This window comes from Podarcis cretensis (assembly GCF_951804945.1).
Source record: "Podarcis cretensis genome assembly, chromosome: 2".
Taxonomy (NCBI): domain Eukaryota; kingdom Metazoa; phylum Chordata; class Lepidosauria; order Squamata; family Lacertidae; genus Podarcis; species Podarcis cretensis.
The window spans coordinates 81,662,411-81,806,589 of NC_137171.1; the positions used below are offsets into that span (position 1 = coordinate 81,662,411).

Sequence of the window (144,179 nt, forward strand, 5' to 3'; positions counted from 1 at the left end):
TGGTGTGAATTGTTTACTTTGGAGCCAGTTGATATATTGGCCACATAGCCAGTGTGACACTTTAAAACTACTTTCAATCCTCGCTGGAGCCATAGCTTAACTTTCAAACCTGATTTATTTGTCTTTAACTTTGATACTAAAAGTAAACTTTGAAGCTGCTCGAGATTTCTAAGAATACTTAGGTACACACTGCCCTGCCGGAGACTCCATTACAGCATGTTCTGAAACGTAAGTAAGTAATACCCTTTTTCTAAATAAATCCCCTGACTTAACTCCTAAGGTTCCACTGGTGGAAGAGTCCTGTAAGCAGCCGTCTGCTCACAGAATAATCCTATTAATTGAATGGGGGTGCAGTTTTCACTGATCTTCCTTTTTAACTGCAGCTCTTTTGTCCCTCAAATCTTCTGGGTCTCTTGGGAGCGATATGAGAAATGGAAAAGGGAAGTTAAGTGAAAAATGCCATTCTGCCCCAGGAGCCTCCACAAGACCCCCGTTTCCCCCCGTGACTGCAAGAAGCTCTTTAGTTTCCAGATGGTCAAAATCTTTATTTCCAAAAGGTTAAGTGGACAATATCCTTTCCACACTAGGAATTAGATACTCCTATCTCAAAACTGTCGATTGTCTTTAAAATGACTAACAGCTAAGCACTTGACTCCTACGGCTGTGTAGAATATAAGCGACTGACGCCTCAATTTAAAAGACATTATTTTGTAACTAAGACTCATTTATTTCACTGGAAAATCCAGGTAGCAATCAGAAACACAGCTCAGTTGACAGGTCTAATTCTTACTTTATAACATGGGGAGTATAGGAAGATTTTTTTTTTTTTAATTCTTCCATAAAAGTTTGCCTAAATCCTAAGCAGTAATTGAACTGATGTTTCATTTTAAATTATATTTGCTAACATTAAATCCAAGTGCCTCTCTGTTGGCATATCTGAAATCTCTGTGCACCACCAATCCACACAGGAAATCCTAGTCAAAACAAAATAAAAAAATTCCTTCCAGTAGCACCTTAAAGACCAACTAAGTTAGTTCTTGGTATGAGCTTTCGTGTGCATGCACACGAAAGCTCATACCAAGAACTAACTTAGTTGGTCTTTAAGGTGCTACTGGAAGGAATTTTTTTATTTTGTTTTAACAATCTACTGTTTCTATACTGGCCTCTCCTGCTGTGTATGCAAAAAGTGGCGTGTAGTTTATTGCAAAGTAATTCACATACAGGTTGTGGTGCTTCTTCTCCCTCTCGTGGTGATTCTAGGAAATGCATGTAGATGAAGCTGCTGCTGCTGCTGGGTGTGGTCTCAGCTGTTTTTGCTCAGTCTCTTTAGGTGGCCGTGACACCTTAAATCTGATATATCTGTAAGGCAAACCCTAAAAAGAGGCTACAGCTATAGCCATAAAGTCAAATGCCTGTTCAAGTTACACAACAGTGCAGATATCTCAAATGAAATAAAACAACACAAGTGAGGCTAAATTAAAAAAAAAAAAACCCATCCATCCATCATAATCTTGATGATGTCATATTAACTTTAAGGTCTGCCGAGCAATAGTGAAAATTGGTAAGTAAAAAGTTTTTTTGCACCTATGAATGGTGTTCTGATTTAATTTATACAAACAGCATGAAAAGCCTAATCCCACAGCCCCAGAGCTTCCTATGGCCATTCTCCAACTTCCCACATTTTATGGCCTCAATAATTACATTAATGAGTCTCAGACTCATCAGCTCCCCATGAGGAAACCAGAAGCTTCCACTTTCATTCATAACGATGGTTTATTGAAACAGGCAAACTTCAAACTGTTGCTTATGAAATTAGGCTGTACTGTATACTTAAACCATAGTAAAGATTAGCCAGTTCGTGTCAGAGGAAAAGGGTTAAGGGAGGGGGGGAGCACCCACATGCCTAAACATGTTCACATAGCACTAAACCATAGTTTAGCATTGTGTCAGAATCCGGCCCTTAGCAAAATGAAAAAACAATGAGGTGTCTGCAATTCTATGATTGTGGCACATTAAAGAAAAAAATGAATTTATTAAGGCACAAGGTATCATAGACTAGAGTCCATTTCATCCGATCATGAAGTGGGCTCTAGTCCCAGAAAAGCTTATGCCATAAATAAACCTGTTAACGTGCCACAATACCTCTTACTGCTTTTGTTTCAACAGACTAACGTAACTACCCTTCTGGAAGTCGAACGAAAACAGTCCTTAGAAACCTACACAAAGAAGGTGGAACCTAGCAGAGAATCATTTAAGGAGAATGAGAGAATATTTGCATGTACACACACACACACACACACACACACACACACGTTTCAGACCACAAGTTATACTTTAGTAATCTTTATATTTCTGGCCAGCTCACTGGTTTTATATGAGTTTTCACAAACAATGAAATGGTGCTATAGAATAGGTGCATATACCAGAACCACCAATTAATTTGGGTCCCACCCAGCTTCAAAAAAGCATGGGGGGTGGCTTTGGTTTAGGGTTGTGGTGGTTGTTGATGTTGTCTTACTAGTAACACTGTTATAGGTATCATGAGGTACAAAAACAAAAGCTCTTAAAATGCACAATCCACCCTCCTCAAATTAACCTTGAACATATGCAGGTCAGGATTTTTGACCCTGCTAAATTTCTTCACCCTCCCCTCCTACCTTAAACAGGGCACCTGGAATCTGGCCTAGGATAGGCAATAAATCTTGCACAGATGGACTAGCAAACAAAAAGGCAGGCGTTTGTTTTTTGAATTCTTGCATACAAAGTACAGAAAGAACATGCAGTCTACCATTTAAAAGGAAGAAGGAGGAGGAGGAGGAGGAGAAGAAGAAGAAGAAGAAGAAGACCTCTATATCTTAAAAAGGTTTGGGGTTAATTTGTTTCAAGTGTTGCTCTAAAATTAGCATTTTTTAAAAAAAAGTTCCCTTGTCTGAAGCCACCTGTTTACTATTTGCACAGAGGATCTCCCACCATTGCTAATGGATTAACTGCTGCACCAAGCATTATGTCTTCTGAGGAAACTTCAACCAGCAGTAACACAAAGTTTACACTGATATTCAGTGGAATCCTCTTTTTGTTCTCTGTGAAGCAGGGAAACGCAGAGGCCTTCTATGTGGATTTCATAGCTGTCTGGATAAATATCGCCCGCCCCCCGCCAGCATCTATTAGGGTTCAAACATTGAGCAAAAGCTCTCTGTCCATCTTGGACAGGAAATCACTTTTTGGTAGGCCTCTAGACCAGAATAGAATACAAATACACAACATGGGAGGACTTTTAAGACTTTGCAATGACTCCGGGCACATGTTTAAAAGCTTGCATTAAAAATTATTATTTTTAAAAATTCAAGTGATAAATAGTTTAAGCTTGTACAAAAATAAAAACATCCACTCCCACAAGTAAAAGGCATATATAGCTGACCCTTTGAAAGCCCTTGGAAGCAGCAAATATACACTGCTGAAGCCACAGGTTAGTTATATCTTTGGTATAAGAAAATAGCATATCTTTTGACAATGTAGCCCTTCCGCCGGCAGGAAAATTTCATGCTAGACTGGTGAGCCAGTTTATGCTTATTTGTTTCTTGGTGCGTCTTCCATGTACAACATACAAATATTCCTAACATGTCTTCCTATGATGATTGGAGAAAACCCCAGTATCTTCTTGGCTCCTCCTAGGACTTTTGAGTCTAGAATGAAACATGAACAGGGGGAGGGGATGGAAATGAGAAAAAAGCTGAAGTGAGTCAGATTTGCAGCCATAATGGGTTTTGTTTCCACAAATGATATTTGACACACACACACACACACACAAAAAAAAAAACAACTTGCCGGAATTTTGGCCAAGGAGAATTGCTCTATTCTATGACTTGCAAATTATGTAACAGAATAAATTGTGATTTGTAAAAAGAAGAGCTCTTCACCTAATTTTGAGGGACTGATTATTTTTGCCATGAATAAAATATTCATTCAAATCACTGCTTCTGCTGAAGTATACAATTAGCTATAAATCAACTCTGCAGCTTTGACAACCAAATTGTAGGGATAATAAAAAAGTTTTCCGCATGTTTTATACCAGCCTGATGATTTTGTACTATGGAGTATATTTCCCACTGGTCTTGCCTCGTCAGGTTTTGACCCCAAAAACGCTTCGTTTTCCATATTACCAAACTCATACAGAAAGCTTCCCAAGACTAGCAGTACAGGATTAAGGAATCACAGGATTAAACAAAAAATGAACACTTCTGTTTACAATGCCACACACAGTAGAGCAGAGGCAGAAAGAAGTGGATTGGAAATTGCTGGTTGATCTCTGTGTAATCTGCAGTAGATCAACAAGGGTTTCTGTGAGCCAGTGTGGTGTAGTGGTTAAGAGCGGTGGACTCGTAATCTGGGGAACCGGGTTCGCGTCTCCGCTCCTCCACATGCAGCTGCTGGGTGACCTTGGGCTAGTCACACTTCTCTGAAGTCTCTCAGCCCCACTCACCCCACAGAGTGTTTGTTGTGGGGGAGGAAGGGAAAGGAGAATGTTAGCCGCTTTGAGACTCCTTAAAGGGAGTGAAAGGCGGGATATCAAATCCAAACTCTTCTTCTTCTCCCAACCACCCAACAATAGACAAAAACTAACACTCACACCCGCCTCCCAAGATTGGGTTGCTGAAAAATAATAATTGTGGGGGGAAACCAGGACCGGGAATTTTGCATGAAAGAACTTACTCAGCCACTAGAGGAGCTCAATTCTATCTAGCACTGATCACCAATGTAGTGATCCTTAGCACATGTCCACTTGGTTGAACCACTACGTAGCACCATTTCTGCTTCAGTTTATTAACCCTCGTCCATTCCCTTACTCAGTGGCGTAGCGTGGGAGGTGCGGGGGGGCCGGCTGCACCGGGCGCAACATCTGGGGGTTAGGGTTAGGGGGCGCAAATCCACGGGTTAGGGGGCGCAAATCCACGGGTTAGGGGGTGCAAATTACTTGCCTTGCCCCGGGTGCTGACAACCCACGCTACGCCACTGCCCTTACTGACTGCAGACACTGGTCCAAGACTTGCACAGCCTCAACTTATTCAGATGTTACAGAGAGGTAGAGCTGAGTGTCATCAGCATACCTGTGACACCCTGCCCCAAATAGCTTTCATGTAGGTGTTACATAGCATTAAGGACCAGATGGCACAACAGCACAACTTTCGGGGGCATGAAAGACAACCACTGAATCTAAGTATCTGCAAATAACCTGAGAGTTAGGATCAGAGCCAATGCAAATCAGTTTTTAAATACGTTTGTAAATCACCTTGAGATTCGGGTAAAAGGCAATCCATTAAATGTATGCATGTATGTATGTATGTATGTATGTATGTATATATGTATAACCCAGTGAAAGATTAAATAAAATGAACAGGTCCCCTCTCTCAATAATGATCATTCATCAGGGAAAGCAAGGCCGATTCAGTCCCCATCGCCAAATCTGAACCCAAACTGGAATGGATCAAGATAATTGGTTTCATTCCAGAATACTTGCAACAGTTGTGCCCCAAAAGTGTGTGTGTGGGGGGGTACTTGTTCTGGCAAACCAGAGTGGGACCTAGATGGGCTTTTTCAGAAATTGTCAGATCACCACCACTTTCAAAATGTCCAGGGCCAGAAAGATGTGTTGACCACATCCTGGATCCCTCCCAGCCATACCACCTCAGCAAGCCAGGATGGGTAAGTGTCATCTGTTGGCTGTGTTGCTGTAGGCACCTTGTAGACACCATCAGGCTACATCAACTGAAACTGATCCCATGACACCACACTGGAGACTGCAGTGAATGACACATGTAGTGTCAAGGCATATGACAAGAGTCATATGTTCCTCACCCAGTTTTTATTTCTGACTTCCAGGCAGCTTATGAAGAACTTGTCAGTCTTGCCAAAATGTGCAGCCATGAATGATATAGCTGGGGCCCCACACATCAGCCTTTTCTGGTGTGTTCTTTCATGATCCTGATGCAAGAACACTTCCCAAACATGTTTTATGCCAAGATAAACAGGCTAACAAGACAACTACTAAACTTATCCTCTCAGAAAGAAAAAAACCGCAAGAGTAATTTACCTGAGTTACAGCAATACATGTAGAAGGCTAATCCTGCGGCGATGCTGAAGCAGGCAAGGAAGAATGTAGGACCTAGAGAATAAAAAACCGACAGAGGAGGATTAAAATTATGTGTTCAAATTAATGGTTCATCAGTTATCATTGTTGTTACTGTGACTACAGTGATTCAAATGTAACTGGCACAATTATGTTTGCTTTGGGCTTCATCTACTATAATATATAATCACCATTTCCTGCAGCAATTATTTTTTATTACAATTATTATTACCATTGTGAAGGCCTCTATTGCTTGTAGCCCACTTATTTTTCTTTTTAGGAAAATTAATCCTTATTAAAAACTTGCAGGGCAAGAGAAGAAATTTTAGGGTGGCATTTAATAGTGTCCTTGTATAAATGGAGCAGAATTCCACCTGAGAATTGGAATTTCCCCTTCCTCTTCTCCTGTGCACATCCCAAAAGTGCTCTGAAGGGTTGTGAGTAACCTCTGGGGAACAACCGGTGGGATGCAGTGAAAGGAGAGGAAGGAGAAATTCTGCCTGCTCATGCAACAATGGATATAACCCAGAAATTTTAATATCTTCTAGCCTTTAAAATTAAATCAGGCTTGTCATTAGCTACTTATGTGAATATAATAATTAAAACATTATTCAAGCAACCAAATGATTCTTATAGAAATACCACAGGGCTTCTCTATGATGACCAGAGGATAACTTAGTCAGTAGAGCACGAGATGCTTAATCTCAGAGTAATGCGTTCGTGCCCCACAGTGGGCAAAATATATCTGCATTGAAGGGGGATGGACTAGATGATCCTTGTGGTCCCTTCCAACTCTACCATCCTGTGTTTCTGTATTGAGTTGTTTCTCCCTTCCCCCCCTCCTTAGCCTTCCTTCTACCCTTAACTATGTGAGTTTTGTGTGCAACTACTATAAGGCAGTTAAACGCCTGCTCTAGTGGTAGAACAAAAAGGGCTTCTTCTCTCTTCCTAGCCTAAGAACCCCTAACATGCTATTTGGGTACAAATGAGCAGTCCCAGCGTTGCCCTCCCCATGCTCAAAGGCACCCTTTGCACAGAAACATCGTGCGTGCACCTTTCATTTCCCAGGGTCCTGGGTCATGCATACCTGAGCCTTCAGACATATGGGTGTGCACATGTAGGCTCTGTGAAAACAGCATCTCTGAATGTGTAGAGGTCAAGGCAGGGTCCATGGGCACAGTGCTGATTGTACCCAAAATTTAACTTTTTAAAAAAGGAGGTTTTAGAACAGAAGAGCCAAGAGTGTGCAGGTAATCACTGCACTCTGTATTTCCACGATGCAACGTTAACCGTAACTGCATTCCTCGTGTCCCGCCCTGCCTTCTGGCTTTAAATGTGCACAATGAGGGCCAAAGGGAGGGCACAAGAGCATTAAGAGGGCGGAACAGCTCGGCTGAGTGGAGCAGGCATCTTAAATATTATTTCCACTGCTGCCTTAAGCTTATCCACTGCACAGATCTGCAAACTCAGAAGCTCCACAAAACAAACCCAGCAGCTGTACCAAGAAAAATCATGGGCGTGGGTTAACATTAATATAGAGTCGCCACTTAAAGGTAGAAACTTACTGAAGCCTATGCAAATGTTTAAAAATGCCAACACAAATGTGATGTAAAAGGCTGTGCCCCACTGTAGTTAGAAAACTTTGGATTTTATATTACATAAAATGGGAAGGGGTTATGGGTTTTTCTTTGATTTTGTTTTATTATGTATTTTGTATTTTTATGTTGTGGGCTGCCTTGTGATCTTCGGATAAAGGACAGCAAGCAATTTAATTAATAACAATAATCATCATCAGTTTGAACAACCCAGAAATTACTACTGGGGAAAAAATCTTGATTATACGAGTATATCTTTCATTTATTAAAGCCAAAGCACATGCCCAGAGCAAACACACTTAGAATTAGTATCATGACATTCAATTGCAACATATATTTATATATATTTTCCTTGTTAACCTTACTGTCCAATATTGATTTAGCCAACAATACTTTACACGCATTATTTACCCCTGTCATTTAGAATACATTTCTCCTTCTCAGGGTTTATCCCTGTGGAATCTGAGGTTTCTAGAAACAAAAGCAACACACCAAAGAGTTAGTGTAATATTCAGCGCAACACACGTCTGAAGCACGTCATGCACAGTGGGAGGAAAGCAAGGACCAGTTTTCAAAGTACTGCATTTACTTGAGCCTAATGCACCATCAGATCTAATGCGCACCTCAATTTTCAGAACCTTGAATTTTCACAATGTATTTTGGCCAACAAAGATGAGCATTAGATTCGAGTAAATATGGTAGTACAATAACGCAACATAAAATGGCTGCTAATTCCCCCAACCCAACTTTATGTGACGTTAGTGTTCAAATTATGACAGGAGTGGGGATGACCTTAATGTAAAGTTACCAGATTTTTTTCAATGACTCCGGGGACACTATTCTACTTTCTACTAAATAGATGGATTTTGTCAGGGGACTGATTTGTAAATCTGGGAAACGGGGACATCTGGTAACCTTACCTTAATGACACCCGCAACCCATGCTCTCCCTGATTCCCTCCAGTTTTAGCCAAATAATGCTGTTCTCGAAGAAGCAGCTAAGGAACGGTTGTAAAAGGCGCCCATGGGTCCTGCCCCCCTCTAACTCACTTGAAACTGAGCAACCCATTCTACCCCGTGGGAGCCCATTGCACACAGACTTGTCTACCAAGGGACTCCTGCACAGTTGACATAGCACCCCTCTTATGCAGCAGAGGAACAGTGAAGACAAGGAGTATTCTAGGGGGACACTCCATTCACATCAGGCTCTGGGCAGGCTTCACCACTGGATTTGTGATCCAAAAATGCATCTAGATTACAACCAATATACCCCCTGTGGTTGTGCATTCTAGGGAAAGCTCAATAATGTCGGCTACTATTGATCTTCTCATTGGGTAACCCATGATGAATCACAGGGGCCTCCGAATAATACTGGCATAATTAGGGCCATTGACATATGAACAAAAGACAGTGGTAAAATACTTCGGCTTAAAAATTTATATAGGTTGATCTGCAAGTGTAGGGCCAAAGGCAACCAGCTTATCATCTTTGTGCGTTTCATATACAAAGTTGGCAAACAAACAGCATTTAAAAGTGGGGTGGTAGAGAACTTTCATGATAGGCCAAGTATTAAACCACCTATCTATTTTCTTTCCACGCTAAATAAGTTTTAATTACAGGCAATGCCATTGTTTAAGCCAAGAATTGTTGTCTTCCAAGGTCACTCAAATCTTTCTGCTCTTTACAGTCAATTGACAGCTTGTGATACTTTCCAAGGACTTTTTCTCCTTAGTTGCACCTGCAGATCAACCTTCATGTTGCTCTCAGTAGAAGCACTGGAGTGCTGCGCACCAGCCTGCCACGTGGATCCCACCCTGCCAATTTCTGAAAACCGCTTTCAAGCACACTTTTCAGCCAACATCAGGAACATCTGGTGAAGCAGGTTGCTTGGCACGACAAATATTAATTTAGCTGCAATAATGCGAGCGCTGATTTTTCATTCCACTTTCACCCAGCTCATGTGCAATGCGGACATCTCAAAAGTTTATGTGCACATCAAGTGTAGAAGATGCATAGCGGGGTAAATGCCTGTGTTTAGAAGAATCTTGAGCAAACCTGTGTTTTCCGTTTTCTCTCAAACTGTTAAGCATTTTCCTGGCACCATTTGATAATACACTGGTTTGAATGTAGCTGGAACGTGCAATTTGTGCATCTCTCAAACATTTGTTTAAACACTAGTCACTTTCCCCATAAACTCCTCTTCCTTCCTACTTTTTTCCCATGCATTTTCCCAGACCCAAGTTGGCCAGGTAAGCATGAGTCTGTAACGCTACAATACTAGCAAGGGTAAAATGCAGTTATGAGTATCCATGCGGGAATAGTATTAGAGGGAAAATGGCTGGTGGGAAGGGATCCAGTGTTCCTCCAACTTGGGTCTCCAGCTGTTGTTGGACTACAACTCCCATCATCCCTGACCACTGGTCTTGCTAGCTAGGGCTGATGGGAGCTGTAGTCTAACAACAGCTGGAGACCCAAGTTTGAGGAACACTGGACTTTGTGGTTGTGAATTGTCTCCTTCAAACTTGAAGGCATTTTGCAACTGGGATGAAGTCCTCTGGGGTTTCATTACACACAGCTGCAGTGTAGCATATTGCTTGCTGGAAAGCATCATGCAAAAGGTTTATTTCACACAAGTGGAAAATGGCCTAGAACTCAAGTTTGGAATGAAGCTACTTCACCTTTAAATATAGCCAAAAGTATCTGTTGTGACTGATCTTTTCACTTTCTTACTTGAACATGCTGCCCCTCAGCTACAGATGGAATCAATTAATGTTTGTGTTCTCACAAAGGCTAAAGGTTTCCAGTACTACATGGTTTCTGAAAGTCAGAAAAGCAGAGTTCTGGAAAATATGTCAGCTTTTGAAGACAGTTAACTTCTGGCTAGTTCAGCAATGTGTAATTGGCACAAAGGCTATTGCTGAAGAAATATGCCCATTAGCTGTCAACCATGGTCTTCAATTTGCAAACTGGGTTGCTAATGTATTGAGTCAAAGATTCAGATTAGCTGACACCATCCAGTCCATGATATATTTCTAATATGGGCCCTTGGTGCTAAATACATTGTCAGCTCCTGAATTAATCTTTCCCATGACACAAAGAAATATATTAAGTGAACATAACTAGGTATTTTATCGCCACCGGTGTCAAAGCCAATGACTGATTTCTTCCCATGATACTGCGGTTCAATTTCATGCGCAGTGCAATCCTATGAATGTCCACATAGAGGGAAGTTTCACTCAGGTCTGTGAGACTTGGGGCTTATCCACATTTCCCTTTCATCCACACTTTCCAGGTGCTTTAAAGAAAACCTGAATTGTCATCTGTTGTGCTTCAGCTATAAAGGGTGGGTTTTTCTGCTGGGGTGGGGGAGTGCTCTGACATGGAGCTTTAAAAGCATGGACCAGTTCCTAGAATGTGCAGGGTAAAAGTTAAGTGTGGATAAGCCCTTACTCCCAAGTAAATGTGCGTAGGTCTTCACCTTAACTGCCCAATCCTATGCAGGTTGACTTGGAAGTAAGTTCCACTCAGCTCAATGAGGTTTGTTCCCAGGTAACTGTGGATACGATTGCAGACTTATAGCACCATCACAGTACGAGGTGCTTTATCAGAGGGGTGGCCAGCCTTTAACTCTCCAGATGTTGTTGGACTACAACTCCCATCATCCCTTTCCATTGGCCATGCTGGTTGGGAATGATGGGAGTTGGAGTCCAACATCTGGAGGGCTGCAGTGTAAACAGAGTTGCAAAAACGGGAAAAGCCAGTCTTCACAAGAAAGGCATCATAATTCTGGCATGACTTTCCAGAATTCCTTTATTCTCCATGTCTGGTGTCAATGGCTAAGGAGCTGGGCTGGCACAGGGGAAGACCAGCTTCAACTTAACCTTGCATAAACCTAAGACTTAAAATGAAGGGGACAAAGTATGTTTGGAAAATGAAGGTACTGTGCAGATATGCATATAAAAGGCAGCCAAGACTGGCTGCAGATCCCTGTTAACGCCTACACCTAACATCACAAACCTGAGTTTGCTGCCGCGTAATGTGTAGAATGGCCCTGGGCTCAGTGGATAGCCTTGGGCAAGTCTCTCTCCCTCTCTCTCCCTTTCTCTCAATCTTGCCTGCCTTACAGTTGTTGTTGCTGATCTGAATTCCTTGGAGAAAGGACAGAATACAAATATGATTATTAAATCGAGCTCTGAACATATTCAGCATGTCTCAGTGCAGGAGAAAGAAAGAGCAGTCCCTGAATGTTGTTATTTTCTTGCTGTCTATACAAGTGTTATGAGCTCTTCTGTACAACAGAAAATTATTTCCATGTAACCCAGTATGCAGGGACATAATATAGCAAGGACTGGTTCCTATCCACCCCCACTACCTTTCTGGCAGAGCAACCTGGTACAGTGGTACCTCGAGTTACACACGTTTCAGGTTACATACACTTCAGGTTACAGACTCCGCTCACCCAGAAATATTACCTCGGGTTAAGAACTTTGCTTCAGGATGAGAACAGAAATCATGCTCCGGCGGCGCGGCGGCAGCAGAAGGCCCCATTAGCTAAAGTGGTCTTCAGGTTAAGAACTGTTTCAGGTTAAGAACGGACCTCCGGAATGAATTAAGTACTTAACCCGAGGTACCACTGTACTACTAACCTTGATGCCATTTTAGCTAAAGAGGTATTCCAGGAACTAAGTTTATTTGATTCATGTTTTGTCTTAATCACCACAGGAGAGGGGAGTTGGTACAATGTAGTATGTGGCTGCACAAGAGGAAAGGGCACCAACTGGATGGTAGATACTGGCTTCATTTAGATCTAACACTAAACCATGGCTTAGCATTGTGAGAACAAATCTCCACAAACCTTGGGATCACATATTCCTCTCCACTCCAATGGTACAGCTTGAAAAGATTAGAAGTCTCTACTTCCATTTTGGATTACCCAGTATATGGTTCTATTTATGGACATGCTAAACTGTGGCGAATCTTAAGTATGGTTAGATGAAACAAACCTGCTTTATAAACTATGGTTTGAAGTTAGTTTGCTTCAACAAGCCATCACTATGTTTCACCATAGTTTGGATGACAAAGCGAGCTGAAGTGAAAATTTCCAAATTCCTCCTTACAGCTATGGAGAGGAGAAAGGAGGCGGAGCACGCAGGGCAAAGGTTAATTCTTTTGATGCTAACCCATGGTTTAGTGCTGAGTCCAAATGAGACCATGATGGTGCTTCTTCACTTTGCCTGCACCATTTTGTGAATTTATTTATTTTTTAAAGACATTCTTTAGAGCAGATGTAGAAAATCTGTGGGTCTCCAGATGTTGCCTCACTATCCCTCCCACCTTACCTGGTCACTGACTGTGGTGATTGGGGCTAATAGAATACACTTGGGTGGGGGCTCAGTAAATCAAGATCTCCAGGTATAGGGACAGTATATAAATTGAATAAATAATAATGATAATGATAATAATGACATCCCCTGCCCCTTTCTTTTATGCCTTCTGAAGGCCCTCTGCCCCACTTTTTATCATGATTAACTTGGGCCTGCCCTATTCCTTTTCCCAGAATGCCTCTGGGCCCCACATGGAAGAGGACAGGGCTGTTGTAGGCCTTGGCCTTGCTTTCCAGCAGACTGGCAACCCCAACTACCCTAAAAAGGAGGGGAGCATGCTTCCCGGTCACTGCATGGCAGCAGAGTGTCCTTGGAGGTTGGGTGTTATTTCACAAATTGTCAGCATGCCCCCAGTACATATAGGAACGCCGCCACAGGGGTCTACAGGGGCTTTAGCTCTTTGCCCTCCACGGTAATCTGCATTGTAGTAAAGGTACCACAGAATGGGGACTTTTTAAAATGCAGCTGCAGGGACGGGAGCCTCTAACGGGATCAGGGCCACAAGGGGAAACAAAGGGTTGCAGCCTTTCCACCCCTACATGCTAGGATCCTAGGATGAGACAGAGACACAGAGGCACAGAGGTTGTAGGCAGACAGTTAAGAACAACAGAACCCTATCAGGTCACACCAAAAGCCTGTCTAGCCAAGCACTGGATCACTTTTCCTGGGCAGCAATACCACTTTTTAGTCCGGAATCCAGCCTTTGCAGCTCATAAAGGGAACACAAAATATCTGAAAAGGTTGCAAAGCTGCCAGATTTATTATTCATATATAAAACAAAGATTCAAAATTGCCAGATTGTTGTGCAAGTACAGCTGCAGCAGCTATAAATAAGCATTTGCCACATATAATTTGGTCAGTTTTTAGGTATATCAAAGAAACAGCACATAGAAAGTTCCATTTAGTCCCTGAAGAGGCAGCATTGTAACAGGGCACCCAAAGAAATCTGCTAGCACTCCGACTTACTTAGAATTCTTCTGCTTGGCAAGTTGTTATACAGCTGTTCAGCATTGATCTGCAAAGCACGGTAAAATTCTTGACAGGGTTTGTCGCCTTCCTTCTGCAAGTGGGCTAGAAGGTTTGACAGCCGACTATGAAGAGAAGCTTTGGGATTTCGGAACTGCAGGGAGGGTGGGAACGCATTTATTAGCAAGGATGTAAAAAACAAACAAACACCAATGTTAAAGCAACCTCTGCCTCCCTTCGATGGTACGTGAAAGAATACGAATGTAGCTTTATATTTTTGTTTAAAAGTTCTTTATAGCAGAGCGTAAGATTCTATCACGAATGTTTATGGTGCTTCTACGTCATGAGAGTTAGCTATTCCAAAGGAGAATAAATAACATACTTTCTCCATTGTACACAATAGGACAAACAAGCAGTGGTGTCCGTCTTTCTACTATTTGCAGAAGATCTAAAAGGCTATACGTTCAGCACTAAAGTGAAATCACATATGAATATTTTAGATATTCTTTTAATCTCATCGGTCTTTGTTGTATGTGGCTTGTGCAAAGGGTGGCATATAAATAATATACAAATAAGCTTTAGAAGAGAATCAGAGGTCAGATGGACAGAGAAGGAATGGTGAAGACCGTCTCCCCAGCCTGATCCTTCCGGAGAAGAAGGCAGATCAGAATTACAACAGGGGTTTGAGGGAGATCGCAGCTCAGAGGAAGATGAGGGGGAAAGTTGGGAAATAATGGGAGAGGAGGAGGTGGCAGAGCCAGAGCAGCTGGCTGACACGTTATCACTAGAAAGCATTCCAGACCCACCATCTCCTAGAACTGGCGAGCCTTAAAAATAGGAGAGCAAAGGGCCCAGAAGCAAAGGGCCCTTAGTGCCAACCGCAGAAGGGGTGGCACATAAGGAAGTGGGAGAGAAGGGGAGGGGAGATTTACACCATTATTCCAAGAGGCTGCCTTTCTTAGCCTCTGTCTGTGAACATTGAATAAAAGGCAATTGGCAAGAACTTCCTTGTCTTATCCGTTAGAGGCAACCTCCCATGGGATTTAGATCCTCTGACGCTTGACATCAGACGAATTCATGAAGGGTAAGACTACCCATGGCTACTAAGCCTAAGGGCTATGCCTTACCTGTACTGCTGGATGCAGTAATACTTCTGAATACCAGTTGCTGGGAAAATGCAGAAGGGGAGAACGTTGCTGTGCTCATGTCTTGCTTGTTGACCACTGTGAAAACAGGACACTGGACAAGGTGGGTCACTGGCCTGATCTAGCAGGGCTCTTATGTTCTTTTTTTATGTTCTTACCAATTCCAGTTCCCAGCAAGTCAACAGCTGCCTATGAAGAGCCCTACTGGATTACCGTATTTTTCGCTCTATAAGACGCACCAGACCACAAGACGCACCTAGTTTTTGGAGGAGGAAAACAAGGAAAAAAATATTCTGAATCTCAGAAGCCAGAACAGCAAGAGGGATCGCTGTGCAGTGAAAGCAGCGATCCCTCTTGCTGTTCTGGCTTCTGGGATAGCTGTGCAGCCTGCATTCACTCCATAAGATGCACACACATTTCCCCTTACTTTTTAGGAGGGAAAAAGTGAGTCTTATAGAGCAAAAAATACGGTAAATCAAGGCCTGCATCTCATTTCCACAATGGCCAGTCAGACAGTGCCAAGATTGGTATTCAGAAGTATTCTGCGACCAAGCATAGAGTCCGCATAAGGATGTTCCATGGACTTGATGTATACCGATCTATGGCACAGTTCAGCCATTTCCTTAATTCCAGTTTGGGTACAAGAACTTTTTGGTGATCTTGATCAATGCCACATGCTACACCTTCCTGCCTCTTTAACAGAAATTCCCAGATACACAGAGATCAGTCTAACAGGACACAAATTGGACCTGCTCAGAAATAAGAATCTAAGATCGCGGCAGCGTCAGTCGTAAGCATTCGCATTTGGAAGTGAGAAAAAGATTTAGCTGTCTTTACAGCGGCACACTTTTTCTTAGGAATCCAATAGTTATTTCATTAGTGTGAAAATGCGTACTTGTCTGTGAATGCAAAAAGAGATAATTGAATCTGGTGAGACAGATAAAATTCTGTTCCTAACGGGATGTTTGGATTGCAAATAGAGGACTACACTGCCTCATGAATATGAATGAACACATGGAAATGTTTACTGTAATTTCAGAAGAAGAGTTCAAACGCTGTGGGTGTACGATCACAGCATTCTGAGACCTGGGGCTTGTTTACATAAACGTTTATGGTTTGTCTTGACAAAACAACTTTAGCTTAAGGTATTATAATAGGGATCTAGGAAGTGGGTGCCATTTTCCACCTTCTGCATAAAATTCCCTACCTATTTACGAATGTCCCTGGGCTTCATCACTCCTTGGACTGCAGATTGCAGCTACTCGTTAACTCTCTCCTCAAACAAGAGACAAGCATTACAACACAGAGCCCTCTTGAGATCTTCCCTCATTCAGATTTTAATTCAAACGAAAGAAAAACTCACATTTCTCTCCTTAACCCCCACCTGACCCTCTGTTCCAGTTCCACTCATGGGAGGAAGGAACCACAACAGCCTGTGAAGTGCCAGGAATGCAATAATTTTTTTCTGGAGCAGTGGAGAAAAGATATTTCCAAGTTCTTCTTAGCAGTGCAAGTGCCAGCGAGCAGGGAGGAGAGGGAGACCTCCTCACCAACAGAGCTGGAGCCACAGCTGCTGCTGCTGCCACCACCCCCATAAGCAAAGTGGAAGAAAGGAGGCTAGAAGGTAGCTGGTGCAGCAATCGGACCTTATTGCAACTGATGGGATCCAGTTTAGCGCAGAGATGCTTAGAATTAGCCAAGCTATTTGCCAAATGGGAGATGGTTGGAACCATTCAGTTATTCTAAGAAACTCTGAGAAGAACCAGGGGAGAAAGCAGTTTGCTCATTCCTCTCTCCTCATTTGCCACTGCATTTTGCCAAGGAGCTGATCTCAGAAGGATTCTCTATTTTTAAAAACCTAAATTATTGCAGCTATTTTTATACCACTTAATCACTTAAGTGTCTAAGTGGTATTGTAAGACCTTGCTGTTGGAACTGGTTTTAAACAACCAGAATTAAACAGATGTGGGGGATTTTTCTCTGCTCAGGTATAGGTGTGTGTGTGTGCACATGAGAGGGAGTGCTATGCAATTATCTGTATAGGTTCACTCACTGGCCATTAGGGTTGGTGTTCCTAAGCTATAAGAGGGTATAATCCTATACACATTTACTTGGGAGTAAGCCTGCTTAGATTTAACTGGACTCCCCTTTGATTGGTTTCTACAAATGATAAAGAAGGGGTGCTGGCATTTAGAATTCTCTGCAATGGCTTTACAGATTAAGAAGAGCTGCCATTCCCCAACTTCCCTGGCCAGAGAGACTGAGTGTTAAATCACTCTGAGAGTTCACAGAATCATAGTCAGAAGGGATCCCAAGGGTCATCTAGTCCAACCCACTGCAATGCATGAATCTCAACACGCGATCCCCCATCCAATTTGAAACCATACTGGACTCTTGTTTAGCTTCACAAATGTGCTAGCAGTTGTAGTTCTGCGAAGGGAACGGTGGTCATCTAACAATTCTCAACAACAAACTACAGTTCCCAAGATTCTTTGAGGGAAATTGTGGCCGTACGATACTGCTTTAAATGTATAGTACAGTCGTCTGGGAAGTGTTTTCTGTGTGATTATTCAAGCGTACACTTCACATGTGGAGTCTAAACTCGGCTCATTTTCTTACCTGCTTGAATTTATCAGGTCCACAGTTTTGGTGTGGTTTGTGTTAAGAGGAACGTTGAAGAGCGGGGAAGGGCTGATATCATGTGCAGAGAGGATTTTAAGGAAGCTCAATTGCTGTATACCTTAGCTGAACAAATCGTTTTTCCTCCGGTTCCCATTGTGAGTCCTATTAGAGAAGGCCCCAGAGCTGCCTTTGGCTCTCCTGGGTGCCACCACCCCTAGTCTCAATGAGGTACCAGAAGTTTTGCATTTAAAAAACCAGCAATCCTAATCCTGGGTCAAATGAGCTACAGCAATAGCAAAGAAACACTGCAGGTGGGATTCCTTCAATTACCTTTTCTGCTTCTTTATTGGTAAGAATTTGAGGGTAAACTCTGTTCAGCTGAAGGATAATTTTGTCAACCAGCTGCTCGCTCAGCCTGCCGTTGCTCGTTAGGAATGCCATGTCCTGCCGTAAACGATCACAGTAAGTCGGATCTACAAAACAGAAGCAACACATTTAAAAACAGGCCCCTGGTATCACAAAGCACAACTGGATGGAAGTGCCATATAATTCACATCAGCTACCAAATGTTTCACACTAGGACATGATTTTGTGTGCACTGTCAAGCTTCAGGAACATCCTGGGTGCGCCATAAATGCTCTCAGGAACCATTAAGAGCGGCTGACATTCATGAAAGATGAATAATACAAATACTGAGCATTCATAGGGTGTATTTCACATACAATGCAATCTTTACATGTTGCGTAGTACAAGATCTCAGATAAAACCAACAAGCCACAAGGTCTCATCAGTGGCAGCCCACCAAGACCGTGTGTGTGTGTGTGTGTGTGTGTGTGTGTGTAGTGAGGCATTTCCAAGTGGTTTAAATTTCAACACAGCAGCCCTCCCAGGCTACAACATAGCAGCTACTCTCCCATCCTGCTTGTGGTCTCATGTGTTCCTTCACGTTCCTGAACTCTACGTGTGAACTCACCTCTTCCTTTTCTTTTCAGAGCCAACCATGGTCAGCATCACAGTTGCAGTTTTGCAACCATGATCAGAAGTGAGTTTGCAGGGGTCTGAGCCAGACATCCCCAAACCTGGCCGTCCAGTTTGGGGACTACAATTCCCATCACCCCTGACCACTGGTCCTGTTAGCTAGGGATGATGGGAGTTGTAGTCCCAAAACATCTGGAGGGCCGAGTTTGGCGGTGCCTGGGCTGAGCTAATGGTTAGAAAACAAAGCTGCATATAAGTCTTGTTACCTTTGAAAATGAAAAGATACAGAGGAACACAGGGAGAGGGAAGACGCAGACAAGCTCAGCGGAGAAATAACAGAACAGAGTTGGGGAGCTCCTGATCTCCTATACATGTTTAGGAGATTGGGCAATATCACATCTGAACAGGCCTCAGTAAAAAATGAAATTTTTAAAAGTTGGAATGCTCAATTTTTATATCTGCCTTCAAATCCTAGCCACTAAAAGGGAAACTGTGCAGTCTAACCTGACCTCAGAACAATTTCAATTGCTGTATTTTTATTGCTGCATAGCCGAGCATGGGATTTGTTTGCTAATCAGTGCTTCAAAATCCAGAGATTCTGCTATAAAAACAGCGGGATGGCCTTAAAAGAGGATGATTTTGCTGTTCAGCTTTAAACCTTTCATTGCCTTCAGATTCTGTCCTCTCTTTTTAAATGATGTGATATTCCCCAAAAAATATTCATAAAAACCTCCCATGATTATTGTAATAAGCAAAGGCTTTTTGAGAGCCTGAGTCATTCCCATTAAAATGAAAAAAAAGAAAAGCTTTCTACAGGCATTGCACAACTTTTGCAATTCCATAAGTATCAACTGGATTTCCAGCAGACTGTTACCATTCACCCCATAAAATTAATGGTTCAAATGGCAAGCAAAGCATCTTTTCCGCATTGTCTCAATGCACCTCAATAAAATCCATGTGCTTCATTATACTGTTTGCTAAAATTCTTTTCCAGTTGAGATGTTATATAGTCTTCTTTTGTTTCAAGATGCGATGAGAAAGGAAGATTGAAGAGGGCGGAAGTCAAGTCAAGAGCTACGTTTTGAAAGATGTACCGAGAATACATGGATGGGGATAAGGAGAAACCGAAGACAAACATAGAGATGGTGACAACACAGCATATCAATGATTAGGGTTGTTTCACATAGGACAACATTTCCCACAACTATATTCTGTCCCCAGGGGTGAAATTAGCAGTGGCTCACAAATTAGCCATCTCCTTCCTATGCTGTCCCCTCACCCCTTGCCCACTTTGAAACCTAGGACTCAGCTACATTAGTCAAAAAAACCAGTGTTTTGAATGCGTTATAAACAGACACTGTAGAGCACAAAACTTTTCTATGTGTTTTTACATAGTGTTTTTTTTTAATAACAATTTATGATTTATTTTTAGCGTTTCCCCCCTCCCCTATGTTTAGACCCACCCCTAGACTGTACACTTCTGGAGGCAGGGAACAGCCTTTTTTCCTTCCGTATGTCAAAGTGTACAGTACCATTTCAGAAAACCAAGAACACCTGATTCTCCCCGTCGTAAACTTCCTAACATGATGATTTAAATGTCTTTGAAAGAGGCTTCACATAACATGACACGATTGTCCTTCCATATGAACTCCTCACAGTATACGTCAAGATAATTAGACCTCAAATTCATGTGATTTCCCTGCGTTGGGCATCCAGTGAGGTTTTAAAAATGAAACTCCTGCCATATCACAAACTTCTTTTGACGCCACCCTAAGTTCCCTAAGACATTTGCTGCTCTGCTTAAGAAATCGAGGCCAAGGTACTCGAGTCTGGAGTTCTCTAGTTCCAAGGTTTACCTGTGAGAATGTCCCAATTGTAGAGGTAGAACTTGTGTCTAAGGCTACATACATACCACAAAGTTAAAACACATTTAATGCACATTCCCTCTTTCAAAGAATCCTGGGAACTGTGGTTTATTAAGGGTGCTGGCTACACTGCCATTCTTGGGATTCTTTTTATGGGGGGGGGGGGAAGGGTGGAATGTGCTTTAAATATGTGGTGTGTATGTAGCCTAAGTGCTGTGAATGAACAGGAAAGCAAGGCAAGCTCAGGGTGGCTCCCCTCTCTTGGCTCTCTCCAATGTCTTCTGCTACAAGTCACATATGCAACATACAAGAGCATATTAGCAGCAAAAAGAGTTTACATCAATTAAGCCTCTCTCTTTTTTAAAAATGTATTTCAGTAAACTGGAATTCAGTAAACTGGAATTCTGCCTACAACTGCAGCTCTTTAAATTACGCTTCCAAACAAGTGTTATTATCTGCTTTGTGCTGACCCATACAAATCTTGTATTTTATGCAGCACACATAATTATGCAATGTAAGCTTCTCTGGGATTTTAGGCAAGGCTCCTTTTTATTTTCTTCAATCAACGGCAAATGCAAGGCAGCATTATGTAAAGGGCAAGTCCCCCTCCCCACTACACTACCTTTCTATAAGTTCCGTCTGCTCAAAATCCTTACATACAATTAAAATATGTTAACCTTAACCTTCAAGCATAACGATAAATGTATGGTAGGGGTAACTAGCCTTTTCAGGCCAGTGGACACATACAGAATCCTGAAAAAGTGCTGTGAGCACTTGCTCTGTCCACCATTACTGATCTTCCTGTTGCAAACTTCCAAGGAACTCTACCTTCCAAAGTACAGAATTTGGATGTTTTGACTAAACACACCCCAGTCCCATCAAGTGTGCTCCTGGACCTTTCACAGTTCCTTCAGAAATAGCTCTGAGGGTGTCAATTACTGCCATTAAAATCAGGTTTTGTCACTGACTTTATCTGGATACATCACAACACACAAGACAATTTGCAAACAATGGCATGCCTAACACTTGGAAGATTTCTAATCAGTCTCTTATTATTTAGGAGCGCACAGAATGCAGAATTTCAAATCGTAAATAGGACTCCTATTGTACTGTTTTTGTCTATTGTACGTGCCAACAGCTAAATAAAAAGGTGTTGTTAAAAATCATTGTAGATCAACTATTTCATTTTCCTTTCTTTGACAACTGCTCTATCACCATTAACAAAATGAGTTTTTGAAAATATCCAGCCCGTAATCTTTTAATCCAGCTCTGGCTTTATACCCTCATGAAGCTGTAACCATAGAAGATCACAGACTCTGAAATCGCTAGATGCTGAAATGAATTCAGCCTTATCTTGGATTCCACCGTGGAAACAGATATGCAAGGTAGACTAGACGTATTTCAATGAAACTTGACTGACATTTTTTTTTTTAAGGCACTGGTATTTATTTATCAGAGAAAAAGAAAACAGCCTATAAAAATGATGAGGAAAGAAATCCAAGGCAGGAAAAAATCTCAGTGTTTCATTGCACTGGAGAGACGTATACAGTTCAGTACCTCCCATGCTTGAGGAATGTTTACAGAATTGCTAGCTACAGACCTGAGTTTTGTCCTGCAGCAGCCTTACCAATTGTCAATGTTCAATGCTTTGTTCACTTGTCTTATTCTCCCGTCTGCTGCAGGCTCCAGGGAGTAAAATGCCAGCAGTGAGCCCAGGGAGTGCCGAGGTCACTAGTGCTGTACAATGACCTGTCACACCGCAAGTCACAGTAACTATGGCTTCCCAGGACTGAATGAACATGAACTCTCCCAGGGAAGAGCTTGCATCCACTTTGTTCCTAAACTCCACAAAGCCAAGGTCTGGCTTAGAGTGTTGGCTGAACGCAGTACAGTGGTACCTCGGGTTAAGAATGTAATTCATTCTGGAGGTCCGTTCTTAACCTGAAACTGTTCTTAACCTGAAGCACCACTTTAGTCTCCTGCTGCCACCGCGCTGCTGGAGCACAATTTCTGTTTTCATCCTGAAGCCAAGTTCTTAACCCGAGGTACTATTTCTGGGTTAGCAGAGTCTGTAACCTGAAGCGTATGTAACCCGAGGTACCACTGTATCATGGTTAAACTCATTACTCCTTAACCGCAATCTGTAGCCAAGTTTTGTTCTTGATTAAAGAGGACAGAGCACCGAGGACACACCAAGTGAAACCTTGGCTTAGCTTCTATGGGTGCTAAGAGGACCCAGAGAAAAGCAAAGTTGGCACCAGTAGGTTCATGCTAAGCCATGGTTTGCCTTAGTGCTACATGCAAACATTGCCCCTGTTGTCATCACCTTGGAGCTCTTAAAGATACACACTCTGGTGGAATCTACATACATATAAAGAAAACGCTGTGGAAATGGCTTTTTAAAAAAATGTTTTGAAAAATACATTGAATTTGGCATAGCTCACTGTCGCCATCTAGTGTCACATTTGAATATTGCACTTTACAACACATTTAAAATATTTTATTTGCAGTTGTATAGCTGAGTCCACTGTTTCCAAGGCTTGCACTCTCCACCCTTAATGCTTAGCACTTTCCTTGGTCAATTATGGCAAACTGGAGGTATATATTGTATGTATATTACCATGAACACATTTATGTTTGGCATGTGTAAACATGGCATAGTTATATTTGGCATGTGTTAACATTACACTAAATAACTGCAGTATTGCCACACACAATTTTTTTAAAAATATATGCAAAGAGCTCATTCAACATTTAATCCAAAGCCTATGCCAAAACAAACCACATCCCCACAGTTTACATCGTCAAAGCAATTCAGCAATACTGAAAACAATAATGCAACTATTTTAGTACACCAAACAACAAGCAATGCTAACAAAGCAAAATGCTCATCATTTTGGCCTTCAGGCAGATCATAAAATGAGAGATTACTCTTCCCACAAAGCAGGCAATTATAGCACTAACAATGATTGCTGAATGACCAGGTCATTATGATAACTGCAGATGGTTTAAAGCTTTCTCCCCACTTCCATTCATTCTGTTCTTGCAAAGAATCAAACAAATCCATAGTTTGGTGCAGATTCTGCAAACAGACTGAGGATTTTATTGCTGCTGGCAGCCAAGCATAAAGAGGAGATCATTTTATGAAAGTAAGATGTTACAAAGCCATTAAAAATCAGGAGGTTTTCCAGATATAGATTTGGAGAGCACTCTTTTTTTGTTTTTGTTTTGCCTCATTTATGTCCTGTCTGCATATTTTTTGGGTGTTCTCTCAGATATCCAGACACTGGAGGCAAGCAGTGGGGAATGGCTATCTCTATCTTGCCTGACTTAGGAACTGGTTTCCATTCAAGATGCTGGTATCAACTTTTAAAGCATCTTGTTTGGTTGGAGTGTTGCCTGCTTTTTTAGTCGTGTGTGTGTGTGTTGGTAGGGGGGGATCTGAGCATCACCAGCTTTCCTTCTGTGAAACTTTTTTTGTGGTGTTCACAACAGTTTTTCAGGTTTCCAAATATGCCCCCAAATCCAAAAAGGTTGGAGACCCTGAAGGGTAAGTGTTCAGGGGTAAACACCTGAGGGTATTCATAGAGGTGCAAGCTAGCTTCCCAACTTTCATTGGCTCCTTGGCTTCCCAACTCAGGGGTTGGTGGGGTTTTGAGGGAGCTAAAGAGCAGACATCTGTTCTTGGAGATAACAGTTCAAATGCTCCGCAATTGCTTCGCATCAGGGAACAGCCGGCAGATGCTGATAAGTTTCAGTCTCCAATGATCTAAGCTGGATTTGAAGTGATGCCTTCTAAGTGAAAGGTCAAGCAACCAGCCATGTGAAACACGCAGGCATTAGCTCAAGAAAATAGTGTATCTGAAGGTCAGCATTTAAAATAAAGACTATACAGGGTAGCAGAATCAGCAAACCATTTCTGTATAGGCCAAAAGCACTGCCTCTGATCATTGCGATCTTACGTCTGCTTAACTTTTGTCTCACCTTCACACAAGAGCTAAAATAAATGTTTCCATCTCAAGCATCCGCATGTTCAGATTCTTCTAGCATGAGCAACTTGAATATCACAGCTATTTTTGGAAAAGTAGTTTCTACAGTCTATTATACTAACCTGGCTCGCAGTAAAAGCTGCTGTTTAATATATATATATAAGAGGTTACGTGTGTTACTGTCTCAAACCTTTTACTTACACAACCAAATTATCTTGTTGTGTTTATTTACAAGATCAATTTCGCCAAAGCTTCCTGTAGCTGTTATTGTGTGTGTGTGTTTTTGTACATCTGCGTGACAAGTGACTAGCAAGTCAAATATTATTGTTGTTATTAATGGAAATTCTGATGCTTTAACCAGTGGCATCACTCTAGTTGCATGATGACCAACGGCTATGTAAGCAGCATTGCAAAAAGTAATGAATATGCAGCATCATTATGTGCAGAGCCTACTCCTGATTTAAATGCCGCCACCCCCCCCCCATTTACCGTATTTTTCCATGTATGAGACTAGGGTTTTTCCCTTTAAAACAATGTCAAGAATACACGGAGGCCATCCCCCCCCCCATTTTCTTAAATCGGAGTCCCCCAAAATAGGGGACGTCTTATACACAGGGGTGTCTTATAGATGGAAAAATATTATATATTTTATATGTATATAATTATATAATGCAATTATTCATTGGGCATCTTGAGACCAAGCAACATACTGCTCAACAGATGATACCTCAGTAGTAGGGTTGGGGAAAACCAGTGGCACTCTAAATGTCGAATGACTTTAAAAGAGAATTAGACAAATTCACGGAGGAAAGGACTATTAATGGCAACTAGTCATGATGGCTATACTCTGCAGCCACAGTTCAAGGCAGCAATGCTTCTGAACACCAGCTGGCAGAAGCCCCAGGAGGGGAGAAGTGTTCTTGTATTCAAATGCATTTTGTTGGTTTCCTACAGTACAGCGGAACCTCGGGTTACATATCCTTCAGGTTACAGACGCTTCAGGTTACAGACTCTGCTAACCCAGAAATAGTACCTCAGGTTAAGAACTTTGCTTCAGGATGAGAACAGAAATTGTGTGGTAGTGGCACAGCAGCAGTGGGAGGCCCCATTAGCTAAAGTGGTACCTCAAGTTAAGAACAGTTTCAGGTTAAGAATGGACCTCCAGAACGAATTAAATTCTTAACGGGAGGTACCACTGTACTCTGGTTGGCCACTGCGGGATGCTGGCCTAGATCACTAGATTCACTGATCCAGCAGGCTCCTATTAGGTTCTTATATTGTTAAAGTTTTTTAATTAGTATTTCCTTGCTTGCCCAGTGTACTACACAGAGGCTGCCTCAGTTAACGGGGCTGATGACTCAAGCGGAGAAGCTGACTCACTTGGCATCAATTACTTCCATCTTTTGAAACTCCAGCTCTGAAAAAGTGCCCTGCCTTGCCCATTGGGTTATGCTGTTAGCAAGAGAACTCGACGTTTTTAAAGCGGGTGACAATCAAGTAATTCTAAAAAACACAAAGCTTGTAAACAGCAGCCGCGAGCAAACCAATGTCTAAAAGCAACCGTAACTGTGCAGTCCGATTAAGATCGACGCGGCTGGTAACAGGGTGTAGGACTGCAGACTTAAGACAACAAACAGAAATGCGGGTTTAAACAACTTCCTTCCACGGGAGAGGCATCTCCCAACATACTGAAGGCTGCCTTTCAAAGGGAGGGTGCAAAGTTGTGCAGGGCACATTCTTCCGTCGCCTTGCAAGGCAGTCGTGTGCTGATCTCCGCAGAGCTTACTTCTGAGTAAACATGTCTAAGATCGGGCTGCTTAAAAACGCACCCTCGAAGAGAAATGCCCCGAGCGAACATGCACAGCGGGTGGAGGCACTGCACGTCTGCAACCTCGCGCACGCTTCCTCGGAAATAAAACGCGAGCCAGCACCCACGGACATGATCGGGATGCACAATGGTAAGAAGAGACCTCGGCTCCGGTGCATGCAAAAGCGGGGCTAAAGTCTCCTCAAGCAGCGCCTGGGGCTTCCTTTGATAGGCACACACCCCCGCCCGCCCTCCGAGGTGTCCTTGCCGCCCTGCTCTGTGCGCCCCCTGCAGCCGGGACTTGGCGGCGGCCCGCCGTCCTCTCCCTCCTCCGAGGGGCGTACGAACCTGGCATAATGGCGTCCAGCGGGAAGGAAGGCCGGCCCGGCGAGGTTGGGAAGGTTCCTCGAGCTGCCGCCGCCGCCCCTGCCAGTCCCGCCCCTGCGAGCTCTGGCGGGCGCGTCTTGCTCCTTCCTCTCGGGCAGGCAAGCAGGCAAGAGGCCTTCCGGACGCGCCGCTCCGCTTGCAAGCTGGCCTCGGCCACGCGGCGCTCAGGCAAAGTTGCCAGAAGGGCCGCCGCAGGAGGAGCCGCCGCCCGGCTGACAAGGGGGGCAAGAAAGCGGCTTCTCGCTCGCTTCTCCTCGACGGAAGAGTCGCGCGCTTTCCCTTCTCACTTGTCTGGGCAGGAGGAAAAAGAGCTGCCCCTCCATTCCCGTGCGCAGCGAGGATCCCAAGTGCTCTTGTTGGGGCCCGAGGCGCTGGGCTTCCTTTTTCCCAAGCGCCCCGTTTTCCTTGGGAGTTCATCATGGTGCGGAGCAAAAGGGCAAACGGTGTGGTAAACGTAAAAAAATGAGCCTGCGCTGGATTCAGGCACACAGGGCGCCAAGCAACACTGAGATGATAATAATAATTTATTGTTTATACCCTGCCCATTTGGCTGCGTTTCCCCAGTCACTCTGGGCAGCTCCCAACAGAATATTAAAAACAAGATAAAAGATCAAACATTAAAAACTTCCCTAAACAGGGAAGCTGTCTTTTAAAAGCTGTCTTTTAAAAGTAAAATAGTTGCTTATTGCCTTGACATCTGCTGGGAGGGCAGGTGCCACTACTGAGAAGGCCCTCTGCCTGGTTCCCTGTAACCTCACTTCTCACAGTGAGGGAACCACCAGAAAGCCCTTGGAGCTGGACCTCAGTGTCTGGGCTGAATGATGGGGGTGGAGATGCTCCTTCAGGTGAGAAGATCCATACCTGAGAAAATCCCATTTGGGAACTCCAGATTTTGGCCTTGCACAGACAACATAATACGAAAGATGACCAAAGTCTGCCCCTGTATGAGCTACCAAGAAAGCCGCCTATTACCCTGTTTTTGATAAACTACCAAGAAATGTGTACGGTAAGTCCCCAACGTAGGCACATTGTGCACATTCAGCTTTATGCACTTGGCAAAAATAAAAATAAAAAATGGGCAGGCGTCCAGGGAAAAAAGACTTCAGCAATCCCACCCACTTTAGGCATGATCCCCAGAACGTAACCCCTGCCCATGGAAGTTGTGGGCTTACTGTATTGAGTTTTTGCTTGGGGGTGGATGCTGAAGTTAGGCCTGAGCCTAAGGATGCTTCTAGGCTGTCTCTACTTTCAGGTGGGATTGTACTGGCAAATCTAAGTTGTGTGATCAAAGTTGATTTGGAGCTCTTGTGCATCAAACCCACTTCCTTGAAAGATCAAACTTTTTGCAGTAAGCAAAGTAAGGGAGAAATGCGCTGGAAAGTATGGAATAGTGAGTGCCTGCTTGCTTTTGGCACATCAATAAATGCTTCCTTAAAAAAAAATATATAAACATGTTAGGGAAGAATCTGATAACATGTTGTGGTCTCCCAGTCTGGATAAATCAAGTGCTTCCTTCCAGAAGCAGCATCCGTCTACACTTCTTAGTTCAGGGGTAGGCAACCTAAGGCCCGTGGGCCGGATGCGGCCCAATCGCCTTCTCAATCTGGCCCATGGACGGTCCGGGAATCAGCGTGTTTTCACATGAGTAGAATGTGTCCTTTTATTTAAGATGCATCTCTGGGTTATTTGTGAGGCCTGCCTGGTGTTTTTTACATTAGTAGAATGTGTCCTTTTATTTAAAATGCATCTCTGGGTTATTTGTGGGGCATAGGAATTCGTTCATTATTATTTTTCAAAATATAGTTTGGCCCACTACATGGTCTGAGGGACAGTGGACCAGCCCACAGCTGGCAAATGTTGCTGACCCCTATCCTAAATAGCTGGACTTGAGCAGAAAACTTGTACAGTCATACCTCTTGTTACGTTCAGTTCAGGTTACGTTCTTTCAGGATATGTCCCGCAGCGACCCAGAAGTAATGGAACGGATAACTTTTGTGTTTCACTGCTCGTGCATGCGCAGATGCTCAAAATGACGTCATGTGCAGAAGCAGCGAATCGTGACCCGCGCAGATGCAGGTTGCATTCTGCTCATGTTGCGAACGGGGCTCAGGAACTGATCCCGTTGACAATCAGAGGTACCACTGTAATGCTGTTAAAATGAATTAGTCTTCGAAAGAAGATTCTCCCAGTCTAAATGGGTGCTGGATGGCCATAACCTTGAACAGGTAAAATACCTCAGTTACCTAGGGCTCACATTCCATCATACAGGATCTTGGAAGCACCATTGGCAAACCTCCCTCCAAAAGGCGGAGATTACAAAGCTAGCCATACATAGATTCTTCTTCACAAAGGGCGGCAAATATGTTAGAGCAGCCTTAAGGGTTTTCAACGCAAAGTCCGTTTCCCAACTCCTGTATGCAGCAGATGTCTGGCGTAATGGGGACCTGCCAAAGCTAGATGGCTTTCAGGCAAAATTTATACGATCTCTGCTGCAGGTACCTAACTGCGTCCCCAACTCTGTACTTCTGTTGGAAGCTGGTGAATGCCCAATTTCAGCTAGAGTGTGGTGGGCTGCCCTAAAATATTGGCTCAGGATTTCAGTGTTTAATCTAGGGAAGGGTCTGTACCAACATTTGACCAATGAGGAATTTGTCAGCAAATGGCAGAAAATCATGGCTAAAAAAGCCACCTCTATTGGTCTGTCTCCCCTCCAACTGTATTACCTGGGTTATGAAGGCGCCCAAAAGGTTTTAAAGCAAAGATTATGGGACAATGCACACAGTGACTTACGATCTCGATCACATGCAGTCTATAGTCCACTGGCAGCAGGAGTTCAATATGGGTATGTCTTTGAGTTAACATCTTACATCAAAAACCTTACAGTACCCAACTATCGAAGGCTTTTCACCAAAGCCAGACTAAATGTCTTCCCCTCTGCAGTGCTGGATGGTAGGTTGAGAGGAGTTCCCTACCAGGACAGACTTTGCTCGTGTGCTCAAGACATTGATTCCATAAATCATATTCTGTTGCATTGTGCGAAGTATGAGCAGGCCAGGGCTGAACTGATACTACCCTTGCTGGTGCCTTTCCCGGGAAAATCAGAGGCTCACTATGTCAGGTTCCTACTGGAAGACCGGACAAAAGCTGGAACGTTGGCAGTGGCAAAGTTTTTATCGGTGGTGGCAAGAACAAACGAGCCCTATATTCTAAACAAAGTGCTTGATTAACCTGGAGGTAGGCTGTATGAACTCTGTATTGATTTGTAATATTTTGTTGGGTCTCTGGACCATAATAAAGATTGTTGTTGAATTGGGGGTACAACCACACATGCCATACCAGTACCAACTGCCACAGCTACTACACAAAACTTATGCTCACATTCAAGCACGGGGGGGGGGGGGAGCTCCAGAGGTGTTCCACCCACCCAAAAACACTGAAACAAATCATCTTTGACTCCCAAGTGAAGTGGTTTAGAGCCTAATTCTCCCCAGTTTATCAGCTTATCCCCATAATTGGGTAAACCTGAATTTTCAGGGGGAAAGCATGAAGACTGGTGCTTGAGGGTAACGTCATCTGGATTACTCAAACTAAATAGGAATGCAAACGCTATAGGTCCCGTTGAAAGCAGAGGTTATAAATGGCCAGTGTGTGGGGTTCAACCTCAAAGAATTTGCACAATCTGCTAGCAGTGACCTTTCTTATATAGGGGGACCTCGTGTGTGGGCTATGTCCAAAGTTGCTCTAAGTGCAGTTTCATAGAAGAAAACTGGAAATCATGTGACTGAGTTTCCCAATGGCGTATGAGGATTTATTCAAATGCCATGCCTATGGCAGGGATTATAATCTCTACATAGGCATCCACACACACATAGGCTGTCACAAAGTGAGCCACTTTAGTGCAATGGATGGAGTATTTGATTCATTATCATTCTAAGTCTCCTATGTACAGTGCTTTTTTTCTTGAAAAATGTTTAGGGGGTACTCATTTTCCTACTTATCTTGAAATACTGCTCCTCAGTGTGGCCAAACTTAGATTCACAAAATGTTTAGGGGTATGCGTACCCCCAGAAAAAAGCACTGCCTATGTGTATTTACTTCCCAAGTGACATGCATGGAATTGCCCTGTAAAACATTTTCTGTAGTTGTAATTATTTCTTTCTAATGGTATAATTATCAAAGCTCTAAAAGGTTAAATTTGTAACCAATTTGAAGTGCTTAGATAGGAACAATATTGAACCGAAGGACAAAATTCTATCAGCGTTTCCATTTCCATTTCTTGTCCTGTGAATTGAAATATAATTCATGACTATAAATAAGAGCTGATGGCACATTTAATTTTCTTGTAGTTTGAACAGTGAACATAAATTTAGACACAGAAAATTAATCGCCACTTTTGGAAACAATTAATTGTACAATTTCAAACAACAATTTATTTTTTCACATAAGTTCTCAAATTAAAAAAATTCTACATTTTTCTAATTTGCATAATCAGTTTATTATTATTATTAGAAACATGAGCTCATCCATTTGTGTGCAGCTACGCAGGTGGCGCTGTGGGTTAAAGCCTCAGCGCCTAGGGCTTGCCGATCGAAAGGTCGGCGGTTCAAATCCCTGCGGCGGGGTGCGCTCCCGCTGCTCGGTCCCAGCGCCTGCCAACCTAGCAGTTCGAAAGCACCTCCGGGTGCAAGTAGATAAATAGGGACCGCTTACCAGCGGGAAGGTAAACGGTGTTTCCGTGTGCGGCTCTGGCTTGCCAGAGCAGCGATGTCACGCTGGCCACGTGACCCGGAAGTGTCTCCGGACAGCACTGGCCCCTGGCCTCTTAAGTGAGATGGGCGCACAACCCCAGAGTCTGTCAAGACTGGCCCGTACGGGCAGGGGTACCTTTACCTTTACCTTAGGAGATAAAATGCACTTTGATACATTTTGTAGTATAAAAAAGCACTTCCCTAGCTAGGATTTGATGCTGCGAGGGAGGAGAGGGGGAAAGTCCCATAGTGCAGGCAGAAATATTTGAATGGATGGGACAAACTTGTGCTACTTTGGATACAACTCTTGATATGTTAAAAACCGTACTGAGCAGGTAGTCAGACCTGTGTTTCTTTGCCAAGCCAAACAGTTTTCAGCTTATGACTGCCAGGTGTATGTACCCCAGCATGGGCATAGCCAGGATTTTTGTTAGGAGCGGCTGGACTTTGGGGGTGGGGGCAGAATCAAGGGGATTGGTCAGTTAAGTATTTCTATTGTTTTACATGATGGGGAGGCAGCTGCCCCCCTTGGCTATGCCCATGTCCCCAAATGTTTAGAGATGTACTTCTCTTCTTTTACACCTCAGTTGTTCTTGGCAGAGAACTCTGAATGTTCCTGAGCTGGCTTAGAGTTGTGATTTGAATGTTGGGTTGCCATGCCCAAACACAACACGGACAATTACATCACACCGGCAGTGTTTTCATATTCATTCCCAGCGTGATGCTTGAATTGTTGCACATTAAAATAATCAGTCCATTTTGTGCTAAGTTTATAACTAACCCCTGGATAAACATGGTTGCTACACATGATTTGAACCACCATCCTCCCATCAGCCACAGCCAAAGCATCAGGAGGGCACAAGGGTGAGGAACGCTGCCCTTATTTCAATCATGAATCATTTTTTAATATGCATAAAATGAAAGGAAATATAGGTAAAGATCAGAGCCTGAACTAATCGGAAGCTCTCCTCACTTTGGCGTAACTGGCCATGGGAACAATGCCAGGCTTGTTGTTTCGGATAGAATGAGTTGGGTGGAGTTCACAAATTGAAATGGCAGTCGGAGTTGCATTAGATATTAACCCAGGCAACAACCTTAGAAACAAATAACCCTCTATTGTGCCTGCATTTCACAGACATTCTTAGATCAACATGGTAGGGCGTTGCCTTACAGCTTATGCAGTCCTCGTGCTGAGCTCTCACTGTCTCTGATGCACCAGCGGGGATGAGGAGAAGCAGTGGAAAAGTCTTGTTGGGAGAGTGGTTCATAGATTTTTGAGTTTTTATCTACTGGTGAAAATGCTTTGGCTGGGGGATGGAAGCAGTACAGTGTGATGCTCCTGCTAGTTCTGCAACCCAGATGTATTGTCAAAAGGTCTAGAAGCAAGGAAATACAAACCCTCAAGGGACCCCATTTAGTAGCCAGTGTTGACCATCGTTATACTAGCAACCAAGGAGTTGTTGCAAACTAATCATGTCAGTCCATGTCCTGGTGAACTGATAAGGTGGCTAACGTGGAATAGGAACCAAGAGCAACATCTGAAGCAGCCATGGTATGGCAGATTATGGAAGAGGACCCTTAAAATTTGCCATAGCTAAGGAACTGTGTGTGCCCCCCCCCCCCAAACCCTCCATTTTACAGAAAGGACTGGGGAAAGTGCTTGGGGGGGGTGTACAGTTGTACTTCCAAGCTGGAAGGAAAACACTAATCTAAATAATTTTGAAAGCAAACCCACAGCCATCACATGATAATATTGGTCACAGTAGCAATTCTGGAAGAATGTGCGTCTATTTTTGATCCGCAAATAAAATTATCAGTGTGGAAACCTTTCCCTTCAAGCATGTTTCATTGCATGTCCTTGTGATGTGCTAAATATATACTAAAATATTATGTTAACAAAAGCAGAAAGCTTTATACTGAAGAACAAGTCCCCAAATATTATTTTCAGTTGAAAAGGGTTAGCAGACCATATGACTACTATTTTCCTATCATCGCTGTACAGACAGATTCTTTGTTAAAGATAATGAACAGGAAGAATGACATATCCCAGCAATAAGAATGCAAAAGACATTCACACAAAAGGGACCGAGTCTGGGTGAATCAGATTTGCAGGCAGGCAACTCCCTTTCCCCCCCAAAGTCACTTACAGCTGCTCTTGTTTTCAAAGCAAGGCTTTTTGTCTTGTCTTTTTAAAAATCCCACCTCTTTATGAACATAAGCTTTAGGAAAAATAATTCACTATGACTTACATTTTCTGAAGAGCATTGTCCATGGGTTTGGCAGCTTTTCCTACTATGGCTGAAATAAATCCATGAAATCGGACAAGTTGAAAATCTGTCCCCTTACTGAAGTTGCTGTCAGGAACGGAAGTTCAGTGACGCCTTCGGGAGGGCGAAAAGCGAAAGTAAAATCTGAGAGCCAACTTAAGGCTTTGGCCAGCAGAGGTCTTCATTCCGCCCTTGGAAAATAAATGGATGCCGACTCTCTAAACGGTTCACAACGGAAGAAAGGGGTCACTGTGACCTGATCACATTTGTCCTTTAATATCAAGCAGTGAGGCTTTTGCAGTTTTAAAAACACTCGAGTAAAGCTATTAAATATGTATGCACACAATCGCTTCTATTGAACTTCTCCAGCCTGTTCCAACACTTGCTTCTGCAAAAGCCGCCTTAAGTGCTTAAAATGGGATGTGCCAACAGGTGTACTGGCACACACTGTAACAAAACATTGCATACTTCCCACAGAAGTTTTGTTCCTGGCAGAAACGTTTTAAAAAACGACTGTGAAACCTTTTTACAAATTTTCCATGGCATAGTTCCAGACATCTAAATACATAGCAGGAGTACAATGTTTAATATAACAGATTAATCAGTTTTAAAACTATTAATCAACTTAAAAGGTGCCCCAGATTAATAACTGCAGCAGGTTTTTTTTAAAAAAATAAAAACTATATATTTAATACTTTTAAAAAATGAAGGTGGCAAGCACCATATTATTGAGCTTGCTGCTTTTTTCCTCTTATGCAGGAAGAAACATCTCTTCTCAGAATATCTCAGCCATGACTCATAGACACAGAATCTTAAAGTTGGAAGGTACACGAATCCTGCCCACAGGCTCAAACACCAACCCTCTGGTTAACAGCCAGATGCCCTGATCCACTGCGCCACTGGGAAGGTCTAAGCATCTAAGCTTGAAAAAGTACACTTCTTGCTTCAGAAATCATGTTTACCCATATGCAAGTTCATATGGTGGGAAGGCTCTGGCCCACAACCTAATTAGGTCTAGCATCAGACCCCTGATGTGATAGCACCCCTTTGTAGGTCTGGTAAAACCACAGTGTCCGATTAACCCATAAATGCATACAAACCAGAACTACTTTAGTTAATAATGGGCCATCCAGGGTAAAAGATACCTGGGTAGCCTAATCGTACCCTGGAGGCCTTTGCCCTACAGAATCAAAGATTGTAGAGTTGGAATGTATCCCAAGGGTCTAACCCGCTGCAACCCCCCCCACCACCACCACCACCAAGAATCTGGCCAGAGAGCACTAGTGGTGTTGAAGGTGGGCCAGTGGAAGTCCTCATTCTTTCAGTGCCTTTATGGACCTATTTGGGCTCCTGTTGGAAGCAGCTTGGCTCGCCCTGTTAGGACCAACAGAAAGCCAGTAACATCTTGTACAGATTGTGTAGTGGGAGCTCAGAGGTGGGGACTTCCCTGGAAGGATGGCTTGTCCAGGACTGAATGCTCTCTTGTGCTGCCACTGCAAAAGTGAACCCACAGGAGCTGCCTGCCGAAGTTCATTAGATGGTAAACACTGGAAGAGGTTAATTTAATGGACGGGTTCTCTTTATGAGTTGGCTCCACTCCTCTCATCTTTCTCATGCACTTCTTTCTGATGATAAGTAATTTTTACATGAGCAATAAAGCAAGTTCGGGGGGGGGGTAGCTGTCACAAACAGCATATTCGCAGGCATCGCCAGATTATCTGAGTGCAGTTTATTTATATAGCTGTAACTCTGCAGTGAATAGTACCAGATTGTTTAAATAAATTACAGTGTTCTAATATTGTCACTTCTGTATACACACCTATTGCTTCACATTAGTCCTTATCTCTTGCTCCAGCCATTTCTTGCCTGCTCACAAGGCACACGACACATGCCCCAAACCTGTAGCAATACCGCCACTCCTGCCACCTTCATTCTGGGTTTTTACATCCTACTTTTATAACTTTTATGGCGACTTGCATTGTTCTACTGCTATGGCTTTCCATGTGAACCAGCTGGCCACTATTACTGCTATTGTTATAGGTTTTTGGGAGGATGGGATCCACCTAAACCCAAGAAATTAATAAATGGTAAGATTTTGACCATTTGGGATAAGATGGAAGAAATTCTAGCTGCAGAGGAATTCCGGGGCTAGCCTATGCAAAGTGACCTGCCCAAGCTAGAACCATTAAGAAACAATACAGGCTATTGAGGGCCATTGGCAATTCAAGAGAACTGTCCTCCCCCCCCCCCCCCCTGCCCTGAAGTGTAAACAGAGATGGGATTTGGAAGGTTGCCAGGGTAACTGGGCATGATGTCATAGGAAGAGTTTGAGGCCTTTGGCAGAATACTTGGGATAGCTGAGAAAAGCCCAGAACCATTTTGGCAGGCTGGCTGAGGCAAGTAGGGAGAGAGATGCCTTGGACTCCACCTGCTTCACTGCTGTGGGGAACAAGCCCCTCGTGAGATATGTGGTAAGATCTGGACTCCCTCCATCTAGATTCAGGTGTAAATATGTGAATAAATCATATTTTTAAAAGCTACTATAGCCTCCTCTGCATCTTCAGTTCTCCAAAGGAGCACAGACACTCGTTGGGGGTCAAGACCCCTGGAATCCTGTGGACGAGTGGCCTGTTACACTATAATTGGTGTGCATAGATTTGATCCTGCAGAGCTGGTTCTATACCACTCTCATATCAGCACAGCCAGATTTAGGGCAGTGAGGGCAGTTCTCCTGCACAGGATATAATAAAAGTAGTAGTAGTAGTACCTACTCAAAGTTGGGGGGGGGCATCCAATTTTGTCCTCGCTCAGGGCAACACATTACCAAAGCCCCCCCTCCTTCAACAACTTCCCATCTTCAACCTTTAACTTTGAGGATGGAAGGTGGAAGTGAATTTGTAGGTATGAGGTTTATGTTCCATTTTACTCTCAACAACTGGACAGTCCTCCTCAGTTATGTTTAATTCTACTTCTCAATGCCATGTAGATATCCGTGCTTAATTTGAAAGCTCTTTCCCCTGAACCTTCCATTTTAACTGGGGGTGAAGCTACATTTGTGATTGTGGGATGAATGTGATTACACTAGTAGTACGGGTTTTCCGCAAACAGTTGGTGGTGAGGGAGAACCTCACACTCTCCAGTCAGGACCCTATTACCTCAAGTGTCATTGAGTGTGGGCTTCTCCTCCTCCTCCCAGTTGTTAATGCGGCCTAGTGTCTTCTTTTTCTATTAACTCCCATTGGGAAAGGGCACTCTTTCCATAAACTTGCATGCAGAAGGGAGAAGATGCTGTACCTCAAAAACAGCTGGGGTGGGATTTTCTTCCCCATACAAGTTAAAGTAGAGATCACACTCTCCATTAACTTGCATAAACTATCAGTGCACATAGGTTTTTTAAAGGTGTCATTTCAAGCACCACCTGATCCCCACGTGACTTAAGGCCCTCCTCCTTTTTAGTGCCCTTTGCATGCATTATAAGCAAGGCTGATGCCGTGTACTACACTGTGCCCCACGAGTGGTGATTCATTTGTGCAAAACAGCAGCACAGCAATACCTCTGCCACAAATGAAAGGGGCTTTATGTGGACCATACCTTACCTTTTCTGTATCGGTTCAGCCAACGAGTCATTTCCGTTTTGAATTTCCCATCTAGAAGTATAATGTGTTATAAGCATCCCTGTAGCTTCCCCCTCTCTGTTCATCACTCTGTCTTCAAATTCCTGTGGAAGAGCCATTTGATGAGCAAAAACCCATCGGGGTTAGGAGCCACTGATAATCTCTTCTTTCACAAATTTGTCTAATCCTCTTTTAAAGCCATCCAAGATGGTGGCCAGCAATGCCTCCAAAGCTTAGTGTGTGAATAAATACCTACTTTTGTCTGTACCGGTATTTGCATCCCTGAGCCCCCTAAATGAGTCCATTTGAACACAAATAACATAATGCCAGAATTATTTTGAGCATCTGATGAAAGCTTTTGTTCACCAAAGGCTTTCAAGGGTTTGAGTTTATGAATAAGCTTTCATTCTATCCGAAGTGACCAGCTTTTTGTCTGATGTTTTAGTTTGATTTTTGCCTTCAAACTGTTGTTTTGTTTTAATTGTATGCCAACTGCCTTGGTAAAGGTAAAGGTAAAGGTAAGATAAAGGACTCCTGGACAGTTAAGCCCAGTCAAAGGCAATTATGGGGTGTGGCGCGCATCTCGCTTTCAGGCCAAGGATCCCAGTGTTTGTCCACAGACAGCTTTCTGGGTCATGTGGCCAGCATGACTAAACTGCTTCTGGCACAACGGGACACTGTGACGGAAACCAGAGCACACGGAAACACCGTTTACCTTCCCCCTGTAGCAGTATTTATTTATCTACTTGCACTGGCATGCTTTCGAACTGCTAGGTTGGCAGGAGCTGGGACAGAGCAATGGGAGCTCACCCCCTCGCAGGGATTCAAAACCCCGACCTTCCGATCAGCAAGCCCAAGAGGCTCAGTGGTTTAGACCACAGTGCCACCCGTGTCCCCAACTTCCTTGGACAGTCATATGTGGGAAAGGCAGGATAGAAATCTTTTAAGTAAATGGATGCCTTTAATATGGGCTAGCTGAGGTATGAGAAACTAAAAATAAAAGTTGGAAACAGAAGGTTTCCTTGGAATCTGAACAATGAAATCACATCTAAATTTGACATTTTTTTTCTTAATTAAAAATCTTTATTATAACCCCCTCATATTTATTGTGAAAAAATACATTTCATGTATTATCTGATATGCTTATAAAAACAGAGGATAAAATAACTTCGCGGTCATGTGCATTTGTCCTTGTTGCTGTCAAAAACCTTCACAGGCAGCAAAAGTACAAACTGTTAAGAACAGAGATACAGAAACATATACCGGATATACGTGTTTCCTTGTTGACATGATAGGATCACGTTCTTTTTGGGAAAGCAAATTGCAGAAATGGTTTGCTGTTAAATTCTGAGATGTACTGTTTAATTTAAAAACAAAAAAACAGAATGCCTTTTCAAATAACATTTGTCAGATCTGTTAAATCTGTCGATATTCTGACGTTTATTGTAACTGATACATGGGAACAATGAAGTGATTCGTTTCTATACAGTGTTTTAAGGCACATTCAGCAGGTATCTCTATTCACATTTGGCTTTGGTCCAGTAAATCCTTCGTTGCGTTTATGAGACTGCCTATCCAGGTAAATGAGTATCCATTGTCCCCTGCGGGTCCTTTTCATGCCCATAGACCTCGACAACGTGTATCGTACTTATGGTATGTATGGCAACGTTATGCCCCGGTCCCAGCTGTCTACCAAGTGCACTGCTGGGTTTGGCTGGTTTGCTGTGTAAATTGTTTTCTCCAAAACAGCCGGTCTCTGTGATGCCTCCAGCCCATTCGTCATGGAAGCTGGAAAAGAAAAGAAACCTTTTAAAAAATTAGATAAAACTATAGCCTTGATATAATATTGTCATTGGATTTCTCTCCCCACCCCACCCCGCCACCACAGCAGTAAAGAAGTTGTCAATAAATAGCACAGCAGATAAAAATCTAGAATACCCAATAAATATAGTCTGCCAACCAAGGCCCTGTTGTCTGGTACCACAAGACAGGGAGTTGTCCCTTCCTTGGGAGGTTCGGTTACCTCCCTCACTGTTTAGATTTGCTTATCATATCTATACATAATTTTTATTAAGTTTTCTGTTTTACAATTTAAAATACTCATTTTACATCCTTTAGATGTCAGTGACTTCCCTTCTTCTTTTTCCATGGTTCATTTTACATATCATACATCCCTGAACGTTTTACAAAAACTATACCACTCAGTATTCCATTATTGCATCCATCAAAACTTGTTTACACTGTTGAACTTCTCTTAATGCTGCCAGCGTTTTTAGCTGTATACAGTTATTTCCCATATATTCAATAAACATTTCCCAATCTTCTTTAAACGTATGTTCTTCCTGTTCTCTTATTCTATATGTTAAGTCTGCAAGTTGTGCATATTCTGTCAACTTAAGTTGCCATTTTTCTTTAGTTGGGACCTCGCTTGTTTTCCATTTTGGGGCTAACAAAACACGGGCCACTGTAGTAGCATACATAAATATTCATTCTGTCTACAGTAGATCTTACCAGCTTGCTTACACATTTATTTATAACATTCCTAGATCTTGTATTTCCACCTTGTGGAGCTCTTCGTAGATCAGGTCTGAGGACCCTTTTTCAGTCTGAGGCCTTATTCAGTTCTGGGCACCTGGTGGTAGGGGGAACCACACAGCAGTGGTGGGAGGTGCCAGAGGCAAAAGTGAGTAGAGCAACTAAATTTTACCTCCGTACAGGTAAAATTTTACATCTTTGCATGTTTCTACACATGCCTCTGTATCCTCCATCCCAGCAAGCAAGAGGCATTCTCAGAGTTCAAGGACACATTCCAGCCAGGCAAAAACGCAAGGAAGGGCAAAGCAAGGTAGTGAGGAATGTGACCTGAAGAGAAGCCTGCAGGCTACATAGGGAGGTCTGGAGGACCATGTGTGGCCTATGGGCCTGAAATTTTCCTCTCCTGTTCTAAATGGAGATTTTATAAGTTTCTGCACAGATAAAAAAACACACACATGCTTTTATGGCAGACAATTTGATGCCTGCATAAAAGCTCAATATATTTTTTAGATAATACAGTTGTACCTTGGTTTTCAAACAGAATGGGTTCCAACAGTCTGTTTGACTTTCGAAACATTCGGAAACCAAGGCAATGCTTCCGATTGGCTGCAGGAGTATCCTGCAGCCAATCGGAAATTGCTCCGGACATTCGGCTTCCGAGGCAAAGTTCGCAAACCAAAACACCTGCTTCTGGGTTTGCGGCGTTCAAGTTCCAAGTTGTTCATGAACTAAGCTGTTCAAAAACCAAGGTACGACTGTACTAGATAAATACAAGTCTTTAATAATAATAATAATAATAATAATAATAATAATAATAGGTGTGTCGTGTAGGCTACTGGAACCATATTAGAGATCCCTGAAGCTATTTTTCAGAAGAGACTTCCACTTTTTTCTCATATTAGCTTAGCACAGCCAAAGAGGAAATCAATATATTTCAACAGGAAGTACTGTAGAGGTGTGCAGATTGCTTAACAACTGCCATTCAAGGGCAACACGTTGTAAAATACACGGTTCAAAAGCAAGTACTTTGAGAAGCCACAGAAAAATCAAAGGATAAAGATTTTCCAATCAAATGTTGGAAACTGACATCCAACACAAAATGTTATTGACCTAATTTTTGACTTATAGGAATCAGCTTTGAAGAAGGGGGAAGGCTACAGCAGTTACAGGTAACATTTTCCTTTATCCCGTATGTTGTCAAAGGCACGTGCTTCCCCTATTGTGTCATATACAGAATTCAATTTTCTTGAGGTAATAATACAAGTGGTTGCAGGTCAAAAGCCAAAGTGATATAACGACAAGGGAGGAAAGGAGGCAGGAAGATAAAGATTACTTCAAGGAAAAGGTGTGGTTGCTTTCTGCATTTATATCTGATTGCTAGATACCAGGTGACACATAAAAACTACTTTTATTTTCAAGGCCTCTGTCAGGAGGAGTGTTTTAAAAAAAGAAAAAACCCTTCCAGATAGAAGCAATTTTTTTTTTTAAAGTTACATTCTCTTTACACTACAGTTGCTTTCCAACTTCTATAATTGATCCCAGAGTGATAGTGTTCTCTGAAGCTTTATGCCGGAGTCTTCAAGAGTCTTTTGGAGAGTGTCAAAGAAAACAAATGATATCTGGATAAACGATGCCCTTTGCATGTGGCTAGATAGTGTGCAAATGCCACCAAGGACTAGATATGAAAACCTTGATAAATCCGAATTGACTCAAATAACAACAATCTGACACAGTATGATTTGTCCACTGCAGGTATAGACGCTGGAAGTTGTGGGAGAGGAGGGAGATAGGAACGTGTTTTCACAAATTTTGACCCCACCTCATACACGCAAAATCTTGTTTCCCTCAGCCATATCATTGGTTCCTTTTACTGTCAACTCTTTATAGCAATCACAACTTGGTGTACAATTATATTATATGCACTTGCATTCTGTTGAAATCAAGTTACAGATAGGTAGCCGTGTTGGTCTGCCATAGTCAAAACAAAATAAAAAAATTCCTTCCAGTAGCACCTTAAAGACCAACTAAGTGGTCTGAAGAAGTGTGCATGCACACGAAAGCTCATACCAAGAACTAACTTAGTTGGTCTTTAAGGTGCTACTGGAAGGAATTTTTTTATTTTGTTGAAATCAAGGCCACTTCTGCACATCTAACTCAGTGCCCGGTTCTACTCAGTGTCTAAAGGAAATTGCCTGGCCAAATTCTTCACTTGCATCAGCATATAAAATCCTAGTAACAATTTCACCTGTTGGAGGTTAACAGACTCCCCTGTCATCATGGGACATGATTCTGCTGAAGAGATAAGCAACTAGTTGTGCATTAATGTCTGGTGCCCAGGTTGCACATCCCCACTGGTAATAAAAAGGAAAAGTCTCCACTGTGCTTGAAGGGGTATAAGGCTCATGGGATTAATGGCACATGTAGAGGGAATGTGAACATGTGATAAGATTTGGGAGCAACATGAGAGAGATCATGATATGGCAGGCTGGAAGGACTCATATGCCAGCTCTTTAAAGAGAGATGCATGTATGGGATATTGTGAAATATTGCCACACCTGGTGACTTTGATAAACATGGCATCCCTTTATCTTCCATCAGAAGGATAGTTTCTGTGTTCATAGACCACCACAAGCTTGGCTACTTGTATGAAAAGGAACTCTAGGATTTCTAAAAAAATGCCCATGGACACTAAGAGGGTGGAAGGGCTATATGTGATGTATTATTTGCACTCTTTGGCCACTTCTATCTGATTGATCATTGTTCATTCTTCTCAACACTTTGATAAGTCTATTTGGTTTTTAAAAATGCATTTCTCCAATTCATTAGTGTTCTGATCAGAATCCACATGAACACCGATATCAGCAAATGCATGCAGAAGGCTGCATTCATAAGCAGATCTGTCTTGCTGGATCAGCGGGAGGCTGTCTTATTTTGTTGTTGTGTGCAGCTTTGATCTCAGTTTGCATCCCTCCATTCATTATACAACAGATAGAAAAAGACAAGTGATCACCAGTTGAGTTCGGAAGAATCAACTTAATTCCCCTTTGTGTTGTTCCTAATGATAATAATGTGAACAGGACTTGCAATAAAAACTTCAGCACTGTAAGAAATAACAAGTATGCTCTTCTGTTTCCTGATTGACATTGGAAATTGCTTTGCACTGGAATTTCTTCTGAAAGGTGGCGGGTAGAAATTTTCGCTTGTGTTACAATACACAACATTTTGGTGGGAATAATGCAGCTGTTGTGGAAACAATAATGGCTTGAATATGACAAAGCATACAGAGTACAATGTTTGCAACAAGATTTTTAACGTAATTTCATGGTTATAATACAACTAAAATTTATCTTAATCAAAGCTTTTGGGAAGAGTATACCAAAAGCCCTATTTATTTTGAGCTGAAATACCCTGAAATACTTGGGTGAAGGCAAAATAAAAAAATTCCTTCCAGTAGCACCTTAAAGACCAACTAAGTTAGTTCTTGGTATGAGCTTTCGTGTGCATGCACACTTCTTCAGATACACTGAAACAGAAGTCAGTGAAGGGTGGTATATAAATTTAATGAATAATAAAATGATAATATTAATATCCAGAGTTCAAATCATCCAGATTTCACTAGGTGATGGCACAGCCAAAAGAAGTTCTCCTGCAACTCACAGGGGCAAATGCTCCTCCAGATTATGGAGTCCCAAGCCGTTTGGGGCTTTAACACAAGCACCTTGAATTAGGTTCCACTACAAGAAGCCCGTGCAGATCTTTAAAGCACAGTGTTCTATGATTTCATGCAGCTGTGCTGATCAGCAATCTCTCAGCTGCATTTTGCACTACCTGCAATTTCTGAACCCTGTTCAAAAGCAATCTCACAAAGATCACATTGTCATAGTCAACCCTGGCACATGGATTATTGTACTAAGGTATCCCTGTCCCTGAACAGCCAGAACTAGTAAACCAGCCAAACTGGGAAACAGATGCTCTGCACCATGAGCCTCCAGCAGCAAGGTTCAAGGATGAACCCCAGACTACGCACCGGATCCTTCAGGGGTATGCAATGCCATCCAGAAGATCATTCAAATCTCAGACCAGATCTACAACACCTCCATCTTGTCAGAGGCCAACTTCAGTTTATTGGCCCTGATCCAATTCACTGACACCCCAAACTCTGACTTAGCACTTGAGCAGCTTCTCCTGACTCTTACGGAAAAGGGAGCTGGAGCTGGATGTTATCAGCATACCAATGACACTTCATCCCCAGTCCCTTGATAATCACTTCAAACGGCTTCATAACTATCATAAATAAAACGAGGGGCAAGCTGGATCCCTGTAAGACCCCACAGCACAATTGCCATGGGGCTGAGTAAAAGTTCCCAAAGCTACTCTCTAGAATTGGTCCTGGAGCTAGAGGCAGAATGACCAGAATCTCATATCTTTTGATTCCCAGCCCACAGAGCTGATCCAGGAAGATACTATGATATTTAAGTCTGTTGCAAGATGAGGGGAATTAGCAGGGTCACACTCTCCACATCCTTCTCCCAATACAGACAGATCATCAGTCAGGATGACCAAAGCTGTTTCATGCCAAAACCAAGTCTGAAGTTGGATTGAAAAGCATCCAGCTAATTGGCCTCCTTTAAGGTGGCACTGTGGGTTAAAGCCTCAGCGCCTAGGACTTGCCGATCGAAAGGTCGGCGGTTCGAATCCCTGCGGCGGGGTGCGCTCCCGCTGCTCGGTCCCAGCGCCTGCCAACCTAGCAGTTCGAAAGCACCTCCGGGTGCAAGTAGATAAATAGGGACCGCTTACCAGCGGGAAGGTAAACGGCGTTTCCGTGTGCAGCTCTGGCTCGCCAGAGCAGCGATGTCACGCTGGCCACGTGACCCGGAAGTGTCTCCGGACAGCGCTGGCCCCTGGCCTCTTAAGTGAGATGGGCGCACAACCCCAGAGTCTGTCAAGACTGGCCCGTACGGGCAGGGGTACCTTTACCTTTACCTTTAAGTATGCCTGGCACTGAACAGCCACCACCCACCCTTTGGGCTCTCAAAGAGGATATGAAGCCTGGATAGCTCAGCTGGTGAGAGCATGAGTAACTGGGTGGAAGTTGTCACACACTTCTGGGTCCAGAGAGTGCTTCTTAAGGAATTTAACTGGGACTAAGCCCTGTTTTGTGGAAGAAAAGGAGAATATATTTTTTGAGCAGAAGCAATAAAGTTAGCACCTGCAGCCATGTTCATGCCCCGCTGGCTGCCCTATAACAAGAAAATGCTTTTGAACATAAGAACGAAGGAAGGATGCTGCAATGCCCAGCTGCAGTGATTAGTATCTGCCCGAGTGGGCCCTCTTTTCTCCATGATGGCGCAGATGTTGCTCCCATCATCTGCCAACTTCCTGAGATCCAGCCCCAGCTGCACTGCAGCAGACTGGGCAAGGACTTGGTGAAGGCAAAGGATGGAATCATCAGGTTAAAAAGAAATTCCCATGCCGTCTAGGAACACCAAGTAGCATCAAGCCTTAAAGGGCACCAGAGGACAAAAACCCTCTGAACACAGAGGAAAAAAGAGAATTTTGATATTTGTGACAAAAAAACCAAAATTTTAAATGCAGCTTAACTTTCTAAAGTTAACTTTCCCATCTTTTCCCTTATAGTACACCATCTTGAAAAATACATTTGACCCTATTTCACAAAGATTGCAACCTTTACAAAAAAAATTAACTTGCTACCAATTTGACAGCCTACTCCCTCAATTTGCCCCCACAATGCTGCTAAGTACTGAGGTGTTGAAGCCTACTCATAGCACTTTAACTGTCATATATATATATATATATATATATATATATATAGTTTAAGCACATGTAAATTCTTGGTTAATTTATGAATTTTCTGCCAAAGGATACATCAATGGCCACCAGCTTAGATGTCTTTAATAGCTGACTAAAACTTAGTGCAATCCTAAGAGCAGAAAATCTGGCCAAAGGCCTGTCTAGGCCAGCACCCTGTTCTCAGTGGCCAACCAAATGCCTATGGGAACAAGCAGGGCCTGAGCACAACAGGCCTCTCCCCACTTTGTGGTTCCCAGCAACTGCTATTCAAAGGCTAGGCCTACTGATAAGTAACTCCCTCTTCATCTGATATAACCTGTACAGTCCTATATATGTAGTTTGGGCCAGGTTCGACTAAATAGCTGTGTTAGTGGGAGCGAGCCACTGCAAAGAGTCCCACTAGTGTAATGGGACTTTCCACACGTCTCACTTCTGTCCCCCTGTTTCCTCCTCAGTACTGCTTGGGAAGGTCAGGAGGCCTGCCCAGAACACCCAACAGGAAGGAGGAGAGAGGAGATTGTTCTATCAAGCAAGCAGAAACACTTGGGCTGATGGAACCACTGCCTTAGTGTGACATTGAATTCCACACTTTACATTCCTACCATAAATATAAAAAACGGGGAGATCAGCTCCCTAATTTGACTTTGCACTTCTTTCCCCTAAATTGTGGCTATGCTTAGCTGTGACAGCAAAACATTTTTTAGCTCTTTAAGGGGCTTGTGTCGCTGTCTGTGCTAAAAGCACTGTGTAGCATGTTTATACTCTCTGTCAGTGCAGGGGTTTCACTGACATTTACCCACAGTTAACAGACAAGAGTGTTTATTTGAGGAGCAGTAAAACAAATTCAAAGTAAACTGAAGTGTGGGATGAATTAGGAAGACCTACTAATCTCTGAAACCTATTCCCGGTCAGTTAATACCTCTGCTTCCCACCCTCTCCCTCTCTTGCAACAGTCCTCTGACATAAATTCCAACCATCACTCCAACTGTCATTCTAGTCTCTCTTCTGTTTCCACCTCCCACTTACCCTTAATCTTCCATACTCCAAGTGATCTCCACCCTCTGACCCCAAACATGGTTGACTCCCTTATTTTTTGCATAGCCTCTCACAGGCAACAGCCTATTTCATTGTGTACATTTATTCCTTCCTTTCCAAATGCAGCCAAGATATTGCTGTTTTGTTTTTGTTTTCCCCCTGGATGCTCGCTTTGCTTGTTTTTGCTAAACGGGCCACTTGCTTGTTAAGAGATTTTCCCTTTTTTGTTCATAACACACAGCGCTAAAGCATTCTGAATCAACGCTTCAGAAAAGCCACAGCCTCGCAGTCCTTCAGAGGCAACTTCTAAAAATACCCAGTAAATACTTCTGTAGGAGTGCACCAATTAGCAGCCCTACAAAAAAAAAAAAGATTTTTCATGAAAATACACGCCAGCTGCTCCTAATGGAAAAAACGCAGCCTCTTACACCTAGAGTCAAATGCACAGCCTTTACAAGTCACCCAGCAATTAGTTCACTGAACCAGGGCTTTTTCCCCATTAGCATTTCAGCTAGATAAAATTGTGGCAAAGTGGGGAATATCGAGCCTTTGAAAAGTGGGATGGTGTGCAGTGTGTGTGTAGCATTCAAATCTTCTGAAAACAATCATGCCAGAAAATATATAAATATAACAATACTCAGCATCTATAGCTCTGAAGGCCAAACTAGATTAACATTCCTCAGCTTAGGAAACTACTTTATGCCATCAGATGATTTACCCATCTAGTCCAGAATTATCCACTGCTGAGGTTCTTAAGCAAAAATTGTTTACACCATCATCTGCTTAGCTGGTCCTTTAAAACTGGAAATAGTAAGGACTGGACTTTGGGCTTCTTGTATGTGATGCATAGGCTCAGCCACGGAGCTATGGCCCTGCTCCTAAAATCTTTCTCTGAATATCTCTTTACATGCTTTGGTTAAAAGTAGGAATGGCTGGGGCTCTTGTCTTTCCCACCTCCTCTCTTAAGCTAATAGAAGCTTTGGGACACAATTTCCACTGGAATATCCATTGGAGTGGAGAGAGAAATAAATTCCTCCTGCCAAGCACCAGCTCTCAAATCCAAATCACACCTGTTCCATGGCTGCTTTGACCAAAGGGGAAGAAAACATGACATTGCCAGTCTCCCACATCACACTGAGTTTGGCCCTTTAAAAAATGCATGTCTCTTACTTGAACAGACTGGATGTCTAATGCAAAACATTTTCTTTAGGTTCTTGTTTGCATTTGTCCCACATGCTCAACAGCCATTGCCTCAAGAGGTAATGGAAAGAAGAGCCATTTCTGAACACTGGGCAAGGAAAAAGCTTTCGATTTGTCAAGGGCAGATATGGGCCGTCTCTATCTGGCTCTTAAAACTCTTCCCACCCTGGTCCTTGAGTGTTTTTTGCCTAGGTGGGATGCATCCTCGAGCTCTGATCATGCCTCTTGCTTCCCTGGATGGATGGAGGGGCATGTGAAGCTGTATAGGAACTAGCCTACTGTACAAAGGTAAAAAATCACATTTGTTGCTCCACCCACTTTTGCCTTTAGCCCTGCCCACCCCGGAAAGTGTCCCTTGAGGTGAAAAAGGTTCCACACTCTTGGTCAAGGGGAACTTGGCTAGAAAAGGGAAGTGTCTGACTTTCAATGTAAGAAGTCCAGTTCAGTCTTTTCAGAAAAGCACTGCCTGTAGGCCCAGGGAGGGATTTCCTGAAGTGAATGAATGTGCAGCCAACTCCGTAACATGAGGCTTTTTCACATGACAGCCTTAGATTTCAGTGGCACAACCATGTGGTGAAAATTAGAACCGAGGGAGGGAGGACAGAGACCTTGAAAAACAATGTGTTACAATGACACTTCATTTGTTGTCTTCCAATTTCATTTGTTATATAATGGATTACAAGGCTTCTTCAGACTGCACTTACCCTGCAAATTCCTCTTTACTGCCTTGCTATTTGCAATAATTTATGTGTTCAGGATGAAGAAGAAGATTTGATTCTGTCTAATTCATTACAAAACAAATGTCCCTTAAGTGATGCACAAAGCTGTCACCCCATTTGTCAGCTTCAAGGCATGCCACATAATACATTGGACCCATGGCTGTTAAGTCATTTAGTGAATATAGATTTGCATTCAAGAACCTACTACATTGCCCAAAAGAGTTAGGCGTTTTTGATTAATGGGCCATAGGCTGGCCCTACCATTAGGGGAAATGAGGTTCCAACTCAAGCAATGAAGTAGGGGCAGGGTTTGCAGCAAAAGGCTCTTGTCCAGTCTCCTGTAGGCACCTTCAACTATTTCTGTCCACTAGAACCACCACCATCTCCCAGGGAATCACCTTAACAGAAGACCTTAACAGACTGGAGAACTGGGCCCAAACTAACAAAATGCATTTCAATAGGGACAAATGTAAGGCTCAGCATTTAGGCAGGAAGAATCAGCTGCACAGATATAAGATGGGGGACACTTGGCTTAGCAGTAGTACATGTGAAAAGGATCTACGGCTCTTGGTGGACCACAAATTTAACATGAGTCAACAGTATGATGCAGCAGCAACAGCAGCAAGGGGGGGGGGAGGTAATGCAGTGCTCCAGGCACCTGGCATCTGGCCCCAAAAATATTGCACAGATGGAAATGTGGCCCATGGACTGAGGTCTTCCCAACCCTGGTTTAATGCGATATACAAACCAGGGCAAAGTGTGCAGAGCATGGACTCAACCTAAGACATGCCTTTTCATAACACATGAATGGAGCCATAGGAGAATGACAGAATGGAGCCAGGAAGTGTGGCTTTGCTCATCCCTTCATATCCCTGAAACTGAGTGAGGGCTATAGTAAAACAGTCTGTGCTCCGCAGAGATTAGCACAGAACAGAGACAGAGCCGTAGCTAGGTGATCATGCGCCCCTGGCAGAACTGTCCAGATTACACTCCCTAGGGAATGTGGCACAGAAAAAAATAGGGGGAAACAGGGCGCCCGCATATCATATAAATACCCTCTATTTAAAACATTTTCTTAAGAGGCAATAATTGATATTTTTATTTATAGACATATTTATGGAAATATTTTTAGCAGATTTTGCGCCCCCTCCTTGCCTGTGCCCCTGGCGGGGGCCTTCCTCACCACCCCCAAACTATGGTAGATTCTGAGATTTTAGTGAAACAGACTGTTGCATGACAAGTATTTGCTGCTTTATATATTTTATTTGTGTGTTTAAATTGAAAACAACTGTCCTGCTTAGTAAACAAAATGGTACAAATTCCAGAAATGTAAATATGGACTGCATATTCCTCTAATCTCAGCACTTCATTACACGCAGGTGTCTAAAATTAAAAGCAAGCTCTTAATCCTTTTGACGAAGTGCCTTAGGATATAATCACTGTGTAATTAGCTTCTTAAGTATATGTAAAACCCCTCAAAACTCAAAAATTGATTAAGTAGCCACTAGACTTTGTACCAAACGTACCATTTCCCGTGTTTTTTTACAGGTGCATCACACTAGTTTAAAGCTAGCGATAAACTATACAGTAATTAATTGAATTTGCTGTGGTCTATCCTGCACTCTTTTAAAAGCCAAGCTAATGTTTTCACTAGAATCTGCTATCAAAAGTAATTTTAAAAAATATCTCACCACCATATGAAATGAGAGGTTTTAATTTATTTGTTTATTCTATTCTTTTGTTTATGTTATTTATGTGCTCCCCAATGACGAAAGGTTCTCTGAGATTTTAAAGGGTCTACTCTGAGTATGATTTATTTGGCTGTCCCCAATATAATACAATAAAAAGACAAGAATGTAAAACGTGGCATTAGAACTTCAGGTAAGATCAGGAGCAGAACAGAGAGCGAAGAAGAAAAATCAACAAAGCTAAAACAGAGTTGAAAGTGACAAGATTTTTTTAAAAAAAGCAGTGGCACCCCGTTTACAAAGATCCTTTCACTTTTAGCCACCTGCCAGTTCAGTGGGCTGAGACATTTTAATAAAGGCCTCAGGTGAAGACCTCAGGTTTGGGCAAGGAAATGTGGGCTTGCAATACATAGCTCATTTCCGTTTTTGTATGTCAAATAGAAATGGGACACGTCCATGCCCCAGTCACAGATTTGATCCTAAGGAGGGAGCTAAACACTGGAAAGTTGCCACTGCAGCCATTCACACTGTTGTGGTCACTGGCATCCATCTGTCTTAAGAGGCAATGGAGTGTGCCTCCGGGGATGAAGTCAAACCACTGCGTTAGCAGCACCAGGCTCCAAGCCTAGGCAAGTGTGTATGGAGATCCTGAGCTGCCGAGATGACAAGACACCCCTTTTGGCCTCACTGATGTGGTCCGAAAGAAAGCAGAGCATGTCGCAGCAGCTTGGCTGGAGGTGCCAGAATAATGCATACAAAGCGCCATCCAACCATCTCAGGGACTCCACTCTGGAGTGGTGTAGGGCAGGCATAGGCAAAGTGGGCCCTCCAGATGTTTTGGGACTACAACTCCCATCATCCCTGATCCTGAACACGGGCTAGGGATGATGGGAGTTGTAGTCCCAAAACATCTGGAGAGCCGAGTTTGCCTATGCCTGGTGTAGGATTTACTCCTCAGCCTTTTTTCCCTCTCCCAATGAAATCACACAATGCAGCAAAGATTTAGGATCAGAGTTTTCTTGACTGTTGGGCCCACTATTGGTCTTGTCCACTCCATCTGCCAGAGCCTGTCTTTGCACGCAGGGCAAATCCCTAACTAACTGAGTGTTTGAGACCCATCAGCGACCCTCACCTAGTTTAGCAGGCCAGTCAAAGCCATTCCCGGGGTGTGGCTGCTATCGCTTGCTGGCAGCTTCTGGGAGCCACAAGTGAGACCTGAGTGCAGGGTAGGAATCAGAAGTGGACAAACTATCCCAGAAGGAGCCTGACCTGCCCCACCAGAGGTACTACTCCATCCCTAACACCCCATACACCCCACCATTCACACTAACCACATTTTAAAAAAGCAATTCCACCAGAAAAAATGGGGGCCTAAAAGGAAAAACAATGTGCAGTTCCAGGGATGGCTACTAGAAAACAGGAATGGTTGGTGCATGGTGGAACCTAGCAGTAGGGTTCCTGCTTTGCAATCAGCAGGTCCAGATTTCATCCTTGGCATCTCTAGTTAAAAGGATCAGGCAGCAACTAATGAGAGAGACCGGTGCCTGAGACCCTGGAAAGTGGCTGCCACTCACAGCAGACAACAGATGGAAGAAAAAGTCTGACCTAGTACAAAGCAGCTAATGTGGTACTGCTGATGCCAAGATGACCCCCAAGGAGATCCCCCAACAGCTTAAGAACTGTTAAGAGAGCTCCCTGTGCTATGTAGACCAGGGTCTGCAGGCTAGGGGATTTCCCGTAAAATGTTGCAGTGCATGAACACATATGTTGATGTACTTTCCTGTGCTGCAGCACAAGGCTGTGCTGAGCAAAGCAGTGCCCAGGATTGGCCTGTGAGTCAGAATCAGGCATCCATCAAAGCAGAGGAGCTGAATTGAATGTACCGTAATTTATTTGCATTATCTCCTCCAACCCTCTCAGCCTGAGTGTTATTGCAACATGCATCCGCCATTTAAACTGTTCACTCTCTTCCAGCTACTAGCAGCAAAAAAAGCAGCAGTAATAAATTCAAAAACAAAGAGTGGAATATCCGACAATAAAAACAATTGCTATTATGGGGTAGCTTACAGAGCTCAGCTCCCTGCTGCTCTAAATAAATCTCCTTCCCAGAAAAATTGCAGACTGCGCCTACACTCTTTATTCAACCAAATAAAACCTCCACAACAAGTAAAACGACTCCTTAAAGGTAAAGGTAAAGGTACCCCTGCCCGTACGGGCCAGTCTTGACAGACTCTGGGGTTGTGCGCCCATCTCACTCTAGAGGCCAGGGGCCAGCGCTGTCTGGAGACACTTCCGGGTCACGTGGCCAGCGTGACATCGCTGCTCTGGCCAGAGCCAGAGCCAGAGCCAGAGCCGCACACGGAAACGCCGTTTACCTTCCTGCTGGTAAGCGGTCCCTATTTATCTACTTGCACCCGGAGGTGCTTTCGAACTGCTAGGTTGGCAGGCGCTGGGACCGAGCAGCGGGAGCGCACCCCGCCGCAGGGATTCGAACCGCCGACCTTTCGATCGGCAAGTCCTAGGCGCTGAGGCTTTAACCCACAGCGCCACCTGCGTCCCAATAAAACGACTCCTTAAAAAACCCTAAATGAGGAGTAGACACACTGCCTTCATGGGCAGCCTTCCAGGGGCTGCAAGCCAGAGGTAATGGGGCAACCGGAGACAAAGAAGTGGGCAGGGCAAGGAAGGGGACTCTGGTTTTTGGATAGGGGCTGCATTTGTTTTTGTTTTTGTTTTTAATAATAATTTTTATTAGTTTTCCAATTTTAAAACAAAACAATAACAACGACATAAAAACATCCACCAATACAAACAAACACACAAATATAAATTCTTAACCTCATTTTCATAAGCCTCCTTTCTCGGACTTCCCCATACCTCACCTTTTTTTGCATCCTTATTTTACAGTTTTTCAGCAACCCTTTTAGCCAATTAAATTTAAATTTGTTATCTTTCTCAATTTCACCTTAAATAACATTTTCAGCTACAATTCTGCATCTTCCTTCCCCTTGACATTTTAGCACTCTTCAATAGTATAACAGTTCTTAAGATAAGCTTTGAACTTCTTCCAGTCTTCCTCCACCGTCTCCTTCTCTTGGTCACGGATTCTGCCAGTCATTTCTGCCAGTCCCATAAAGTCAATCACTTTCGTCTGCCATTCTTCCAGTGTGGGGAGTTCTTGTGTCTTCCAATACTTTGCTAGAAGAATCCTTGCTGCTGTAGTGGCGTACATAAAAAAAGTCCTATCCTTCCTTAACACCAATTGGCTGACCATGCCCAAGAGGAATGCCTCTGGTTTCTTGTGAAAAGTACATTTAAGTACCTTCTTAATTTCATTGTAAATCATTTCCCAAAAGGCTTTAATCTTTGGGCAGGTCCACCAAAGGTGAAAGAAGGTTCCTTCAGTCTCATTACATTTCCAACATTTATTATTGGGCAGATGATAAATCTTCGCAAGCTTAACTGGGGTCATGTACCACCTGTAAATCATTTTCATAATATTTTCTCTTAGGGCATTACATGCCGTGAATTTAATACCGGTGGTCCATAACTGTTCCCAGTCAGCAAACATAATGTCATGTCCAACGTCCTGTGCCCATTTAATCATAGCTGATTTAACTGTCTCATCTATTGTATTCCACTTCAGCAACAAATTATACATTCTTGATACATTCTTAGTATTGGGTTCTAGCAATTCTGTTTCCAATTTCGATTTCTCCACCTGGAAGCCAATTTTCCTGTCTTGTTTAAAAGTTTCCATTATTTGATAATAATGAAGCCAATCTCGCACCTTGGGCTTTAATTTCTCAAAGCTCTGTAGTTTAAATTCACCGCTTTCTTGTTCTAAAATTTCAGAGTATTTTGGCCATTTGGATTCCATATTCAGTTTCTTCACCTCCTTAGCCTCCATAGGTGATAACCACCTAGGAGTTTTATTTTCCAACAAATCCTTGTACCGAATCCAAACATTATATAATGCTTTCCTAACAATATGGTTTTTAAAACCCTTATGAACTTTAACCTTGTCATACCATAAATATGCATGCCAACCAAACCTATTATCAAATCCTTCCAAATCCAGAATATCTGCATTCTCAAGAAGTAGCCAATCTTTCAACCAGCAGAAAGCTGCCGATTCATAGTACAGTCTCAAATCCGGCAGGGCAAACCCCCCTCTTTCTTTAACGTCAGTAAGTATCTTAAATTTTATTCTGGGCTTTTTGCCCTGCTAGATAAATTTAGATATATCTTTCTGCCACTTCTTGAAGCAATCCAGTTTATCCACAATTTGTAATGTCTGAAACAAAAATAACATTCTAGGCAATACATTCATTTTAATCACTGCAATTCGGCCTAACAAGGAAAGCTTCAAATTCGACCATATTTCTAGATCTTTCTTTACCTCTGTCCAACATTTGTCATAATTATCCTTAAATAAATTCACATTTTTAGATGTCATGTTAATCCCCAAATATTTTACTTTCTTTGCCACCATTAACCCAGTTTCATTTTGGAATCTCTCTCTTTCAACATTTGTTAAGTTTTTTTCCAGGACTTTAGTTTTTTGTTTATTCAGCTTGAATCCTGCCACCTGGCCAAAGAATTGAATTAACTCTAAAACTCTTTTTGTACTAGTGTCTGGCTCTTGTAACGTCAATACTAGGTCATCTGCAAATGCCTTCAATTTATAATGTTTAGCTCCGACCTGAACTCCTTTTATCAGCTGGTCCCCCCTGATCATGTTCAACAAAACCTCCAGGACTGATATAAAAAGTAATGGGGATATCGGGCACCCCTGCCGTGTCCCTTTTTCTATGGATAGTTCATCAGTAACCACATTATTTACAATTAACTTAGCCTTTTGTTCAGAATATATTGCACTTATACCATTTTCAAACCTTTGGCCTACCCCCATCCCATGGAGATTCTTCTTCATGAACTTCCAAGAAATATTATCAAAAGCTTTCTCCGCATCCACAAAAATCAGGACTGCCTTCGTGTTGATATTTACAGTTAGCAGTTCCATAATATCAATTATGTTCCTTACATTATCTGATAAGTGTCTTCCTGGGAGAAAGCCTGCCTGGTCCTTATGAATCTCCTCCATTAACACCCTCTTCAGTCTTTTTGCTAAAATGTCAGCAAATATTTTGTAATCCACATTAAGTAATGATATAGGGCGGTAGTTCTTGATCTGGTTTTTTTCAGTTTCAGTCTTTGGTATAAGTGTGATAAAAGCTTCTTTCCACGATTCAGGTGCCTTTTTCCCCTCTAATATTTCATTACAAACCTCCTTAAGCGGCTGTATTAACCATCCTTTCAATGCTTTATAATATCTGGAGGTTAGTCCGTCTGGTCCTGGAGATTTCCCTAGTTGCATGTTTTGAATGGCACCCTCCACTTCTTGGTCTGTTATTTTCTCATTTAAAATCAACCTACTTTGTTGCGAAATTTTTTGTAATCCATATTTCTTAAGAAAATCTTCCATGTCTCCTTCATTTTCTGGCCCTTGTGAATATAATCTCCTGAAATAACTCTGAAAACAATTACTAAGCTCATTTAGTTTAAAAATGTTCTTTCCATCCACCTCCAAACTTGTGACTGTATTTAATTTCTGTCTCTTCTTCAGTTGCCATGCTAGAAGTTTCCCACATTTATCCGCTGATTCAAATGTCCTCTGTCTCATTTGTTTAATTTTCCATTCTATCTCCTGGTTCATCAATTCCATATATTGCATCTGATAAAACTTAATTTCTCTCAGAATCTCATGAGACTTTGGTTTCGACCTCAGTTTCTTTTCTCCTTCTTATATTTTTGCAAAATCTTATCCTTCCTTTCATTTTGTTTCTTTCTCTTTAAAGAGTTCTGTTGTATCAGAAAACCTCGCATCACGGCCTTACTTGCGTCCCAGATCACTCTTTTCTCAACATCTGTCCTCAGATTTATCTCAAAGTAGTCCTTCAAGGTTTTTTGGGCCTTTTTGTAGATCTCCACATCTCTGAATAGGGTGTCATTCATTCTCCATCTGAAGGATCCAGCTGTCGTTAGTTTCATTTCCATCTTCACTGCATTATGGTCGGAGCATGTCTTTGGGCAGATTTCCACCTTTTTTATCCTTGGAGCCATTCCACTAGTAATCCATATTTGATCTATTCTTGTCCATGTCATTTGTGCCTCTGAAAAGAATGTTCCCTCTCTCTCAAGAGGGTTTCTTGTTCTCCAGATATCAATCAGGTCCATGTTTTCAGTCATTTCAAAGAAGGTCTTAGGTAGTCTCCCATCCTTAGAGACCACCTGTCTTTGTGCTTTATCCATGTTTGTCGAGACCACGCCATTCATATCTCCTAGTAAAATCACCTTATGATCCAAATAATCCGTTAATGTCTCATGCAGTTTCTTGTAAAATTCTGCCTTCCCTTCATTAGGTGCATAGATGCCAACTATCAAGATTTTTTCTCCTTGGATTTGTATCTCAATTGCCAAAATTCTTCCATGTTCATCTTTAAAGATAAATTTTGGGGCCAATTTTTCCTTTGCATAGATCACCACTCCTCTTTTCTTGACTTTATCTGATGAAATAAATTCCTGTCCTAATCTTTTATTTAGAAGTAATCTTCTATGTGCCCTTGTTATGTGAGTTTCTTGTAAACATATCAAATCCAATTGTTCTCTTTTCAAAATATGAAAAACCTCACGCCTTTTTCTGGGAAGGTTGAGCCCATTACAGTTCCAGGTTAAAAATTGCAGAGACATTATTGGTTAGTTGCCTCCAGCTGCTCCCTGCAGCTGGTCTTCCTCCAAAGGTGATTTCAGTCCAAATGTCAAGTTTCCAAGGTCTGCATCAGAGGTCAAGTCAAGGGCTCCTTTCACAAGGTCCTCCTCGTTTCTGTCTAGGAATCGTTCTTTATCTTGCACTGTTCTTATTTTGACTTTTTTCCCTTTGTAATTAAAAGACAAGCCTTGTGGAAATTCCCACCTGAAAGGTATGTTGTTCTTCTTCAGCAGGTCAACCAGATTCTTAAAATAAGTTCTTACCTCCAGAATGTATTTTGGGATATCCTTGTAAATTTGAACAGAAGCATTTCCAATCTGAAGAGTTCTCTGGTAATGTAAGTTTAAAATTTTATCTCTTTCCTCTTTGGATCTCAGAGTTATCAGACAATCCCTTGGAATCTTCCTGCCTTCCCTTCTGCCCAATCTGAAGGCGGTTGTTATCTTGAAATCATCTCCCTCTGAATTTACCTGCCAAAATTCTGATAACTCTTTTGTGAGAAAGTCCACTAGGTTGTCCCCTTCACTTTCAGGGACCAGCCTAAATTTCAAATTCCTCTCTTTCCTCTGCATCTCCCACAAAGACACAAAGATGGATAGGGGCTGCATTTGAGTCACACAGGTCAGCAGTTTCTACATACAAATTTCTCCATCTGGGCAAGCAGCAGGGACACATTCCTGCCAAGCAAATTCACTTCAGGATGGTGTGCAGCAGAGCCGGTGAGGAACGTGGACTAGGAAAAGTGCTAAAGACCAGTTAATAAGGCTTGGCAGGATGGAATTGGCCCAAGGTTCCCCACCAATGCCCTCAATGGAAATGAAGGCATTGCCCTACTGTTGTTATCACTCAGGGGTACTAAAGACTGGCCTGCCTCCTTACCAAGAATGGAAGAAGAGGCAAATGACATTAGTGTTTTTTTTAATATATTGCTTTAAGTTGGGGTCATAGAATCATAGAGTTGGAAGAGTCCACGAGGGCAGGAATCTTTTGCCCAACATGGGGCTCAAACCCATGACCCTGTCGCATGCTCCACCAACTGAGCTATCCTATATTCCCTCATAAGCAGTCTTCTGGTGGCTGGAAGCCAGAGGCAAAAAATGGTGAGAGCAACAGAGGTTTCCATACACCTCTCCGAGAGGCACTGCCAGAGTTCAAGGACACATTCCAGCCATGCAAAAGCATGAAAAATGGTTTGTGAAAGGGCATGGCCTGAGGAGAGTTCCACCACAGGCTGGGCAGAGATACCTGGAGGGTTGCATTCAGCCCAGGGGGCTGAGGTACCTTTAATTATTCTGAAGAGACAACCAGTTGGCTGGTTAGTGCTCCTGTAGGTCAGATAAGTATGGAACAAGGAGATGACCCAAATGAATGCAGTGGCCTCAGAGAGATATCAACAAAAGTTTGCCGCCGCCCCCCAAAGAATCTATCCAACTTTGCTCTATCAGATTTTGTATTCCCTACATCATAGTAAAGCAAAAGTGAAATGCTGCACCAGATTTTGATTTCCTCCCAGGAAAGGAGAGAAGCATTGAGTGAATGGGTGCAGATTCCATCAGCACATACACCTCGAATGGACTTTGCATCCCATGAATTGGGTGTGCCCATGGCCCAGGGAAAGCAGAACCTGATGTGTTCAGATGACACTGGTGGTTACAAAAGGTAATAAGGCTGCACTTTCTGTTACTACATCCAAATCAGATTCACTGACCAGTTTGAATTACATAGCCCCAATGTATACACAATCAGGACTATAGCTTCATACTGTGTTCTATGTTACATTATCCCAAATAAGACTGCATCACATAGGTGATATATATTAAGTTAAACCAGTAAATCATGACATGTAGACAAAGACTGGAGGCACGATGCCAAGAATGATCAAAAGTTTTCATTTTGAACTGTTGTTTTTTTTGTACGGAGAACAGAGGCATTTTAGCACTATCTGAATGGAGCCCATAGAGTCAAACAATGTATATGATAAAGGGCTTTGTATGAACACCAGAGAAGTCAGTCATTTGCCGCTATCTAGTACAGGGGTCCACAGACCTCAAGAATTGGTTCAGACCCTGATTTGGCAATTCAGCAAACAGCCCACCTCAGTCCAAGGTACTTTGTAGACTGTTCAATGTGTTAAAGAGTTTTGGTCTTGTAAAGCTGCATAACCCAGTACCCTGGGCTACCTTACCTGCAGAAGCCTCGGTTGTCATACGCCATGTTACTACCATCATCAAATACTGGCTTATTCTTTATTTTGTTATTGTTGTTATTTCTGCCTTTAAAACCAAAGTAAGCTGCTTGCATGTTTTCCAGTTCTTCACTTCTGAGCTGGTACCATAGTTGCATATCCCTGTAAAAATGGACACAGAGGAAAGGATAAACATGGGCGGCAGCAGTGTCGTTAGCCAGGCAGGTGACTGAGCTAAAAAGGTTTCAGTAGCACAGGCAAAGAGCAAAGCAAAGCAGAGTTTCAAAGGAAGGACACCCAAATATGAAGAGCACCCATGAAAAGAGACCACGTGACATCAACAGGCAGAAAATAAATAGGAAACAGTATTAAATCTGCAGGGGATACTTTCAATTTTTTATTTTTACTGCCATTCCTCTTTTTCTGCTACTGCTTTAGAAAGTATACACCCATCATGTAGACATGTATGGGACTGTGAATGAGTGACAGGGGGATGGGGAGCTTTTCATGTTCCTTGAGTTCTTGGTAGCTTTTGACACCATCAGTCACACTATCAGGACTTCTGGAACAGCTGTGCAATTTGGACGTGGGTGGTTTTATTGTGTGTATTTGCAATTGTAGCAAACAACTAATAAATCTGGTAAATAATAATACATATTATTAAATAATATCAGGGTGGGTAAAGGTGCCATTTGGGAAGCAGGAAGTGTTTAAAATATGGTAAGAGCTTGTTACAGTTGCTCTGTCCCAGCTCCTGCCAACCTAGCAGTTCGAAAGCATACCAGTGTGAGCAGATAAATAGGTGCCGCTGTGGCGGGAAGGTAAACAGCGTTTCCATGCACAGCTCTGGTTTCCATCATGGTGTTCTGTTATGCCAGAAGCGGTTTAGTCATTCTGGCCACATGACCTGGAAAGTTGTCTGTGGACAAACACTGGCAACCCTCGGCCTGAAAGCGAGATGAGGGCCACAACTACATAGTCGCCTTTGACTGAACTTAACCGTTCAGGGGTCCTTTACCTTTCAACTTTTAAGAGATTGTGAACATGACAATGGCTGAGAGCAGAGCAAGCTGCCACGTGCATTAATGAAGTGTCATTGCAGACAGACAGATGGGACAACTTTCACCAGAGTTCCAATAGCCACATTTTAAATTACTTTTAGAAACTTTTACTGCGGTTTTCTGCAATAAACGCAGGAAAGCTGCCATCACAAGACAAACTTCTGATTTTGAAGCAAAACAGTGTTTTGTTTTGTTCTTTTTACCTTTGGCATACAAATTAAACCCACCCCCAAAAGAAGATCTTTGTGTGTGTGAGGAGACTGCTTGTAGTGGATAAGAATGGGAAGGATCCAGCAGGGTACTAAGGATCCTTAGTATCTAATCCACTAAATGCTTGCATAAACAAGAATTTAGCATTTGGGAAAGTCCAATACAATTCTCAGGAGATCTAAGAACAAAAGACAGGTGTCAAAAACCCTTCAATTATATAATATGGAAGCACTAGTATTTCAGAAATTAAAGTATAATTGCCATTATCTGCCTTCCTGAACAGCTCTTATATAAACAAGCTGTGCTGCTGTCACTGGCTGTTTCCGGCTAAAAAAAAAATTTGATTGGTTTCATGGCTTTCCTTCTTTGACATTAAAGCACTGACAACCCACCTGTTGCCCTCTCACCACAGGCCATATTTGCAGGACATAATACTGATTAACTTCCTCCTCATACATAATAGTTAAATCTTTAACAAAAGGGACACATCTCTCACCCCTCCATGGTTCAGTCAGGTGATAGAATTAAAAGTCTGTTCTTTTTCTTGGTAATATTTGTGAGTTCTTTGCTTCTGCCCTATCTACATTATTTAAAAATCAAGGTGTGTTTGTGGCCTTTGTACGACCCTCACAAATAGCATTGGAGATTATAAGAAGCTGGGCTACACATAACATTTGCCAGCTGGAGATGCCACTGTGTTTCCCTCCCCAGCTACAAAAATTGTATACAGAAATTACACTCCACGTCTCTTGAAGAATCTCACACCCCTCCTCTTTCCCAGGCCATACCCCTAAACTTTGGGCCCCTCCTTGGGTATTTCTTTTTTTTAAAAAAAATATATTTATTTATTTTTACAGAAAAAGAAGAAACATCAAAAACATACAAAACAGCAAAAACAGTCACCAGTATACATCAAAAAAAGAAAAAAAATTAAAAATAAAAACTCTAATTTTTAAATTCATGTTTACAAAACTTTTTTTCTTGACTTCCTCACGCCTCCCTTTTTTGTGTTCCTCTTTGTCCAATCAGATACAGCAAATCCTTACCCTCTTTCAAAACTCATTTCTAATTATTGTAATCACTTCTATTATGTCTCCAATCTTTCCTCCTTATAATTAAACACCTTTAACATATTGTTTACTTTTGACATAATATAACCTTGTTCTTTCGCCCTTTTTCTATTACATTTTTGCATACTTTTTTAACACTGTATCACTAATGCCATATTGTTTTTATATCCAACATCATTTTAGCATTCATAAACTTTGCAGTGTTTCTGCAGATAGTTCTTAAACTTCTTCCAGTCCTCTTCCATCGCTTCTTCTCCCAGGTCTCGGATTCTGCCAGTCATTTCTGCCAATTCCATGTAGTCTATTACTTGCATCTGCCATGCTTCCAAGGTGGGCAAATCTTGTGTCTTCCAGTACTTTGCGATGAGTATTCTTGCTGCTGTTGTCACATACATAAAAAACGTTCTATCTTTCTTTAACACCAATTGGCCGACTATGCCCAAGAGAAAGGCCTCTGGTTTCTTAAGGAAGGTATATTTAAATACCTTTTTCAGTTCATTATATATCATCTCCCAGAAAGCCTTAATCTTCGGGCACGTCCACCAAAGGTGAAAGAATGTACCCTCAGTTTCTTCACATTTCCAACATTTGTTATCAGGCAAGTGATAAATTTTAGCAAGCTTGACTGGGGTCATGTACCACCTATAAATCATTTTCATAATATTCTCTCTTAGGGCATTACATGCCGTAAATTTCATACCGGTGGTCCACAACTTTTCCCAGTCAGCAAACAAAATGTTATGACCTATGTCCTCTGCCCATTTAATCATAGCTGATTTAACTGTTTCATCCTGAGTATTCCATTTCAACAGCAAGTTATACATTCTTGAGAGAATCTTAGTTTTAGGTTCTAACAATTCTGTTTCCAATTTCGATTTTTCTACCTGGAAGCCCAATTTTTTGTCCATATTATAGGCCTCTCTTATTTGATAATAATGAAGCCAATCTCGCACTTTATTTTTTAATTTCTCAAAACTCTGCAGTTTCAATTTATCTCCTTCTTGTTCTAATATCTCCCAATATTTCGGCCATTTGGCCTCCATATTGAGTCTTTTCAGAGCCTTTGCCTCCATGGGTGACAACCACCTTGGGGTCTTACTTTCCAGTAAATCTTTGTACCTTATCCAGACATTGAATAATGCTTTCCTGACAATATGGTGTTTGAAAGCTTTGTGCGCTTTGACCTTGTCGTACCACAAATATGCATGCCATCCAAAAGCATTGTTAAAACCTTCCAAGTCCAAAATGTCAGTGTTCTCAAGAAGCAGCCAGTCTTTCAACCAGCAGAAAGCAGACCCCGTAGCATGGGAAACCAAGGGAATCTTCCACTTTGCACGTCCATACTACACCAACAACAACATTGCAGAGGGTTGGACTAGATGGCCCTTGGGTCCCTTCCAACTCTACAATTCTAAAAGTACAGCAAAAGTCTCAAAGAAAATCAGCAGTAGAACAATAGCATGCTGTCTCTCGTATAGTTGAGCCTTCAAGTTACCTCTCTTAAACCTTTCCCCTGAAACGACTTTCCCTGTCAAACATGACATACCTTTGAGCTCTTCTTCTCTCACTTTTCTTAACACACTTGATAAGACAGCAGGTTAAAAAAGCCATCGACATCAGCAGAATAATGGCGCAGCTCACAATGGAGGCAATGACGGCAACTTTAAATCCAAAGGTTTCGTATTTGGATACGGCTGCAATACAGCAAACACAGTCAGAGATTGACATCCGCCCTGATATCTACCTCCTTTGTATTCCTGCTAATGAACCCCTCACTTTAGTATGTGCTGACAAGTGGAGTGTTTTGGCTTCAGTTCAACCTGGGAGCATCTCAAGGCAGACTATTTAAAAGCGTCCTATTTATAAGTGAGCAATGAAATACTCACAAGTAACTTGGCACAGTAACTAATCCTGCGGAGAAGAAGAAGAACGGAAAAAGGAGAGAGAGGGAAGCACTCTGTCTATATGCACAGCTTGTGGCACAGGCCTGGCACCAGGGACTGGCACTGTCAGGCACCCTGCCCAGAACCGTGCCTCAATAAGGGTCCCGTCGCCAATTCCTGGAGTCTCCTAGTTGTGCTACTGCCCTTCCTGCTGCTGAGTGTTCACCTTCCATCTTCAAGAAAGCAAAGAGCATGCAAAGAGCATGTACCTTGTCTTCTTCCTCTAGAAGGCAGTGCTGATTGGGCCCAGAGGGAACAGCCAACAGCCAACCAATCAGCAACAGCGGCAAGAAGAGAAAGTTAAAGTACTCAGCGAGGAGGGCACTGATAGCATATTTTCCAATATAGCCCAACAAATTCAGAACTGACACGGCCAGGGCTGGCCTGAGGCAAAAAGGCAAGATGCCTTTCCATGAACAGAAGTTGACTGGACTGGCAACTGAATCTTACTTCGGCACTGGTGATGGGATAGCATCCCCCATACACCTGAAGCAGCAAGTCAGCGTAGGCAGTTCATGACAAACATACATCTCTGCTTTCCGACAGAGCAGAAGGGACAGGTGGCTCAGGAGAAGCAGGCAGCTGCCACTGCTGTCCCACAGCACCTGCTGCCTAAAGCAGTTGCCTCATTTGGCCTAATGGGAGGGCCAGCCCTGGGCGCTGTTGTGGCACGCCAATCCAAACACAGCCTACCGGTTAGGTCTTTGCAGCCTGTTCAGTGCTAGATTGTTTCTTTATTCTTTCAGTCCTAGGGAGGGTGGTGTTGGGGACACTAGGATGTTTATGAAGCCCTTGGTCGAACACCACATAACTGGGTCGCATGCTGTACAATCTTGAATCAATACAATGCATGCATTTGAATTTTTAAAGGAATGACATTAACAAATCCTAGATCTACAAAAAAAATGGGTGGGGGGGAATGACAGGAGGCAAACCTATAAAGAAGTTAATGGTTAGGACAGCTCTTTAATTCAATTGTATACTTCACCTGGCAGCTGATATTTAACGGGTTACGTTTATGGATAATAGTGTCAGGGTTCATCTTCCAAGCAAGCAAAGCTATAACGCTGCCCAGGGTCACACTTTTTCAAGTCTAAGGAGGTGCAAGAGATTTTCCGCCATCAATGCAATATTGGTAGACATACTTATGATGCTTCAGCACACCAAAGAATAGGGAGCAGGAAGGATCAAGGGACAAACAATAAGAAAAGTGATACTCTTAATATTAGAAAGGAACATGTGTATGTAACAGGGCTAGCTGTGAGGCACAGACAGGTAAGCAGCAGTCATTGTCTGCTGTGCCATCCCGCTGGCAGTTTCACATATTACATTAAGGTAGAACAATTCCTAGGGCTGTTTCTTTCTGTTAGATTGGATCTAGGTAGATATCAGGCACATGTGAATAATCTTTGGTTCTGCTATATCACCTGCTGCATCCGCTAAAGTCAGCACACAAAACTAGGCACCCTTGATGGTTGTACTAGGGTCAGTGGTGTCACAATGGGGGCCGGGGGCGAGTCGCCCCGGGCGCCATGTCTGGGGGGGGGTGACAAGAAGGCACCCTGCGGGGGCTCAAGCAGCCATTGTGCCGCCACAGCCACATGTGGAGGATCCTCTGTTCGCGGCTGCAGCTGCAAGCAGAGGATCCCAGTGCCGGCAGCAAACCGCTATGTACAGCGCATGTGTGGTGTCGCTATGTACTGCACATGCACATATGGCACTGTACATGCGCCCTATGTAGTGACGCCCCACCCCGGGTGTCACGACACCTTCGTTCGTCACTGACTAGGGTGGCCCGGTGTCCTCTCTCTGAAGGGCTATCAGATGAGAATCTTCTATTTGATGGGCTGTCCACTCCAGCTGTGGTTTGAAGTTCAAGAACCGTAAGAAGGGAGATCCAGGGCCATGAACATATTGGCCCTCAATAGTGATATCAGACTAAGCAGCCCACAATCTACAAGTACACCAGAGTGCAAAGAAAAGGAGGAACAGAACTGAGTATAATGTGCATATTGATTTATTTGAATAAGTGGATGTCAAGACTTTAACATGGGGCTCAGATACTTAGGTAATATCTTATTAAGACACCTTCCAAAGATTGCTTTTATACTCTTTAGAGTAGCTGTTGCTGCCAGCCTCTGGCTGTGATTGGAAACACAATTAACTAGGAATGCACCATTGTGGTTCAGCTTTGCAAGCAAATTTCAGACGAGTGGGCAAGCCACGCAGTCCCTTGTCATTTTAAAATTAGATGTGGATGCACTTCCGGTCTATTTAGGATTGACAGCAACTTGCTGAAATCCTATGGCTTGGCTGCAGCCTCTTTTCCCCGAGTTGGACCATTACCACTGATGTAATAAATAAGAAAAAGCACAGAGTGAAAAGGGACTAATATTGTTGCCATTTAAGGCCCATTGTCAATGTGACAGCCTCTTCTTTCTGCTATCTACCGGCAGTAGCCTAATTGCGCTTTACAGAACTATCCATATTTTTAGGAGATGAATCAATTTTTCCCCCAAAAGCCTAGCATTAAATTAAAGAGAGCGAGCGAGAGCTATTCACAGACAAGTTATATAAAAAATCAGCCTGATTGGTCAGACCTGCAGTTTTCTGAGAAAGGGTACAGAACATGTCTCACAGTTGCAAAAATGAAACAAGTACGTACAAGGGTAAGCATTTATATCCCTCATAAAGCTCTCCACAAGCCTTTCTTTGATGGTAGCTGGTGGTATCAGAATGTGACTCAAGTATTCTTGCACATGGTAGTACCATATTTTTCCATCTATAAGATGCCCCCTATTTGGGGGGCCTCAAAGTTTAGAAAATAGGGGGGATTGAGCTTTTGGGGAGGATTATTGGGGGGGGGATGTTGAAAATGGCTCACCTGCCAGAATGCAGCACACAACTTCGTTCTGACGGGTGTGTTATTTTCAGCATCTGCCCCCCCCCCAGTAATCAAGTGGCCAATCACCACTTAAAAACTTGGGCTCACGCTTTCTTCCGGCGGGTGAGCGATTTTCGGCATTGGCCGCTTGATTGTTGGGGGGGGGTGGATCCCAAAAACCGCTCACCCACCAGAATGTAGCAGACAACTGCTCGCTTCGCAGCTGCTTTATCGCCATTAGCCCTCCTGTTTGCCGCTGCGGCAGCCAATAGACAGCTGCCTTTGTTCTTGGTGGCCGCTGGCAGCGATCAAGGAGCTGATAGGTGGTTTCTGCGACGCAAGCGGCAATTGTAAGTGACGCGAGTAGTTGTGTGCTGCGTTCTGGCGGGTGAGTTATTTTCGGCATTCCCCCCCCCCAACAATCAAGCAGCCAATCGCTTACAATCTCAGGCTCGCGCCAAAAAACCATTCGCACATCCCCCCTCAGCACTACCTGTGTATAAAATGAGCCTAAATTTTGGACCTCATTTTTGGGTCAAAAAAGCTCACCTTATACACGGAAAAATACAGTAACAATCATTCATTATCTCCCTACACATCCATCATCAGCTTTGCCAGTGTTATGGATCAAGTCAGAAAAGATAAGGTAAAAGAATTGTCCGATCAGTTGAGGGAAAATACTTACGTTTACAAGAGGGAATGTCTGCTGTCCACTGTGTGCTGTTTCCTTTCCAAATGCATGTAACAACACCTTGTCCAATCAGCTGGTGTTCTGCAGAACACTGGAATGTTATTACTGTGCCAACGGTGGTACCATTGCCATGGATTATCTGTGATGTGCCAAGGTGAGGTGGGAATATTCGGCTGCATTGTCCTATTAAAAGGAGAGAGTAAATAGCTGCTATGCTTTTATCAGCATGTACCTTCAGCAGACCTGAAACATCTTTGGCATTAGCCCATTCCCATATTACCATCAGATTAAAATGGCCATTAATATCTGGTGCAGAACAGTGAAGACACACATGTGCACTATAATCCCAAAATTCCTGCGTTCAGATCAACTCAATAACACACACACATGTACATATACACACAAACACTGGGTGAGGCTAGCCTCTCATCCTCAGTTTCCCATTTGCATTAGGGAGATAATGTGCTGCCCTACATTACCGAGTTGGCAATAAAGATTACTCAGATGATGCATAGAACTGCTTTACATGCTCGAAATGTGCTCTATAAATGCTAAGTAGTAGCATTAGAATATCAGAGATGAGGAAGAAGATTTACTAGCTCTCGATCTCAGCTACGAAAAGCAAACAAGCTAACTGGATTGTAAGTGCATAGCTGTCAGACTCTGACAATCTCAAAAAGATAAATGGTGGTCCCTCTCTTCTTCAGCAAGAAGCCTGGTCCCTATCTCATGCTGAAAACAAAGCCAGGTACATTAAGTCAAGGATTTCCATATCTAAATTAAAGCTTTATTCTTAGAAGCATGTTCAGACACAAAGCAATTTATAAACACTTCACATTGTTGTATATATGTTAAGGCTAAAAAGTATACTGACATGCTTTTCATTGACTAATTAAATAAACAACCAAACAATACAGGCGCTAAAAGCATCTAGTCTTAAACATACCGCTACAGGATGATTATGGCAGCAATCCTATGCACGGTTTCCTGGGAATAATCATGTGCATACAGGGATATGTTTTTGAGAAAACGTGCATAGGATTATGCTGTAATTCAGTTTAATTGAATGCAGTGCTTGGTATAAATACTAAATTGTATAACCACGGCATTTATTTCAAAGGTTTTAGCAGTATTGCGGCATTTTCTTCTATTCTGGGATTCACTTGAATAGCGATCTCTTTCATTCTGTACATATTAGGCCCGTTTTTATGAAGACTAGGGTGCTCAAGTCTCCAGCTGCAACAGCAGCATCTTCATCACCAGCAAAATAAAAATGAAAGACTGGTACAGGAAAACCATTAGGAGTGTTAGACAATTACATCCAACTCATTTCCCAGTTTAAAATAAGTCGTGATCTTCTCATTCCGTTTAATTAGAGGACACTTATCAGTAAAATTGATCACAGCAGTGCAGCGCATTCAAAGATACCATTAGAAGCGTTCTGCTCCCATGAACAGTTTTACACCAACACTGCCAGCCAGCCCCAAAAGAGCAGCCACTGCAACAATCCACCCCTTACTCTATGTCCTTGGCGTCACTAGTAAGTACACTGTTGGCAGCAGTCACGGCCATTACTTCAGCTGGAGAAACCCAGGATGGAATTTATCACTACATCAAATCTCCCAGGACAGCTGTTTACTATACTACTGAAAGAAGAAGAAGAAAAGGCAGTTATAGAGGGTGGCTACAATAAATGGGATCAACCAGTTTATGAAAGGAAATCTTATGAATTTTGATGGAACTTGATCCTATGTTCAATTTAAGCCACATTATATAATATATATTGGGGGACACACAGGTGTACATATAATGTGAGGTTCCACAAGAGTTGTAGGGTTGTATCTGTATAGGTTTCTTCCACATGAAGAAGTCCACAGCCTAAGGAGGAGTCTCCAATCACAGGTGGAGTGGTGTCAGTGAAGACAGTGGTGACAAGAGATATGATCTCTGATGAAAGAAGCAAGATCAGCCATCACATAGCAATCCAAAAATTCAAAAAGGGGAGCAAAGTGTGAGTCTAAGACAGGCTGGAAAGGAAGAGGAATTAAGAGTATTCTTCTAGGTCAGATCCTCAGAAGCTGTTCAGACTGAAGAACTGAGAAACATCATGGATGTCAAGAATAAGACCTGCTGGCTCCAAACCAACAAAAGCTTCATAAATCGGCCACACACATTCCCTTTCGTTAGCCTATATCTGACAGGAGTGGGGTAGGGGCCACTCAGGGTGGCCAGTTCTGAAGAGAACCTCACTCTCTGCACTCTCATTTTCTGTAATGTGAATGCACAACCAGGCTGAGTAGGACAAAGTACTATGTGGATTGGTCCTAACAAAGAAAGATTTATTGATTTGAGGAATGGGGAATAAACAAAGGGGAAAGAGGGAAATCAGATGGGTGGACAAAAAGAAATTAAAAGATTCCAACTGTTCTTCCTAGGGCTGATTACTGTGCAGAAAATCTTGAATAGTACTGATTTAGATAAATGTAGACACACACTCATCACAAGATATTAAAATGACTTATCAAATGGCAAATTAATGTCCGGAAAATGATGTCCATGAGGTGGCTTGCTTGATTTTTTATCTGTTGTCATTTACCTGCAGTCGTCTTTGTAGAGTAATTAAAAAGTATTGAGCTTGTAGGCTTTTCTTCCTGAGCCGTGTATTTTCAAACGTTACCTTCTCCTGATCCCTTCAAAGAGTGCTTAGGACTAGTCAGTCGATGGCCCATTAAGCTATGTGTTCTTTGCCTGACAGGCCCTTCCTGCCCTAATAGTATTATGTCATTACTACTTGTATGTGTGGACTAGATTAAAAGGGGAGCCAATTTGTCACGAAGGGTGTGTTTTCGAAGATTTAATACCTGTGTTCAAAAGAGCATCTCAACATTTAAACGTCTGTCTGAAAGGTGTTCCAGTAACTTAGCTCTCTGATCTAGAGACAGCTTAGAATCTTCCTTGATCAGACTCAGTGTTTCTTCCCTGGGACTGAGTTGGATTCAAACACTCCAATGAAAGTGCCCATGTGTCCTACTTTACAGAGGGCAATGCTCTCTTTGAGGGACTTCTCTCTGAAGGCTTGTCTAGTACAGGTCCAACCGAAAGATAAAGGACCCTAAGATGAGAGAGTAGGGAAGGACCTTGAAGTCGCCCATCAATATCTCTGTCTTTGCCATGGTGAAATGTATTGTATTTCTGCTAATTGTCAATAACCACTTCTAAATTTGCATAGATACATACATTGCTTTTTTTCTTAAAAAATATTTAGGGGTGCTCTCATTTTGACTCAAGAAAATACCATTTTGTACTTCAAATCGGGGGAAATAAATACAGTAAATTACACAGCTGACAGCTCACAGTAACTTCCACATTAGCATGAGGTTGTGTGCACTAACATCTTCCTGATTCCTCTGCTTGTGTCTGAGACTCAGGAAACACCGGGCAAGGAAACGAAGCTGCCATCGGAGGTGGAAACTACGAAACTGACCAATCACCATGCTAGATTCCACCTCCTACTTCACACACTAAACGCCCACTTCCGTCTGAGACTCAGGAAACACCATGACAGGAAATGAGGCCACCATCGGGGATAGCAACGGAACTGATGATTCACCGTGCTAGAGAAGAAACTAAATTTTTAAAGTTTTTTCTCCCGTTAGATGCACAAAATGTTTGGGGGTACGCGTACCCCTGTGTCCCCCCCCGAGAAAAAAAGCACTGGATACATATAAATTAGCAAATTTAATGCAATCCAGTGCCTCATTTGTCCTCTTCTTTACTGGTACAGTTCCTCTTCCTTGTGGTTATCCTGAATCCATCCCTGTTTGTCAGGCATTGTCCCTATTTATTAGTCCCTCGTAAATCACTGTCTCAGCTTTTTGCTTTTTCGCTGTCTTTATCTTCTGTCTGCACTTCAAAAGAGCTGTCATTTTTCAGGTTTCGGTTTCCTCCCCAGGGTCATCTCTAGAAGTTATATATCCGAGTCAGTGAATGAAGACATTTTGGCTTCAGCTCACATGTAGGCCAATGGGCATGCGTGAATACCAAGGCACCATGCAGTGCACAGCCAGACTTACACAAGCATACACACACACACATGCACACACACACACAGCAGCTGTCTTGAATACTGATCACATATGGTAGAAAATGTGTTTTTCCAAGTATCTCTTTAATACCTTCCTGAGTTTTCTCTGGTGGAACACAGAGAACTGCAAAGAGAATGAAGACTGAATAGAGAAAGTGGAGGAAAGCTAGGAAGGAGAGAAGGTAGCCTGGGCAGTGATCCTTGGGAAGTGGGGTATCACAAGGATGTCCCCATTTTCACCTGTGACATATTGGAAGGTATATACCAAATGCTACATCAGCATATCTTTTGCATTGGAATCTCACGTTATGCTCAAATTTATTTTTCACCGAAATGCTACCAGGAGCAAATTTGAACAGGAGCACATGATGGGAAGAAAGGATTAACTATTCCCATCACCATTCGCTCTTCCAAATGAACTGGCAGCTGCCATGGCTTGTATTTCAAGAAAGGAAATACTAGGAAGCAAATCCTTGGGTCCTGTCATAACATGTGGGGGGTGTTTTGAACCTCTGGCTGCTTTAGTTGGGTAATGAGAAATCATTTGACAAAACGTTTGCTAAGCAGAGTCACTGGACAGAATCAGTTTTCCATAAAGGCTAACATTTTATGGTTGCTCATTAGTCTTAAATGATTACATATTCTTGGTCATAGTCTGAAAAACTAGCAAACTTTGCTTTGTCTGTTAACACAAGCCTAAGCTTACTCTAGTTTGAAGTTACAGATAGGTAGCCGTGTTGGTCTGCCATAGTCAAAACAAAATAAAAAAATTCCTTCCAGTAGCACCTTAAAGACCAACTAAGTTAGTTCTTGGTATGAGCTTTCGTGTGCATGCACACTTCTTTAGATACACTGAAACAGAAGTCACCAGACCCTTCTATATAGTGAGAAGGTGGGGAGGGGTATTACTCAGAAGGGTGGTGGGATTGGGTGATTGGCAGATAGCTGTGATGAGCCTGTTGACGACTCTTAACGACTGCAATAGGTCTTACAGGAAAAAGCAAGGGGTGAGAAGGTGAAAAATGGCTTTGTCATGTATAATGAGATAAGAATCCAATGTCTTTGTTCAGACCAGGTCTCTCCATGGTTTTAAGTTTGGTAATAAGTTGCAATTCAGCAGCTTCTCTTTCCAGTCTATTTCTGAAATTCCTTTGTAATAGAACAGCTACTTTTAGATCTTGTATAGAATGTCCTGGGAGATTGAAGTGTTCTCCTACTGGTTTCTCTGTCTTGTGATTCCTGATGTCAGATTTATGTCCGTTTATTCTTTGGCGTAAGGTTTGGCCTGTTTGTCCAACATAGAGAGCTGAAGGACACTGTTGGCATTTGATGGCATACACAATGTTAGACGATGAGCAATTAAATAGTCCCGAGATGGTATGTGTGATGTTGTTGGGGCCAGTAATGGTGTTGTCCGAGTGTATGTGGCAGCAAAGTTGGCATCTGGGTTTATTGCAGGCTCTGGTGCCAGTGTCCGTGTTAACTCTGGTTGTAGTATTATTGTGGGTTAGGAGTTGTTTAAGATTGGGTGGCTGTCTGTAGGCAATGAAAGGTCTTCCTCCCAGAGCTTGAGAAAGAGAACTGTCATTGTCCTGGAGAGGTTGTAGATCTCTGATGATGCGTTGTACTGTTTTAACTTGGGAGCTGTATGTGATGACTAGAGGTGTTCTTTTATTTTCTTTTTTGGGTCTGTCTTGCAGCAAGTTCTCTTCTAGTTTGAAGGTTGAATTGACACTTGTTGTTGTTTAGTCGTTTAGTCGTGTCCGACTCTTCGTGACCCCATGGACCAGAGCATGCCAGGCACTCCTGTCTTCCACTGCCTCCTGCAGTTTGGACAGACTCATGTTTGTAGCTTTGAGAACACTGCCCAACCATCTCATCCTCTGTCATCCCCTTCTCCTTGTGCCCTCCATCTTTCCCAACATCAGGGTCTTTTCCAGGGAGTCTTCTCTTCTCATGAGGTGGCCAAAGTATTGGAGCCTCAGCTTCACAATCTGTCCTTCCAGTGAGCACACTTAGGGTGTGCTTAAACTTGCTTTGTGATTCCCCCTACACACACACATTCATTTGCATCCAAAAAGGCCACTTTAGAATAGATGGGGCCAGATACAATTAGCCTGCAATAAGGGGCAAGCTGAAATGCTTGCACTGATGAAACAGTCTCCTTAGCGCTATGCTGAATGCCACCCTACAGTTTTATACAACAAACTTTCAAGATACCAGAGTAAACATCCATAATATTGCAATCCTATGGATGTATATTCAGAAGTAAGCACCATTGATTTCAAAAGTTTTGAGCTTGAGACCAGGTTACTTTAACAATCGCCTTCTCTCACTTATCGCCTATATGATTTGCATAGTTGGAGCACTTCTTAGAAACACTTACCATATGGTTTCGCTGCTGGTAAGCTGTGGATTTAGCTTTGTTGATGAGAAAACAAAAGACGGGAGAGCAATTTCACAATACCTACCTATAAAGCATTTGTATGGTACCAACAAAAAAAGGGACAGAAAAAGACAAATGGAAAATTCCTTTAAAAGATGGGCAATTAATGGAAGAATAACACTAATTAAAATCCTAATTAGTTTGTGGAAGTTTAATTATAATAGACACAATAGGTTGCACCCAAAAGTTGCATGACCAGAAGAAGGCTGCTCACATAGCTGATCTTCCTAGACTTTCCTCTCTCCTTCAGTCCTCCTATGCCCTCTGAAAAGTATATTCTAGGGGGAGGACCCACAGAACCAATGAGGAGCTGCACAGGCATTTTATTATTATTGCTATTATTAAATTTGTATACAGCCCTTCCTCAGTTGATCTCAGGGCAGATTCAGTCCAGTCTGCAACACTCTCAGCTTCTCAGTAAGCAAATATCTGTGTTGTTTTAATATAACGTCTTGAAAATATGTTATTCCATCCTGACTTTAGCAACCATCGCTCAATTACCAAATTCTTTTTTTTTAAAATAATTTTTATTAATTTCCAATTTTTTATCACAAACAGAAAAAAAACAACATAAGAACAAACAAACAACACACTCATATTTTCTTAACCTTATTTTCATAACCCTCTTTTCCCGGACTTCCCCATACCTTCCCCTTTTTGCATCCTTAATTTAGTACCATTATTCAGCAACCTTTCTTGCCCAATTAAATATAAATTCATCCTCTTTTTCTACTCCACCCTAAACTTTAAACCCAATTATCGCTGCAATTCTACGTCTTCTTTTCCCTCAGCATTTTAACACTCCTCAGTTTTGTAATAATTCTTGAGATACATCTTAAATTTCTTCCAATCTTCTTCCACAGTCTCTCTCTCTTGGTCGCGAATTCTGCCAGTCATTTCTGCCAGTCCCATAAAGTCAATCACTTTCGCCTGCCATTCCTCCAGCGTGGGTAACTCTTGTGTCTTCCAATACTTTGCTAGAAGAATCCTTGCTGCCGTAGTAGCGTACAAAAACAAATTCTTGTCCTTCTTCGGCACCAACTGGCCGACCATACCCAAGAGAAATGCCTCTGGTTTCTTGTTAAAGGTGCACTTAAGCACTTTCTTAATTTCATTATAAATCATCTCCCAGAAGGCTTTAATCTTTGGGCAGGTCCACCAAAGATGGAAGAAGGTACCTTCAGTCTCTTTACATTTCCAACATTTGTTATTGGGCAGATGATAAATCTTCGCAAGCTTGACTGGGGTCATGTACCACCTATAAATCATTTTCATAATGTTTTCTCGTAAGGCATTACAAGCCGTAAATTTAATACCTGTGGTCCATAACTGCTCCCAGTCAGCAAACATAATGTCATGACCTATGTCCTGTGCCCATTTAACCATAGCTGACTTCACTGTCTCGTCTATTGTATTCCACTTCAACAGCAAGTTATACATTCTTGATAAATTCTTAGTATTGGGTTCTAACAGTTCTGTTTCTAGTTTCGATTTCTCCACCTGGAAACCAATTTTCCTGCTCAATTACCAAATTCAAGGCCCTTAAAAGATTCTATCTATGGTGCACTTTTGTGGGTTAGAGCCCAAGCAGTGCGAAGTGTTATCCTTAGCTGGTAGGGGGATGCGCACACACAGATGCAGGGTAAAGGAAAAGTAACCACTAGGTGTTGGGGAGCAGTGACTCTTAGTAAAAAAAGTAAATCCAAAAGGCAAGGCAAAAGGTGTCAGTATTATTTGCACACAGAGCCCAAACACAGAAAGGACGAGAACAACCCATTGATGATAATGCTATCCTACTCAGCGTTGTGGGCCCAGTTCTGCGGAACTACTTCCTTGTTGAGATCAGACAGGTCAAACTTCAGGTGCTTCATCAAGTCCTTTCCATTTCAGCAGGCATTTTAAAGATGCTAACAACAACAACAACAACAGCAACAACAACAACAACAATTTATTATTTGTGCCCCACCCATCTGGCTGGGTTTCCCCAGCCACTCTGGGCAGCTTCCAAGATTAAAAATACATTAAAATGTCACACATTAAAAACTTCCCTAAACAGGGCTGCCTTTTTTATTTTATTATTATGTACTTTTAAATTGGTTTTATCCACCGTATGCTTTACGTAACCCTTCTGAACACCGCTTAGAAACCCTTGTGCCCCGTGGCATAAAAACAGCTGAAATAAACAGACAATATATTACGCCACCATTGAGCCGCACAAATTGCACGGTCTTCATGGATAAAGGTGATAGGGGCGAACTTATTTGCTTGTACAACCTCAAATAATTAGATGACTCCTAGGATTTGCCACAGTTAGAAGGGTACATGCCCAGCTAGCATAGCCCCTTACGGGAGATGTTATTCACCAGGCACTCCTAATTTCACTGGGTTCTACTGCTGTTGGCATAAACACAATTTCACGCAATAGCACAGTTTCATATTGTTCTTCAACCATAGCAAATACATTGTATCTATGCAGATAGTCCTCAAATCACATCAAGCGTTATGAGGAAATGTTATCCAGCTGAACCAGCAGGTGTTAGGTAGGCTATACATCTGAGCAAATAATTAAAAAGTTATCCTCTCAAGACAATTTACTACAACAGGGAAATCTCAATTTCACATCCACAACACAGAGGCTGTGTACACACTAACCATTTTGTAGCACAAAAATGTATTTATTTGTTTTTTCTCAATCCCGACGCATTTGCACTTGTCCTCAACATGCTGTTTTCAATGTGGATGGATTCTAGAGACTGCCTTCCACAAGGGTGGGTATGGTTTCTTGATCAGCATTTGAAAATCCTCCCCTTGATTGGGTTATTCATGCCTTTCCCACCCTGCGCATGGGGAATGAAGAAAGAATGGCAACTGCAGACTTGGTATATGCCCATTCACAACATCACTGGATAGGAGTGGACACTCATACACACATCCCTATTACCAGTACTGCCTACATCTGTTTTCAATGCAATGGATGCATTGTGGGGTACTGCAAAGTCAATCAGAATGAAAACAGTTTCTCAATAAGTGCTTTTGGGGGCCAAAAAATATGCAGTAGATCTCTAGATTACATGAGTGGACTAGGTAGAACAACGGAGTGCCCAGTTTCCATTGACTCTAGAGTAAACAGCCAAAATCTTTGGGGCCTGTAGGTTACTTAGTCTAAGTCAGGCATAGGCAAACTCAGCCCTCCAGGTGTTTTGGGACTACAACTCCCATCATCCCTAGCTAACAGAACCAGTGGTCAGAGATGATGGGAATTGTAGTCTCAAAACATCTGGATGGCTGAGTTTGCCTATGCCTGGTCTAAGTCCACAACTGATGCAGAAAATCCAGAGTTAGAGGAATCCCATCAGATGGTTGACTCAACTTTTGCTTGAAGACTTCCAGCAAGGCTGAACCCACTACCACTCTAGGAGGTAATTGGTGTCATTTTGGAAGAGCTTGCCCCTTCAAAAACAAAAATGGGTCTGGAAAACCTCAAGCCCAGGGGCTGCATGTGGCCCTCCAGGCCTCTCTGTGTGGCCCTCTGAAATACCCTCAGGCTATATCCCTCACCATTCCTGCTTTGCTCCATCCTTGAGTGTTTCTGCCTATCTAGAATGTGTCCTTGAACTCCGTTAATGTGTCTTGCTTGACTGGAAGAAAGGGTAGTGAGGGCTATGTGAGTAAATTAGTATTTGTTGCTCCAACCACTTTGGCTTCTGGCCCTGCCCATGTGACCCCAGAAGATTGCCTAGAAGGTCCTGTGGCATTCAGGCTGAAAAGAAAGTCCTACCCTCCCTGCTCTAGAAGTTTCTCCCAATGTTTAGGTGAAATCTGTGCTTCTGTATTGTAAGCCCATTATGAGCTAATCTCCTAAAGAAATTTTCAGTATTTCAACTGAAAGAGAGACTAGTGCATCTTCCCTTGTCAGAGTATGTGGAATCTTGGCAGGGAGATTCTTTCCTGTGTCTTTTATGTTACTTTCTGAGGAGTGGGTTTGTTCCTTCCAGCTGCTAAGTTTTATTATGTACATCGAAGCCAGATGTTCAATAAGATGTTGTTCTCTGTCATAGAGCAGCATGGAAACTGAATCTTCCTGTCCTTCCTTTGCTGAATTCAACCGTTTGAAGAAGAAAAAAACAGCCAAATTAGTCTATTTAAAGATGAAAACCTCCGAATGCATCAAAACATCCATCAACAGCATAGAAAAACTGACTTATAATAAAACACCTCAGATAATTACAGAGATGGTCTAATTAAAGGAAATCCAAAAGGTGTTATAGAGTTACATCTTGACTGTTATTTTCTAGTTAAAAATAGGCTGCAACGGGTATTGTCGGAACAATTATGCTTCTGTGCAATGCCATCTGCAAATCTGAATTACTCACAGAAGAGATGTAAAGTGCCCATTCTTTCATTCATTTCTTTTGCAATTAACATATATCACTAGTTGCTAACTCTTGAGTTTTCTTCCTTTGCCACTGGGGACAATTTAATCACGTTATATACTTTCAATCATTCCACTGTAAAGTAAATAGAGAGTAGAAAGATGAAGTATTTACCGAATCACTTAATTTCTATGCTTTTAAACAGAAAGTCTAAAGAGGATTGAAATGAAAACAAGCTCTGAAACAGAAGAACACGACTGCTTGTTCATCATCATCCTAAGAACCAGTACATGGACTTGAAGCAGAAGTATTTTCCCCACCCCAAATATCAGCACAGTCTAATAGCCCAATGAGGGTGACTAAATACTGTGCACAATCATCATGTACAGGGGCATTGAGATGATGGTGGAAGACCGCAACCTAACCGCAACCCATTGATTGTTCACAGAGCATCCGTGGGTTATACTGAATGTCACAAGAGTGGACCTTCCCTCCTCCTGGGTTCCCCAAGCCTCCAGAGCAGATTAGGAGTTGTGTGTGTGGTTCATAGGGGACAGAAAGAAGCAGATGTTGCATTCAATGAGCAATAGATCAAGGGGCTGTAGCAACTAACCTATGATGGAAGGTTATAATTGTGAGCCTTAAGCTCCTGCAGAATAAGGCACCAGTCGGAGTAGACAATAGTGGGATGGGTGGACAAAGAAAACAATCTGACTTCATGTAAGGCAGTTTCGTATGGTCAAGTGTCAAACAGGAGCCCCACCCCTTGGGATTGTTTTTTCCAGGGATCACTGCAAAAGGCAATTAAAGTGTTAATGGGCCAGTGTGATCCTTGATTGGTTAGTATTGTCTATATTGCCTGTAATCTATATTAGAAGTGCTCCCCCTACTTCATTTGCCCTCAAAGACATCAGGATATAGCCAAATCTGATTGGATTACTAGCACAAAGACATCACCATCCAGTGTCCAGTTTATTTAGGGCTGCCATATACCCAAAATTTTCCAGATATAGCCGGTATCCGCCCATCAAAAATGGTGTCTGGGCAGAATTATCTGACAGCGGCAAAAATGTCCATATTGGAAGTGTTGATTTCCCCCCCCCCCCTGCAATTTCCGCCCCAAATAGAAGAGTTTGGATTTGATATCCCGCTTTATCACTCCCCTTAAGGAGTCTCAAAGCGGCTGACAATCTCCTTTTCCCTTCCTCCCCCACAACAAACACTCTGTGAGGTGAGTGGGGCTGAAAGACTTCAAAGTGACTAGCCCAAGGTCACCCAGCAGCTGCATGTGGAGGAGCAGGGAAGCAAACCCGGTTCACCAGATTACGAGACTACCGCTCTTAACCACTACACCATGCTGGCTCTCAAAAATAGGCAAAATACTTCTCTCTTTTTTTGTTTTTGAGATTTTGCAGAAAAAGCTCAGTAACTTTGGCCAAAAACAGATTTCCCCTTTTTGAAATATGGCAAGCCCAGCTTATTGGATAATGGCACTCAAGAAGAAATAAAACTGATTATTTAAAAAAAATATATAAAGTGGTACTGAAGCACCACGAGAGAATGGAAACATATAAGTTGCTACTAGCAACCATGAAAAAATGCAGGATTAAAGATTAAACACGGGGATAGGGCCAGACACCCCAAATTTCTGCTTCTGAGGCAAAAAGCAAACCAGAAGAACATTTGGCTCAGCCCTAATCATTATTCTCTACCTGTACTCATGAATAGCCTCTCATTTGTTAAATGTGTGCAGCCAACCATGCTACTTCTGGAGACAGTGCCAAATGGTACCTATTAACTACAACCCATATTTTCGAATGGAAGCAGCAATGAAGAGAAAAGTTAACTTTCCCATGCCCTTAGTGAAGCCGACATGTTATCTGGGGATAATGTTTAAATAATGTTCAACATTTCCAATAACCGTAAAAGAGTTCCATTAAAAGTGCCACAGCACTCAATACAAAAAAGCAAAAAAAATCCAGTCTATGCATTTGTGAGGCATGTATAACTTTCTCATAAAAATTCTAATCTTAACCTCCATCTAAATATCTTGCTGATGTATGAATCAAGCCTCAACAGAGCAACAAGGCTTTTCACAGTGAATCTATCATTAGTTTTGGTTCTATGTGCACAGAATGCAAAAGTGGCAGAAATCCTTCACATTTCTAAATATGTTTGCATGCATGTGTAACTCATGTATGTGTAATTAATTAATTGCTGGTAATTCATTATTAATTAATAAGTTTGTTACTTAATTCTACAGGAAGCCATTAGCAAACAAAAAACCTCAGCAAAATCTAGCTACAATTAAACACTTTGAATTACCATTGATTTCAGTGAAAGAGTTAAGCGCACACTTAAATCTCATTGAAATAAATTGAAAACTAGAGTGTTTACCGTAACTTCAGTTTTCAAACTGTATCATATTGAACATGCAATAAATAAATATTACACAGACCCACATCTTGCCAGCTCACCAAAAACAAAGGACACCTACAAATGAAAAAATTAAGGGCACACACTTAAATATCTCCCACTGAAAGCTATTTCATGTTAGATCCTCTTTCCAACCTGTACAATATTCCATGTGCAACAAACAGACAAACATTACAAAGGCAAACAGATCAATCTCCAACTTGCCAGCTCACAAAAGAAGAAAGATGTCAAGAGACTGAATAAGAATGTCGAGCGTCCTACACTCATTTCACAGGAAAACATATTTGATGGGTGGGTGGGTGGGTGCCAGAGGCACTGACTTGGTCCCCAGACTCTGGGTGCCAAGCAGCACACGTGCACAACATGACATCACGATGACATGACATCACATCACATCTGCCTCCACCGTGGGGCTTATGTCGGGGCCCACTGTGGGCGCGGATGTGCTTCTACGGTGGTGGGGGATGGGCAGCAGAGAATTGGTGCCCACAGTCCCATGGAGATGGCGTTCCACCACCCCACACCCTCCCACCACTGCAGTGACCAGGCTAAGGCCTCCACTTAGGCCACACACACACCCTGGGCACACGTCCGTGGCCACAGTGGGCCCCAACAGAAGCCCTGAAGCGAAGGCCCTTGCCCAGTCTCCACCGTGAAGTCAGAGGTAAAGCAGCAGGTAGCGGCGATGGGTGGAGGCCAGGCACCCACAGTGAAAATTTTGTGGGTGCCCAGGTATCCAGGGCCTCCTGGAGTTCTCTCTGTCACACACACACACACACACACTGCATGCACACCACTCTTTTACGGCACATCATTCCATCACGCACACTCAAAAAATTACGGGAATTGCAGTTCATTAAGGGTGCTGAGAATTGTGGCTCTGTGCTGGAGAAACTACAGTTCCCAGGATTCAGAGGGGTGTGTGTGCTTTAAATAAATGCATAGTGTACACAGCCCCAGGGATGCTATAAGGTACCTAAAGGGAACAATGCATATCATGGGAACTAAAGAATCTGCCTTATACTGAGTAACACTATTGGTCCATTAAGCTCAGGGAATCCTGACTAGCAGTAGTGCACCTGACTACGGACTGGGAATCTTTTTCAAAACTACCTGGCAGTGCTGAGGACTGAAGCCAGAACCTTTTCTAGGCAAAGCACATGCTCTACCGCTGAGCTGCATTTAAAAAATGGCAAGGCAGCTAGTATGTCAACTTCCTTCTTCTATGCCACCTCTCAGTCCAGGCATGAGGATCTCTGATACTCACCTAGGTCACATCTCCAGTATTCAGAACAAAGGATAACCATAGCAGATTTTCACCATGAAAAGGAAGGAAACTTCTCAGTAGTAAAGGAAGCTACAACCATGGGGTTTTGGATCCAGACTTGCTCATGCTTAAAGGAGACAGGGTGGCATCAATATGCCTTAAATTGGTCATGGTTTCATTGGGTGTCCTCTTAGCATGACCAAGTCTAGAGCTGCCCCATTGTCCAAGGTTGGTTTAGAGGACAGAGGCAAGCAGCTCGGGATGGCTGAAGGTTTGAGGAAGGCCGGCAGACCCCAAACTGGAGGATACTGAAATCCAAGAAGGGACAAGGAGTATTAAATGGGGGTTAAATTGGCAGAAAGGGCCCAAGACCCTCAGCAGTAGCTTCAGGGAATTTCCTGCCTTTTGTTGCAGCACACACACTTTGTATAACCAGCATTAGCAGACAAAACAATCCTTCACCTCCCCCTCAGAACTGTCAAAAGCAGGGAGGTGTGGACATTTGTATGGAAAAGGCTGCCCATTTCCCAGTCCTTCTTTGAACAAACATTACCTCCATAAATTATCCAGCATTTCAAACCAGAGCATGGTTTATGTTCAGGTAGCTCAGCCAGTTTGGTCAAGAGGAGATTATATATTTTTAAACATTACATTTACTAGCTACTTGGCATGTTATCAAAAAAAGCTGTCGTAGTCATCAATTTGTGCTGTCCTGCAAGAGGCATATTTTGTTGTCATGGTACTGTGCTTAAACTAAATCTCAGCCACAGAAAAAGGGTGTGCTGGGGAGAAAAAGAAAATATAAAGACAAGCAACAGACCATTGATACCAAGTGGATGTTCTGTCTCTATGAAACACAAATATCAACAGATGCATTTATTCCACCCTCCATACCAGTTAGAGCCAGCTGTCTAGAAACTTACAGCAGGGATGAGGTCCCTGTGCCCCTCCAAATACTTGCTGCACTACAGCTTCCATCGCCCCTAACCATTGGTCATGCTGGCAGGGGCTGATGAGCTGGAAGGTCAAAGGTTCACCATCCACATGATTTAATATTTGGAGGGTCACAGGTAACCCACACCTGGTTTAATGTATGCACTACTGGGCCAGGTGACAAAAGGAAGAACAGAAAATATTATCTGAACACACACAATGTGAAAACTTCTAATAGTTTGCATTTGTTTTGCTTTAACCTGTAGACCTTGGAGCTGCAAAAGATGTATGACATGAAAACGACAGAAGATCCCAGTCTTAACAGCCAAGCTTCTTTCTTTCTGGAAGAGAAATAGTAAATCTCACAAGCCCACTTTCTAAGAAAAGAGTTCCACAGGGCTTCCTTTTATTTCAACTTTTTACAACATGGAAGCTATTATATTTGAATGCTGTTCAGCACCCCAAATAACGCCATGGTGCATCTACAGAATCTCACAATGGCAACATGACCATGCTGATGCAAGAGTGACATGACATCCGTCAGACTGGATCGTGCCAGACAAGGGAAACGTTCTCTGTGGGAGGAAGGTGAAGATGTAAGCCAGTTTTTCGTTTCTGAATTTTCAAGCTGACCCAGCTCAAGGCTAAGCGAGGCTCATTCTTTTTGCACCATTTTGACCTCCATTACAGAACTGCTAGAACAGAAATGTACTTTACTGAACCCAGAGGAGGTGGCCACATGAATTCCTGCACTAAAACCATTAAAATAGTGGAAGCACAGGAGTGGATCAGTTCATTTTATGACAGAAACCAAAAAGCTTCACCAGAACAGGAAACAAGAGCTGTACTTTTCATTGCAGAGAATTAGTAAATCTATGGTCTGTTCTTCTGAATGCTCTGCAGTAGCCATCACTGGGTATCGTGACCAATTAGTCAGCCATTCCATCTTTTAATATGAACAAGAGCATTTGTACATATTTATTTACTATGCCATTTATACCCTACAGTTCCTGAAAGTTGTTCAGAATGGTGTACATTATTCTTCCTTCCCTTCTATTTATTCTCCCAACAACCGTTTGAGGTGGGTTAGGCTGGGAGGTGGTGATTGATCTATTAGTACCACAGCACTAGCACTATTCATACAATGGCTGTTCTTACTACTAATATGTAGGGGGGTGCTTTTTGCACTATGCATACAGAGCCTTCGTGTTTACAGTTTGCTCATGTAAGAATCATGTAGGCAGTCAGTTGTATTGACCAGAGAGGTGGACATCTGGCTGGACCCCCACCCACACATCTACATGAAATGCTTGTACACGCAATAATTGTGCAAATCATATACATTTAAGCTTGTACAATTAAGCAGGTACCATTTCAGCTCCCATCAGCCCTGCCCTATGCCTATAAGAAGGGATCATAATTGTACCATCATCCAAAATAATATGGAAAATGCACATTCAGGTGATCCTACCCTGTTGAAAATCGCACACCAACCTTGGCAAATAAATGTTGTGGCAAACGCGCGAACACTGTTCTTTGGCAAGGCAGGAATATGCATAAGATAACCAGGAAGCCTTTGCACATCCTACAAGTGATTAAACTGCCGTGCCCAAGCTTTTGCTCCCCTGACCCTGGGGGACGAGGGGAAGATGACAGGGATCAAGCACAAGTTAAGCTTGTTTATCACTGTAATGAAAAGAATGGCAAAGCAAAACGCCGCAAATTAGTTCTAACAGACTTCCTCAGTTAATGTAGCAAAGCAGAGATGGCACTCACCTTTTCAATCAATATCAGCACATCTGCCTAGAAAACAAGAGAGGCAAACCCAAATTGTGTCTGATTACTTGCTCACTACCAATTCTAACCTCATGTTAAACTTAAAAGATAGCTAATCTAATTCTTAAAAACAAACAAACAAAGAGATGGAGAGAATATGACTTTGGAGCACTAGCGAGCATTGGGGTGCCATCACTCAGCTGACTCTGGTTGGACACATCACAGCTGCTTGACAGGAGATAAAGAGAGAAGGGAGGTGGATGTGGTGCAAACACACAGGCAGGAGTCTGGACTGACTCTGCAGGTGCATTCGCACTGTGCCAGACTCACCACCACCTCCCTCTGTACCTCCTAGTAAGCAGCAGCAAAATGACCAGCCAGAGGACCAGCCAGGTGTGTGGTGCTGCCTCACCACCCCATCCACAGCTGCTTTCTAGATGCTTCTCACAGTCGAAATTCAAACTACTATCACAGGGTTTATTATATATTATGATTTCAGCCACACACTCCTTGTTTGGGCCTTGCTCATATGTCCGACTCTGAGGGTGCTTCACATGTGTATGTGTTTATTCCTGTGTTTGTGCAGCATGTGATTTCCATCAGCAAAGTGGTCGTCATCGGCCAAGCACCACAACTAGAACTTTCCAAAAGCTTCACAGCATCTCAAGCATGAGGATTTTCACACAACTCTGTCAAGCCAGCCCTTCAAAGCACCCCACTTTTTCAGTTCTCAAATGATGATAAAAGTTTTTCATACATTGTCTAAAGAAAGTATTGAAGAGTACGGCTAAGGCAGGTGTGTGTGTGTGTGTGTGTGTGTGTGTGTGTGTAATGGAACTTGTGACAGAATGTTGTGGTGTGGACTACTTTTATTCTGCCATACCTCCTTCCAGGATACTCCATTCCATTCCCTCACGCCTCCATTTTCGGCCTCCCACCAACATCGCCCAGCATTCTGTGGCCGCTAACCATGTGTTCAGTCCTTATTGAGAAGTCTTTATTTATTTATTTGGTTTTATTTCACAAACTGTATATACCACTTCATTGTAATGAAACGTCCAAGTGGTTTATCCAAAAGGAATAAAATACAGTGGTACCTCGGGTTAAGAACTTAATTCGTTCTGGAGGTCCGTTCTTAACCTGAAACTGTTCTTAATCTGAGATACCACTTTAGTTAATGGGGCCTGCTGAGCTACCACCGCGCAATTTCTGTTCTCATCCTGAAGCAAAGTTCTTAACCCGAGGTACTATTTCTGGGTTAGCGGAGTCTGTAACCTGAAGTGTCTGTAACCCGAGGTACCACTGTAAAATGATTCTAATAATATAAAATTATCAGTAAAAACAACTATTTAAAACATTAAAAAATAATCAAAATCAACAATAAGCTAAAACCAGGTTAAAATGCATTAAATTGTTCAATATGTCTGGATTGGCTTGCCTAAACAAAAATGTTTTTAGCAGGCATTGAAAAGAGTACAGTGAAAGAGCGTGCTTGATGTCAATAGGCAGGGAGTTCCAAAGTGTGTGTGTTGCCACATTAAAAGACCAATTTCTTACAAATGTGGAACAAGTATGATGTGACACTTGCAACAGTGCCTGTTTTAAGGCTTTAAGGCTTTTTCCCCCCCTTCCCATATCCAAACCGGCTGATACTGCCCTCTTGTGCATGCACACATTGCACAGTGCCATTTTCATTGCATAAGGATCCACACCTGGAGCACCAAAGTCATGTTAAGTATACGTTATATTAATTCTTTCCACACAGTCAACTATCCTTTATGGCAGATTCTAGCTGAAGCAAGGATATGCAGCCCGCCTGGTGTGCTCGCATTTTATATTGCAGGTAATATATTACTTATATCCTGGCTTTGATCTCTTCGCTCAGAACGGGGAGGACGGACATTGCTAGAAGCACAGTTCCCTTGACCTTTTCATGGCTGAGCAGCAGGCAGCTTTTTAAAGTGCAGATTTGCAGACCATTGCTTCTGGAAACACTGATGTCCGAAAAGGGATTCACAAGGTTGCTCGGGTCTGACTAAGGCAGAAAGGTAGGCAAGCGCCTTGCAAAGTGAATCTTGGCTCACCCCCACCTTCCCACACTTTATCTCTAAGCATTTCCCACAAGGTAACATCACTGAAACAAATCATTTACAAGCAGCTGGGCAACACAGAGAGACACCCTGTCCTTTATCCTTTACCTATTAATTCTGAATCGCTGACAAAGCCCTCTTCCTGTGAAGAGGAGGCCCAGTTTCAATGAGAACCATTCCCATCACCTGATGAAATTTACTCAAGATACTCAATTGATGCAATGAGCATAGAATGGACTTGCCTGGTTTTTTGTTTGGGGGCAGAGATGCTATCTGCCATATTGGTAGGAAGACATCCTTGCCTGTGACCCTGAGTCTGCCCATTGATCTGTCCAGCTCAGGACTGTCAGCACTGACCGGCAACAGCTCTCCAAGGTTTCAGAGAGGAAGTCTCTCCCAGCCCTAACTGGGATTGGACCTGGGAGCTTCTGCACACAGCACAGATGCTGTGCCACTGAGCTATGGCTAGTGCTGTGGAACCAACCACCACATCAGCCTGTGCTCTGAGAGAGAGCCAATTTGGCTGTGTTCAAAAGATATCACAAACCCCTTTGGTCCCTTCACCTGTCTTCGTACAAACACCGCTGCAGAACTTTGGAAATCGCAGACACTAGATGCAATGGTGGCCACCATCTTAGGCGGCTTTAAAATGGGATTAGACAAATTTATGGAGAACAACACTATCAATATAGCCGCTAGTCTTCATGGGTCAGAGGTAGCATACCTCTGAATGCCAGTCACCGGAGGAGCCATAGTATGAGAGGGATATTGCTCTCATGCCCAGTTTGTGGACTTCCCAAGAGGCCTCTGGGAAACTGAATGCTGAACTAGAAAGGCCTTTAGCCTGACCCCAGAAGGCCTCTTGTTACACTCCAAAATGCAGAACTCCGGTGTCCATTAGTATGCTGGCTAAAATGGGAGTGCCTGGGAATTATTAATAGTTTTCCAGCCAGATTAATTACCCTGCTTCTACCTCAGGCCTCTGGTCTGCCTAACTAATAAAAAAGCAATCAATGGCTATAGTAGAACCTTGAATTAAAGACTGATTGAGACTTACATTCTCTTAATTCACTCCAGGGTCTGTGTCTGAGAGGAATAAAGTCAGGACTCAAGCAGCTCCTCTATAAGGGAATATTACATTGTTTTACTCAGTGTTTTTCTTCTAGAATAAAAGGTGCCGGTACTCACAAGTTGTTACAGTACGTGCCATGCTTTTAACCAGTGCCTTTTCTTCTAGAAAAAAAGGTGTTGGTACTGTGTACCCTTGAGTACTCCAGAAAAAAGCACTGGTTTTACTTTTGGAGACTGGCAATTTGAACGTCTTTGCCTGCTGCTATGAGTTCTCTAGTTAAATGACTGGTGATTTCTGGGAGTGATCGTAAAACCATGGAGCTGGAATGACCTCAAAGACCACCTTATCCAATCCCCTGTTAATGCAAAAATACAGAAGCAATTTTTTTGTGCTTTTAGCTTTTGGTCAGTCATTGTTTTGCAGTGAAATTGGGTCTCTTGGCAGTAATGGCAACCATAAGGCAAATGGCCTTTGCTGTAAGCTGAGAAATGACAGGACTATGACAATTATGCCTATGCGTAAAGTGGGGACTCTAGACCTTTTGCGCAACTCAGCGCCAGGAGGGAACATTTAATGCAGCCTAAGACAGTGCAAATGGGCGCATTTTTCCCTCACTAAATTCCTGTCCAATGTGCTTTGTCTATGAATAAGAAATTGTTTTACATGTGTAAAATTTCTGTTATAAATGGTTTTCAGATAAATGAAGTTATTTATCAGCAGTAAGCATTTCACACAGAGAAGCTCCCATGCAGTCACTTCAGGGATACATATGCGTGGTCTACCCTCTCATACACAAACACATTTTTATGGCTCTGCAGGTCTTTCCAAATAATAAGCCCACTCCAGGACAATCTGTCTGTTCACCCAGCCCCTGAGCAAAGAGAAGCTGAATTTCTAAGTGTGCTCTCAATCCTGACATGATTTCGTCTATCGTTTTATGACAAAAAGATTTGAGCATCTATCTTGACTAGATGCCATAACTGTATTTGGCAAGGGAAATCAGAGGGCCCAGCCCACTCCCTGTATACAGTTTCTTTCAAATTCCTCATGACAATTCATTGCTATTGTTTTTTACAATCCAATTCACATGGACTGAGCTATCACTGTGGGACTGCCTTAAGGCAACATGGTGCTTCCCCAACGTTGTTGGATTGCAGCTCTCATCATATCTGACCTTTGGCAAAGCTGGCTGGGACTGAAAGGAGTCCAACAAAATTTGGAGAAAACCACACTGACTACCCATGTCAATATGCAGGGGGCAGAGTCTTGAACTTGACAAAGGGGTGTTAATAGCCTGGGGTATTCTGGCAATGGGTCTCCATTGGAGATAGTTGTTAGAAGACTGCTTCTTGATGCAAGACCACTTAGGAATGTTCTGAATAGGGAAAGCTGATCAGAAGAGGGAGCAAGCAGGCATAGTTTTCTCCCTAGGTAACTTTGATGCAATATAGGTCTCCATAGATGTGTACATCTATGAATTGATTTTTGGAGACACAGAGAGAGAAAGACAAAGAGATTAAGAATCGTAGAACCGTGTAACTGTAGAGTTGGGACCCCAAGTGTCATCTAGTCCCACCCCCTGCAATTCTACACGTGGTCACCCATCCAGTTCAAAACCATACTGGAATCTGCTTAGCTTTGCAAATGTGCTAGAAATTTTACTGCTGCACTATTAGAGGCTGTCTATAAAGAGCATTGGGATGCAGGTGGCGCTGTGGGTTAAAGCCTCAGCGCCTAGGGCTTGCCGATCGAAAGGTCGGCAGTTCGAATCCCTGCGGCGGGGTGCGCTCCCGCTGCTCGGTCCCAGCGCCTGCCAACCTAGCAGTTCGAAAGCACCTCTGGGTGCAAGTAGATAAATAGGGACCGCTTACCAGCGGGAAGGTAAACGGCGTTTCCGTGTGCGGCTCTGGCTCTGGCTCTGGCTCTGGCCAGAGCAGCGATGTCACGCTGGCCACGTGACCCGGAAGTGTCTCCGGACAGCGCTGGCCCCTGGCCTCTTAAGTGAGATGGGCGCACAACCCCAGAGTCTGTCAAGACTGGCCCGTACGGGCAGGGGTACCTTTACCTTTACCTTTTTATAAAGAGCATTCTGGAATGCTGAATGCCTTTCATTTTTATTACTTGATTTATTGCCTTCCATTACAAAGGTCTGAAGACTTACAGCAATGCAAGAAAGTAAAATATAAACATTACAAACAGTAGGGCCCGAGGGCCGCATCCCCTTCTGGGCAAGCTTCTGAGGGCCACACACCAATGGTGAGCAGGGCCAGACACAGACAAAAATACCTAGTGTGTGAAGAAATGCCAGAAGCCTAGAGAGAGGGTATATGATCTGGGTAGACTCCTAAGGGTCAAGCCTGGTGGACCTCATTTCACACACACCCTGGCCTGATGTTTACCATCCACTAAAATATAATGAAAAGCTCTGATGTGAGGCAATGAAGTTGGCTGTTTTTGGAGTTCAACCTGTATACTGGTAAATAAACCCAAACACTACAATATGCCATAACCCCATTCTCTAGGACACCAATGCTTGGTAAAAGCAGCCCATCTGAACTTTTCATCCCTTGAAGAAGTTGTATGAGCGTAACATTATGGACTGTTGTCACAGCCCTGCAGTAGGCTACTTAACTACAACCAGCAACAATTCCTTCTAGAAAAGCATGGTGCATTGCACAAACCAACCCCTGATACACAGACACACATGATCTATGACCACCAATGTAAGCTATTTCAAAGGGCTGACAAGCAGAAGGGCAGCCATTTTCTTAGTGGAATTTTGAGGCAGCTGACAGGAAGAGCTATGGACTGCACTCTCCTGGCGCCGCAAAATATTTAAGGGGTTTGTGACATTTGTTGGGAAAGGGAAGCGTGCCCACCACTGTACATTTCTGTTTGAATAGTTTCGTAAGTGAGGGTAGAACAGCAACATAGGAGAGAGATGCCACTTTTCATACAGATCACTCTGTCACTTCAACTGCCAGCCTCCCAGCACCTTTGACTGATAAGCTGTATGGGTTCAGTGAGGCAGCCAACCTGGAACAGGCCGTTCTTCTTAGTGTACGGCTCCCTTGGTGGTCCATTACTGTACCATAAATAGTAAAGCAAAGCCCACAGAATCAGGCTTTATGTGAGCAAAGTAGATTACATTTCTAATAGCCTTGCAACAAAACATACAAGTGAAAAGAAGGACGTGAAAGACAGGTGCACTCAGTGCTGCTACTCCGGGAGCAGGAGATTTAGACAGGCAACTTCTGCCACTGGCAGAATCGTTTGGGCTGTAAATGGGGAACAGAAGACTTCTCTGTTCTTCATATTTATCTGGGCTGCAAAAATAAATGTAAGATATCTATCTTGGTAGCGTTACATTTTTACGTGATCAGGGACCTGTGGATTTCGCCAGCAATATATACTTTTAACGTTAGAGAATATGCGTTTGCAGCTTTGCAAAGATGTACATCTTAAGCATGCTGAGGGAATTTTCTGAACTAAATGATGTTGACATGCTCCCCTTCTTTTCCCATAGCCTTTCCTCTAAGTAGAGTCTTGACAGATTTTCAGTACAATTCTACCAACACAAGTGAGCCTTTTCAAAAATATATGGTACAAACGCCAGCTGCTAAATAGCCATTATGAAATGACAAGTAGAACCTGCAACAAAACATTGCCGTGTGGAGTGCTTCTGTTCGTTCTTCCAGTCAAGCCAGCCATGCCCCCCTTCACAGAACTCCATTCCACTGCTTCTCCAACATGGTTTCCCATCTCCTCCTGACTGTCAGTCAGCATTCAGTGACAGCACCCAGTCTTCACTGGACTGCTTTTGGGGTTCCCCACCTCACTTTGGGGTTTCGCCCCAAAATAGTTTTATAGTTTTGCAAACTTGGGGGCTTCCGTGACCCTGCTGACACCTCCATCTTGTGTGTGGCCGTATTGGCTTCAGAACATCAGAAAAAGATGGAATGTTTACTTCAAAACTGAAACTGCATTAAGGAAAGCATAATTTGCAAAAGGTTTGTTTGGTTTTAGCTGAAAATATTGAGATGGCTTCTGCTAAAAGAAAAGGACTAGCACATCCTGTACCCATTCATTTTGATGTTCAGTGAATGCTTAGCATTGCACTCAAAATTCCAGATAGCAATAAAAGCAGGGAAACTGCTTTATTTTATCATCCTCATCATGAACTGCCCAGCAGGCCATTCCTCCCAGTTCCAGATTTTGGAAAGTGCAATGAATCCTCCGTTTTAGCTCAAGGGGATAGGAAATAAAGTTTACTGCTGCCGCGAATGGATGACTTCTCAAGAGAGCTGCACCACAGCGTCAGTTTCATTTTCTCCTAAGTATAAAGGAACTCATTATTGACTTTCAATACGTACTATTGTCCTATTCTCCGTATCACGGTGTGTCTGCAAGCACATTCCACTAATGACCACTGAAAGTGTCCTTGCTGAGAAATCCTCGCTCTGCGTGAGGCCAGCTTATTGCATGACCTCAGCTGACATCACTTCCCTCTTTATGGTAAGAATTGTAAAGGAAGCAGAAATGAGTGGTGCACCAGCAAGAGGGAAGTGAAGGGTACGATTTTAGTCTCTTTCAAAGGATGTGCATTCTGCTCTGCTCAAACTGAGCTGAAATCAGCAAGTCAAAATAGGTTTCTCTTTATTGCCTCCTCTACTAAAAGACAATGGGCAGCATTTGTTCTAGACACTAACAAGCTGAGCAGCAAAGTTAAATCAGGGCCAACTACATGTCACTTGGAAGCATGCCAGTTTTGTTTTCTTTTTTTAAAAAATAGTAGACATAAGAGCAACAATGGGAGCTTTTCTAAGGCTAACAGCAACGCGGCAGGGAAAGCTAGTTTCATTGGGACTGTGGCTGGGAACTGAAAAGTTAATCCTTACCTACCTGCACCTGATAGCCTCAATGGGGGGGGGGCATGTTCACTGTTACATTTTTAAAAGGAAACCCCTGACATGCTTCGAAGCAATGCATTTACTGGGTAGTTTGCCCCTTGGTGATTTCTTAGTTCTGAATAACTGTCATATCTGGCCAAAGATATACACATCTGAGTCCCTAGATGTGCCTAGATTTCCCCTATCAAAAACAATGAATCCCCCCCCCCAAATCTCTCGTGGTACATTTAACATTGAGCATATCACTTTAGGATGCCATCATGATGAGCATATGTTTTTAGGATATCCTGAAGGGTGCCCAAATCAAAAGTAAGTTGTTTCCTCTGAAGATGAGGAAGAGAAAAATCCTCTGTAGGTATACTAAAGCCAAAATAGACATTACATGAAAACTCTATTATTAGATTGCCCATCGTCTTTCTTTTTTTTACATTAAAGCAGCTGTGAGGGCTTCACATTTGACTGGAGCAGTGTCAGTGTTGATGATTTTACAGACACACGCACACACACACACCATTTTCTCATTCTAAATCACACTCAACAACCTGCTTTTAACTCTAGAGGGGGGATGTATCTGCAATTTCTTTCCTCCAGTGGGCTAACAGCAGCTTGGTTATCTTTTTTTTCAGAGACAGAAAAGGTTAGATCAGGAAAATAGTGCAAGGAGAAAGCTTCCACTTTAAAGCAAGAACTGTTATGGATTTCTCACATAATGTGTATTTTTGGCCCTGAAGTCAGCTTCATTAAATCTGAATTTAAATTCAGAAGCTAGTTCCTCTTCCAGGTAGCCAGATTGGGAAAACTACAGGACAGGGAGATATATTATTCTGTATCTTGCTTTACTATGCCTAAGTCACTCCTCTGATCTGATATGGGTTACCCAAAAATACAGCCTGAAGTGCATGTCAGATTTGGGGGCCTCTTCATAGGTTCCAAACACCCCCCACCAAAAGCTCAATCCAACATTTATTTCACTGCAGGGAAATGTTTCCCACACATGAGAAGAGTCGTGCAGGATACATACAGCACAGGATACCTTGAGTGCCTTTGAAATCTGCATCCTGATTGATCTCTCTGTGAATCTGGAGGTGGTATTGCAGACAACTCACTGCCTCTAAACTTCTCCCTAAGTCTATAAAATAAGAAGGTGGCCTGTCTCATGAGGCTGGGGTAAATGAGATAGAAACAAAAGGAAGCTGCCTTATACAGAGTTGTACCTTTGATCCATCCACTGGCTACAAGAGAACAGTAGCTGCTCTCCAGAATTATTTCCCAGGGTTGCCTAGAAAGGCTGGGGATTGAACCTGGGACCAAACCCAAAGCAATTTGCTCCTCAGAAATGTTACAGAGTTTGGTTAGGCCCTTTTGAGGATGAAAGACCCCAGCAGGGCTTCAGGAGTGAGCCTCTGAAGGATCTTCCTGACCACTTGCAAACTAGTTAGCACCATATGCCAGCTTTGCATTGACTCAGCCCGCTGGTCAGTGCAACCCAGGACTGTGTATTGTGACAGGCAGCAGTTCCCCAAGGGCTCAAGATCTTTCCTACCAGCCACCTCTGAACTTTTAAGTGGCGCTGATGGCAGAAGATGAACTCGGGAGCCTGTTCCATTCATGGCTTGCGCCTGAGCGGTGGCTCCTCCGCATCACGGAACAGAAGCAGGGCTCAGCCCCGGAACCTGTTTCGGGGCCAAGGTTGGAGCTTAGCAAGCAACGCTCCAAACCAGAGCGCCTCGAGGCATCTGCAGAGTGCCCATCCTTCAGCATCGTGCAGTCATAAGGACGACAGATCCTCAGAAGAGCAGCCCTTCCAAACGAAACCTGGGGCTTCTCTTTTCAAGGGGTTCATCATGCCTACAGGGAAAGTGTGCGGGCGGGGGGTACCTGCCCAAACCCAGATCCCACACCTTGCTGGGCTTTCCCACCTATACAATCCAAGACCTCTTCCCTTGCCCCCCCCCCCCCAATTTTGTGTCGTTGCGCCCATCTTAAGCGCCAGGCAGCGCAGCGCAGACCCCCCTCCCCGCCCCCCTTCCAGGAGACCCTCAGCTGCCAAGACGGCTCTTTCCTTACCCGTGTAGTTATTCTGGGCATGGTTGCCGTCCTCGCGGATCACCACCGTCCTTGAAACGTCGAGGATCGAGGCGGTCACCGTTTGCATCTCTCCCTCTCTGGACCCTTCGCGCGACCCTCGGGGCGCCCAACCTAGAATGTGTGCGTGCGTGTGGCGGGGGGAGGGAGGAGGTAGTACTGCCCAACGGTGAGTGCAGCAGCTTCAAAGTGGAGGTCCTCCAGCCCGCCGGCCTCTGGCTCTTCCTCCGGCAGCCGAGGGATCCAGGCATGCAGGGGATTCCGAGGAAGGGCTGGCGGCGTCGTGCCCCGCTCTTGCCGGCGGAGGATTCCGCGAGGGGTGCCGTGGCAGAGGGACCCGATCCCTTCCCCGCGACTTCTCGCCGCCCAACTGCCGCCTCGCACTTCTCCAACGGCGTCTGGCTCGCAGCGAGCGAAGGACGGTGCTGAGCACCTGAAGACCCCGCCCTCCTCCTCCGCCGCCGCCGCCCCCCGCCTCTGGCCCGCTTCCCCCAACCTCCTTAGCCGAGATCAGCAGCACGGAGCTGCAGATGGCAAGATCGGCTGGGCTCCTTCCACTTCAGCCACATGCTCAGGGGCTGCGCGGGCAGCGGCGACGCCTCCCTCCCTCCCTCAGAGAGCTGCCAGCAGGCCTGGCTGGAGGAGGAGGGTCGCTGCCCCGTCTGGTTCCACTACTAAGGCTGCCCGGGGGAAACGCATACGGGTCGGGAGGTGAGACAAACACGCAAGTGCCTGCTGGGCTGGATGGATCATGGGCGCTTCGTGGGAAGGTTGCCCGGCTGATCTGGCGCAAAACGCAGACCTGCCCGATCTTCACACGTGGCTGAAGTTTCTTACTCGCGTGTAAGAATATCATGGGTGAAGACATCAGGAGAAGGCTTCCATCAGGCACGTGTCTCTGTGCCTGGGTGTTTACAAAAGCACAGATTTGTACTTTGGGCTTATACTTTGCACTTCCTTTTGGAGACTTGGCTTTCTATTTTAATTTTTTACCCATACATATATTAAAAACGCCCTAACGTTAATGAGTGAAGGGTGCTGAGATCCTTAGATGTGCACCTACTCGCACTTTAGAAAATGCCTCTGTGCAAATTACCCCCCAATTTGTGGAAAGGAAGAAAAAGAAAGAGTCAAGGGCAAAGAAAATTAATGACGGGGAAGTCAAGAACCAAGGAGGATAAAAATGGTGTGCAATAAAGAGGAAGCATCGGGAATCTTACATATTTCTCTCAACCTTACCCAAGAGAGAACTCTTAATGAATTTGTCATTATTAATTCTGAGCCTTGGAAATGATAACCTAATCCCTGCCTGGTAGCTTTCGCCACCAGCTGACTGGCTGGCTGGCTGGCTGGCTGGCTGCAGGAAATTAATCTGATCTGGGCTGGGCTAAGTTAAGGCAAGGCCATCTGTTTATATTTCTGTGGCCTGATGATCTGCAGCGAGCAGGGTGCAATTTTCAAGGTAGAAGCCACCTTTAGTGAGAAGGAGGCCTTATCATATCAGCAAGAAGGAAGTGGTGGGAAAGAATGCAGGTTTAAGCAAAAGCACCAAATGTAGCCACAGGCACGAATGCAGGCAAGGCGTCTGTGGGAATCCCAGATCTGCTGTGGCCCTGTGAACCAAAAGCAAGGTGCAATTCTTGGGTTATTAAGTGAGGGGCTCAGACAATTTGACAATCTGGCTAGAAGAAAGGGAACCTGATTACTGAAAGAGCAATCTGCTTTTTGTTATTGTTGAGATGGTTAGATTGTGGTAGACCGCATACAGAGATAGTGAGCAGTCACAGAGAGAAGACCCCCAAATTGTTGCATGGGTGCGTAGCCTGTAGTGTAGATGGTACAGTCTCCATCATGTTGGTTAGTGTGGCATTGAAATAGAGGGAATGGTGGTCTGTAGAAAATCAGCTACTTAGGAATTTCAATCTTAAAATCAGCACCATGGATTGCTTCTGAAGCAGTTACACATTTCTGACAGGTGCCATGCATGCTTGCGGGCACAAAAGCATGCAGATGTCTTAAGGCCAGAATAATACAGATTGTCCTGAACAACCACAACACGTTAACAACAACAACAACAATTTATTATACCCTGTCCATCTGACTGGGTTACCTCAGCCACATTGAGCAGCTTCCAGCAAAATATAAAGAAACAAAACAAAACATCAAACAAACCTGAGCTCCATTTGCATTCCATTGTGCTCCTGTGACCTCTCCAAATGCTCAGTTATAAAAAATGAATGTGTATGATTTGTGTTGATGGTTTTCAGTCACTTAATTTCGTACTAAGATTCTGTGTGGTACAAATTCCTTCTTCCCCTGTAGACCCTGAGGAGGCTGAAATCCTGACATTTCAGATTCAAACCCTGAGACCAAACTGACCTACTCCTTATACTCATGGCCTCTTTCCAAGCCTTCATTATACAAAAATTCGCAGAAGATCAACACAGATTGAGCTAGCAGTGCTAAGTTGCCAGTTTTGAGGGTAAGCACCAATTTGAAGTTTTACTGCAGTTCCCAAAGCTCATAGGAAGTAGAGTCCTTGGTCCATCTAGCTCAACACTGCTGACACTGACTGACACAGCAGCTTTCTGGGGTCTCTCTCAACCTTACCTGGTGATGTTAGGGATTAAACCTGGGACCTTTCCCATGTGCTCCAGCAGCAAGCAATAGTACTTCTATAATACCTGAAAGAAGAAAGGATTGTAGTCTTATTAGGATGCTGTTGCTAGCCAGTGGTACCACCTGAAACACGAGGCAATGAGAAATTTAAAAAGACTAACCCTTCCCCACCACAAATGAAAAATATTCTTACAGATAGAAGTAGTTTTTGTATGTTTATTATGGTTGCCGTTTCATAAAAGCGCTTTTAAAAAATTCAGCAAAGGAGTACTGTCATTATTAATTCTGTTGCCCCTCTCCCACTTTTCCTTCGAGGAGCATATGGGCTGGGCCTGGGCCCAATTAACCCTTGTGTCACACCTGTCAGGTAGGTTAGGCCAAGAATTGGTGACTAGAGCAAAAAAAAATTTTTTTAATTGTCCAGTAGCACACAAAGCTTATACCCAGAACTTCTTAGTTGGTCTCTAAGGTGCTACTGGACAATTTTTAAAAAAGTTTTGACTGCATCAGACTAACACTGCTACCTACCTGACTAGAGCCACGTCACTCACAGGACAGAGACGGGGAACCTCATGTTCTGGGGCTGGCTATGGCCCTCCACATCTCTTTCCCAGGCCCTCCTCATGCCACATATCCTCCATTTCTCTCCTGGATGGAGAATAGAGAGGGGTGCCTACTGTACAAAAGCACCGTTCACATTTACTTCTCTGACCACTGGTGCTTCTGGTACCACCGACCACTGACATGAGACACCCCCAGAAGATGGCCAGAAAGCAATGTGGCCCTCATCCCCCAACACTGCTGTAGGATATTTAAATGCTCCCATCCAGCTGTAGGAAGTTTATGCATTGCTTTCCCAAGGAAATAAACATTGTTTGAAGAGGCTTAGCATTGGCTGGGATATACCCAATACCGCCACCACCCTTATTAGACATGGCCTGAAGGCTGCAGCTCAAACACTTGTAAATTGCCACACTACCTGCACACTGATATCCATTTGCCTCATCACCACAATGCGTTTGTCAACTTTCTCAGCCTTAGGTCATCAGCCCTGTGTTTAGTGCAAATTGATCCCAGAGAGCCTGTCATATTGAGGCAAGGCTGTGACACACAGCAGCAGTCTTGGATGTTTGGGCAGGAGAAACCAAGCCACATGCTCCACAGGTCCAAAGCCAAAGGGAGACAGAACTAGTTATGAGCTGGAACGATCAATAAGGCTAAGCTGCCTTTTGCTCCTCCATCACAGCTACAGAAAAAGGCCTTTAATCTCTTGTAATTGGGATATATAATCCCGTTGAACATTTAAAAAAAAAATGAGCAGACACTAATAAACTACTAAAAATTGTTCATGGGAGTAGGTGAACAGTGTTCGTTGCTCCCGAAGGAGCTAGTCAGGAGGGGCTACCAATACATTTTAAGAACAAGACAGTCCTTAACACTCATCCCCGCTCCCAAATTCTGTCTCGTGGGAATCGCCCACCATGGTTCTTTGCCAAAGCCAAGTAACTAGGCTTGTGATGGTCCTATAATGTTGGCAGGACCAGATAGGACAGAATTTGAGAGTGCTATTTTTGACTTCCTGTTCTTTCCTCACTTCAGCTTGTCTCTGAGGGTGGTTGGGTGTACTATACATTTAAAGCACATTTGCTAGCCTGGTAGTCACTTGAAAACTTGCAGCACTGGCTTGTACTCCCCATTGCAGCCAGTGCCACTCAGAAGACTGACAGTTTCTCCAGACAGCTTCTTTACTGAGAGTTCATCCTGATTTGATTGCAAAAACACCCTACATTTAAAGCACATCTGCCGTACATTTAAAGCACATCCACACCTGCTGAAAGAATCTGGGAACTGTAGTTTGCCCCTCACAGAACTACCCTTCCCATAATTCTTAACAAACTACAGTTCCCAGGACTCTTTGGGTAGAAAATGTGCTTCAAACATTTGATGAGTATGCAGCCATAGTTTGGTCTGCCAACTTATTCGAGGTCCTGAATTCCTGCTACATGAAATGTTGACTTGCAGCAATAAAAGGTAAAGGTACCCCTGCCCGTACGGGCCAGTCTTGACAGACTCTGGGGTTGTGCGCCCATCTCACTTAAGAGGCCAGGGGCCAGCGCTGTCCGGAGACACTTCCGGGTCACGTGGCCAGCGTGACATCGCTGCTCTGGCCAGAGCCAGAGCCAGAGCCGCACACGGAAACGCCGTTTACCTTCCCGCTGGTAAGCGGTCCCTATTTATCTACTTGCACCCGGAGGTGCTTTCGAACTGCTAGGTTGGCAGGCGCTGGGACCGAGCAGTGGGAGTGCACCCCGCCGCAGGGATTCGAACCGCCGACCTTTCGATCGGCAAGCCCTAGGCGCTGAGGCTTTAACCCACAGCGCCACCTGCGTCCCTACTTGCAGCAATATCATTCTGCAAAAAAAATGCTGTGTTGTCATTTTTCCTACCAAAGAATAGTGACATTTTAAATACTGAGCATTGCTGAAGGACCAGTGTCGTTTTAGGAGCGCTGTCAGCGATATAAAAGAGGCTGTCTTTCCTTTCTTATTCTTTCTCCATAGAACAATGTGAGGCTAGCCGGCTGATCAAAGGCGCCTTCTTTCACATGTAAATCCAAAGGGATGGGAGATTGGCAGTACTGCTTCTTACACAGTGATTTCCAAACTGGGTTTTCCAGTCTTAATACAGTTATGGGTTACAATGAAATGTGCGATTCTGGTCACCTCACCTGAAAAAACGGATATTGCAGAGTTGGAAAATGTTCACCATAATAATAATAATAATTTATTTATTTGAACCCCACCCTCCCTGGCCGGAGCCGGGCTCAGAGCGGCTAACATATAAATAATACAATATGCATAAAAACAAGCAAGCAATTGATTAAAATGCATCCCAAAATTATTTCAAATAAATTAAAGTTAAAACTGAACAACAGTTGGACATTGTCATAGTAACGTCACAGGAAACAACGTGGAAGGCCAAGTACACCACAATAAGGAACAGATGGAACTCCTATCTTCAATGGATAGAAACTACTGGAACAAAAGACATTCGGTGGAAACCAAAGACGCTATGCCTGTGGCTGAGGATAATTGTTTGAACCCTTCCAATGGATATTGGGGGGGGGGAGGAAAAATTGTACGGGAAATTTAAAAATTGGAAGGAGATAATATAATGTACGTAAAAATCCCGAAATAAAAATTTTAAAAAGTTTTTTAAAAAGTTAAAACTGAACAAATGGCAATCCTCAGGTTAAAACTGAAAGCGGTTAATAGAACCAGAATTATCAAGGAGATGGAGCAAGCAAAGACCCTGTGGAGAAAGGTTGCCACATTTGGACTTGATAGTTTATAGGAAAGACAAGTAAGAGGTGACATGAAATAAGCTTAGAAAATTATGCCTTGCATCTAGAAAGTGGACAGAGAATAGTTCTTCGTCTCTGAAAACACTAGAACTCATAGACATCCAATGAAGCTGAATGATTCAGGACAGATTCAGAACAGATAGAAACAAGAACCTATTCATGCAGTACATAAACTATGGAACTCACTGCCACAGAAGGTTGTGATGGCAAACAATCTGGATGACTTTAAAAGTAGGTTAGGCAAATTCATGGAGAATAAGTCTATCAATGGCTACTGGTCATGGTGGAGGCAATGCTTCTGAAAGCCACAGGAGGGGAGAGTGTGCTTGTGTCCGGTCCTACTTGGAGGCTTCCCACAGGTATTTGGCTGGCCACTATGAGAACAGATCCAGATGGGCTATTGGCCTAATCCAGAGGGGTCTCCTTGTGTCCTTATGTGATCCTGAACTGACATAAAATCCATACAAATGTTTAAAATTTGTAAAAGACTTTGACAAACATACTCAGCAACCAACAAATCCCCATTTAGGCACAGTGCTTGCTGGGTGATTGGGGGGGGGGGACAAGCAGTCACCGTTACATAGCCTGACCCATCTCACTGGTATACTGTTACGAGGATGATAGCTGCCAGCCTAGACTCCTTGGAGGAAGAGCAGAATGGAAATGTACCGTACTTTTCGCTCCATAAGACGCACCTAGTTTTTGGAGGAGGAAAACAAGAAAAAAAATATTCTGAATCCCAAAAGCCAGAACAGCAAGAGGGAGTGCTGCTCAGTGAAAGCAGCAATCCCTCTTGCTGTTCTGGCTTCTGGGATAGCTGCGCAGCCTGCATTCACTCCATAAGACGCACACACATCTCCCCTTACTTTTTATGAGGGAAAAAGTGAGTCTTATAGAGCAAAAAAATACAGTAATTTTAAAAAAGGTATATGAACATGCCTTTTTCTGCAAATCAATGACATTATATGTTCCAAAACAAGCAATGCAGACTGCTTTATACTGTTTACTTTATTCATTTTGGCCCCTTGTCAATGATAAATGGGGGAAATTCTGCTATATAGCATCCATCCTTGCTCCCATCTGACCTCCCTAGAAGCATCCCTTTTGCATTCCGTTTTTGCCTCTGTCATCACTTCTTAAATGGTAAAATATTCATCCAAGGCTTTTCTCACTTCCTCTAGATTTTCATTTTGGGATTAGCACCTTGACTGGTGTTTCAGAGGCCTACGGCACATTAAGGGGAGGGGGGAATAATGTGTGTGTGTGTGTGCGCGCGCGCGCGCCTTCACCATTTGGAATTGCGCAGCGCACACTTTTATTTTTGAATGAGAAAGAGGAAGCAGGAAGTGTGGAGGTGAAAAGAAATGGAACATCAACCTAGGGTCTTGGGGAGCCATTGCTGATCAGAGAATACAATATTGGGCTAGATCATCTACAGAGTATGGACTAAAATTCCCATTCACGTTAGCCAATGGTTAGGGATGATAGTAATAATAATAATAATAATAATAATAATTTATTATTTATACCCCGCCCATCTGGCTGAGTTTCCCCAGCCACTCTGGGCGGCTCCCAATCAGTGTTAAAAACAGTACAGCATTACATATTAAAAACTTCCCTGAACAGGACTGCCTTAAGATGTCTTCTGAATGTCAGGTAATTCTTTATCTCTTTGACATCTGATGGGAGGGCGTTCCACAGGTCGGGCGCCACTACCGAGAAGGCCCTCTGCCTGGTTCCCTGTAGCCTCACTTCTCGCAATGAGGGAACCGCCAGAAGGCCCTCGGCGCTGGATCTCAGTGTCCGGGCTGAACGATGGGGGTGGAGATGCTCCTTCAGGTATACAGGACCGAGGCCGTTTAGGGCTTTAAAGGTCAGCACCAACACTTTGAATCGTGCTCGGAAACGTACTGGGAGCCAGTGCAGATCTCTCAGAACCGGTGTTATGTGGTCCCGGCGGCCACTCCCAGTCACCAGTCTAGCTGCCGCATTCTGGATTAATTGCAGTTTCCGGGTCACCTTCAAAGGTAGCCCCACGTAGAGCGCGTTGCAGTAGTCCAAGCGTGAGATAACCAGAGCATGCACCACTCTGGCGAGACAGTCCGCGGGGAGGTAGGGTCTTAGCCTGCGTACCAGGTGGAGCTGGTAGACAGCTGCCCTGGACACAGAGTTAACCTGCGCCTCCATGGACAGCTGTGAGTCCAAAATGACTCCCAGGCTGCGCACCTGGTCCTTCAGGGGCACAGTTACCCCATTCAGGACCAGGGAATCCTCCACACCTGCCCGCCTCCTGTCCCCCAAAAACAGTACTTCTGTCTTGTCAGGATTCAACCTCAATCTGTTAGCCGCCATCCAACCTCCAACCGCCTCCAGGCACTCACACAGGACCTTCACCGCCTTCACTGGTTCTGATTTAAAGGAGAGGTAGAGCTGGGTGTCATCTGCATACTGATGAACACCCAGTCCAAACCCCCTGATGATCTCTCCCAGCGGCTTCATATAGATGTTAAAAAGCATGGGGGAGAGGACGGAACCCTGAGGTACCCCACAAGTGAGGGCCCAAGGGTCTGAACACTCATCCCCCACCACCACTTTCTGAACACGGCCCAGGAGGAAGGAGCGGAACCACTGTATAACAGTGCCCCCAGCTCCCAGCCCCTCTAGACGGTCCAGAAGGATGTTATGGTCGATGGTGTCAAAGGCCGCTGAGAGATCCAGCAGAACTAGGAAACAGCTCTCACCTTTGTCCCTAGCCCGCCGGAGATCATCAACCAGCGCGACCAAGGCAGTTTCAGTCCCATGGTGAGGCCTGAATCCCGATTGGAAGGGATCCAAATGGTCCGTTTCCTCCAGGCGTGCTTGGAGTTGTTCAGCAACCACCCGCTCAATCACCTTGCCCAAGAATGGAAGATTTGAGACTGGGCGATAGTTGGCCAAATTGGCCGGGTCTAAAGATGTTTTTTTAAGAAGCGGTTTAATGACCGCCTCTTTCAGCGGGTCTGGGAAGGCTCCCTCACAGAGGGAAGCATTCACCACCCCGCAAAGCCCATCGCCCAGCCCTTCCCGGCTCGCTTTTATCAGCCAGGATGGGCAAGGATCAAGGAGACAGGTGGTCGGTTTCACTCGTCCAAGCAGCCTGTCCACATCCTCGGAGGTAACAGATTGGAATTGATCCCATATAACAGGACCAGACAGAACTCTAGCACTCTCCCGCCCTGGCCCTGCTCCACTGTGGAGTCTACCTCCTTCTGAATCTGAGCGATTTTATCTGCAAAAAACTTTGCAAAAGCATTGCAGGAGATCTTGGGGTCCCTACCAGGCCCCGGTGGTACAGGTGGTTCCGATAAACTGCGAACCACCTGAAAAAGTCTCCTGCTGCTGTTTTCTGCAGATGCAATGGAGGCGGCGAAGAAGGCCCTCTTCGCCGTCGCCATTGCCACTTGGTAGGCTCGACGTTGAGCTCTAACCCGTGTCCGGTCTGATTCAGAATGAGTTTTCCGCCACCGGCGCTCTAGCCGTCTCAACGATTGTTTCATCACCCTCAGCTCCGGGGAGAACCACGGGGCTGTCCGGGCTCCATGCAATCTGAGAGGGCGCTTCGGAGCCAGACAGTCAATAGCCCTGGTTAACTCCGCATTCCAGCGTGCCACCAGGGAATCAGCTGAAAGGCCATCAACTTGGGATAAAGCATCCCCTACCACTCTCTGGAAGCCAATTGGATCCATTAAGTGGCGGGGGCGGACCATCCGAATCGGTCCCACCTCCCTGCGGAGGGGAAGGGTTGCGGAGAAGTCCAGTTGCACCAGGAAGTGATCTGACCATGGCACTTCTTTTGTTTCGCTTTTAGTTAATGTCAGATCACCAACATCCGTAGAGGTAAACACCAAGTCTAAGGCATGTCCGTGGCTATGAGTTGGGCCAGACTTATTCAGGGACAGCCCCATGGAGGCCATGCTTTCCACGAAGTCCCGAGCGGCCCCTTGTAAGGTCGTGTCGGCATGGATGTTAAAATCCCCCAGGACAACCAAGCTAGGTGTCTCCAGGAGCATATCCGCCACGACCTGAAGCAGCTCGGGCAGGGAATCCTTGGTGCAGCGGGGAGGTCGGTACACCAGTAGGAATCCTGTACTGCCCCTATTGCCCAACTTCCAGAACATGCACTCAGAAAACTGGGTCTTCCCAATAGGACGCCTGGTGCAGACTAATGACTTCCTAAAAATCACTGCAACCCCCCCTCCCCGCCCACATGACCTGGGTTGCTGTGCGTAAGAGAAACCTGGTGGGAAGGCAGCGGCAAGGACAGGCCCATCTGCCTCATCCAACCAGGTCTCTGTCACACATGCCAGGTCAAATCCTCCATCCACAATCAGGTCATGGATGGCAGTGGTTTTATTCATCATTGACCTGGCATTGCACAGCAACACTTTCAGGTCATGTGGGTTTCCCTTGCTGATTACTGTATCCTTCCGGTCAGGACCAGACCTGGAGGCAGGGATAGTCCTCAAACAACGACTAAACCTGCCTCCTCGGTAATGACATGGTCTGGTCTTAGCATAACTCCTCCTCCTGCCCGTGATCACTGAGATCGGGTGTCCCAATACATCTCCCCCTGTGGAACCTGCCCCACCCAATCTATTGGCTGAGGCCCACTCCCAGGCAGCCATGACCCTTCCCCTTAAAAGGCAAAATACAAACTATATAATAATTTAACAGAATAATAATAATAATAAAACAAAACAGAACAAAACAAAACAAAGCACGGAACAATAGAGCTGACTCAGTGCTTATCCCACCCCAAGCAAAAATAAAATAATGAAATAATATAATATTATAAAAAACAACAACCACCATTTAAAGTGCTGCAAATTAAAAGCGATTAAAACATTTAAAACCATTTTGTCCATTGCTGCCGGTAGCTGCTCAGGCCTCTAAACTGTAGTGGTAGTGCAGGCCCCGCCCCCTAGGCCAGATGGAGTTGGCAGGAGAGGGAGCGGTCTTCCCAACACTCACGCAAGCAGCAGCAGCAGCAGCAGCCGTGTCCCGGAGGCCTCTCTCAGGCCTCTTATGCTGGGGTGTGAGTGCAGGCCCCGCCCCCTAGGCCGGATGGAGTTGGCAGGAGAGGGAGCGGTCTTCCCAACACTCACGCAAGCAGCAGCAGCCGTGTCCCGGAGGCCTCTCTCAGGCCTCTTATGCTGTGGGTGCGAGTGCAGGCCCCGCCCCCTAGGCCGGATGGAGTTGGCAGGAGAGGGAACTATAGTCCACTTTCTGAGATCACCATGGTGGCTACCCCTTGGTCTTGATGGACCAGTAGCCTGATTTGGGGGAGAAAACTACTGGAGTTTTTCTATGTTGTTCATTTATCAGCACCAGAGTACCTGTCTAGGATGCTGAAATCCCAGTTTCGGTATCACCAGCAAAATGGGCAGCAAGGATGGAGAACACCAGTACCTGAGATTCTAGGAAGCCACTAGTCTTCAAAGAAGTTGATCCTGGGGTCATTTATTAGTTGAATTTACATTTTGCCCTTCCTCTTAAAGGAGCCCAGAGTGGAAAAAATGTTCGTTTTTTAAAGTGTTCCAAAACATCTAAAACATTATAAAAACAGTTAGAATCATAAAATCAGAGAGTGGGAAGGGATCCCGATGGTCATCTTGTCCGATCGCTTGCAATGTGAAAAACACCGAGAAACAATTACAGCTAAAACATTATTTCAGCCAGTGTTGTGAGATTGAGAGGTTTGAACAGGGGAGGGTTAGCAGAGTTAGAATGACTGCAAAACACTCCTAGTAATTAGTTGGTGAAGGGGAGGGTGACGCTGAGGTTGATGAAGCCAGTAGAATACAGCTTCATCTGATCAGCCACTCGTTGAAAAAGCAAATGGAAGACTGTGCTTGCTTGAGCTCTGCAAGGAACTGAAGCAGCCCATTGGGGTGGGATGGAACCACTACACTTGCTTACTGGTTGGTCAGGTGGAGTCAGGTGACAGGGAGGGTAGCATGATGCAAACACACCCATGGAGCTAATCTGGCGCTCCTGCCAGTGCAACTGCATGCTTCTGGCAAGGTGAGTGTCAGGAGTAGGTCAGCAATAATTCACACGGTGTCAATGAAGTTAACTCTCTTTTTTCAAAGAAATAGGAACAGCTCAGGAGGCCAGGCCTTGTGAGCACGGCAACATTTCCCAGTAGGTCTTGCCCCAGTGAGGCAGCTGCAAGGACTGAAGGTCCCTGCCTTCTCACAGCTACCTAAGTCTCCTCCTTCCCCAGTGCCTTCCCAAGCAATCAGAGACTCTGATGCCTTCTGTCTTTGCCTCGCCCTCTTCATACCTCTACTGGTCCTGGGAGACCAGCAGGGATGGGAGCTGGGCGCAGTAGGAGTGGGAGACCCCCTGGCTTCTTCAGCAGCCTGCCTCATCTCTGCCTCTCCCCCCCCCACCCTCTCCAGCCTCCACTTCTGCCTCTGATTCTGGACTGCTCTCTGCCGCAGCCTCTTCCTGCTCATTAACCATCTTCAGCTTCCGACACCACCTCCTCCCAGTCTGCTCCCTCTTCTCCCTCTGACCACTCATCGTCGTCCCACCACCAATCCCCTGGGGGATCGCCTTGGCCCTCTCCCTCTTCGTGAGCAACAGAAACCCACTCAACAAGCTACTTCTAACAAGGAGCACAGAGGTTTTTCAACATCTGTTATTCCTGTTGGGTTATTTATTTATTTATTATTATTGTTAAATTGGTTTAAGCTGTTCTTAATATTGTGTTTTCATATTAATGGTTTTTTTAAAAAAATGTAACCTGCCCTGGGACCTTTGGATAAAGGGTGAGTAATTAAGAATAATAATTTATATTCTGTGACTTAATACCATAATAAGGAACAACTTGGAATTTTATACATTTTAGTGCAGTTTCTCCCTTTCTGTTGCAAAGAAAGATTTATGCACTTTTACTAGGTTAAAAATTGACCTGCAAAGGTCAGTCTTCTTCCCCCATGTTTAATTTCTTCTGCTTTTTTTCTAGGATGGAGAGCACATTTCTAAAAAAAGCATGTGAGTCTTGTCGCCAAACTAAATTTCTTACCTCTTGCATGCAAATTATTCTCTTCTGGTAATACAGAAATGGATTTAATTGGTATGCTATGTCTAAAGAAGACAAGCGCTCACAACTCTGACCCTTTGCTACGTCAGCCCATGAATAAGCCAGGGTTCTCTAGGGCCCTCTATCAATGTGGATCCATCACTCAAAAGGTTGTGTCAAGGATGCTCGGGGGTCAGAGTCATTGCATAGATATTGCACATGGCACAGAGACAGCATGAGGAGCTGCTAGGAGGATACAGGAGAAGTGTATGAGATGGGCAAAAAGAGAGAGAGAAATCTGCTTTGAGATAATAATAAGAACTGTAATCACCCCAATCCTTATAATGAAAAGTCTTACTGATTTTTAGAAGGCCTGAGCAACTGCCACCGTGTTGTCTATTTGAAAAGAAGCTTTGACAACAGTTGTGCTAACTCTCTCTCCAGAAACATTTGTCCTTTTTAACCTTCTCTTGAAAGAAATGTTTTGTCCTGTGAGATAAGTAGCTCCATTTCATCCAAGCCTAAAAATACCACGTTGTTTACTTAACATCGGTTTATTCTGCAAAAAGTAAAACATAAATCAATACCTGAAATTGTTATCTGCAATTTATTTGTACATTATGTTCTCTAGACTTGAGAGGTACTGCTGAGTAAGTATATGAGGAGGCTGACCGTTTACCTGGAGATCTAATGCAGGAGGAGTGGACTTCGGCTGTTTGTTAAAGTGCTAAGTTGTGTCTAAACCTAGGCCAACCTCTACATTTTTAAAGAAATGCAAATACTTTAAAATGACAACAAGCCCCCAGCAAAAGGACGTGTCATTTTAGGAGCTGAAACTTAATTTTTGCACATTTCTTCGGTGAGGGGTCTTTAAAATATGTTTTGGGGTGTGAGGAATTCAAATCTGCTGTTATTTTTTTGTGTGACTGGACAACATTTAGCTTGGTAAGTCTACATGTGATGAAGAAGCACATAAACTGCTTTCAGAAAACAAAAAAAAAATTAATTTTACCTTCTGAAAATGTCAGGCAATGCCAAATAAATATATAATATAACTGCAAGTACTTGGCAATCATTTTAATGATTTCTATGCAATTATGAACACATATAAATTAAATTATATTAATTTAACTGAAATTAATTTAATGTAAATCTAAATCTAAATTAAATTACATTAAATTATATTAATTTAACCAAATTTAACCAGAATTCTTTGCGGGAAGCCCTGACTGTTTAAAGTAATCTCATAGTGCTTTAACTATGTGATGTGAATGTGGCTCAATTCATACCATGAGGGAATGTCTGAAAGGTACAAAGGCCCGATATCTACCAATTTATAAAAAGGAAGATATGAAATAAGTCTCTCTCGCTACAGGAAAGAGAATATCCAGCCAATATTTTTGCTTCTCTTCTTCTTGCCCTACAGCTGTGATGACATTATTTTGCCAGTTCTAAAGGAAGCAGGGTTGCAATTAAAATCCCATCCAGAACTGTAGGAGGCTTATACAGCAGACTCTGAATCTGAAACCTGTCCTTTAGTTGATCTCTTAAGGCAGCAGAGCTACTCCTTAGAATATGGAGCAGTCATTAAACTGTACCACTGGCGGGAGCTTCTGAGATCATTTGAGTTTGATTAAGCCGCTGAAAAAAAGTTCTAGGCAGAAACAGCCAGAGGGTCTGAATCAAAGCTTATCTGAGGCAAACTCTACAACTCTGACAAATCTCACCGGATTTAGTTGGACTAGCTGTGTGATTAGCGAGGCGTGCAAGTCTAGAGCTTAATCTTGAACCTCTGAAGAAGATTGCCTTTTTAAAAAATAGATCACAATACAAAAAGGATCAATATATCTCACAGTTAGTGGGTCAGGAAGCCATGGGTGTTAACAGGAGCTTAACAGAGTTGGGGGAAGAAACTCTTGCATATCAATAAAAATTAGTACAAGCACAAGCTGCTCACTTTAAAGTTCATAGAGAAAATATTATTATATACTTGATGACCCCTTTACACATGGGCTGACCTCATTAATAAGAATTGTATTTCAGATAGCTATCCCATTTGTATTGTGCTCTATAGAAAAATGCTAATCTTCTTCTTCACTTCAGGATCAAACTCTAGACTTTGGACGTCTCACTCATTGTACAGCTAGGCTGACTTAATCCAGTGATATTTGAGGGGTTGCTACAGGCGAATTAAAAGCTTACCGATATATATATATATATATATTCGTAAGCTTTTAATTCGCCTGTAGCAACCCCTCAAATATCACTGGATTAAGTCAGCCTAGCTGTGCAATACACACACATATATACACAAAACCGATGTGTGAACTAACCCCAAGGGAAGCTTTATCTAGGATGGTTGAGTGGGCTGGCTTTGGGCTTCTTGGATCCACCTTGGTGGTGGTGGTTGTTGTTGTTGTTGTTGTTGTTGTTGTTGTTGTTGTTGTTTACTAGAACCCCAGATCCATCAAGCAGAGCCAGGTGCATAAGTCATGGAACACTAAGTGAGTGTTCCACCCACACAAGGATTTCAGCTCATTTCTTCCTCTCCTCCCTGCTTAAATGTGTTCTAGGGATTCCCCAACTCCCAGGAACATCCTTGTGCTGATGGGATGCATTAGTTCAGTGGCCAGCAAACTTTTTCAGCAGGGGGCCGGTCCACTGTCCCTCAGACTTTGTGGGGGGCCAGACTATATTCTGGAAAAAAATAATGAACAAATTCCTATGCCCCACAAATAACCCAGAGATGCATTTTAAACAAAAGGACACATTCTACTCATGTAAAAACACGCTGATTCCCAGACCGTCTGCGCGCTGGATTCAGAAGGTGATTGGCCCAGATCCGGCCCCCGGGCCTTAGTTTGCCTATGCATGCATTAGTTAACGTTGACAATACAGTGAGAATTGTATCAAAGGGTCTCTCTGAGCACATTCTAAGCACAGGAATTGGTTTTCTGTAGCAAAACTGAACTGAACTCACAGCCCTCCTTTTGCAAAAAGTCTGCTTCTCAACCAACCCGGCCTAAGCCACCCACACTACCACTCCATCCACCAAGGAAATAAAACAAGCGAATAGTAAGAGAACCCATACAAGTAACGATGACACATAACCCCACACATACACTAAATAGAAGAATGGAAGCATAACCACCCAACTCCACCCCACTTACCATTCCCCCTCCCCCTCTTTCCCCCTCTTCCTAACCTAACACTGCATGTAACAATAATGTCTCACAACAAATGAAACTGATCTGTAGGAAAACACACACACACGTCTGCTCCTTATTACCTTTCATTTCAGCAATTGTTATTCTTAAATAGCTGAGAGTCAGAAATTTTTGCAGAGAAACCAGAAATATACCAGTAGATTCATATCCAGCTTCCATCAATCCCTAGTCTATCTGAGTTGTGCCCAGGTAAGTTATACTCAGCATAGAGCCATTGAAATGAATGGATCTACATAATGTCCATTTATTTCAATAGGTCAGCTCTGAACATGGCTAACATTGGAGACAGACCTCTGACTCTATCATAGGGAGCCTCAAACAGGGGCAAGTGTCCTTGACAGGCAAAAGCTGCATGATAAACACCGGCAAGATTTAGTGCTTTCTTCTCCTTTTCACCTTGGAGTGATTAGAATCTGTTGCACTAATGTGCCTATTTTATATATTCTAAGAATATGTGGATAGTTATTTATAAATAAAGCAGCTCTTTCCTTTCGTTCAGTAGTATCTGTTTGGAATTATTAGATGAGTGTCGGACTGCCTGTCGATTCTTCAACTCACTTAATTTTAATCAATAAGTAAATGAAACTCTTCTTCTCAAATATAGTGGACACTGTGATACATATTGTCTCTCTCAAGCAGCTGTCAGAGAGAGATGTGACAGAAATGCTCCTTGGATGCACTTGTGCCCAGTGGATTACTTTATCATTTCCCTGAGTACAATCTGACAGTCAGGAACAGATCCACAATTCTCCATTCCTCCTTCATCCTTCTTACTTCTGCCTCCCTGCCTCCACTCTGAATTTTTAAACTAAGAGAGGGAAAGGCAGGACTTCAAGCATATGGCTAGATTAGAACCCTAGTTTTCTGCCTGTTGTTTACTGGTTCATATGTAATGGTATTGCTTACCTTCAGGTATCACTGCTGTCCTTCAGGAGTCTCTGGGAATAGAAATTCAAGGTAAGAGTTCTTTTCATTCCTTGCTGCTACATCTTCTTTTCCAGACTTATGGAGAGGAGGGTCAGCTGGGGGGTTTGAGGGGTGGACATTCCTAGGCAAATTGGTGGGTCTCCTCTTTGAGAGTGGTGGACCCTGGCTATGGTGCTAGGATGCATTTTGGGAAATTAAAGCATGGCTAGATCCAGTTGCCTGGTGCTGCTTGCAGGAAAATTAAAAAGGGAAATAGGGACAGGGCAGGTATAAGCAGATGCCCCAGGATGCCAAGTGCTGACACCAGCTCTGGTAGTGCGTAGGAGACTAATTTAATGGAAGAGAACAGTAAAGAAACACTGAGGGGATGAAGGCAGATTGGGTCAGTACAATATTTGCTGTTTCTTTTGCTTCCATTACAGAAAGGCACCTCATGATGCAGGCATTATCCAGGAATGAAATGGCTTCCATTGGAATAAAGGTAAAGGTAAAGGGACCCCTGACCATTAGGTCCAGTCGTGGCTGACTGGAGTTGTGGCGCTTCCGGGTCATGTGACCAGCATGACTAGGCGGCTTCTGGCAAACCAGAGCAGCACACGGAAACGCCGTTTACCTTCCCGCCGGAGTGGTACCTATTTATCTACTTGCACTTTGACGTGCTTTCGAACTGCTGGATGGGCAGGAGCAGGGACCGAGGAATGGGAGCTCACTCCGTCGCGGGGATTCAAACCGCCAACCTTCTGATCAGCAAGTCTTAGGCTCTGTGGTTTAACCCACAGCGCCACCCGCGTCCCCCTTCATTGTAATAGACCTGCCCTAACATGCTTTCCAAAAGTCTTGTACTGATGGTGGGTGAGGCAGGGAGTGGGTGTGGTGTTTTTTTTATAAAAAAAAAATAAAATCATTCCAAACAGTAATATAACTACCTCTGAAAGTTTACATTATGAATATTTCAACCATTCTTGTTTACCTCAGACACGGCAAAGATCTAGTCCACTGATTCTGACAATGTAAACAATTTTGTGATGAGTAAATCATTCTTACCACAAGGGGTCCAAGTGCTGCATGGAAGCTGAGGCAAGACCGCAACTCCCGGTGTCCCAAGGCTCACTTAGATCACTTCCAGCACAATGCAGTTGGAGTCTTTTGTGCAAGTAGCATCCACAGGCAGAAGGCAGCACTAGACTCTCCATTTCCATTGAGAATAGTCATGTTTGCATTTGGATTCAGTGCCTGAAGAACATCAAGCTTTGAACATTCCCTCAGCAACCTGATAAAAAAAAAAAAGAACACAGAATATCAATCAATATTTGTTTCTTCCTGTGTTTAACAGTATTTGTTTTGCATCTGGGACCTGAAGGGAGCTGAAATTAACTGAAAAGGCACGGCAAGGCTAGATTTCAGTGTCTAAGTCTTATGTACTAGCTTGGCTTCTCTTTCTCAACTTACGTATATGATAGTTGAGGGTTTCTCAAATCTTAGCATTGGAGGTCTTGTGGGAATTGTATGTGTGTTTGGTCTCCTTTGTTTTATTTTAAAATGTATGCACTTAGCCTTTGGGGCAAAGAATGAAAAGATTAAAGCACATCTCTGCTGCATCCTAAAGACTCCAAAGTCAGACGATCAAATAAATAAATAAGCGTGAACATGAGATTCCCGCTTTTTAAATTAATTGTTTATAAGCCAGTCATTGTATCCTGCAGTTAAGCAATACGCTGAATTAAGCAAAAGAACATAACAGCACAAGATGAACATCATATTGCAACAGAAGCCATCTTCCTCCATTAACGGAACTGATGCATTTCCTCATAAATTGTCTGGTCAATATAAAACATCTTGCAAGTTATTAGAAACTAAAGACACCAACTATTTCAAAATAAGTCATTTAAGAGGCTTGAATAAACAAACAAAAAGTCGTCTTCTGGCACAACCATGATAGCTATGTTCTACCTCCACGTCAGTGGCGTAGCGTGGGGGGTGCAGGGGGGGGCCGGCCGCACCAGGCGCAACATCTGGGGGGGGGGGCGCTCGCCGCCTCCGGAGTCGCCGAAGAGCCTCGGGCACAGGCTGTAGCAGAGCCCTATGTCTCGCGGAACCGACGAGCTGTGCGCGCGTCCGGGATGAAGGCGTCCGGCAGGCAGCGGCTCTCAGCACTCGCCGCGGTCCCCGCGCGTCAGGGCCACAGAGGGCATGCCAGGCAGCCCCTCCTCACAGCCCCGCCGCCACCGCCACTGCTGCAGCTGCTGGGCTATGTTGCATTTTCCTCGCCTCTCTGCCCTCCTCCTCCTCTGGGCAAGCGGCGTCGTTTGGGCGGCAGCGCCAGCGGCAACTCGCTTCAGATCACCTGACATGGACCCGCCGCCGCCGCCGTGGCTACCTTACCGTAAATACCCCAGCCCAGGCAGCAGCAAGAAGAAGCTGGCAGCGGCGGCAGGTTAGGGGCTAGGGGCGCAAATTACTTGCCTTGCCCCGGGTTAGGGGGCGCAAATTACTTGCCTTGCCCCGGGTGCTGACAACCCACGCTACGCCGCTGCTCCACGTTCAGAGGCAGCAATGCTCCTGGAATACCAGTTGCTGGCAATCTTAGGTGGGCAGAGTGCTGTTGGGCTCAGGCCCTGCTTGTGGGTTTCCCACATGCATATGGGTGACCCCACTGAGAACAGGATGCTGGACTAGATTGGCTTGGTCCAGCAGGCTCTCCTTGTGTTCTTATGCCCCCAAAATATCACATATGTTGTCAAGTGAACCTCTTGGGGAACATTCTTCCATAACTTAGGGTTGTCACTATTGAAAAGGTCCTCTGAAAAGGCACTGGGGGTTGCCTGCTTCACTTAATTTGGTGGAGGCTCTCCAAGCAGAGCCTCTGAAGAAGGCTACATGATTTTACATCCCATCTAACAAAGATCCTCGCAGCACATCAAATAAATGGGTGGAATCCAGTTGGTCCTTTTTGGTGCTGTTGCTCCTGTGGAAGCATGCACTAATGGTGGGGGAAGAGAGTCAGTACCCCTAGAAAATCTATTCTGAAGGGCTGGGGAACCCTCAAACGCAGGACACTCTGATTGGTTGTTGTTGTTTTAGCAGTGACCTCTCCTTCTCCCTGCTAGGGAAGTGTTACAGGTGTCAAGGACTCTGGGAAATGTAATTTTATCAGAGCCCCTGATGTCCTTAATGTGGGCATCAAGTGCTGTAGGGAAATTATGTGTCCCAGAGTCCCAGAATCTAGCATACTGCTAGACCAACATTCTAGGCGCTAGGGATGGTGATAAGGAAGAAGAGGAAGGGCTAAGGGACTTCTTTCCCTCCCCACCACTGAAGCAACAGCAGTGAGAGCAGGAGAGAGTAAAGCCTATTCCCACACTCCATGGCTTCTCTGTGACTTGGATTGCAACCTGAGCTGTGGAAGAGTTATGGGGGAATGGTCCCTGTAGGAACTCAAGTGCCATTTTGAGTTAACCAAATTTGCATCCCAACGCTGGTAATTCTGAAGGTTCACCAAGATACACCTCTATCCAGTGCAAAAGGGACACGCCTTCCTTTCCACATCTCCTGTTGCCCTCCTTGCCGCTGTTCCAGCACAGCTGGATCATGCTGCCTCCTTTCCCCCCTTTCTTCCATTACCAGTAAAACCTTCAGCCAACCCTCTCCAATAACACTCAAGGAAATATTTCAAATAATGCATAGTAAATGCAAACTGGGACCCACCAAAACCTCTGTCTGCTGGAAACTCAATTACCTCTAAAGCTCCGAGAACACAACTTCAAGAGCTTCCTTAGGAAATCCAATATCCTCTGTATTCTAGTATTATCAGCAAGTTAGCAGATTCTACCACTAAACAGATCAAGAGGATTTGTTTCTCACAGAGAATGCCCCACTGGGAGCTGGTGGGGGGACGGGGGATGACGGGGAAGCAGGAAATCATCGTGACCTTGAGGGCGGGCAGCTTCCTTAATCAATTGGCAGCATTCTGCTGAGCATCAGTGTTTTGAAACTTGCAGCATGAGAGAGATCCTATACCTGTTGGGGAAGAGGAGGTGGGGCTGGCAGCAACGAAGTCACACAGAGGAGAAGTTTCTTCGATCAAGAGACCTGACAAATTAACTTTCAAATGTTCCAGAAAATGTAAGAGGAATAAAGAACTTAGAATGGAAGCGGCGCTGAGGAAAGTGGGTCACATAATTAGTCAAAACATAGCTTTCTATTCTGCACAGATTATAAGATACTTTTTTTGCTTCTGGTTTTTGAACATCCCCAGTCATTATCCTCCTGGCCCATTTTGATCTTAAGAAAAGTGGTGGGGGCGGGGTGGTGGTTTAGGGATCATTGTATAACAAGGTGCCATTTAGAGCAGGGCTGAAAAACCTATGACTCTTTCAATGTCAGACATCTGCCCCAGCCACTAGGACGAAGGTGAATGGGGATGGGAGTTGTGCTCCAGTGTCCTGGACTGGTTGGACGCAGAGGAATGGTGGGAGGAAACTGCTGGGGAACCTGCAAGGGAAAAAGGCTCAGGACCTAGGGAGTAGTGATGGGACAATGTTGAGTGGGAAGAGGCAGAAGAGGGAGAAGACTGGGAGGAGAAAGTGTTGCAAACTGAAGAGGTAACAGGGCTTAGTGAGCTGGGAGAGTGTGGCAGAGAGCAGTCCAGAATCAGAGGCAGAAGCTGAAGCAGGGGATGAGGGAAGACAAGAGGCAGAGATGAATCTGGCTGGTAAAGAGTCACAGGTGTGTCTCCCCCCTCCTGCTGCGATAAGCTCTCCTCCTCTCCCTGTCTCCCAGAACCAGAAGAAACATGGAAAGAATGGAGGAAAGGTTGGCTTAACACAGGCACAGTCTCTGATTGCTTGGGGGAAATCCTGGGGAGAAGGAACTGCTATGCTCATTGAGGCCTGATACTCTGTGCAGATTGTGTTTTTGCTAATAAAGAGTTAACTCTGACTTGAATGGTGCTATTTACTGCCAGCTTGCTTTTGTCATCCAGCAACAGCTGGAAGACTGCTGGTTCCCCATCCCTGATTTAGGGAGTCAGAAACAAGTCCCCTGTAGATGTTGTTGAACAACAACTTTCATTAGCCCCATCCAGCATGGCCATTAGTTAGGGTGGATGGGAGTTGTAGTTCAACACATTGGCTAACCCTGGTCTGCCTCTGAAGTGCAACAGCTTTCAAAGCTTTCATGCCTTGGCCATTTGCTCTGCTCTTGATCTTTCAAGAGTTGGATGCTAGGAACTGAATTTGGATATGCCTGCATTCAAGGCAGGGTACTAGTATGGATGCTAAAGCTAAGCCTTTCTGGAAGAGAGTTAATTTAGAGACAACTGAGGACTTTTTCACAGGACTGGCTTCAAACTAGAGGCCAATATACTATATTTTCCACTTCCCTGAGGTTTCTCCTTTTTAAAGACCCAGTTGTGGCTGTTTTTCAGTTGCACATAACAACCATAAATTGCTGAAGAAGAGGCACCATCTCCTTGAAAGTTCAAATTTGTGTCAGCAAAACCAAGCACAGTGATAATCACTTTCCAAAAGTCCCTTTCAGACAAGTTATTCCCCCCCACGAGACCCATCAGCGCAATTTAATACACAAAGAAAGTAATTAGTGAGATGTTTATGCTAACTTCTATTCCCCCTGCAAACCAAGTCCTGACTTCTGAGTGCTCCGTAACCACACTGTGTCGTTTGGCAGCACACCAAAGAATGCTGACAGCCATCCCATAATTGTGTTAGCAACTTTTTATTTCTTTGGATCCGTTCATTTTATGATACCTCGATGCCCTGCAAATTCATAAGCTTCTTTGCTAATGACAGCAGCTGAAGTAAGAAATACATTCCCTGCTCTGGTAGCGAATAGACACATCAGCAACTTCTGAAAGTGCAGCCTATACCTTTGCTAGTGGCTGGAATAGGTCAAGTGGATCTCATTTATTTCTAGTTTATTACTCTAAATAAAACACAGTTGCACTTCACTAAAACTACTCCATGCAGGCAGTCTTCAGGAACAGTTATTTATTACAACCTAGCGCATGCCTATGCCTATAGGGAAGAGAGGAGGAAGAGGGGAGGGTTGCCATTTAAATATTTGGCTAGAACTTCAAGCCTGTTCTCAGTGTGTACTCTTTTGGGCAGAGGTGGGGACGCATGCCAATGGTAGACTGGCCAAGCAATGAATTAATGTTAATTTTACCTTTGCACAAATGGCCATTTTCTACTCAAACTCACACACCACTCCCTACCCCCCAAACAAGCAAGCAAAAGGCATTATCAGAGTTCCAGCTAGGCAAAAGCACACAACGAGGGAGTGAAGATGTGGCCTGAGTAGGGATATGGATGGGGTAAAACTCCAAAGGTCATATGGAGAGGTCTGGCAGGTCACATTTGGGCCTTTGGCATGAGCTTCCCCCACCCGTGTTTTAGGGCATTATTTTAACAAAGGCTATTAAGCGACTTGATCTCTTGCCCAGAGTCCCTCTCAGTCAGAAGGAAAAGCAACCATCCTAACCTAGGTCTGCTAGCAGAACAGAGTGTGAAGAAAACACACTTTGATCATGGCCAAGTGATTAGGATCAAGTGGTTTTCTGCGCCTTAAAGTAAATCAGGGGTATTGCTGCTTTTATATTGTTATGAGTTTTGGTGCCAGTTTGTGGGTACAAGGCACCCATAATTCCTGGATTTTGTAAGTGTCAGAATTTAATTGATGCTTGAAAAGTTAAACTGGAAGCTAGACTCTTAATAGCTGGACTCAGCTTCCTGTGTCAGGAGATTGCTAGAGAAATAGGCCATTAACAGAGAAGAAAGAGAAGATGGGCCATCAGCAAAGAAGACTCTCTGCCAGCCAGCAGATGGGTGGAGCCACACCTTGACCTCCAAGATTGTAAGTCAGAAAACAATGCCAGAGTTTTTGTTAGGAAGAAGTTTTAGGATTTCAGATGGCTGTGGCGTGATCAAGGGGGAAAGGGGTCTGTCAGTTAAATGCAACAAGCTAGAGGGGAGGCAGTGGAAGACAGGAGTGCCTGGCGTGCTCTGGTCCATGGGGTCATGAAGAGTCGGACATGACTAAACAACAACAGAGGGGAGGGGTTCAGAGCACAATGTGAGCTGCTTATTTTGAATTGGAGGCTGCAGCAATGGGAGAGGCAGGACCCTCTTGGAGTGTGAACCCCCCATCGTAGGCTCAGGTTGTATATATGTGTAAATAAACCCAGTGCTATTTTTCTAGGAAAAGAGGTGCCAGAACTCACCATGAACACCTCCCTTGTTTTCTTATAATGGCACTGGTGCCCACCTGAGAAGTGCTGGAACCATATATCATAAAGGCACCATGGTATCCGCTGTGCCTCTTTTCCAAAGGAAACACCTGGAATCTCACACCACTCAGATATGGTGGTGGAACTGGTTTTGCTGCCTTAAATCCACCAATGGAAAACCTCTTCCCTGCTAACTTACAAGGGTAGTAATGGTACTTTGTGCTGTTAAAATAGAATTTTGACTTAACCTGAATTCAGAATTTGCACAAAGCTGTCTTGTAGCACAATCCACTCAGGATACCCACTCAGAAGTAAGTCCAAGGAAAGTGTGATTAGGACTGCAGCACAAAGCAGCAACTGCAGATAGCAAACCTACAAAAACAAAACAAATCGAGGACATCTACAGATGGAGTTGAAATGTGCCTTTCATTTCTGAGTTCCTGAGGTAATCAAAGAAACTTTTATGATGTTAACTTGCCTCTTGGGAGGAAATGTCCTTTCCTGTTGTTTGTTCATAAATGAGCTATCTGAAAGAAATCTTTTCTTTTGAGTACAAATGAAATGTAGCCATATCAATTTACCTAACTCGAACAAGTCATGTTATGTAACTTTGTCAGTACAGTACAGAACCTTTCAGCTCCTTTGGAAGTGGCAATGAATGCCAGTGATAGGATCACAGGTAGCTGAAGCTGGCCTGGTCACAGACAAGAGTTGCAAGGGTGGATGGGAAACCCATCCTCAGGCTCAGGCAACATGACCAATGGTCAGGGGTGGTGGGAGTGAGTCCAGAAACATTTGGAGGTTCTCCATCCTTGGTCAATGAGAGATCCAAAGAGATAGGAACCTTAATTACCCACATAGCTTATTTCCGTATACACATTACTTACTAGTCTCTATTAGCTCTTAAAAGACTGTTTTGCCAGGAGTGGCTAGCCACATGGGTCCCCTGCAAGGTTTTTTTGTGACTCCCAAAGATTTCCCTCAAAATGTGTCATTAAAAAAAAAAACTTTTAAAAACAACTGCTATGATCCCTTGGTGCTAAAAAGTTTCTGTTGGGTCAAAATGCACTCCCAAATTTATTTATTTAAAAAGAAAATGCTTTAAAAATGTTTTTAATTCTTAAAAAAAAAAATTTTTTTTTTTACTTAGTACACCTATAGGACACTTGCTGCAACGCCCAAAGGTTTTTCAGACCTCCCACTGCCAGGTGTCCTTTAAATAAAAAACACAAAAATAGACCACACTCACATTTACACTCCAACCACATCCACTTTGGCATTTGGCCCTCAGGTGGTTGATTGTGGGTCCATGTGGCTGTTCTTGTATGATGCCAAGACTACTAAATCTAAAGGTGGGTGAAGCTTCTGGTTCCTTGTTCCTCTAAACCCCAGCACTTGGTTCTTCTAACACACATTCCACTCACACCGTGAGCTTCTTTCCTCTCCCATAGCCTGTTTCCTATTCCATATCTTCTTATCCATTCCACTGCCAACACCGAGCACAAACCATTACTACAAGTCAAATGCCAAGCATGATATTCAGCAAAGTTTTACTTACACTGTACAATAAGCCTATCAAAATTGATAGACCTGCCTTACTTATGTTCATCTATTTTAATTGGTCTACACTGGTTAAAAAGGGATTACCGTATTTTTTGCTTGATAACACGCACCTGACCATAACATGCACATAGTTTTTAGAGGAGGAAAACAAGAAAAAAAAATTCTGAATGAAACAGTGGATGTATCATTTTTGTGCTTCATGCTGTGGCCACAGACATGTAATTTGACAGTGAGTTTGGGGTAGCCCAATGCAAAAATCCTGAGAATCCATGTGGATCTGTGCTTTGTAACCACGTTTTTGCACCATTGTGGCCCAAGGCAACAGTGGGTGCGTGATTTTTTTGGTGCAGGCTGTAGCCATGGACATGTAATGTGATCTGATGGTGAATTTGGGGTGACCCAATGCAAATATCCTGAGGATCCATGTGGATCCGTGCTTTGTAACCACGTTTTAAGTGGGGAGGGAAGGAAAAACACAGAAGGGACAAGGAGCATGAGAGGGGTGTGCGGAGAAGCAGCTGGCTAACAATGCAGGAGAGGGGTTTAACGGGAGGGAGGAAAGGAAGTTTCCCAAAAGTTCCCACCCACCCACCCAAGCCAGCCCCCCCCTCTCTCTTTCTCTCTCTCTCCCACCTGCATTTTCCGGCTGCCTGCAACGCTGGACGCAGCAGCAGCAACAGCAGAGCATGGAGAGGAGGAGGAGGTGGCTGTCGGCTGCGCTCCTAGCTGACGGAACCTGAGCCAGGTGGGCTGGAGTTTGAGCAAACACAGCAACCGAAAACAGTGGGCAGTAAGACCCTGAGGCAGAATGCAGGAAAGCAGCAACCTCCTCTCTTTAGCCTTTCCTCCTCCGCGATCTGAATTTTGCCTGATTTTTGCCCCTGTACTCGGGCCAGTCTGCTCCAGGGACCACACATTCGCTCAATAACACGCACAGACATTTCCCCTTACTTTTTAGGAGAAAAAATGTGAGTGTTATAGAGAGAAAAATAACGGTAGGTGGGAGAGACACAGAGTACAGTCAGTCGGGGTCAGGTGAGCTGAGCAAACGAAAATCATGTCCTACTGGACTTCACAGTGGCCTGCATGGTTGCTTTCCCCTTCACACACACTTCAGCTCAGAGTCAGTAAAAATCTACTACCTGTTATGTTATAGCTAGGAGGTAGATGAGGAACAGATCATTAAGACCAAAGTTGACTGATAGTATATCAAATTTTCAAAGCAAACAGAGCTTCTTGTAATTTATTATTGATAGCTTAGCCCCATTATTTCTCCTAAAATACGAGAAAACAGTCATTATCTTTTATCTGCTTTATTAAACATCCAATGTAAATATTAAAGATGTATGTGCTTGATGATGGTTTCCCAAAAGCGTGAATGCTAATGGCCTTTCGATCAACATTTCAAGCAGTGGGGGAGGGGGAATAAAAACTGCCATGCTACATTGAAAACAAACAAATGTTTATTTCAAAAATCTGATAGAACCAATTTGGTGCCCTGTAAGATGCTACAGTTAAACAAACAAAAGAATGTGCAAAAATGTCAAAATTGGCAACCTGCGGTGTAATCCCATGCATGTTTACTCGGAAGGAAACAGTGACCGATTTGTGGTGCACAGACCTCTTTTTGGGACGGGACTATTGGTTCACCTAAATAAACATGATAATGTCAGAAAAGACATCAGAGCCGAGAATGAGTTAGTTAATAATATGATAGGACTAGCACTGGCACATAGCATCCATTGCTGGCCAAAAAGAAATATATGTCTATGGAGGAGTATCTCCAATGTGTGAAGCCCTCTTTTAGAGTGCTGCCCCATATAGAACAGGCTGACATCCTGTTCCTAGATCAGTAGGCCTCCCAACCACAAGTGCCTCTGTCTTTTGTGGTTTTAATTTCAGTTTGTTTAACCTCATCCAGCCCATCACAGATTTCAAACTGCATGAAACCTGCTCCTTGTTTCAATGCAGCTGGCTAAATGTTTTTCTGGACTGAGTTCAATGCGTTATTGCTCAGTTCTACAAGGTAATTATGGTGTCCAACAGTAGGAAAGCTCCACTTTCCATAAACAGTGCATCACTACGATATAGTGGTGAATCATCATTTTTATTCCCCAAATAATTTCTATTGATTTCAAGTTAGGGACAGGAAGCCATATGAGAGAGGACTACAGGATTGTCCCCACCACTCTGCCTTCTGTCAGAGGCTGCAAGCCAATTCCTATTATAGGCCACCACAGACATCAGTGGTATCTGGATTCGCTCCAAATCTAGCAGATATATTATGATGTCCCAGCAGTCATTTCTTCCTCTTCTCTATAAATGATGGTCTCAAGATAACATCACACTGTACAGAATATGAAACATTAAGGGACTTGCTTCCAAATTACAGCAATAAAATGTAATTGGCAGATAGAGTAGGCATGAGAATAATACAAATGTGTTGAAGGGTTGGAGTGAAGATGATGGAATATTGCCAGAGGAAAGCAGGGCTTTATTGGAAAGACCTTCTTCAGACATCTTAGTGAGAGGCTGGTGTTAATTATCTGAATGAAATCCAAATGAGTTTGGGGTGTTGTTCTAGCTGCCCCACAGCAGATAGAAGCTGTGGGGAAACTTGAGGAGCTTGGAGATTAGGAGGCCTGGGGGGAGGGGAGTTTAATGCTTCCCTCTGATGTGATCCATACAAAAATCATCTTCTGACAGCTGCTATTTGCACGACGAGGGAGCCATGGAAATGCAAAGAGCAGCTTCAGAAGTTTTTTGCTGAAGACTAAGCACCAAGGAGGGATGCGGGTGGCGCTGTGGTCTAAACCACTGAGCCTTGGGCTTGCCAATCAAAAGGTCGGCAGTTCGAATCCCCGTAACAGGGTGAGCTCTCGTTGCTGGTCCCTGCTCCTGCCAACCTAGCAGTTCGAAAGCACGTCAAAGTGCAAGTAGATAAATAGGTACCGCTCCGGCGGGAAGGTAAACTTTGATTCCGTGCGCTGCTCTGCTTTGCCAGAAGTGGCTTAGTCATGCTGGCCACATGACCTGGAAGCTGTACGCCGGCTCCCTCGGCAAGTAAAGCGAGATGAGTGCCGCAACCCCAGAGTCGTCCACAACTGGACCTAACGGGCAGGGGTCCCTTTACCTTAAGCACCAAGGAAGTAGTTCAAGGCAGCTCTAAGGAGACTGTTCTGTCAGTGCAGAGGCATTTCAGCTTGCCAGACAGAACAATATCTTCCACCACCCTCACAAACCAATATTTGTGGGATAACCAGCCTCATATAACCAACATGCTTACATCTAATTAATGTACGAAGGGGCTAATACCATAGAGTAAGCTGTCCTGCCAGGCTTAGCTATGTCCACTTCCCAGCCCCAATTCTCTTTTTATCATCATGCTCTTCTTCTCATTTCAGCTGCAAAGGATTTGCTTCATCACATTTTCTGTTCTTTGCTATTCCGCTCTAAAGCAAGATTATACTCACTGCTCTTCTTAAGATGAAAATAATCAGAGGCATCCGCTTTAGACTGATCTCCTGCCCGCCATCCCTTGATTCTTCCAAATCAAATGGGACTCCCCCACCCCAAATCCTTTTCCTATTTATGGCAGGATTGACTGATTAAAGGTCTCCTAAGGTCTCAAAAAATCCACCACACCACAGGACTATTGGAATAAAATGTATAACTATGGTTTCATCTTGGGATAACAGATCAGTGTTCCCCATTTCCATTTTGAATGTGTTTATTCACCAGTCGGCTCCATCCCATTTCCACATTAATCTGTGATTATGGATTGTGTCCAACTAAGTTCTCCTCATAACAGATCCTCTGAAATCAATGAACCTAAGTTAGTCATGGCTATAAACTTCAATGAGTCAACTCCTAACAGGCATTGGATAGCACCAGTCAAGGCCCATCCCAAATAAGGAAGGCACATGACTTTCTATTTGCAAGAGAAACACTTACAACAGATTCCACAGTCCTCCAGATACACATGCTTCTGACCTACAGATAGCTTTTCACAAGTCTTGGCCTTATGGAGAAGTTGTAGCTCCTCCCCTCCTTCAGCTTATATATCCTCCTCTGACAGGTTGCGTGCCCACAACCTGAGACTTCTCCTGCACAGAAGTCGTTGCTGCTCTTCCATTTTTCAAGCCCCTCTTGGTTCTAGGAGACAGTGGAGCAGGGGAAAGTGTGGAATCTCCTATCTGTCCCTCTCCTGAACCATCCCTTCTTCCTCTGCAGCATCCTATCTACCTTCCTGCACCTCAGACAGCCCTGACTCTCCTTCCTCCCCTGGCTTCTGCCTTGGGGGTGGCTTGACACCCCCAAAATCACTGGTCCCCTCTCTTGGGTCACTCTACTGGTCCCTTGTCTCTGCCACACACTCTTAGGAGCCCTGCCAGTCCCTTAAAAAAGCCACATTAAAATTCAGATTTAAATACTATTTTATCTGTTGACATTCATCTGTCTCAGGAGACAACGGAGGAGTGTACCTTTGGGGGTGAAGTCAAACCACTGGAGAGTGACAGCACCTGCTGTAGGTGTAGAGATTGTTACAGGAGAAACATGTTTTGTTGCAGCTGGGGCAGATGAAGGCTCCCAGTTGCGCTGCTGCAGATGCACCATGGCATTTCTTCTCTCTGTGATCCTCCCAGTCGTCATTCTTCCTCTGGTCCTTGCTGTGGATATACAGTACAACCTGACTGTGTCTCCAGGCACTACGGTCATCTGCAAGGGAGCCCTGAGTGGTAGGGTTGATGTTGCCAGCCTTCGTGTCTTGTTTGCAAACATCTTTGTAATGCTGAATTTGTCTGCCAACGGGCCTGATCCCTGAAGCCTGCTCCCCATAGAGCACGTCCTTGGGGATCCTACCAGCTTCTGTTCTGTGGTCATGGCCAAGCCAGCACAGACGTCGTTGGGAATGTGGGCTTGGGAGAGCACATTTTTGTTTGAGACTCTTGTCCTGCCATGTGATGCCCAAAGTCTTCTTGACACACCACATATGGAAACCATTGAGGCATTGTTCCTGGTGGTTGTAAGCTGCTCATGACTCAGTTCCATAAAGCAGCATGCTCAACACGCAAGCCTAGCAGACCTTCATCTTGGTATTAGACGTTAGCATCACATTCTCCCATACCCTTTTGGAGAGGTGAACCATTGCTATAGCTGCCTTTCTAATATGCTTGTCCGGCTCAGTGGAGAAACTGCTACTGGTTAGGGTGAAACACAGGTAGACAAAATTGTCTACCATCTCAAGCATGCAGTCATCAGTGCTGATACGTGGAGTGCTGGAGATATTCTAACCCAGGCTGATAACAAGGCTGAACTCCCTGCAGGCTTGGACAATTTATTATTCATTATTCATAAATAATATTTTTCTTGTATTATATTGTATTTCATGTATTTGTCTGGGAGATGCAAATTATATCAGCTTACTTAAATATGTGGACCAAGCAAATTCCTCCTCTGTCCCTAGTTCTAACCCTGTGTTGCTAAAAGCTTTCACCTCAAAGATGCAGCCACTGTATGGAATAGGATCTGAGTAAGGGATGTGAAGAGCATGTAAAATATTTTTAGAAAGCAATTTATATTTCATAGCAGCAGAGGTTCACATAGGTCTCCAGGTGAGAAGGGAAAAGATCAGAGACAATTAGCTCAACATAAGGCTCAGAACCTTTTCAGGTTCCTTTAAATCTCAGATGAAGCTGAACGCTTCCCCCTCTTTTCCTTTTATAGATGGCTGAGTATGTTCAGCAGGGGTCTGATTTATACTGGACATTAGGCCAGTATGCTGAGGAGTTTGATAATCTTTCAAAAGTGCTTTACCTTACCAACTTTGCTGGTGTGTGCAGATATTTTGCCTTGTAAGAAGCAGATACTTTTGGCATGGCCTGAATGCCTCCGCAATGGTTCAAGTTGATTCCCATGGACAAATTAGCATAGTGGATATCAATAAGATCAAAATACCATCGAATCTGCAGCTGTTTCTCAAAGTGGTCAAAAAGGTCTCTGCATGGGAAGAGCATATTAGTAGATAATGCAGAAACCCAACTTTTCCTTACTTATCCTTACTTCTGAGATCTGCCTGGCAGTAACCATGTTTTCATTTCAACAACAGATTATTTACTTTAGCATCTAGTAACAGGCAGCGATTCTGACCTGTATCCATTGTAATCAGCGCTGCTTCTATTCTACTGCACTTCAGCTTCCACCAAAAATAACAGCTGTCCACTGTGGCTTAATTTTATTTATTTACTTATGCCCCACATTTTACCTGACAAAACTCAAGGCAGCTTACAGATAAAAATAAGAACCACTATAAACACCGGGGGTGGGGGGACACAATAATTTAAAACAACTAAGATATCGACAGAACTAAAACTATATACATATATAAAATCTATTAAAACTATGCAAGCAATTACAATAAAAACAGCATGGTAGCAGCCCTTTCATTAAAAGCAGTCAGTTCCCATAAGCCTGTTGGCACAAGAAAGTATTCACCTGCAAATGGAAGGACAACAAGGAGGGAGCCAGTCTAGCTTCTCAAGGGGGGGAGTTCCAAAGTCTGAGAGCAGCTACCAAGAAGGTCCTCTCCTGTATCCCCACCAAGCCTGCCTGTGAGTGTGGCAGGACTGAGACAAGGGCCTCCCCTGAAGATCTCAAAACCTGGACATATTCCTTTGAGGGAATGCGGTCTTTCAGATAGCTTGGACCTAAACTGTGTAAGACTTTATAGGTCATAACCAGCGCTTTGAATTGTGCCCAGAAACAGACCAGCAGCAGCAGGAGGAGGAAAAATAGCAGATCATGGAGCTGAACACAGTGTTCAGTAGCTAATGGCTCCTCCCCCTTCTCCTCCTTCTGTAGCATAAGGGAAAGATGGGGGAAGGAGTGGAAGAGAGGAGGAGCCACCGGCCATTGGAGCTGTGCTGTGCAGTACCACATTCAGCCCCATCCCCTGGCTCCTCCTGATGTCCTGACATCGCACAACGTCATGCACACATCATCACTCCCCCCCCCCCCCAGTCTTCTTCACAAATTGGCATCTTTGCTGCCATCCTAAAATTCAGGGTAACTGCACTGGGCAGTGTTTGTGAGTTTCAAGAGGAAACATGAGCGTGGCAATTCCTAATACTAATTCCTGAAACCTCTGGCGTTGGCTGCACTATAAACACCCACCCACTGACAAATTTGCATTTTATCCTACTGAGCACACTATTACACATGTATACAACACCATTAAAGCAGCAAGGGCCTTTCTAGACACAGAACTTGGCAACCTTTCTCTGTTTTATATGAGTATCATAACTCCACTGCTTTATTTTCCACATAGACTAGGGTTTCTTATGTCTCTAGATACAGAATGTGAGTGTGTTAAGAAATTGGTTTAAATGTGGGTGTGGTTTTATGTTTATGCTGCACCATATTAGCCAACTTCTGGTTAATTTATTTGTCATCCATAATAAATGGATGCTTCTCTTGGCTGCCAAAAAAACCCCATGTAACAATGTGCCTGGTTTGGCTTCTGTAAAGGTTCCCACCTCTCATAAGTGTGTTTTGGGGTCACGCACATGCTCCTAAAACACACATTTTATTATCATTTAATTTTATTTTTCTTTACTGATGTTGTAATGGTTTCGCTCCCTCCATGCCCCCATCCCTGGTATCAGTTATCACTTTTATAGCTTCAAATAATTTCTGGATAGGTTTTTTTTTTTGGGGGGGGGATATATTAAATGGGGATAAGATCAAGTCAAATCATAATATTGAAAGGTCAGCCCCAACTTTTTTTTTTAAGGATTCATTGATTACTTTCCTGCATTTGGAAACCACAGTGACATATCCTTCTAGAGTCATAGTTTCTCTATGCCCCTGTCAAATAGTTTAATCAGATTGTTGTGTAGCTGGTGGCGTTGAGACCCAAGCATTCCTGTGCCAAGGTTCCATCAAGGGTGTTGATTCACAAGCCTTCAAATGTGCTGCTTTGATCTATGTTTACAGTTCGGCCCAAGAATCTTAGGAAATATGATTCATCTCTGTTGATTTCAGTGGAGCTCTGCCACATTACACCAGCTGTAGATCTGGCTTGGATTATTTCCACTTTATGCATTCTGTCAGAGAGCTTCTCTAATCAGTCAGCTTTTTCTGGGTGTTCCATACAGAGGAGTATCGCAAATAGTCATTCAGATATCACAAATGGGTTATTGCCAAACAGATTTTTTTAAAAAACTTATAGGATTCTAAGTTATTCGACTGGGGGAGGGGGATATGGACTGCCATTTTATTAATTTTGTTTATAAAAGTATTTATATACTCCGATATCATATAATATCAGGGAGGTATACAGTATCAAAACATAAAACACCATTAAAAAAATAAAATGATCATTAAGGTGACTGGCTAATTAAAAATAAAAATTAAACAGCTGCAAAGGCCTGTTGATATTTAAAAAAAAAATCTTCAAGAGATGCCTGAATTTAAAAGCAAAGGGGCCTACCAAATCCCTGCTGGAAGAGGGTTCCACAGCATTAGATATCTGACTTGGTTGAGGCATCTCAGGCCTCTGTGGCACAGGGAATAGTATTCCTATGGATGGTCCCAGTGATTGGTCTGGGATATAAGGGATCAGATAAGGTATCCTGGGCCCATGTTCTTTATTGCTTGGTATTCCAACACAAGAGCCTTGAATCTGGTCCAGCAGCACATGGGAAGCCAGTGCAGATGTTTTGGCAGAGGTAGAATCCTAGAATTGTAGAGTTGGAAGGGACCCCAAAGGTCATCTTGTCCAACACTCTGCAATGCAGGAATCTCAACTAAAGCATCCATGACTGGTGGACATCCAAGTTCTGCTTAAAAACCTCCAAGGAAGGAGAGTCACATGCTACCAGCTATCATCCCCCATCAGCAGTATAGCCACTGTGACTTCCGGGTTAGCGCCAGCGTTAATGGCGGACTCCCTCTGAGTCTCAGAGGGACCAGCTCCGCGGGATCGGGTCCTACTGCTACGGCAAAGCGGGGACCCTTTAAAAATCACAGGAGGGTGAAGCCTGTGAACGTGGGGACTCGGCGGGCACCATTTGCGCCCCCCCAAGTTGCGAAGGAGCCTTTTTAAAGGCTCCGGAGTGGGACGGGGTGAGCGGCACGGTGCTGAGAGTCGACTGCTTCTCCCGCGGAGTGAAGCCGCACAGCCGTTAACAGAGAGCGCTGACTTCTTCTTGTGAACATTCGGACTTTTAAACAACAACCCGTGAGTAGTATGGAAATTGGAATTTTAAAGGAAAACTTTTTAATTCGGCAAGATAGGGGAAGGTCTAAACAGGAAGTCCGCCTTCCCTCTCTGTAAATAACTTAAGGCAAAGGACCTGTCAACTAAGGTCGAGGAGAGTTTTTTTCTTTCTTTTTTTTGTAAAAGACTTTAATTCCACGGTTTGGCACCATAAGAAACTTTATTCAGAAGCAGGGGAACCTGCAGGAAAAGAATTAAATCTGGGAGCTGAAGTTCCACCCCCCCCCCGGACCCGGGAGTGGTCTGCGAGAGCCTGGTGATGAAGTATAGAATATCTTGACAGCTGTCAAGCTAGCTGTCAAGACGTAAAAAGAGGACTTTATTTCAGTTGCTTCTGCCGGTTACATTTGTTACAATTTGCTCTCGGAAGAAAAGAAAAAAGAAGGGTTGTTACAATTTAACTGGACTTTTGGATTGTGTTGAAAGGAACATAAAGGAACTAAAATTCCCCTAGAGGGAGCTTTGGGACATTACAAGAATGGCTGGAGGAGGAAAAATCCAGGCTGAACTGAATAGAGCATTTGTTCTCTTGGGAAAGTTGCAAGGTCAGATTGATGTTTTGGCTACAAGTGTTACAACTTTGGATACAACAGTAAACACGATCATTGAATTGGATAAGGATAAGGATCCGACACAGGAAGTCTTTTTAACTGGACAAACAGAGAAACTTGAGAGCTTTGAGAATTTGGAGAAGGAGACTTATGTTGTCCCTGAAGAAAAGGAAGGGGGAGCCGCAACCCCGCAGATGTTAAAGGAAAGCTGCAATTTAAGGCCTTTCATGATGGTAACAAGGGAAAATAAAAAGTTGATGTTGAAAGTTTGGCCTGAACTGGAAAGTGAAAGATGGAGAGAGCTCTTTATGTGGAGATTTGAAGACCTTAGGATTACAAATTTGATCCAAGTGGAAGTTGGAGCTTTGGAGACATTCGGATTTGAAAGGAGTATGAAACAAGATCTGGAATACCCCATAGGCCTTACTTTTAAGTATGGAGGTCTGGCCGGAAGAAATGTGGATCCTGTTGGGTTGGAGCTTCCCCAAGATTTGGTTTTTAATATTAAGGACTATCAAAAAGACCGGCAGAGAGGACGTGAGAGAGAATTAAGAGCCTCGGATGTAAGATCTCCAGGCTGATTGTTTTTTGAGACTGATGGACATGTTGGGGACTGAAACTGGGAAGGGGGTATGGGTGGAATAGAAATTGGGAATTTAATTATAATTTGTTTTGTTTTTGTCTCTTTTTTGTTTGCATGAGAGTTGGGAAATTCGTGGAAGGGAATTCTGGTCGACCTTAGGGAAATGTTTTAAGAATAAGTATTGATATTGATATATAAGATTGGGTGAGAGTTAAGATTGGATAAAGTAAAAGTGGTTTTTAAAACAAACTAAATTATCTAAATGAGAAGATTAAACAAAATGAACTGAGGAAATGGATGAAAGAAAGAACGTAAAATAATAACATATTGAAATAAATTATTAAGTTAAAAAAAAATAAGGTGAAAGGACTTGCTGAAATAAAAATTTGAACTTGAATACAGAAATGGGAGGTGTGAGGAGGTCAAGAAAATAAGTAAAGGGAAATTGATTATGTAAGGGATTTAATTTATTTTTTCTTTTTTTTTCTTTTAACGATTGTATTTTTCTTTTTTCTGTATTTTTCTGTTTTTTTATTTTTATTTTTTTGCTTTGTGTGTTGCATTATATATTTTTTTCTTTTTTTTTCTCTGTAATCTTGAAAACTTTGAATAAACATTATTATTAAAAGCAGTATAGCCACTGCATCCTGCACCAGCTGGAGCTTGGGGACCAGGGCCAAGAGAGTTCATTGCAGTAATGCAGTCTCTAGGTTACCAATGCATGGATAACAGGGGCCAAGTGATCCCGATACAGACACAGATACAGCTGGTGTAGCAAACAAAGCTAATAAGAGACACTGCTAGCTGCAGAGAGGTCACCTGGACCTCTAATGACAAAGATGTAGGTGTACCTCCAAGCTATGTACCGTATTTTTATGTGTATAAGACGATGCTTTTTGCTATTAAAAAAAAGGCAAATATTGGGTGTCGTATTATACACGGTAAATGTGGAGGGGGCGTGCAATTAATGGCAGCAGCAAGCAGGAGGTTGGCAGCATTGATTGGGTGGGTGATTGGTGGCTGCAGCAAGGCCTGCTGGCAATTGGCTGTTGGTGACAGCGAGTGGGCAGACCATTGGCGGCTGCAGTGAGGTGTGCAATCGGCAGTGGCTGTGGCAAGTGATCGGCAGTGGTGGGCAGGCAGGTGAGTGATTGGTGGAAGTGACCTCCCCCACCTAAAAGCTAAACAACTTAATTTCTTAATTTTGGGTTTTAAAAAAACAGGAGTCGTCTTATGCATGGGGGCGTCCTATACTCAGAAAAATACGGTATTTTTATGCCAATAGTGTTGCGTGGATGCTGCAAAAGACTAAAATATCCAGGGGGCATCAACCCTACAGTAAGCACCGGCCTAGAAACATCCTAAGCAATATGCTTGTCTCTGAAAAATGAAACATGCCATTTGAGTTCTGTGGAATAATTCACCATCACTGCACAAATTTTGGAAATACTTGCATGTGGAAACTAGGAGGGTTCTCGTAATGTGCAAGAGAGTCCATTGTCATGTATGGAAAGTGGTCCTGAGCTGAAGGGGGAGCCTTCAGCCTGAATGCAAGGGTTTATTTGCGCTTCACACTTTTAACATAGTTCAAGGACTCTTACAAAAGGGAACAATCTTTGTGAATTCCAACGGGTCATGCAGCTGGTCCAGGACCCTGATCTGAATCATGGAGATCCTAATTTTAAGTGGAATTCTGTGTCAAACCCCACCAGGGCCTTCAGATTTTATTTTAAAGTAGCATTTGCTAAGTTTTTGGAAGGGAGAAAAAAACGAAGTGAGCGGCGGGGGGAGAAGATCTGGAGCATATCCGTGGTCTAAAATTAAAGATATTTCAGCATTAGCCTGACAGCAAATCAAAGTTAACTCCGGCTTTCTTACAAATTAGTGCACCAAGCTATGCTGGTTGCAGAGAATAAGGAGCGCAAATGAGCAGCACTTGAATTCCTTTTCAGCAAGCGCTGCTGTTGTATGCTTCACCATCTGTGTCATTGTGGTCCACGCTGTAGGCCCTGATAAGTAAACTGGCTCATATTAATAGCCTGAGAATGACCATGAACTGATGCGAACACTGCTTTAATTAATGTCGCTCTTCATGTTTGCAGCTGAGATCAATAATATCCTTGCAAATTGTCTTGAATAATAGGCTGCTCTTTGAACCCTTAGCAAGAAGGTGCCTACGTTTCCCAACACTTTTCCTATTAATGCGGGAACTTGTGCTCCACTGAAGAGCCAGTGCAAATGCAGATAACCTCCAGCCGCTACCACCCCAGCCTTTAGCTCTGGAATCCGGTTACAGAGCATTTTCCTGAGAGTGAAATATGGGGAAGCTGTCATCTTGTCACGGCAAGAGCCCTGCCATGTCATAGCATGCTCCTTCTCATTATTAACCATTCTGACATTATGTGTCAAGAAATGTGGGGGCTATATTATTGTTGTTGTTGTTATTATTAAAATAATGGCTTGCAGAGCGGCTCTCTTAATTTAAGACGTTTAACAACATGGCACCCAATCTGAATTCCTCGCCATGCTATCTTAATTGATTGTCTGTGAGCAAGAGGGAGAGTTTATGATGGCACTTTATTACCATCACATTTCAACTTCAGTTAAAGGTAGCTGGTATCTGATTAAGTGCGCCAGTCAATAAAGGTCAGGTTTGTTGGCAGACATCAGAATGGACAGGGGACCAGGGATGCAGCACATCCAAGGGAGGGGAAGGGAGCTGCTTGCTGTGCTGTTATTCTTTGAAGGAGAACTACCTGAAAATTATTTGCAGATGGTATGTAACTCCTAGCAGATCTACTAAACTGTATTGGTCTGAATCAGATAAGTGCTAGAGGTGTAATGAGGTTGAAGGTATGTTTTATCACATGTTTTGGACATGTAAAAGGGTAAAAGAGTATTGGGAAATGATATGTAATGAATTGAAAAAAATGTTTTAAAGGAACTTCCCCCCCCAAAAAAAACCCAGAGTCCTCTTTGTTGGGGATAATTCAGAGGGAAATTCCCAGGTGTCAAAAAAAGGCTATTTATGTACGCTACCCTGCTTATTTAACTTATATGCAGAATTCATCATGCGAAAGGCTGGGCTGGATGAATCCCTAGCTGGAATTAAGATTGCCAGAAGAAATATCAACAACCTCAGATATGCAGATGACACAACCTTGATGGCAGAAAGTGAGGAGGAATTAAAGAACCTTTTATTGAGGGTGAAAGAGGAGAGTGCAAAATATGGTCTGAAGCTCAACATCAAAAAAACGAAGATCATGGCTACTGGTCCCATCACCTCCTGGCAAATAGAAGGGGAAGAAATGGAGGCAGTGAGAGATTTTACTTTCTTGGGCTTCATGATCACTGCAGATGGTGACAGCAGCCACGAAATTAAAAGACGCCTGCTTCTTGGGAGAAGGGCAATGACAGGCCTAGACAGCATCTTGAGAAGTAGAGACATCACCTTGCCAACAAAGGTCCGCATAGTTAAAGCTATGGTTTTCCCAGTAGTGATGTATGGAAGTGAGAGCTGGACCATAAAGAAGGCTGATCGCCGAAGAATTGATGCTTTTGAATTATGGTGCTGGAGGAGACTCTTGAGAGTCCCATGGACTGCAAGAAGATCAAACCTCTCCATTCTGAAGGAAATCAACCCTGAGTGCTCACTGGAAGGACAGATTGTGAAGCTGAGGCTCCAGTACTTTGGCCACCTCATGAGAAGAGAAGACTCCCTGGAGAAGACCCTGATGTTGGGAAAGATGGAGGGCACAAGGAGAAGGGGGCGACAGAGGACGAGATGGTTGGATAGTGTTTTTGAGGTTACCAGCATGAGTCTGACCAAGCTGCGGGGGGCAGTGGAGGACAGGAGTGCCTGGTGTTCTCTGGTCCATGGGGTCACGAAGAGTCGGACACGACTAAACGACTAAACAACAACAAATGTACGCTACTACTACAGCCCGCATTTTGTTAGCTCAAAAATGGAAAATGAGTGAGGTCCAAACCATAGAAGAATGGCAACTTAAACTGATGGAATACATGCAGCTTGCAGATTTAACATATAGAATAAGAGAACAAGAAGACTGTATGTTTAAAGAAGACTGGAATTTTTTTACTGGATATATGAGTGAAAACTGTGTTCATTTTAAAATGCTGTAGTATTAGAATAAATTCTACAGTGTAAATAAGTTTTGACGGATGTAACAATGGATTACTGAATGGTTTAGTTCATGTAAAATATGCAGGGATGTGTGGTATGCAAAATGAACCATGGAAAGAGAAAAAGGGAAGTCATTGATATAAGGTTGTTTAAATGAATATTTTGAAATGTAAATTAGAAAATTTAATAAAAATTAGCGAGCGAGAGAGAGAGAACGAAGATTCCTCTTTTTATCTTGTTCCAGTGTTAACAGCTAGCTTTTTTGATAACTTCCCCTGCTGCCAGTGTCATGGCAACCCACGCTTGGCAAAGGAGGCAGAGAAAAGATTTGCCAAACAAGCCTTTTCTAGCATCCAAGACAGGTGCAGATCATTTGAATCCTCCCTACTGCCAACATGTCATGGAATGCCATATAAGCGGGCACAGGAGGCGGACTTGTGCTGGCGTTGAGATCCTGACGCTCGGTTCTATGCATTGCTGGGCCCCTAGTGGCTTCTTGTACAAAAGATCATTGTTAGGGCCACACCAAAGTCTTGCAAAATCTTCACTAGCACTCTGACAATAACACACCAGGGCTCAGGTTTAAAAATAGGCAGGTGTACAACAGGGAACAATGGATGACAATAGATTCTCCTTAAAAAGTGAATAGTCCAAGGGTGGCAATTCCAGACAAAACTGCTAGTGTAGAAGCAACCCTTTGAGCTCACAAATTATAAAACTTTATGTAAAATTTCGGATAGACGTGCACTGTAGGCTACCACCGCACAACCAGGACACTGATTTTTTCATAACTAGCACAAACTCCCTGCAGAGTTGGAGACACATTGCTGGTATCCTCCATGGGGAGGAATCTGTAGAGAAATTCTGTGCTACAGGAGAGCACATCTCCTGGTTGCTTTCTAAAACAGTAAGGAACATCTGTGCCCCTGCTATAAATTTCCCCAGCACCTATTACATGCTTTTTGATTCATGTTTTTGAATTAAGCATCTGTAAAAGCACTTAAAAGAACAAATTATTTCATTCCTGGCTGCTTTCTTCTGCAGAGGGAGGGATGAAAACTTCCCTGATATACACTTGGCTTTCCTGGCTTTCCCTGAAGCATGTTAGCTAACACCTGTTCAGGAGGATATTGCTATAGCTCCAGCTCCAGTTCTGCAATAGACACCCATATCCCAAAGACAGACAGATGTATCAGCAACAAATGAGGACAGCACTTTCCAGGCAAAAGAAAAAAAAACTTCTACTATGATTACCTTGTAACAGCCCTATGCAGTATTGTGTATGTACACAGAATGGTAGAGGGTGTTGTGGTACCTTAAAAACCACTAGATTCATTTTAGCATAAATTACAAAGGATGAAAGTCCACCTGACCAAATGAATACAAAATATAATCTATTTATGGTCCATAAAGCACAGGATAAAAAGTTACAGAATGTAAAATGCAAAAGACTCTAGAGAGAGAGGAGAGGAGGAATCAGAAAGCAATCATAGATGGTCTAAGGGGAATGGCAAAGTTTAGAAATTTTGCAACTTGTAATTAAAAAATGACAGCCCTCTCAAGAAAACAATCAACAGAGACTCTGAAGAATCATCATTGGAAGGACTGTGTAACCAGAGTTTCTCTAGCCCCATTATAAATATTACATTAAAAAAAGTACATATGACACTGACTTCAGCACCAAGGGCAGTATCTGTTATTTTGGATGAAATAACATTGGACAAAAGAGGGGAGGAATGACTTGATATCAGTCTTAAAATGTAAAAAGCAAAGCAAAAAACTGTACAAAGCAAAAAACTGGATCATCTTCACTGAGGCTGGGGTTCATGGCTTTTATTTTTTATAATTTGATTTATTAAAAATATTGTTCCTATAATGCATCCTCTCTTCCTTGATTGGGTCAGATCTGCAGCCCTCACAGTAGTATTTATTAAACCATATTTTGTTTAACCTTGTCTCCTCTTCATTTCATGCAATACATTTTCTGTTAACCTAACCAACTGCGTGTCAGATAACACAGCACAGCAGCGTGACTGTTCCCTACTCTTGAAGACTCTTGAAGAACATGTAACAATTCTTGAATAATAAGTAACAACAGATGCTACAGCATAGAACCATGAAAATCTAAAGAATGAGACAGGTGTAAGTAAGGTTTGTTTCATAAGGATTCAGTGTTGCATGGCTAATTCTGCTTTTTGGAAGTTGAACAAAAGAGAAAATAACATGGTTGTGTCTGTCAAGAGCTTCATGTTGCATTACAATAGCCCAGTGAAACATCACAAGCTGTAGAATAAAAATAAATAAAAATACATGATTCAGAGATGAGTTAAATACTGTATTTTGAAAAATGTTTTTTTTTAAAAAAAAAAAAAAAGCATAATATTAGAATGTTCCTTATAAAATCTGCAAGTCAGACTGGGTTTCTTCCAAACTATTGTAAACCTAGAGAGTAAATGCTTCCTTATAAAACTGGATCATTTCCTGCAGGATCAAAAGAGCCATTGTAATTCAGGCTTAACCTCCCCCTTTCGGATCTTCCCAGAAATGATGAGAAAATGGAAGACCAGGTGGAATCAAGGAAATTACAAACTGGGCAGCTAGCATCCACACCAGGTAAATTGGTGAATAGCATTATTAAAGATACGAATATACAAGTATACTGAAGAAAACGTCCTACTGAAGAATTAGCATGGCTTCTGCAAAGGTAAGTCCTGTCTCATTAACCTTTTAGAATTCTTCAGGAGTTTCAACAAGCAGATAGACGGGAATGATTTGATAGACATGGTGTACTTTTGGCAGTCAAAAGCATTTCACAAAGTCCCTCACCAAAGAGTGCTGAGCAGACTTAGCATTCATGGAATAACAAGTAGCAGAGAAACGGAACAAATGGGTAGTATAATAATAATTGTTGTTGTTGTTGTTACTCTATTTATTTCTATCCCGCCTCTCCCCCTGATAATTCAGTTGCACATTAGATAAGACATGGACAATGCGCTCCTCAGAGCAGCATGAGAGCAACCACAAAGGTAAAGCAACACATAAAGCAAACCATAGAAGGGAGTTCCCATCAACATGGCAAGGACTTTCTATAGAATGCCAATGCACAAACTTGTGGTTGCATCCAGCAAAGTTGGCCTGTTAGCATAAGGACTTCTGCCTGCTCATGCTCCCTGTGTGGCCCCACTAATCGTATTTGGGGTCTCCAAAGCCCCCTGGAGCTGATTTGTGGGGCGTGGGGCATGCAGGGAAAGGAGAGGGAGAGGAAGTTCATGATGACTTTGTCAGGTGCAACCGAGAGCTAGATCAAGCTCACACACCAAGCTACTTTGTCAACTTCTTTTAAACGATTCGGAACAAGGCCAGACCTTAGAGAACCAAACATGGTAAGAGGTACTGTTGAGTGGCTTCAAACGGCAATGATTTTCTTGTCATTAGCACATTTTATCCAAAGCCATCAGAATATAGAAATAATTGACTAGGACCCCTCACTCCCCTCATAGCTTTTTTTGCCTCTCATTGTGAGGTAACTTGTTTTGCCTCGGCCTGCTTCCCAACTCCACCACACTAAACCACCCCCTCCCATTTAGCTAGATTGAAAAATTAATAGAAAAGCACTCACACAGAAAATTGTGCGGCAACAGTATTAAGTCCAACTAATTGATTTGTTAATCCATGCCTCCAGGAACAAAATGGATTTCCTATTTGTCTCCCCAGTTGTGTCCCGCATAGAAAAAAGGCTTTCATTTACAACAAGCACAGGGTGAAAATAAGGTGTGTTGCTCAGGTACTAAACTTTGGTTAACCTACACAACAGGCAATGCTTAGAATTTCAAAGCTTGCTCTGTGGATGACTAATTTGTTTCATAAGCAGTTTTGCAATTTAGTGTGTGAAAATTTGTTTTAAAACATAGCTTGACTACTAGCAAACATGAGGGCATGGACTTTACAGCACATGGTATCCCCCCCCCTATATTTTTGGCAGTTCTTAGTTTATGTAAGCAGCCTTGTGTCTCATCAGGGGAAGTGGTATGAAAAAATGATTAATGATAATTATGATGAATATAATATGATGGTATAGCTAAAATAAACTAACCCTCAATTTAAAATGTTACACTTTGGAAGCAAATGGGAAATGTTGATGAGCTAAAAGCAGGATCCAGACATGTGAAGATGCCATTTGTGAAAACCAGCACCTTCTCATAGGGGCTAAATGAATTATGGCACAAATTATGCCAGGCATTTGGGGAGTCCTCGGATTGTGATGCTAATTCTGGCAAGATCCCTGCTTGGGAAAAGCTCTTATGCATTCCCACAGAACATGCATGCCAGTGCTGCAAGTCAGACCTGGGCTCTTAGAATCATGGAATCATATAACTGTAGAGTTGGAAGGAACCCTGAGGGACATCTAGTCCAACCCTCTGCAGTGCAGGAAATGTTTGCCCAACATGGGGCTCAAACCCATGACCCTGAGATTAAGATTCTTATGCTCTACCAACTGAGCTAGCAGCCAGGGTAATAATATACACCTCATAGAATCAGTGCTTTTTCTGGTGGTACTCAAGGGCACATGGTACTGCCGCCACCACCACCCCATGTTAAAAATGTGGCACTGTAACAACTTCATGGTGAGTTCTGGCACCTTTTTTCTCTTAAAAAAGCACTGCATAGAACCATAGAATTGTCTCTAGTTATTGTCATCATCGGGACGCGGGTGGCGCTGTGGGTTAATGCCTCAGCGCCTAGGACTTGCTGATCGAAAGGTCGGCGGTTCGAATCCCTGCGGCGGGGTGCGCTCCCGCTGCTCGGTCCCAGCGCCTGCCAACCTAGCAGTTCGAAAGCACCTCCGGGTGCAAGTAGATAAATAGGGACCGCTTACTGGCGGGAAGGTAAACGGCGTTTCCGTGTGCAGGTCTGGCTCGCCAGAGCAGTGATGTCACGCTGGCCACGTGACCCGGAAGTGTCTCCAGACAGCGCTGGCCCCCGGCCTCTTGAGTGAGATGGGCGCACAACCCCAGAGTCTGTCAAGACTGGCCCGTACGGGCAGGGGTACCTTTACCTTTACCTTTATTGTCATCATCATTAGAGGTGCTTGTCTCTTTCCACAAAAAGTATTGAAGCAACTCATAAAAGTAAAGTGAATAGTAATGATAATAATAATATTTGTAACATTTTGTCAAAGCAAAAACGTACAACACTGGGATGAACAGCCAAGAATATCCAAAATGGCCACAAAAACCTCAGTTGGTGTCCAACCACCTGGGAGAATAAATCTCTTTTCAGCTGGTGACAAAAAGATGTCAAACACGGTGCCAGTGCTCAGCCCTGTTCTACTCCAGTCCTGTTTTTGGGCTTCCCACAAGCTTCTGGTAGGTCACTGCAAGAACCGAGAATGGCCTAGATGGGCCTTTGTCCTGATCCAGCAGGACTCTTCTGACGTTCTTTTGTTATGCTTCCTTAGGAGAGCATCCCACAGAATGTGGGGCAGCCCCTGAACAGACCCATTCGATCACTGCTGCCCTGTGGAGGAGGGTATGCAGAGAAGGGAGTCAAAAGATGATCTTAGGATCTGGATAGGCTCCTGTGGAGACAGGGAATCCAAGAGGTATTTGTATGCTGAGCCATGTGAGGTTTCATAGATTAAAACCAGCATTTTGATTTGGGCTTGGAAACGAATTCTCATTCAGTGCAGCTGAGACAAAAGGGAAGTTATATGTTTGTTTGTTTGTTTGCCCCCCCGCCCCGGTGCTCATCAGTATCTGGCTGCTGAATTCTGCACTAGCTGCAGCTTCCAAACTGTCCTCAATCACATGAAACACACTGCAGCGATCTAATCCAAAAATAAAAGTTTAGACCAATGAAACCAGGCAATGCCTGTCCAGATAGGGTCATAGTTGAACCAACAGCTGAAGCTGATCGAAGGCACTCCATACCTTGGAGCCCATCAGAGCTTCCAGTCACAGTGATGCATCCAGGAAAGGATAGATTATATTAAAGTTGTTGTTGTTGTTGTTGTTGTTGTTGTTGTTGTTGTTGTTGTTGTTGTTGTTCTTCTTCTTCTTCTTCTTCTTCTTCTTCTTCTTCTTCTTCTTCTTCTTCCTTAAAAAAGGAATTTTGATACTCCTTCTCCATTACTACTACATCGCTCAGATATTCTTTTTGATTAGACACATTCCTCTTGATTTATTTAGCAAGTCTCTTAGTGACAGATTAATAAAGTTGTAGCAAATGAGAGTCAGGCCTCATGTTACACTCCTTGACGTGCTCAACATATTTCTACTGACACCACTCCAGAAATAAAACATCCAGGTAAAAACTGTTCTAAGACGAACTAGGTTGTACCCACTTGTAGCATGTCGTCACAGCTGCCAGCAAATGACATTTTTTAGTGGGTGGGAAGGAAGTGGAGAAGGAATTGACTTGTTTTTTAAAAAAGTTCTCTCAAGACTTGTTTGCACACCAAACTGATTTGATTTGCAGATCTTCATTACAAACCCAGTGTGTACAGAGCAAAGGTCTTGTTTTACTGACAGGGATCAATTTCAATCAGTCTTTGCAAGAAAATTTACAGGTTTTTTTCAACTGTACAGGCAGGGCATGTTGAACAAATTTATTATTTGCATTACAGTGGTAATCTATATTGTAATGCATAAATTGATTTTGTGGTTGTGGGGCTCTAATGTCACCAGAGAACAGGACAGGCCTGCCTACTCATTCATTCTTCAGATGCTTTATTCTTTCTTTGCAACTGAGCTACTGAAGAACTTATAAAGGGTTAGCGTGACAACGATTGACATTGTCTACTGTGCTGTCTCATTAAAAACCTGCATGGCAGAATGCGTGCTTTGGAACCTGCATATTTCCTAAGATATTCTAAATGAATTTTTTTACAACTCATTTCTCACTTTTCCAAAATCTAATAGCAATCCAAGGAAGCAAAATAAACAATTTACCTAACATGATTTGCAGTGCCACTTCTTAGTTAATCTCACTGCTTAATGTGCAATGTCTGTTGCTTGTGTTTTAAGATTATTTACTGTTTATCCACTCCTGATTTTGAGGGGGAAGGACCATAATGCAGCGGCAGGCAGATTATCTGCTTTGTATGCAAAGGTCTCAGGGGCCGAAATGTGACTCTGCAAGCCTGTCTGTGTGGCCCGCAGGACTCTCCCTGGGCCACATACCCTCCCTAGCCACCTGCTTATAGCAAATCCCTCAACTGTCCCAATTTAATTGGGACATTCAGTTTTGTGGAGCTGTGCTCTTGTGTGTGATCGTGGCCCCAAAAAACACGCATTTTGGGGCGCCATGTTCTCATGTGGGTCTCATGACTCACGTGTGAGCTTGGTCCCAAAAGACGCACTTCCTGGTTTTCCTCTGGGGTATGTTGGCTCTGCTTTGCACTTTCCCTGAGTGTTTTTGCCTGACTGGAACGTGTCCTTCAACTCTGACAATGCAAGTGTATGTGGAACCAAGACTCTGCCCCCTTTTGCCTCTGGCCCTACCAGAGGGCACACACCTCCTGGAAGGCTATCCAGAAGGCAATGCAGCCCTCAGGTTCAAAAAGGTTTCCAACCCATACTGGAAAGTTAAATCAGCACCTCATATGAATTCTATGTGATCAATATGTATGTCCGTTTACAAAGTAAAAGAGGAGAAGCTCCTCCACAAAGGGTCTTTTGGGCTACAATTTAACACTGGGAAAAATGAGGGGAAAGGAGGCAGGTGGGAGCTGGGGGTAGAATTTTCCTTTATTTCAGTCACAGAGCAATAATGGGGTTGAGAGGTTATGCCAAAAGCTTTCCAGAAAAAAGGAGGTTTAGAGGAAGGAATGAGAGAAATCACACAAATGTTCTGGGAGATCAGTTTGGGTACGGGGCAGTTTTCCAAAGAGAACAAATGTCTTATTTTAATACATCATCAATGTTCAGTCTCTAACTTCTCTGCAAGGTAAAGGGGGGGAAATGAGAAGAAAATTGAATTGTTAGTTCTTTCCTCAGATTTTATGTCCATGGCAATAGCAGATCAGTCACTGAAAGGCATCAGATGGAGGGAGAGTTAAGCGTACATTTTATCAATTTCAGTTTGCCACATCCTCAAATCATAGGCTGTAAATCCTACTCCAATTCTGTGTGGGCTTCTGTATGAAATGGACAGCTTGCTTAATTCAGTGGAAAGATAGAGAGACCCAATGTTTAGTCAGGAAGTAAAATGATTTGGGGCAGTACATCTGAAAGGTTGCAAAGTGCCCTACAGAGACTGTCGCTGGAATGTGTTGATCTAAAGAGTTTCCTTTCCATTACCCTCAGCTAATGGGAGAAATTGTTCTTCTCCCAGACTCAGCTTTATTAATATGTGTAAATGAGGCATGATGCATATTTTGACCTGCAAGTAATTATAACACTGTTTAATGTGGGAGCTAAGTCATGGAAACTTTTTGGAAGCTTTACTTATATAGACAGTCCCAAGGAATTTGCCCGATTTTATTTTATTTTTTACTCAGCTGCCCTGGCACCCACAATCCATTATGACTGCTGTATTTGATCCACATCCATTTCTTCTGAGCGTAGTGTTGAAAAATGCCCATAACTGATTCTGAATGGTTATATCCTGTATCATTCAAAGAGGTGTTGACACATCATTATGAAGACTACGCTCCTGAGAAAGTTGACCACTACAGAGATTTTGTCCATTTGCCATTATTGCCAAACTCAGTTAAACTCTCATGCACACTCAGAGTTCTTGCATGACCCATTGGTGCCCTCCATTCACTTCTGTGATAGCATAGCTGAACATCTGCGTTCCCTTTTTGCACATGGGCCTGGCATTTCTGTGGCTGGGTTTTG

At 43.4% G+C, this 144,179-nt stretch overlaps 2 protein-coding genes and 1 long non-coding RNA gene across 7 annotated transcripts; 1 reads left to right on the forward strand and 2 right to left on the reverse strand.

The window, feature by feature from the left end:
• Positions 1-3,304: 3,304 nt before the first annotated feature.
• On the reverse strand, positions 3,305-34,264 carry CARD19 (caspase recruitment domain family member 19). Of its 5 annotated transcripts, XR_013835711.1 has the most exons (7): positions 33,859-34,263; positions 18,166-18,308; positions 14,069-14,222; positions 11,736-11,866; positions 8,131-8,190; positions 6,089-6,160; positions 3,616-3,683 (listed from the first exon to the last, which is right to left on the reverse strand). XR_013835711.1 is itself a non-coding variant. In XM_079965097.1 (6 exons), the coding sequence occupies exons 1-6, from the start codon at positions 33,872-33,874 to the stop codon at positions 3,568-3,570; spliced, it is 561 nt and encodes a 186-aa protein (XP_079821223.1). In that variant the 5' UTR covers positions 33,875-34,013; the 3' UTR covers positions 3,305-3,567. The 5 variants fall into 5 exon arrangements, 4 of the variants coding, with proteins under 4 accessions (XP_079821223.1, XP_079821224.1, XP_079821225.1 ...); XM_079965097.1 differs by lacking the exon at positions 11,736-11,866 and having other exon boundaries at positions 3,305-3,683; positions 33,859-34,013; XM_079965098.1 differs by lacking the exons at positions 11,736-11,866; positions 33,859-34,263 and adding an exon at positions 26,823-26,956 and having other exon boundaries at positions 3,305-3,683.
• A 4,616-nt stretch (positions 34,265-38,880) lies between these two features.
• Positions 38,881-97,542, reverse strand: SUSD3 (sushi domain containing 3). The gene is made up of 5 exons (XM_079965083.1): positions 94,749-97,542; positions 67,289-67,477; positions 63,323-63,470; positions 59,436-59,597; positions 38,881-39,278 (listed from the first exon to the last, which is right to left on the reverse strand). Exons 1-5 carry the CDS (start codon positions 94,834-94,836, stop codon positions 39,062-39,064), a joined length of 804 nt encoding a protein of 267 aa, XP_079821209.1. The 5' UTR covers positions 94,837-97,542; the 3' UTR covers positions 38,881-39,061.
• A 9,186-nt stretch (positions 97,543-106,728) lies between these two features.
• On the forward strand, positions 106,729-113,253 carry LOC307209737. Its single transcript, XR_013835735.1, has 3 exons — positions 106,729-106,812; positions 111,958-112,002; positions 112,948-113,253. It is a non-coding gene; the product is annotated as an uncharacterized lncRNA (long non-coding RNA).
• The last annotated feature ends 30,926 nt before the right edge of the window (positions 113,254-144,179 follow it).

Coding starts and splice junctions, on each gene's coding strand:
- SUSD3 (XM_079965083.1), bottom strand. CDS start 94,836: ATGCAAACGGTGACCGCCTCGATCCTCGACGTTTCAAGGACGGTGGTG. Junction 67,478..94,748: donor TGCCCAGAATAACTACACGG/GTAAGGAAAGAG, acceptor TCCTTTTAATAG/GACAATGCAGCCGAATATTC. Junction 59,598..63,322: donor GAGAGAAGAAGAGCTCAAAG/GTATGTCATGTT, acceptor CCATTTTTACAG/GGATATGCAACTATGGTACC.
- CARD19 (XM_079965097.1), bottom strand. Junction 8,191..14,068: donor GCCAAGCAGAAGAATTCTAA/GTAAGTCGGAGT, acceptor TTTTGTTTCTAG/AAACCTCAGATTCCACAGGG. Junction 6,161..8,130: donor ATGTATTCTAAATGACAGGG/GTAAATAATGCG, acceptor TTTATTCTCTAG/GTCCTACATTCTTCCTTGCC.